This window comes from Bos indicus, chromosome X, assembly GCF_029378745.1.
Source record: "Bos indicus isolate NIAB-ARS_2022 breed Sahiwal x Tharparkar chromosome X, NIAB-ARS_B.indTharparkar_mat_pri_1.0, whole genome shotgun sequence".
Classification (NCBI taxonomy): domain Eukaryota; kingdom Metazoa; phylum Chordata; class Mammalia; order Artiodactyla; family Bovidae; genus Bos; species Bos indicus.
In genome coordinates this window covers 14397413-14541591 of record NC_091789.1, presented here as the reverse complement: position 1 = coordinate 14541591, position 144179 = coordinate 14397413, and the positions used below count along the sequence as shown (strand labels likewise).

The 144179-nt window shown below is 41.8% G+C and overlaps 3 protein-coding genes across 11 annotated transcripts; 2 read left to right on the top strand and 1 right to left on the bottom strand.

Annotated features, from left to right (window-relative positions):
* Nucleotides 1–25870: 25870 nt before the first annotated feature.
* LOC139181346 (fibrous sheath-interacting protein 2-like) lies at nt 25871–108833 on the top strand. Of its 9 annotated transcripts, XM_070784485.1 has the most exons (23): nt 27630–27956; nt 28337–28462; nt 30294–30455; nt 31176–31265; nt 31470–31609; nt 32685–32826; nt 33448–33555; nt 33970–34117; nt 54147–54215; nt 57147–57247; nt 59052–59097; nt 60191–60276; nt 63001–63061; nt 67564–67600; nt 72271–72304; nt 75179–84143; nt 85803–95155; nt 97771–98259; nt 99410–99507; nt 100871–100917; nt 103134–103177; nt 105297–105363; nt 107879–108832. In XM_070784485.1, exons 1-23 carry the CDS (start codon nt 27858–27860, stop codon nt 108025–108027), a joined length of 20661 nt encoding a protein of 6886 aa, XP_070640586.1. In that variant the 5' UTR covers nt 27630–27857; the 3' UTR covers nt 108028–108832. The 9 variants fall into 9 exon arrangements, with proteins under 9 accessions (XP_070640592.1, XP_070640593.1, XP_070640594.1 ...); XM_070784488.1 differs by lacking the exon at nt 100871–100917 and having other exon boundaries at nt 107879–108833; XM_070784487.1 differs by lacking the exon at nt 30294–30455.
* A 9432-nt stretch (nt 108834–118265) lies between these two features.
* RBMX2 (RNA binding motif protein X-linked 2) lies at nt 118266–131709 on the bottom strand. Its single transcript, XM_070784810.1, has 6 exons — nt 131569–131709; nt 131255–131370; nt 130084–130135; nt 121702–121831; nt 119909–120086; nt 118266–119454 (listed from the first exon to the last, which is right to left on the bottom strand). Exons 1-6 carry the CDS (start codon nt 131631–131633, stop codon nt 118919–118921), a joined length of 1077 nt encoding a protein of 358 aa, XP_070640911.1. The 5' UTR covers nt 131634–131709; the 3' UTR covers nt 118266–118918.
* An 8774-nt stretch (nt 131710–140483) lies between these two features.
* On the top strand, nt 140484–141491 carry GPR119 (G protein-coupled receptor 119). Its single transcript, XM_070784841.1, has one exon. The coding sequence runs from the start codon at nt 140484–140486 to the stop codon at nt 141489–141491; it is 1008 nt and encodes a 335-aa protein (XP_070640942.1).
* Nucleotides 141492–144179: the final 2688 nt, after the last annotated feature.

Here is a 144179-nt window from a genome sequence, read left to right as displayed (position 1 = left end):
ACAGATCAGAAGGTAAGGTCAACTGCACAGGTCTGAGGCGTGGGGTCACTTCCAGGACTGAGAGACTGAGGTCAGTGCCCAGCGGTCACAGAGTGAAGTCATGTCCAGCCTTGAGTGGGTGAGGTCACTGCCTAGAGATCAGAGTATGAGGTCACTATCAAGAGATCAGAGGGTGATGTCACTATCAAGAGTTCAGAGGGTGTGGTCAATGCTCAGAGATCAGAGGCTGAGGTCATTGCACAGAGTTCAGAGGGTGAGGTCACTGCCCCGAGGCCAGAGGGTGGGGTCGCTGCCCAGACATCATAGGGTGAGGTCACTGCCCAGAGATCGGAGGGTGATGTCAGTACCCAGAGATCAGAGCATGGGTTCACTGCCGAGAGATCAGAGGTGGGATCTGCCCAGAGATCAGAGGGTACAGTCACTGTCCAGAGATCAGAAGGTGATGGCACTGTTCACAGATCAGAGGGTAGGATCAGTGCTCAGAGATCAGCGGATAGGGTCACTGCCCAGAGATAACAGAGTAGGGTCATTGACCAGAGATCAGAGTGTAGGGTCACTGTCCAGAGACCAGAGGGTGGGATTCCTACCCAGAAGTCAGAGGGTGTGGTCACTGCACAGGCCTGAGAGGGTGCAGTCACTGTCCAGAGATCAGAGCATGGGGTCACTCTGCAGGTCTAGAGGGAGGGGTCACTGCCCAGAGATCAGTCTCTGCCCAGAGATCAAAAGGTGGGTGACTGTCTAGTCCTGAGAGTATGGGAATCACTGCTAAAACATCAGAGGGTGAGGACACTGTCCAGGCCTGAGAGGGTGGGGTCACTGTCTAGAGATCAGAGATTGGGATCACTCTGCCCAGAGGTCACTCTCTAGGCATGCAGTGCAGGAGTTGCTAACCAAAGTCAGAGGGTGAGGTCACTGCACAGACCTGAGAGAGTTGGGTTACTGCCCCGAGATCAGAGGGTGGGATCTTTCCCCAGAGATCACAGGGTGGGTTCTCTGCACACAGATCAGAAGGTGAGGTCAACTGCACAGGTCTGAGGCAGTGGGGTCACTTCCAGGACTGAGAGACTGAGGTCAGTGCCCAGAGATCATAGGGTAGGTCATGTCCAGCCTTGAGAGGGTGAGGTAACTGCCCAGAGATCAGAGGGTGAGGTCATTGCCCAGAGATCAGAGGGTGGGGTCACCATCCAGACATCAGAGGATAGGGTCATTGACCAGAGAATAGAGGGTTGGTCACTGTCCAGAGATCAGAACGTGAGGTCAGTGCCCAGAGATCAGAGGGTTTGTTCACTCTCCAGTCCTGAGAGGGTATGGTCACTAACCAGAGATAAGAGATGGGGTCACTGCCCTGGCCTGAGAGGGTGAGGTCACTCCCCAGGCCTGAGAGGGTGGGGTTACTGCCCAGAGATCAAGGATGGGGTCACTGCCCTGGCCCAAGTAGGTGGGTCATTTCCAGGCCTCAGATGGTGAGGTCACTGCCAGAGATCAGACGGTGTTGTCAATATCCAGGGATCAGAGGGTGCAATATCTGCCCAGAGGTCAATCTCTGACCAGAAATCATTGGGTGAAGTCACTGCCCAGAGATCAGAGGATGATGTCACTATCCAGAGATCAGAGGGTAGGGTCAGTGCTCAGAGATCAGAAGCTGAGGTCATTGCCCTGAGATCAGAGGGTGGGGTCACTGTCCAAAGATCAGAGGGTGTGGTCAGTTTCCAGGCCAAAGGGGAGGTGTCACAAACCAGAGAGAGAGGGTGAGGTCACTGGGCAGGCCTGAGAAGGTGGGGTCACTGCACACAGATCAGAGAGTGGGTTCACAGTCCAAGCCTGAGAGTTCGGGTCACTCCTGAAAGATCAGATAGTGGGGCTGGTCCAGGCCTGAAAGGATGCAGTCACTGTCCAGAGATCAGAGGGTGGGGTCATTGCCCAGAGATCAAAGGGTGAAGCCACAGTCCAGGCCTGAGAGTGTGGTCACTTCAAAGAGAACAGAGGGAAAGGTCACTGCCCAGAGATCAGAAGGTGAGGTCACTGTCCAGAGATAACAGGGTAGTGTCAGTCCTCAGGCCTGAAGTGTGGTGCCACTGTCCAATAATCAGAGTTGGGGTCACTGCCCAGGCCTGAGAGGGTAGAGTCACTGCCCAAAGATCATAGGGTAGGGTCATTACCCAGAGAACAAAAGTTTAGGCCACAGTCCAGGCCTGAGAGTGTGGTCACTCCAAAGAGAACAGAGGGCGAGGTCACTGCCCAGAGATCAGAGGGTGAGGTCACTGCCTAATGATCAGAGGGTGGGGTCATTGTCCAGGCCTGATTTGTGGGATCTCTGTCTAAAGATCAGAGGATGTGTCACTGCCCAGAGATCAGACAGTGGGGTCACTGCACAAAGATCAGAGGGCAAAGTTACCACCCAGGGTGCAGAGGGCCAGGCTGCCTCCTGTTTCTCTGAAGGCAGAGCTGCTCCCTCGGTTGCAGAGGGCAGGCCTCCTGCCCATGATGGAGGCAGGTGGCCACCGGGGACTGTCCACGTTCTGGGTTCCAGAGAGTGGGGCTCCCTCCTGGGTCCAGCGGTTGGAGTCTCTGCACAGGGCTCAGGGTTCAAGACTTCCTCCTTTCCTGAGGGCAGGGCTTCCTCCCGGTTACAGAGGGCGGGGCTAAGTCCTCAGCAGTAGAGGGCAGCATAGCTGCTCAGGTCTGAGGGGCAGAGCCTCCACGCAGGGCTTGGGGACACCACCGAGAGCCAGGGGGCCTGGCCACCTCTTCTTTCCAGATGGTGGGCTGCCACCTAGAGCTGAGGTGGGCCAGTGGGTAGAGCCACAGAGAATTATTCTAAACCCGTTATTCCTAATGGGATTTGCCCTGTTGTGTTACAAACTGTTTTAAAGCAGCGACAGCTTTTTTTCCTTCCAGTTTCCCTGTTTTGGAATGGAAATGTTTGTCCTATGCCTGTCCCACTGTTATATCTTGAAAGCAGGTAACTGCTTTTCTAGGTTTCACAGATTCACAGCTGGAGAGAAACTTTACCCCAGGATCAACCCATACCTCATTTAGATGATATTTAGATGTGATTTTGGACTTGAGTTGATCCTAAAATGCGTTAAGACTTGGGGGGCGATTAGAATGTGATAAATGTATTTTTCATGTGGAGAAGACATGAATTTGCGGGGGGAGGCAAAGGGCAGATTGTTATCGGTTGGATTGTGTCCCCAGGAAAGGATATATTGAAGTCTTCACCCCCAGTGTCTCAGGATGTGAACTTATGTGGAAATAGAGTCATTCCAGATATAATTAATTAAAATAACAACGGAATGGGAAAGACTAGAGATCTCTTCAAGAAAATTAGAGATACCAAGGGGACATTTCATGTGAAGATGGGCTCGATAAAGGACAGAAATGGTATGGACTTAACAGAAGTAGAAGATATTAAGAAGAGGTGGCAAGAATACACAGAAGAACTGTATAAAAAAGATCTTCTTGACCCAGATAATCACAATGGTGATCACTCACCTAGAGCCAGACATCCTGGAATGTGAAGTCAAGTGGGCCTTAGAAAGCCCACTACGAACAAAACTAGTGGAGGTGATGGAATTCCAGTTGAGCTATTTCAAATCCTGAAAGATGATGCTGTGAAAGTGCTGCGCTCAATATGCCAGCAAATTTGGAAAACTCAGCAGTGGCCTCAGGACTGGAAAAGGTCAGTTTTCATTCCAATTCCTAATAAAGGCAATGCCAAAGAATGCTCAAACTACCGCACAATTGCACTCACCTCACACACTAGTAAAGTAATGCTCAAAATTCTCCAAGACAGGCTTCAGCAATACGTGAACTGTGAACTTCCAGATGTTCAAACTGGTTTTAGAAAAGGCAGAGGAACCAGAGATCAAATTGCCAACATCTGCTGGATCATCAAAAAAGCAAGAGAGTTCCAGAAAAACATCTATTTCTGCTTTATTGACTATGCCAAAGCTGTTGACTGTGTGGATCACAATAAACTGTGGAAAATTCTGAAAGAGATGGGAATACCAGACCACTTGACCTGCCTCTTGAGAAACCTATATGCAGGTCAGGAAGCAACAGTTAGAACTGGACATGGAACAACAGACTGGTTCCAAATAGGAAAAGGAGTACGTCAAGGCTGTATACTGTCATCCTGCTTATTTAACTTATATGCAGAGTACATCATGAGAAATGCTGGGCTGGAAGAAGCACAAGCTGGAATCAAGATTGCCAGGAGAAATATCAATAACCTCAGACATGCAGATGATACCACCCTTAGGGAAGAAAGTGAAGAGGAACTAAAAAGCCTCTTGATGAAAGTGAAAGAGGAGAATGAAAAAGTTGGCTTAAAGCTCAACATTCAGAAAACTAAGATCATGGCATCTGGTCTTAGTTTTGGCATCACTTCATGGGAAATAGATGGGGAAACAGTGGAAACAGTGTCAGACTTTATTTTTGGGGGCTCCAAAATCACTGCAGATGGTGATTGCAGCCATGAAATTAAAAGACGCTTACTCCTTGGAAGGAATGTTATGACCAACCTAGATAGCATATTCAAAAGCAGAGACATTACTTTGCCCAAAAAGGTCCATCTAGTCAAGGCTATGGTTTTTCCAGTGGTCATGTATGGATGTGAGAGTTGGACTGTGAAGAAAGCTGAGCGCCAAAGAATTGATGCTTTTGAACTGTGGTGTTGGAGAGGACTCTTGAGAGTCCCTTGGACTGCAAGGAGATCCAACCTGTCCATTCTAAAGGAGATCAGTCTTGGGTGTTCTTTGGAAGGAATGATGCTAAAGCTGAAACTCCAGTACTTTGGCCACCTCATGCTAAGAGTTGACTCATTGGAAAAGACTCTGATGCTGGGAGGGATTGGGGGCAGGAGGAGAAGGGGACGACAGAGGATGAGATGGCTGGATGGCATCACCAACTCGATGGACGTGAGTCTGAGTGAACTCCGGGAGTTGGTGATGGACAGGGAGGCCTGGCGTGCTGTGATTCATGGGGTTGCAAAGAGTCAGACACGACTGAGTGACTGAACTGAACTGTGGGACCATGGCCCCACGAACACCAAGCTTTTAGGCTTGTAGCCCCCAAGACTCTGAGACAGCAAATTTCTGTAGTTTTAAACCATCCAGTTTGTGATACTTTGTTACAGCCCCTAATCTGCTATGACTGGTGTCTTTTCTATTAGAAGACAAACATGTGAAGAGCCCTGGTACTACACACCAGAACTCCACGTGACAATGAAAGCAGAGACTGGAGCTGTGCTGCTGCATGTCAGGGAATACCAAAGACTGCTATAAACATCAGAAGCCAGGAAGAGCCAAAGAAGAATTCCTCTACAGATTTCAGAGGGACCATGGCCCCGCAAACACCAAGCTTTTAGGCTTGTAGACCCCCAGACTCTGAGACAGCAAATTTCTGTAGTTTTAAACCATCCAGTTTGTGATGCTTTGTTACAGCAGCCCAAGAAAACTAATACAGACTGATACTCCATGCTGTCCCACACACTGCTAATCCTCCTTCCTACTCATGCCCTGAATCCCCATGCTAGACCACCCTTCCATGAAAATACCCTCATTGACCTGCTTGGGCTCTGACCGTCCACACTGAGCTGCTCGTAATCTGCTCATAAATGTAATGCCTTCCTCTCTCCTCCTGGATTCTGATTCTTTACACCAAATCAAAGAAAGAAAGTGAAGTCGCTCAGTCATGTCCAGCTCTTTGTGACCACGGGGACTGTAGCCCGCCAGGCTCCTCCATCCGTGGGATTTTCTAGGCAAGAATACTGGAGTGGGTTGCCGTTTCCTTCTCCATATCAACCCCCATAGAAAAACATCCTTCTCAGGCTCTGACTCCACCCCAGACTGCCTTCATCTGTGGTTTTCCCCCTTACCACAACTGAGCAGCCCGACCCAGCACCACTCCTCTGCTTGGACAGCTGTCTTGCTCTGTCCCATCTATTGACTTCAGGACTAAATTTTTATAGAAGTGATGCAAAGCGAAGGAAAGGAAGGGGTAAAAGAAGAGTCAGATTTGGTTTTAAGAAATAAAATATGAAAGATGAAGTCAAAGTCTCTTTCATGATCTCATTCACCTCCCTTTCCCCCCAGGGGTACTACTATCCTAAATGTTTTTCTCTTTCATGCAGGATTTTATACTGCTACTACTACATAAACAGTTACCCATAAACATGATTCAAACTTCAAATAAATTATATCATTCTGCAGCTTACTGGGTTTTGCTCAATATTATGTTTTTAAAGTACACGTTGTTAATACATAGCTACAAGTCTTTCCCTTAAGTTACTGCATAAGCATGAGTGTAGCATAATTTTTATTTACCAAATCTCCTGTTGATAGGCATTTAGTAAGTCCCACATTATAACTGTGGATTTGTCATATTTTACATTCTCTATATCATTTTTGTTTCATGTATTTAGAGGCTCTGTGTTTTGGTGCATGTACATTTTAAAATCATTTTGTTTCCTGGTGGATTGATCCTTTTAGCATTATGTAATGTGCCTCTTCACCCCACTCCAGTACTCCTGCCTGGAAAATCACTTTCACTTTCATGCATTGGAGAAGAAAATGGCAACCCACTCCAGGGTTCCTGCCTGGAGAATCCCAGGGATGGGGGAGCCTGGTGGGCTCCAGTCCATGGGGTCGCAAAGAGTCGGACATGACTGAAACTTAGCACACACATGTGGTAGTTCCAGTTTTAATTTTCTGAGGAAACCTCCTAATTGTTTTTCACAGTGGCTGTACCAATTTTACATTTCCTCCAACAGTGCATGAAGGTCTCCTTTTCTGCACACCCTCTCGAACACTTGATCTTGTTATCATGGTGACAGTCACTCTGATGGGTGTGAGATGACAACTCATTGTGGTTTTGATTTGCATTTCCTTGACGATTACCGATGTTGAGCATCTTTTCGTGTGTCTTTTGGCTCTCTGTCTTTCTCAGGAAAATGTGTATTCAGGTCCTCTGCCCATTTTTTTAATATGACTGGGTTTTTATCTTTTTATTATTTTTTTATTTTTTTCAATATTAACACCATCATTATTTGTTTATTCCCATTGCTAATGGGAAGAGATGGTAAAGATTGAATATGACTGGGTGTTTAAAATATTGAGTTGTGTGATTCTTTACATATTTTGGATACTAACCTCTTATCAGATATTTCACTTGCAAATATCTTCCCCCATTCAAGAGGTTGCCTATTCATTTTGTTGATGGTTTGCTTCACTATGCAAAAGCTTTTTAAAATGTAATCCATTTGTTTAATTTTGCTTTTATTTCCCTTGCCTGACGAGACATTTCCAAAGAAATATTGCTAAGACCTATGTCAAAGGGCATACTATACTGCCTGTGTTTTTCTCTAAGAATTTTATGGTTTCAGGCATTACATTTAAATCTCTAATTCATTTTGAGTTTATTTTTGTGTAATGATGTAGAAAGTGGTCTAGTTTCATTTTTTACAGCTGTCTGGTTTTCTTGACACCATCTATTGAAGAGACTGTTTTTTCCCCTAATTACTGTGTTTAGATTATTTACATTTAAAGTAATCATTGCTAGGTTAGGGTTTAAGTCTGCTATTTTTAATTTGTTTTCTGTTCGTTTCCTCTGTTTCTCATTACTCTGTCTTTTATTGCCTTCTTGTGGGTTACTTGAAAATTTTCAGGACTCCATCTTGATTTATGTATCATGTTTTTAAAAGCATTTTGAATAATTTTTTTAATGATTGCTCTAGGAACTGCAATATACATAAGTAATTTACCAAAGTCTACTTTGAGTGACACATAGGAAACTTACTTCCATTTATATCCCTTTACACTGCCCATTTTTAAAATATAATTGTCTTAAATATTTCCTTTACATATACAAACACCACATTAGGTGGTGTTATAATTTTTGCTTTAACCATAAAATATGATTTAAGAAACAAACAAAAAAATAAGATAGTTCATTACTCTTATGCCTATTTTTACCCATTTTGATGTTCTTCTTTCCTTTCTGAAATTCTAAGTCTTCTTCTACTTTTTTTCTCTCTATGGTTCAGATTGGGTGAATTCTATTGATCTCTCTTTAAACTTTGTCTAAACTTTGAGTTTATCCTTTGTCTTTTTCACTCTGCTATTGAGCCCATCCAATGAGTGGGGTTTTTTAATTTCCTGTTATCACATTTTTCAGTCAGTACTATAATTTCCACTTAGTCCTTTTTTAAGCTTCTATTTCTTTTCTGAGATTTTATTTTTTATTTCAAGAAAGTATGTAATTGCTTATTGAAGCATTTTTTAATGAATGCTTTAAAATCCTTGTCAGATAATTCTGACATCTGCTTCATCTGACTATTGGCGTCATATTCAAATTGTGATTTTCCTGGTTCTCAGGATGATGAGAAACTTGCTGTTTAAACCTGGATATTTTAAGTATTATAAGGCCTGGATCTTGTTTATAAATTTTGCTTTAGGAGGCCTCCCCTGACATTGCTCTAGCAAGGGAATCGGGGAGGGGGTGCTGCCTCATTCATATCAGGGTAGGGTGGAGGGGGGTGTTCTAATGTCCACTAGGCTACCTTGCCACCACTCTAGCAGAAAATAGTAAAGGTACCTCGTTACTGCTAAGTGGTGGTGGAAGTCTACCCTTTCTGTGTGGAGGTAGAGAGGTTAAGAGGTAGAGGGAAAGGAGATTGTTACTGCCCAGTGAGTCTAACAGTCCCAGCTCCTGAGTCAGCTTCTCTGACACTACCCCAGCAGCAACAGCTGGGACACCATATTACAGTCTGTCAAGGTGGGATTGCAAGGTGTTCTACTCAGCCTTATCTGCCGTAGATAGGGATGGAACCAGAGCTTTTGTCTGCAGTGTTCGCATGTTACACAGTTGTCTAAAAGTTTTCTGTCTCTCTAGGCTGTCCCCTTCCTGGTCTTTGGCTGAAGAGAGCAGAATTTTCTTGAGACTTTTTGTTTGCACTCATTGGCTTTTCTGGGTTGTTAGTTTCTCCAGGCTTCAGACTGAAGACATATGAAGAGAAACCCAGGAAATTCATCTCAGGTTTTAAGGTCTCCAGCAGGTCTTTCTCTTCTATTTCAGAGAAGATCATTTAGAGTCTTCCTGTGTGTGTGTGTGTTTTTTTTTTATATGCAATGTACATGGTTTCTAACTACACTTAGTAGGAAGAATGGAAAAGGCAGTGGCACCCCACTCCAGTACTCTTGCCTGGAAAATCCCATGGACAGAGGGGCCTGGTGGGCTGCAGTCTGTGGGGTCGCTGAGGGTCGGACATGACTGAGCGACTTCACTGTCACTTTTTACTTTCATGCATTGGAGAAGGAAATGGCAACCCACTCCAGTATTCTTGCCTGGAGAATCCCAGGGACGGGGGATCCTGGTGGGCTGCCGTCTATGGGGTCACACAGAGTCGGACACGACTAAAGCGACTTAGCAGCAGCAGCAGTAGGAAGAATAGGGAAAAGTATACCTGTTCCACCTTTCCAGAAGTGGAAATCGTCATCTCTGTTATTGATTCCTAGCTTATTTCTATTATGGTCTGTTTTAGGTCCCCAGGGCTGCCATAACAATGTACCAAAAACTGGGTGGTTTAAAACAACAGAAATTTATCATATCACAGTTCTGGAGGCTTGAAGCCTGAAATCAAGGTGCCAGCAGGGCCATGCTCCTTGTAAAACTTATAGGGGAAAATGCTTCCTTTCTTCCTCCTAGCTCCTGGTGATTGCTACTAATCCTTGACATTCCTTGGTTTGCAGCTGCAGCACTTCAGTCTCAGCCTCTGTTGTCACATGGCATTCTACCTTCATGTGTCTCCTTAGAGGGACACCAGTCATATTTGATTAAGGGCACCGGACTCCAGGATGACCTCATCTTAACTAATTACATCTGCAATGATCCTATTTCCAAATTCTGTCACATTCTAAGGTATGACTACAATATATGTCTTGGGAGAATACAATTTAACCAGAAACATTATCAAAGACTATACTTTCATCATTTAAATGCTTTTGAACTTAAGACTTGTTTTATGGCCCAGAATATGTCCTGTCTGTCTTGGCACTTGAAAAGAATGTGTGTTTGGGGTTGTTGGGTGAAGTGTGGTATAAATGTCACTTGGGATGTGCTTGTTGACAGTTCAGTTCAGGTCTCCGAGGTCCTTTACTGGTTTTCTGTCTATTTGATCATCAGTTACTGAGATGGAGTGTTGAGCTATTTCCACATTGTTGTTGTTGTTTAGTCGCTCAGTCGTGTCTGACTATTTTGCGACTCCATGGACTGTAACCTGCCAGGATCCTCTGTCCACGGGATTGCCCAGGCAAAAATACTGGAGTGAGTTGCCATTTCCTTCTCCAGGGGATCTTCCTGACCCAGGGATTGAACCTGCATCTCTTGCATTGGAAAGCATATTCTTTACCACTGAGCCACCAGGGAATAATCTATCTATTGCTTTTCTCCTGTCTATAAGTTTCTGCTTCATGTATTTTAAGGCTCTGTTTCTTGTTACTTCATTTCTTTCTCTCTTTTTTTTTCTTTTCTTTTTTTTTTTTTGCCTTTCTTTGGGTTACCTGCACATGATTCCAGGATTCCATCTTGATTTATTTTTAGGTTCCACCAGGTTTTTGTTTGTTAACCAGGACCCCCAACATATTTTAGCTGTGAAGCCACAAAAAGAGTAATAATGAGGCCCCAGCTTTCCTGTCTCCACTAATTCCCCCTTCACTGTTTCACTTCACTGACTAAACACGCTTAGCTTCTCAGATGGCCCTGTAATCTCCTATTTGTCTGCTCTAGCCAGCACTTCAGCATAGATGCTTAGTGACAGTTTCTCAGATCTTCTTTCTCCCCAACTCTTTGAAAGTTGTGTAAGGTCAAATGTTATTTCATAATACATATAGTGGCCCTGCCACTCCTCTGACTGAATCCTGAGAGAGAATAGAGGGCATGTGGAGAGAAGGGCCAAGACAGTCCAGCTATTTCAACCTTCAGAGCCAAGGCCCCAGATACATGAGTAGAGCCATCTTAGACCACTGAAATTGGTACTTAAAAATAATGTGCTTTTGCAAAAAAGAAAAGAAGAAGAAGAAGAAAGGAAAAAGCTAAAACAGGTGTATTAACTTTGGGACTGAGTTGTGGGGAGAGGCTAGAAAAACAGCTAGTAAAATGTTAATAAAGGTTGGGAAATGGGTAAACAAAGTAGAATCTCTAAGAGTGGTGAGGAAACTGTAATAGAAGGTTGGAAAATGACATCTCATGTCATATAGGTAAAAAACAACTGGCAAAACTGTCATCTGAAGTAAATGGAAGATGGAAAATATGTACCTAATGAATTTGTGTATCTACCTAAGGAGAAGATCCAGTCAAGCAGAATGCTGATAGTGCCATTTAACATTTAGCCGCATGTGATAATGTACACAAAGAGAGAGGTGAGCCGAGCAACATTTGCAAATGGAATTTTAGAGGAAATATAGAAGAGCCAGGATTTTCTGGGTCAGAAAATAAAACTTTCGCATTTCTAGTTTTCCAAGCCAGCAAAGATTAAGAGTGTAACATACTATCCTTTGTGAAGACCCCAGAAAGATATAAGTTGGTGCTTAAGAAACCTTTTCAAATAGAAAAAAAGGCATTGTATATAGGCAGAACACTAACATAAATCATACCTGTATGTTTTTTGGATGTCTCCTAAGAGAAAAGAAACAAAAGCAAAAATAAACAATTGGGACCTATTTAAACTTAAAAGCTTTATGCAGTAAAGGAAACCATCAACAAAATGGAAAGATACTGAATGTGAGAAAATACTTACAAACGATATGACTGTTAAGGGGCTACTATTCAAAATATATAAACAGCTCATACATCAACATCAAAATCAAAATCAACATCAAATCAACATAAAAAAAATCCAATTTAAAAATGGGCAGAACTGCATAGACTTTTTCCAAAGAAGACATTCAGATGGCCAACAGGCAAATGAAAAGATGCTCAACACAGTTAATCATCAGAGAAATGCAAGTCAAAAGCAGAATGAGATATCACCTCACACCTGTCAGAATAGTTATCATCAAAAAAGACTACAGATGACCAATGTTAACAAGGATGTGGAGCAAAGGGAACCCTAGTACATTGTTGGTAGGAATGTAAATTGGTGTAGTTACTATGGAAAACAGTATGGAGGTTCTTAAAAAACCTGAATATAGAAATACCATGTGATCCAGCAATTCCACTCATGGATACATATCCAGTGAAATAAAAAACACTATTTCAGGGCTTCCCTGGTGGCTCAGTGATAAAGAATCTGATTGCCAATCAGGAGACAAGGGTTCAATCCCTGATCCAGGAAGATCCCACATGCTGTGGGGCAACTAAGCCCCTGCACCACAGCTACTGAGCCCGTGCTCTAGAGCCCAGGAGCCACAACTCCTGAGCCTTCATAACACAACTACTGTAGCCCACGCACCCTAGAGCCTATGCTCCACAAGAAAAGCCACCACAATGAGAAGCCTGCACATCACGACTAGAGAGTAACCCCTACCTCCCCTACAACTAGAGAAAAGCTTGAGCAGCAACCCAGCAGAGCCAAAAATAAATAAATAAAAAATACTAGTTCAGTAAGATACATGCACTTCAGTGCTCATAGCAGCACTTATATGGAAGCAATCTAAGTGCCCATTCAACAGATGAACAGATAAAGAAGATGCAATGGAATATTAGTCATAAAAATAGAATGAGATTTTTCCATTTGCAACAGCATGGATGGACCCAGAGGGTATAATTCTTACTGAATCTTAAGTCAAATACAGAAAGACAAATACATATGTTATCACTTATACGTAGAATCTAAAAAATAAAACAAATTACTAATATAACAAAACAGAAACAGACTTACAAATATAGATAACAAACTAGTGGTTACCAGTGGGGAGAGGGAAGAGAAGAGGGGCAATACAGAGGTATAAAGTACTATGCATAAAATAATCTACAAGAATATATTGTGCAGCACAGGGGATATAGCCAATATTTTATAATAATTTTAAATGGAGTATAATCTGTAAACATATTGAATCACTACACTGTACACCGGAAACTAATGAAACACTGCAAATCAACTACACTTCAATTTAAAAAGAAAAAAGGCATTGTCCCCAGCCCTTAACATGCTATCCAAAGTAGAAAGAAGCCCATCTCAAAAAATGTTGTGGGTATAATTGCATTCTACGGACTCAGATTCATATGAACCCCATACTTTATTCCTTTGAATCTATAAATGTTCTATATGTTCCTCCCTCTTACTGCGCCCCCAACTGAAGTTGCTATATAACACAGGGAGCTCAGCCTGGTGCTCTGTGACAACCTACAGGGGTGGGATGGGGGGACGGTAAGAGGGAGGGAACATATGTATACTCATGGCTGATTCATGTAGTTGTATGGCAGAAACTAATACAACATTGCAAAGCAATTATCCAATTAAAAATAAATTTTAAAAGTCACTATAAGTTCTGTACAAATATACTACAATATAATAATTAAAAAAGCATGTGTGTGCGTGTGCTCACATGGTAATGTATACATTAGGGTTTCCCTGGTAGCTCAGATACCTGGTTTCCCTGGTAATGAATCTGGCTGCAAAGCAGGAGACCTGGGTTCAGTCCCTGAGTTGGGAAGATCCCCTGGAGAAGGGAACCACTACCCACTCCAGTACTCTGGCCTGGAGAAATCCATGGACAGAGGACCCTGGCAGGGGTCCCAAAGAGTTGGACCACAGGGTCCATGGGGTCCCAAAGAATCGGACATGACTGAGCAGCTTCACTTTCACTTTCAATGTATATGTTTCCATGCTACTGTCTCAATTCATCCCACCCTCTTCTTCCCCCGCTGTGCCCACAAGTCTGTTCTCTATGTCTGCATCTCTATTCCTGCCCTGCATATAGGTTCATCAGTATCATTTTCCTAGATTCCATACATATGTGTTAATATACAATATTTGTTTTCCCCCTTCTGACTTACTTCATTCTGTATAACAGGCTCTAGGTTCACGACCTCACTAGAACTGACTCAAATGCTGAACCCACATTTTTAAGAAAACTGAACTAGCAAAACCCCTTCAAATAGATCTAAGAGGGTTTGAGATTGCTCCATTTGCAAATTCCAACTGGGCCCCCAACTTTCTGTGCGTAGGGAGGGAGCAGGCTGAGAAAGCCACTAAGCTGCAAACATACGCCTTTTTTTTTTTTAATAAAAGTATGACCATGGGGTCATGTCAAGAGCCCAGAGGATGAAAATAAGAACTATGAATAACAGTAAACTAGGAAGCCACTCCCAGGGAATAGAATGAGGATTGAGTCAAGGATTTCTCTGCTCCAAGAAAAGGGGGACCTGGCAGCACATATCCAGGTGGTTCTATGGTTGCTATGGGTCAATGACTCCTTTGTACCTCTCTTTTCAAGTGGGAGTGTTTACTGTAGTTATCTTGTCCCCATAACACCAATGTGGTTGGAGGGCGGTACAGATAACTTGTGTGGCAGATTGCATTTTTCCAAATATGGGCACATTAATATATAGATTATCCTATATGCTGTTCTCACAATGTGACATTGACAGCTCTCTTCAAGATGGTGGCATCCATGTTCCTTGCCTTTGAGCTTTGGTTGACTTTTGTAACTGCCTCAGCCAAATAAAATGTGGTGAAAGTGATGCTGTAAAGGTAACAGCTTTTGCCTGGCACCCTCTCTCACATGCTCTTGCTCTCGCACTCTCTCTCCCCTTGCCTTGGAAATGCAGTGCTGTGTTGTGAGGAAGCCCAGTCAATATGAAGAGATTAGTGTGGCTGTTCTAGCTGACAACCACAGACAGGCTACTAGCCAACAGCTACAAGCCACACACGTGAGTAAACAGAGCCTTAAGATGACGCTAGCCTTCACTGATGGAGAAGGCAATGGCACCCCACTCCAGTACTCTTGCCTGGAGAATCCTGTGGATGGAGGAGCCTGATAGGCTGCAGTCCATGGGGTCGCTAAGAGTCGGACACGACTGAGCGACTTCCCTTTCACTTTTCACTTTCATGCATTGGAGGAGGAAATGGCAACCCACTCCAGTGTTCTTGCCTGGAGAATCCCAGGGACGGCGGAGCCTGGTGGGCTGCCGTCTATGGGGTCCCACAGAGTCAGACACGATGGAAGCGACTTAGCAGCAGCAGCAGCAGCAGCCTTCACTGAAAGGGTCTTCCAACTGAAGCCCCAGACATCATGGAACAAACTATACCCTCTGATGCCCTGTCTGAAAGAGAAGCCAAGAAGGTAATAAATTATTTTGCATTGTTTTAAGCCACCAAGTATAGGGGTAACTTGTTATGTGGCAGTAGATAAGGGATGCAAACTGTTTTACAGGAAGCTACCTCTGGGTGTGTGACTGTAGACAAAATTCTGGACGTTGAGCTGAGGCTATAATTGGATGAAATATCTGACGTCTTAGGAGAGGTAAGTATATTTTGCACGTAGGAAGAACACAAATCACAGGTACCAGAGAGAGGACAGTGCTATATTGTCATATTAATCACCAAAAATGGTTAACCCTCTGCTATATTGACTACGGGCTTGACTGTGTGACATGCTTTGGCCGAGATGATGAAAGCAAAATCTTGAAACTAGTTGCATTTTGGGGTTTACCCTTTCTTACTGCTGTGGAACCTAAGACCACCATGTGAAGCAGCATAGCCTTAGCTCCTAGAGGATTAAAAAACTCATGGAGTGAGAGTCCAATTATACAGGTCATTCCAGTTGAGGCCCCAGAATTAGTCAGGCAAAGATAGGGCACAGTCATGCAAGGCAGAGGCACAGAGTCACAAACCGGCTGGTTGTGTGCTGTTCTATATTTCTGTAAGGTCAGGTTTGAGAGGTAGTATTGCAATAGGGTCTTATAGAGGTAGACAGGGACCGAGGCACAAAAATGTTTTATGCTTTGTTTTCATTCTTTCTTCTTTAGGATCATTAGGGGTTTTAAGTAAGGGATAGACACGATCAGTTAGCAATTTAGAAAGATAATTTTAGTGGCAGAACAAAAGATGGATTAGAGAGGTGAGAGGTGGGAGATATGCAGAGGTTGTGCTAATGGTGTGGTCAAGAAGTGACAAGTGGCCTAATCGGAGCCATGGTGGAAGAAGTGGCAAGGAGAAGGAAAATATGGGAAACATTTAGGAGGTGAATACACTAGGGCTTAAGGATGGATTGAATGTCAAGGTCGTGGAGGAAAGGGAGGCATCTAGGAGCATTTTCTGGGGTCTGGCTTCAGTACCACTGGTACCAGTCACTGAGGCAGGAAATATAGGAAGAATAATAAGGCCTTTTTTTAGTTCTGTTTTAGTGAGGGGAGGCTGAGTTGAGTTTTGAGTATGTCCGTTTCAGTTGTTTGTCAGACATCCATATAGAGATGTTTGGCTGGCAATAGTGTATATAACCAGGCTAGAGTTTTAAATGCAGGAGTTGTAGTCATATATGTGAAAATAAAACAAGAACACATACAATGTACTGATTAAGAGTATAGCTTTTGGGCTCATTTAACTTGGATTCATGGAGAAGGCAATGGCACCCCACTCCAGTACTCTTGCCTGCAAAATCCCATGGATGGAGGGGCCTGGTGGACTGCAGTTCATGGGGTCGCTAGGAGTCGGGCACGACTGAGCGATTTCCCTTTCACTTTTCACTTTCATGCATTGGAGAAGGAAATGGCAACCCACTCCAGTGTTCTTGCCTGGAGAATCCCAGGGACAGGGGAGCCTGGTGGGCTGCCGTCTATGGGGTCACACAGAGTCGGACACGACTGAAGCAACTTAGCAGCAGCAGCAGCAGCAACTTGGATTCAAATCTCAGCTCCATCACATATTACCCAGAGTCATTGAGAAAAAATGTCTTCATCTACAGAGACAGAGTAAACATAGACAAGGTTGTTGTGAGGATTAAACAAGGCAAGGTTTAGCAAAGAATCTAAAATTAATAAATTCTCAATAAGTGGTAGATATTGTTACTAAATGATCAAGAAATAACAAAGAAGTAGACCAAAACCATGGAGCCAAGAAGTGGCCAAAAGGCACTTGAAAAGATGCTTAACATCACTAATCATCAGAGAAATGCAAATCAAAAGTACAATAAGATAGCACCCCACATCCATTAGGAGAGCTAGTATTAGAAGGAAAGGGAGAGAGAGAGAAAAGGAGGGAGGGAAAGAGGGAAGAAAGAAGAGAAAAAGGAAGGAAAGAAGGAAATAACAACTGTTGGCAACAATGTGGAGAAATTGAAACTCTTGTGTACTGTTGGGGGGATGGTAAAATAGAATAACCCCCATGGAAAACAATAAAGATCCTCAAGAAATTTAAAATACAATCACCATATGATCCAGCAATCCCACTTCTAGGTATATATATCCAAAAATTTTTGAAATAGGGTCTCAAAGAGACATTTGCACATCCATGTTCATAGGAGTACTATTCACAATAGGTTGTCTGAGGAGGCCTTACAAATAGCTGAGAAAAGAAGAGAAGCAAAAGGCAAAGGAGAAAAGGAAAGATATACCCATCTGAAGGCAGAGTTCCAACAAATAGCAAGGAGAGAAAAGAAAGCCTTTCTAAGTGATCAATGCAAAAAAAAAAAAAAAATAGAGGAAAACAGTAGACTGGGAAAGACAAGAGATCTCTTCAAGAAAATTAGAGATACCAAGGGAACATTTCATGCAAAGATGGACACAATAAAGGACAGAAACAGTATGGACCTAACAGAAGCAGAAGATATTAAGAAGAGGTGGCAAGAATACACAGAAGAACTGTACAAAAATGATTTTCATGACCCAGATAACCAGAGTGGTGTGATCACTCACCTAGAGCCAGACATCCTGGAGTCCAAAGTCAAGTGGGCCTTATGAAGCTTCACTACAAACAAAGCTAGTGGAGGTGATGGAATTCAAGGAATTGAATATAAGAGTCTGTTCTTATATATCACTCACTCATAAATATCAATTATATTCCTTGATATAAGTGAAACCAAGGAATCTTTTGCGATTGGCTTATTTCAATTAGCAAAATAACTTCAAAGTTCATACATGTAGAAGCATGTGGTATGATTTCTTCCCTTTTAAAGGGTGAATAAAGGTCTGTTAAATGTATCTATCTCTATCACATTTTCTTTATCCATTCAACCATTAGTGAACATTTAGGTTGCTTCCACTTCTTCAGTTCAGTTCAGTCCCTCTGTCCTGTCTGACTCTTTGTGACCCCATGGACTGCAGCACACCAGGCTTCCCTGTCCATCACCAACTCCCAGAGCTTGCTCAAACTCATGTCCATTGAGTTGGTGATGCCATCCAACCATCTCAACTTCTGTCATCTCCTTCTCCTCCTGCCTTCAATTTTTCCCAGCATCAGGGTTTTTTCAAATGAGTCAGATCTTCCCATCAGGTGTTTCAGCTGATATCTGAAGGTATCTGTAGTAGTCCAATTCCTAGAAACAGAAATCAAAATGGTAGTTCACCAGGAACTGGGACAAGGGAAGAAAGGAGAATTGTTTAATGGGTACAGACCCAGTTTTGCAAAACGAAAAAATTCCGGAGATCTGTTACATAACAATTTGAATATATGTAACATTGACTGCAGCCATGAAATTAAAAGACACTTACTCCTTGGAAGAAAAGTTGTGACCAACCTAGATAGCATATTGAAAAGCAGAGACATTACTTTGCCAACAAAGGTCCGTCTAGTCAAGGCTATGGTTTTTCCTGTGGTCATGTATGGATGTGAGAGTTGGACTGTGAAGAAAGCTGAGTGCCGGAGAATTGATGCTTTTGAACTATGGTGTTGGAGAAGACTCTTGAGAGTCCCTTGGACTGCAAGGAGATCCAACCAGTCCATTCTGAAGGAGATCAGCCCTGGGATTTCTTTGGAAGGAATGATGCTAAAGCTGAAACTCCAGTATTTTGGCCACCTCATGTGAAGAGTTGACTCATTGGAAAAGACTCTGATGCTGGGAGGGAATGGGGGCAGGAGGAGAAGGGGACGACAGAGGATGAGATGGCTGGATGGCATCACTGACTCAATGGATGTGAGTCTCAGTGAACTCCGGGAGTTGGTGGTGGACAGGGAGGCCTGGCGTGCTGCGATTCATGGGGTCGCAAAGAGTCGGACACGACTGAGCAACTGAACTGAACATTATTGAACTGTACACTTAAAAATGGTTAAGATGGTAAATTTTATGTTATGCATTTTAGCACAATGAAAAGATTCATGAAAGAACATGGAGACAAAAGTACAGATTCCCGACAAACCAAGTGCAGTCTCAGCTATTAATATATTTACCATCTAGTGAGTTCCTGGGCAGCAAGAACTATGCTTTACTCACTGTTGTATCCTCAGCACCCAGCACAGTGTCTGGCAGAGCAGGCACTCAATAAATGTTGGATAATCTAATGTAAGGTGCCTACGAGCTAAGTCGCTTCAGTCCTGTATGACTCTTTGCGACCCCATGGACTGTAGCCTGCCAGGCTCCTCTGTCCGTGGGATTTTCCAGGCAAGAATACTGGAATGGGTTATCATTCCCTCTTCCAGGGCATCTTCCCTACCCAGGATTGAACCCATGCCTCCTGTCTCCTATATTGGCAGGCGGGTTCTTTACCACTAGCGCCATCTGCAGTATATATCCTGTACTGGCAGGTGGGTTCCATACCACTAGCGCCACATGGGGTATGTATCCTGTATTGGCAGGTGGGTTCTTTACCACTAGCGCCACCTAGGAAGCGCTGATAAGGTAGAAAACATAAGATAGAAAGAAATAGAAGAGCGAAAAAGAGAGGACAAGGAGCGTAGAGAGATGAAGAGCCCAAGACAGGAAAGAAAGCATTGAGTCCTGGAAAAACTAGTATGTTCTAAATGAGACTAGGGGAAGGACATGCCTAGCAGAAATGGTCGGTCACGGAATCTATAAAGTGGGCAGATGTATAAAGCCAGTCCTCTGGTCTTAGTGCAAACTACAAAATTACTCAGAGGCATGTGTTGAACAGAATCTTTGGGGGTAAGGAAGAATTAGAAGAATTACAGGAAACTATCCAGAGACAAGGGCTTTCCTAGAGGCTCAGTGATAAAGAATCCGCCTGCCAGTGGAGGAGATGTGAGTTCGATCCCTGAGTCGGGAAGATCCCCTGGAGAAGGAAATGGCAACCCACGCCGGTATTCCTGCCTGGGAAATCCCATGGACAGAGAAGACTGGTGGGCTACGATCAAAAGAGTCAGACACGATTTAACGAATAAACAAGAACAATACATTGAGAAAAACTGATACATTTCTGGTTTAATTTAAATTACGGCTATTGGTTTCAGGTTGGAAGGTAATGTCAACTATGGTGGTCCTACACCAAGTCTTTTGGACCATTTCCCCATCTCGCTTGGCCCTTGAGGCTTGGGCTCTGCGCATGCGCTAGAGGCCCCAGGTGGCAGCTAGTGTGGTCACAACGCCCCATCCCCTCACTTGAGGGCGATGCCCTTTGGGGAGGCGCCCTTTTAGGACGTCAGCACGGCAGCCTGGAACCCAGCATTGTGAGGGGCGTGGCCTGGAGGAGCCGTTATCCTCGTGACCACTGGCTGGGTTGCCCAGACTAGCTGCGGGCGTAGAGAGGGAAAGGTGTGCGCGAAGAGAAGAAACCGAGACGGCTTGTGGCACCCCAGCCCCAGGCCCCCTGGGGGCTGATGGGTGGCCATGGACCGGTACCTCAATAACTGCTACAAGGCTGCCCAGGCCGCCGCCTCTAAGGCGGCAGCCAGCAGCCTAACTGCCAACAGGGAGCTGTGTGACTCTGTGAGTGGGGGCCAGTCGGTCATCCTCCTTCTGTTTCTTGCTCCAGGGCTGGGTCTTGGGAGGGAAGGAGGGCGGGCAGATGAAAGACTACGGGGGAGGACTCAGCAGAGGCGGGTGGGTCCTTGAACCTGGGTTTCTAAGCCAGTCCTCTGGTCTTAGTGCAAACTGCACAATTACTCAGAGGCATGCGTTGAACAGAATCATAGCTCTTTGAGGGTCAGAAGAATTAGAATTACAGGCAGCTATCCAGAGACAAGGGCTTTCCTAATGGCTCAGTGGTAAAGAATCTGCCTGCCAATGCAGGCGATGTGAGTTCGATCCCTGAGTCGGGAAGATCCCCTGGAGAAGGAAATGGCAACCCACGCCAGTATTCCTGCCTGGGAAATCCCACAGACAGAGGAGCCTGGTGGGCTACGGTCAAAAGAGTCGGACACGATTTAACGAATAAACAAGAACAATACATTGACAAAAACTGATATATTTCTGCTGCTGCTGCTAAGTCGCTTCAGTCGTGTCCGACTCTGTGCGACCCCATAGACGGCAGCCCACCAGGCTCCCCTGTCCCTGGGATTCTCCAGGCAAGAATACTGGAGTGGGCTGCCATTTCCTTCTCCAATGCATGAAAGTGAAAAGTGAAGGTGAAGTTGCTCAGTCGTGTCCGACTCTTAGCGACCCCATGGACTGCAGCCCACCAGGCTCCTCCGTCCATGGGATTTTGCAGGCAAGAGTACTGGAGTGGGGGGCTATTGGTTTCAGGTTGAAAGGTAATGTCAACTATGGTGGTCCTACACCAAGTCTTTTGGACCATTTCCCCATCTCGCTTGGCCCTTGAGGCTTGGGCTCTGCGCATGCGCCAGAGGCCCCAGGTGGCAGCTAGTGTGGTCACAACGCCCCATCCCCTCACTTGAGGGCGACGCCCTTTGGGGAGGCGCCCTTTTAGGACGTCAGCACGGCAGCCTGGAACCCAGCATTGTGAGGGGCGTGGCCTGGAGGAGCCGTTATCCTCGTGACCACTGGCTGGGTTGCCCAGACTAGCTGCGGGCGTAGAGAGGGAAAGGTGTGCGCGAAGAGAAGAAACCGAGACGGCTTGTGGCACCCCAGCCCCAGGCCCCCTGGGGGCTGATGGGTGGCCATGGACCGGTACCTCAATAACTGCTACAAGGCTGCCCAGGCCGCCGCCTCTAAGGCGGCAGCCAGCAGCCTAACTGCCAACAGGGAGCTGTGTGACTCTGTGAGTGGGGGCCAGTCGGTCATCCTCCTTCTGTTTCTTGCTCCAGGGCTGGGTCTTGGGAGGGAAGGAGGGCGGGCAGATGAAAGACTACGGGGGAGGACTCAGCAGAGGCGGGTGGGTCCTTGAACCTGGGTTTCTAAGCCAGTCCTCTGGTCTTAGTGCAAACTGCACAATTACTCAGAGGCATGCGTTGAACAGAATCATAGCTCTTTGAGGGTCAGAAGAATTAGAATTACAGGCAGCTATCCAGAGACAAGGGCTTTCCTAATGGCTCAGTGGTAAAGAATCTGCCTGCCAATGCAGGCGATGTGAGTTCGATCCCTGAGTCGGGAAGATCCCCTGGAGAAGGAAATGGCAACCCACGCCAGTATTCCTGCCTGGGAAATCCCACAGACAGAGGAGCCTGGTGGGCTACGGTCAAAAGAGTCGGACACGATTTAACGAATAAACAAGAACAATACATTGACAAAAACTGATATATTTCTGCTGCTGCTGCTAAGTCGCTTCAGTCGTGTCCGACTCTGTGCGACCCCATAGACGGCAGCCCACCAGGCTCCCCTGTCCCTGGGATTCTCCAGGCAAGAATACTGGAGTGGGCTGCCATTTCCTTCTCCAATGCATGAAAGTGAAAAGTGAAGGTGAAGTTGCTCAGTCGTGTCCGACTCTTAGCGACCCCATGGACTGCAGCCCACCAGGCTCCTCCGTCCATGGGATTTTGCAGGCAAGAGTACTGGAGTGGGGGGCTATTGGTTTCAGGTTGAAAGGTAATGTCAACTATGGTGGTCCTACACCAAGTCTTTTGGACCATTTCCCCATCTCGCTTGGCCCTTGAGGCTTGGGCTCTGCGCATGCGCCAGAGGCCCCAGGTGGCAGCTAGTGTGGTCACAACGCCCCATCCCCTCACTTGAGGGCGACGCCCTTTGGGGAGGCGCCCTTTTAGGACGTCAGCACGGCAGCCTGGAACCCAGCATTGTGAGGGGCGTGGCCTGGAGGAGCCGTTATCCTCGTGACCACTGGCTGGGTTGCCCAGACTAGCTGCGGGCGTAGAGAGGGAAAGGTGTGCGCGAAGAGAAGAAACCGAGACGGCTTGTGGCACCCCAGCCCCAGGCCCCCTGGGGGCTGATGGGTGGCCATGGACCGGTACCTCAATAACTGCTACAAGGCTGCCCAGGCCGCCGCCTCTAAGGCGGCAGCCAGCAGCCTAACTGCCAACAGGGAGCTGTGTGACTCTGTGAGTGGGGGCCAGTCGGTCATCCTCCTTCTGTTTCTTGCTCCAGGGCTGGGTCTTGGGAGGGAAGGAGGGCGGGCAGATGAAAGACTACGGGGGAGGACTCAGCAGAGGCGGGTGGGTCCTTGAACCTGGGTTTCTAAGCCAGTCCTCTGGTCTTAGTGCAAACTGCACAATTACTCAGAGGCATGCGTTGAACAGAATCATAGCTCTTTGAGGGTCAGAAGAATTAGAATTACAGGCAGCTATCCAGAGACAAGGGCTTTCCTAATGGCTCAGTGGTAAAGAATCTGCCTGCCAATGCAGGCGATGTGAGTTCGATCCCTGAGTCGGGAAGATCCCCTGGAGAAGGAAATGGCAACCCACGCCAGTATTCCTGCCTGGGAAATCCCACAGACAGAGGAGCCTGGTGGGCTACGGTCAAAAGAGTCGGACACGATTTAACGAATAAACAAGAACAATACATTGACAAAAACTGATATATTTCTGCTGCTGCTGCTAAGTCGCTTCAGTCGTGTCCGACTCTGTGCGACCCCATAGACGGCAGCCCACCAGGCTCCCCTGTCCCTGGGATTCTCCAGGCAAGAATACTGGAGTGGGCTGCCATTTCCTTCTCCAATGCATGAAAGTGAAAAGTGAAGGTGAAGTTGCTCAGTCGTGTCCGACTCTTAGCGACCCCATGGACTGCAGCCCACCAGGCTCCTCCGTCCATGGGATTTTGCAGGCAAGAGTACTGGAGTGGGGGGCTATTGGTTTCAGGTTGAAAGGTAATGTCAACTATGGTGGTCCTACACCAAGTCTTTTGGACCATTTCCCCATCTCGCTTGGCCCTTGAGGCTTGGGCTCTGCGCATGCGCCAGAGGCCCCAGGTGGCAGCTAGTGTGGTCACAACGCCCCATCCCCTCACTTGAGGGCGACGCCCTTTGGGGAGGCGCCCTTTTAGGACGTCAGCACGGCAGCCTGGAACCCAGCATTGTGAGGGGCGTGGCCTGGAGGAGCCGTTATCCTCGTGACCACTGGCTGGGTTGCCCAGACTAGCTGCGGGCGTAGAGAGGGAAAGGTGTGCGCGAAGAGAAGAAACCGAGACGGCTTGTGGCACCCCAGCCCCAGGCCCCCTGGGGGCTGATGGGTGGCCATGGACCGGTACCTCAATAACTGCTACAAGGCTGCCCAGGCCGCCGCCTCTAAGGCGGCAGCCAGCAGCCTAACTGCCAACAGGGAGCTGTGTGACTCTGTGAGTGGGGGCCAGTCGGTCATCCTCCTTCTGTTTCTTGCTCCAGGGCTGGGTCTTGGGAGGGAAGGAGGGCGGGCAGATGAAAGACTACGGGGGAGGACTCAGCAGAGGCGGGTGGGTCCTTGAACCTGGGTTTCTAAGCCAGTCCTCTGGTCTTAGTGCAAACTGCACAATTACTCAGAGGCATGCGTTGAACAGAATCATAGCTCTTTGAGGGTCAGAAGAATTAGAATTACAGGCAGCTATCCAGAGACAAGGGCTTTCCTAATGGCTCAGTGGTAAAGAATCTGCCTGCCAATGCAGGCGATGTGAGTTCGATCCCTGAGTCGGGAAGATCCCCTGGAGAAGGAAATGGCAACCCACGCCAGTATTCCTGCCTGGGAAATCCCACAGACAGAGGAGCCTGGTGGGCTACGGTCAAAAGAGTCGGACACGATTTAACGAATAAACAAGAACAATACATTGACAAAAACTGATATATTTCTGCTGCTGCTGCTAAGTCGCTTCAGTCGTGTCCGACTCTGTGCGACCCCATAGACGGCAGCCCACCAGGCTCCCCTGTCCCTGGGATTCTCCAGGCAAGAATACTGGAGTGGGCTGCCATTTCCTTCTCCAATGCATGAAAGTGAAAAGTGAAGGTGAAGTTGCTCAGTCGTGTCCGACTCTTAGCGACCCCATGGACTGCAGCCCACCAGGCTCCTCCGTCCATGGGATTTTGCAGGCAAGAGTACTGGAGTGGGGGGCTATTGGTTTCAGGTTGAAAGGTAATGTCAACTATGGTGGTCCTACACCAAGTCTTTTGGACCATTTCCCCATCTCGCTTGGCCCTTGAGGCTTGGGCTCTGCGCATGCGCCAGAGGCCCCAGGTGGCAGCTAGTGTGGTCACAACGCCCCATCCCCTCACTTGAGGGCGACGCCCTTTGGGGAGGCGCCCTTTTAGGACGTCAGCACGGCAGCCTGGAACCCAGCATTGTGAGGGGCGTGGCCTGGAGGAGCCGTTATCCTCGTGACCACTGGCTGGGTTGCCCAGACTAGCTGCGGGCGTAGAGAGGGAAAGGTGTGCGCGAAGAGAAGAAACCGAGACGGCTTGTGGCACCCCAGCCCCAGGCCCCCTGGGGGCTGATGGGTGGCCATGGACCGGTACCTCAATAACTGCTACAAGGCTGCCCAGGCCGCCGCCTCTAAGGCGGCAGCCAGCAGCCTAACTGCCAACAGGGAGCTGTGTGACTCTGTGAGTGGGGGCCAGTCGGTCATCCTCCTTCTGTTTCTTGCTCCAGGGCTGGGTCTTGGGAGGGAAGGAGGGCGGGCAGATGAAAGACTACGGGGGAGGACTCAGCAGAGGCGGGTGGGTCCTTGAACCTGGGTTTCTAAGCCAGTCCTCTGGTCTTAGTGCAAACTGCACAATTACTCAGAGGCATGCGTTGAACAGAATCATAGCTCTTTGAGGGTCAGAAGAATTAGAATTACAGGCAGCTATCCAGAGACAAGGGCTTTCCTAATGGCTCAGTGGTAAAGAATCTGCCTGCCAATGCAGGAGATGTGAGTTCGATCCCTGAGTCGGGAAGATCCCCTGGAGAAGGAAATGGCAACCCACGCCAGTATTCCTGCCTGGGAAATCCCACAGACAGAGGAGCCTGGTGGGCTACGGTCAAAAGAGTCGGACACGATTTAACGAATAAACAAGAACAATACATTGACAAAAACTGATATATTTCTGCTGCTGCTGCTAAGTCGCTTCAGTCGTGTCCGACTCTGTGCGACCCCATAGACGGCAGCCCACCAGGCTCCCCTGTCCCTGGGATTCTCCAGGCAAGAATACTGGAGTGGGCTGCCATTTCCTTCTCCAATGCATGAAAGTGAAAAGTGAAGGTGAAGTTGCTCAGTCGTGTCCGACTCTTAGCGACCCCATGGACTGCAGCCCACCAGGCTCCTCCGTCCATGGGATTTTGCAGGCAAGAGTACTGGAGTGGGGGGCTATTGGTTTCAGGTTGAAAGGTAATGTCAACTATGGTGGTCCTACACCAAGTCTTTTGGACCATTTCCCCATCTCGCTTGGCCCTTGAGGCTTGGGCTCTGCGCATGCGCCAGAGGCCCCAGGTGGCAGCTAGTGTGGTCACAACGCCCCATCCCCTCACTTGAGGGCGACGCCCTTTGGGGAGGCGCCCTTTTAGGACGTCAGCACGGCAGCCTGGAACCCAGCATTGTGAGGGGCGTGGCCTGGAGGAGCCGTTATCCTCGTGACCACTGGCTGGGTTGCCCAGACTAGCTGCGGGCGTAGAGAGGGAAAGGTGTGCGCGAAGAGAAGAAACCGAGACGGCTTGTGGCACCCCAGCCCCAGGCCCCCTGGGGGCTGATGGGTGGCCATGGACCGGTACCTCAATAACTGCTACAAGGCTGCTCAGGCCGCCGCCTCTAAGGCAGCCGCCCGCAGCCTAACTGCCAACAGGAAGCAGTGTGGCTCCGTGAGTGGGGGCCAGTCGGTGATCTTCCTCCTCTTTCTGGCTCCAGGGCTGGGTCTTGGCAGGGAAGGAGGGCGGGCAGACGAAAGACTATGGGGGAGGACTCAGCAGAGGGGTGTGGGTCCTTGAAGCTGGGTTTCTAAGCCAGCCCTCTGGTCTTACTGCAAACTACACAATTACTCAGAGGCACGTGTTGAACAGAATCAGTTCTTTGGGGGTCAGGAAGAATTAGAATTACAGGCTTCCAGAGACAAGGGCTTTCCTAGTGGCTCAGTGGTAAAGAATCCGCCTGCCAATGCAGGAGATGTGAGTTCGATCCCTGAGTCGGGAAGATCCCCTGGAGAAGGAAATGGCAACCCACGCCAGTATTCCTGCCTGGGAAATCCCACGGACAGAGGAGCCTGGTGGGCTCAAAAGAGTCGGACACGATTTAACGAATAAACAAGAACAATACACTGACAAAAACTGATACACTTCTGGCTTAATTTAAATTAGGGCTATTGGTTTCAGGTTGAAAGGTAATGTCAACTGTGGTCCTCCTACACCAAGTCTTTTGGAGCACTTCCCCATCTCGCTTGGCCCTTGAGGCTTGGGCTCTGCGCATGCGCTGGAGGCCCCGGGTGGCAGCTCGTGTGGTCACAATGCCCCATCCCCTCACTTGAGGGCGACACGCTTTGGGGAGGCGCCCTTTTAGGACGTCAGCGCGGCAGCCTGGAACCCAGCATTGTGAGGGGCGTGGCCTGGAGGAGCCGTTACCCTCGTGACCACTGTCTGGGTTGCCCAGGCTAGCTACGGGTGTAGAGAGGGAAAGGTGTGCGTGAAGAGAAGAAACCAAGACGGCTTGTGGCACCCCAGCTCCTGACCCCCTGCGGGCTGATGGGTGGCCATGGACCGGTACCTCAATAACTGCTACAAGGCTGCTCAGGCCGCCGCCTCTAAGGCAGCCTCCCGCAGCCTAACTGCCAACAGGAAGCAGTGTGGCTCCGTGAGTGGGGGCCAGTCGGTGATCTTCCTCCTCTTTCTGGCTCCAGGGCTGGGTCTTGGCAGGGAAGGAGGGCGGGCAGACGAAAGACTATGGGGGAGGACTCAGCAGAGGGGTGTGGGCCCTTGAAGCTGGGTTTCCAGCTCCCAGACCCTCTGCAGTGACTAGAGCTCCCTCTGGTCGAGATTAGCTTTGAATGGAGCTCAGAGATTGGGTTGGTAACAGGGGTAAACAGGGAGGCCTTCAGGTTATCAACAGGGCGGTTTCTTTCAACCCTGAGTGTGTGTCTTTGGTTTATTTGTAGGTATTAGTTTAAGTAGATTGGTCTAAACTAAAATAATAGTACTAGAAACAAAAATAAGGTTTCTACTTATATCTGACAGGCCTCACAAAAAGACCCCATCACAGAGGTCGGAGCCACTGATCTATTAGATCTTCCTCTTGGGGTGAAGCTTCCAGTCATTCCAGGAAGTAATAATGTTTTCTATACTACAAATTTAGGTGAAAAGGTAAACTAACTTTTAATGGTGCTTAAGTGATTTTCTTGACTGTTTTCTGCTTGCTATTAAACTCGAAACACTGCTATTATTTTGCTTTGAGTCAACTTCAGTTTCACACACCAAGTGAAGTTAAAATGAGTTGAAGTATTCAGTGTCTGAACTTAATGATAGAAGGCTTCGTGATAGGCCTCCGCCACCCAGTTCAGCCTTATCTCCGACCCAGACCTCAGCTCCGAAAGGTCCGGGTCTTTTCTCCCTGTCCACACATGGTATGATAATTTCTACTTCTGTGCCTTTGTCCATCTGGGTCCTGACACCTGGCATGCTCTCCTCTGCTTCCTGATCTTCAATTTGAGCCATCTTTCAAGAGCTACTATATGAAGCCTTTCCCCAGTGTCCCAAACCCCAACGGTTTCATCTTTCCTTAGAATTTACATTGCCCTTGATCTGCATTCTCTCACTCAGCACCAAAGTACTGTTTTTCTGGTTCAGAGTGCTGCACGCACTGTTTAAGTCCTCTGCCTAACACTCCCCACCCTGTCCTTAGCTGTAGGCTAAGCCTGAAGGAGGTTCGGAACTCTCTGAGTGTGTGCTTTCATCACGTTATTTCTACTTATTTCCTGATTTTACTTATTTCCTTACCATTCTCCTCTCTAGGGTGTCATCAAGGATGCATAGGGGGCTCCCTGGTATTTCTGATACTTGTCAAATATATATGATTTTTTTAAGTTTTATTGCTGGAAAGCAATATAATTTCTCTGTTCAAAACCAATACATTCTACCCCTTCCCACAAATTAACATTCCTAAAACACACTCAAAGCCTATTTGACTAAAAAGTGATAACACTCCTTTTCAGTTTGTAAATGTAGCCCTCTTCATTGGTTTCTTGCTCCACTATCTTCTATTTCCCATATTTACATTGTGTTACTCTTTTATTCACTTGTTAGCTACTTATTTCCTGATTTTTTCCCCATACTTATACTGATTCGCTCTACAATTTATTATATTGATTCCCCCCAAACACATGTATTTAATTATGACCAGGTACTATATTCAACTACCCTAACCACTAACTTAGTGGGATCCTTCTTTATCTTTTAGCAATATCTCCTCAAGGAAGTAACACTATATTTTGCACATTTAGTTGTTGTTGTTGTTGTTTTTTTTTTAACTCTACCCTTGACCTGGAGAAGGCAATGGCACCCCACTCCAGTACTCTTGCTTGGAAAATCCCATGGACGGAGGAGCCTAGAAGGCTGCAGTCCATGGGGTCACTAAGAGTCGGACACGACTGAGCGACTTCACTTTCACTTTTCACTTCCCTGCATTGGAGAAGGAAATGGCAACCCACTCCAGTGTTCTTGCCTGGAGAATCCCAGGGACGGGGGAGCCTGGTGGGCTGCCGTCTATGGGGTCGCACAGAATTGGACACGACTGAAGCGACTTAGCAGCAGCAGCAGCACCCTTGACCACCTTGTAAGGTGAAGCTATGACAGGTAGATGGTAGCAGAGTTTAGACTAGAACCACAGTCTCCCAATTTCTTAGGCCATGCTTCTTCACCTGACCTTGCTGCTTTGTGAACTACAATCACTTTAGCAGAGTACCATGGAAACGGAATTTAAAGGTCTTTCATATTGATTTAAATGCAAGTGGAAGAAAATTACAGTATTCTACTGTCTTTTTTTCAGATCAGCCCATTGTCAGTATTCTCTCACTTCAGATTCTTCTTGCATGTTTTATTTTCAATGAACAGCCTAATCACCTTAACAAATTGAGGTTTAAAAGTGTGATTTCATTCATTTTACATATGTAACACTTTTCAATCTGTGTGTTTGCAGCTTTATCAGCCTACTTCTGACTTTAACCTGTTTGATCCTTATTGTCAGCTTTTACAAACTGACTATAACAGCCTGCACGATCCACATTTAAAATCATACTATAGGCGAAAAGATATCTTGAGGAGATTAAAGAAAGGTGGCTATATCACCAGCAATAATAAGGTGGGTTGAAGTTTGCTTCCAGTTAACCAGCATAAACCCATGGTCTTGATATAAGCTTGCTTCTGTACTTCACTGGGAACCTGTGTCAACTTTTAATTGAGCAATAAAGAATACCTGACAGAAAACTAAGTGAATTACTCAATATTTGAGTAAAGAGAAATCAGATGGCTGTTTCTAAATAAAATTGTTCCCACTTGATCATTTTTCTTTGATAAAAGCAAAAGATAAATGCCAAATGATTTGAATATGTAAAGACATATGCATACACATTTATTTATGCATTTTCTCTCAGCTGTATTATTAGTGCCTTTCCTTTGGCTCTAAAAGTATTAATAGCACTGTATACCCATCAAGGGATATTTTCAATACCCTTTGAGAAGACTAGAGACAAAATGGAAACCTAACAGAATACAGCTTGATAGAATAAATTCTTCTGAAAGTTAAACATCATTATTATACTGATATTTTAATAACATTTATTTTGTGTGAACCATATTATTGAAGTAATATTATTTAGGTAGACATTTCCTGGTGATACAGCCACCGTAGAGAGATATTGCCTTCTAAACTGTTACCAAAATGTGCTATCACTAGCCTTGATCCCAAAATTGTTACTAAAATGAATGTTCTTATGACTCTTTTCTCTGGAAAGTTTCATGATTGTTACAACTTTTTTGTAACATATTGTTACAACAAATATTTATATATTTGTTTTTATAGGTTGTATGCACCTTGAAGGAATTGAATAAGTACAGGCAGTATCTCACCCGTTTGAAATTAGACTCCGAAAGAAACTATGTAAGAGAACAAGTAAGTTAAGTACTTGAATTTGTTTTATTTGAGGCCCGTAAGAAAGTTTTTATGTAGGTTGTGGAAGAAAGACTTAAATGCAGGTTAATTAACCATTTGTAAACTACAGGATGTTTACCAAGCCCAAAACATGAGAAGTCATATCAAAGGACAAGGTTATTTCTGGCCAATATAAACACTGTACTTCTTTTTTTTCCCTCCCAGGAAATGATTGAAAAACAAGTAAATAAATTGTATGAAACCAAGAGAGCCTGTGACCGTCATGGCAGTACACAGTTCCAAGGTTGGCTGTTACAAGAAAATAAACGAACAACTCCAGACCAAGAGCTGTTGATAAAGCAAAGGTATGACCAAAGTTAATGCATATTTTTTGTGGACGTATTGTGGACTCCAGAAAACTGTAAAAGTACTAGAAATAATTGAAAGCAGAATAATTTAAAAAGTATTAGACACAATTTAACTTCCTATAGTCTTCAATGTGGACTGAAAAGAAAGGAGATTAAGAGATAGCAGGGATTGGAAACTTTGATACCATAGCTAGGAAAGAGTTTCTACCTGAGAAAATGGAGTCATGAGGAACCCAAGAGGTAAGACAAACTGATATTTGAAGAACAATTCCGAAGTACAGCTCCCTGAGCTTGGGAAACCCAAGTTCATAGTAGTAGAGGGAAAGGTGTCATTAGCACATTTCAAACTTAAGTTTAAGGAAATTACTGCTGGATAAAACAGAGAGAGTTGCTATAACTTCATCTGATGTTAATATAAACAGGTGTTACCTCCCCAACCAACCATGTATGTTCATTTAGCTATTACTCACACACATTCAATCTTATTATTCAGCGGCTGAGCCCATGCCCCAGGAGGCAAATGGATGAGTTATAGTTCCTTCTCTTTTTCCTTTATCAGGGGTGAGGGCCAGTTCCCCATCACCTACCTCTTATATTCCATGGATTCATGTCAAGCCAGAATATATACTGATTCACCAAAGTGGCAGACTGGCAGTCTTCAGGCCTGTCTACACATGAGAGATTGTTCAAGGACTTGACAATGACAGAGAGGCCAATAGCCACTTATTTTTTAAAGAAAATTCAAATATACTTGTTTTTTGAAGTCAGTCCTTAAGTTGACTTCAGCCGTCTTTGGAAACTCATGTTACAGAGCTCCTGAATTAGGACTAATCTCTGTATAAAATGCTTTAAATCAGTCTGTTCTACATTTTGCCATTGTCCTGACCACAGTAAAGTCTGATGAGTACATCATGGTGAGTTGGTGGATCACGTTAGCTTAAAGAACTCTACATTCCTGTAGTTTAAGAAATAAAAAACAACCCAGAAGGTGGTTTGGGAATATCAGAGTAGATAATACCATCATAAGGGAAACACCCAGTTTATCTTCCCTTAAATTTTCACTTTTACTTAGATATTTAGATATGATTAGCTTGGAATTAAACAAGCTTGAACACACGGCAGAAAAGCAGAACGTACTCTGGATAAAGGAAGAAGAAAGACGATATCGGGACCACGTTAGAAGAAAACTTAGTCTCTGGAGACAAACTGAAGAAGTGAGAAACACCAAATTATAAATATTGATGGGGAAATTATGTGTGATTATTTTATTTATAAACATTTTTAGCAGTCCCACCATATTACCTGAAGTTATTTCAGGTCTAAGAAATAAACCACTGCTTTAAAAAATCATAATTATTTTAAAATAATAAACTGCTATTAATCTTGTATTACCATTATAACAGACAAGCTTTTACTTAACATAGTGAGACTGATACCACAAATTACATACCACCATAGTATAGACACACTTCATCTGCTCTTAAAGTTTTAGAATTTAGTGAAAAATAATCATGTCTGTATTCTCACTCCTCAATGCTCAGACAAGGCTATTTGTTCAGGCTCTCTGTCAGAATACATTTAAGGGCAACATATTACATATAATAATTCCTCAAATCTATAAGAGAAAATCACCTTTCCAGCATCTTTTGAGATCTACCTTTGAAGCATAAGCCCATTCTAAAGCCAGTGTAAGATTTTCATTATGGTTGTCCAAGTTCCTATAAGGGTCTTAATTTGACCTAATTTGCTTATTGATCAAAAAAAAAAAAAAAGAAAGAAAGAAAAAGATTATAAAAGAGAAGCCCTGCTGACTACCATGACATTGTGCTCTTTAGGAACGGAAAACACAAGAAATGTTACTGCTGTCAAAGATTGGAGAAGAAGTAAACAGAGAAGCAAGATATGAAGAACAACGTAAAAAAGTCAAAGATGCTCACCGTAAGGTAGAGTGACCTTTGAACAATAACTTGGGCTGTTTTGAGGAAAGGGTTTTGCTAATTTTGATATTTTAAAGTGTGGATTTTCAGAAGTGACTTAAATTCACAAGGATAGCTATTGATGGAAAGAGCCAGTCTGGTCTGAACCTGAACTTTAAGTGCTGGTCTACAATGGGACCAGTCTCCAGAAAGTAGGCAATGAGTTCAGTTGGACCTTGTTATTAAAATACATTCTTCAAGCTGGACAGCAAAAGGAAACTTACCTTTATTACCTTCCTAGCTCTGTACTCTGATTTTAGAAATCTCAAGAAAGAGGGCTTCCTTCAAATGTACCATCATATTTGAAGTATCTGTTATACATTTCCAGTGGCAAGTTGATATTAAATTTTAAACACTGAATATATATTTTTTAATATTTAGAAAAAAGCACAACTCGAGAAAAAAATCCCTTATTATTTACCAAAAATGCAAAGGAATTACCTTCAGAGAGAAGGATCAGAAGAAAATGTATTTGAAAACAGAAGTCAAGATGAAACAGAAGATGAGAGAGAAACAATAAAAGACAAAGGTAAGTAGAATATGCATAAATATTTATTATCAGTGGCTTTGTAAAAAACCCCTCTATGTGCTAATATAGTGAGGTGACAAAGCCCTTGCAAAGAGAAATTCTAGAAGCTCACACTTACAGGCACTTCCCACTTACAGGTCAAGTTGTAGAGAATGTACAGACAGCCACACACATTCACACAATATTGTTATGTTACAGACATTATAACAAATTACACACTTCTGTAAAGTGGCTCAGCAGACAAGACTGCCTTTACTAGGAGTTTAAAAAGGAGCCAGTAGAGGAGACAGAACAACAACAAAAAGGGAAAGAGACAGTTATATATAGATAGAGAAAATGAGCCAGTAAGACAAAACATTACCCCCAAAACAGACTGAAACAAAGAGGGAGACAATGAATGAAAAATAGAAGGAAAATTTTAACTGAGGTCCACTAAGAAAAGATTATACAAAACAGTAAGCTAGAAAGAGAAAGAGAAAAAAAATTAAGTAGAAAAAAGGAAGAGACATTTAAAATATCCTAAACAAGAAATAGAAATAGAAAGAACAAAAAGGTTGAGAAGGAGAAAATATGATACAAAAAGAATGAAATGGAGATATAAAGAGGAGGAAAGTGAATGAATGAAAAAGAAGAATATTAAGCAGAAGAAGCTAGTAAGAAAATATACATGCACATGCGCGCGTGTGCACACACACACACACACACCATGAGGGAGTGGAAGGAGACAAAGGCAAAGAAACAAGAAAAAAAGACAAGGAGTATGAGGAAGAAAAGCAAACAAAGAAGACAAAGAGTGAAAGAAAGGGAGCAAGAAAAAGACACACAGACAAAACTAGAGAAACAAAGGAGTAGGAGGAAGAGAGAGAATAAAGTTTAAAAAGGATATGTGAACAGAAAAAAGTAAGAAAAAAAAAAAAAAAAGAATGTGAGAGTGAGAAAAAAATTTGAAAAGAAGCCAGTAGGAAAATCTAATACAATTTGGGCAGGGAGTAATAGGGGAAAACATGAGAAGTTAGTAGAAGAAAAAGAGAGAGACTTAAAAAGGAGATGCCAATATGAAAAAGCAGTACATTGAAGATAGACTGAATGGAATAAAAGGATCCAGTAGGAGAGGGAGAATAGGAGAAAAGGAAAATATTAACATTAAAAAGGAGGAAGTTAAAAAGTCAGTAAAAGAAAATAAAACAAAAAATGAAAAAATAAAAAAGGCAAAGAAGGAAATGAAAAGAGGAGAAACAGAGACACAGAGCAAAAGGGAGAGAAAAAGTATAGTACAATAAGGAAAGAGAAGGATTTCAAAAGTTACAGAAGACTAGCATTAAATAAGGGGGGAGGGGAAGGTAGAAGGGAGGGAAGATGGATAGATGGAAGGCAGAAAATATGAACATACTTCAAAAAAGAAGAGCCAGTAGCCAGTAAGAAAAGCAATACAGGAACATAGAGAGAGAAACCATGGAAGAAAGAGAGAAGGGACAGAGAAAGAGAAAAGAAATATAGAAAAGAGGTAAATAGGATGAGTTTATAAAATAGGAGCCGGTAAAAAAGGCAGGACAAAAAAAAAATAGAAGGAAGGAAGAGAGAAAGGGAGAAGGAAAGCAGACAGTTTGAAAAGAGAAGCCTGTAAAAAGAGAATAAAATAAGAAGAAAGAAAGGGAAGAAGGCAGGCATGCAGGCAGGCAAAGAAAAGAGAAAGCAAAAGAAAAGGCATGAAAAGGAGCTATTAAAAATGGGAATAAAGGAGAAAAGGAAGGAAGGAAAGAAAAAAATTTTAATGAATAAGTTATAGGAAAAAATAAAATGAAAAGAGAATGTGACTGCGAGAGAGAGACTTCAAAAGGAGTCAGAGGAATTTAAAAAAAAACCTGTAAAATAAACATGATAGATAATAGATAGGTAGAACCAACTTTTAAAAGAATAAGCCAGAGGGCTTTCCTGGTGGTCCAGTGGTTAGGACTCTGTGCTTCAAATACAGGGGGCCCAGTTCAGTCCCTGGTCAGGGAAGTAGAGGCACATGCCCCAACTAAGGGTTTGCACACCACAGCTAAAGATCTCACACGCCCAACAAAGCCCAAAGACACCACAGGCTACAACTAAGACCTGCTATGGCAAATAAATAAACACTTTTTAAAAGAGTAACCCAGAAATAAATGAAAGTACAAAACAAGACAGCAGATGAGAGAAAGAAAGAAACGTTTCAGAAGAGGAGCACTCAAAAGTGAGTTTAAAAGGAGCGAGAGGGATGGGGAAAGTGCCGGGGGAGGGTGAAGGAGGGAGAAGGGAAGACAAAAAATGTAAAGCAAAAGGATCAAAGGCAGCAAGTAAAAGACAAAGAGAATTAAATCAGAAAACAAAGAAAAAGAAGGTAAGTGTTTAAAGGATGGGACAGTAGGAAAAAGTAAAATAAAAAGAGGGAATGTGATTGTATAAGAGGCTTGAAAAGAAAGAGTAAGTAAAAAATTCAAGTACAATTTGGGGAAGAGGGCTGTTTAAAAAGGAGACTTCCAAGGGGGCTTCCCTGGTGGCTTTAGTTCAGTTCAGTTCAGTCGCTCAGTTGTGTCCAGCTCTTTGTGACCCCACGGACTGCAGCACACCAGGCCTCCCTGTCCATCACCAACTCCCCGAGTCTATTCAAACTCATCTCCATTGAGTCAGTGATGCCATCCAACCATCTCATCCTCTGTTGTCCCCTTCTGCTCCTGCCTTCAATCTTTCCCAGCATCAGGATCTTTTGAAATGAGTCAGCTCTTCGCATCAGGTGACCAAAGTATTGGAGTTTCAGCTTCAACATCAGTCCCTCCAATGAACACCCAGGACTGATTTCCTTTAGGATGGACAGGTTGGATCTCCTTGCAGTCCAAGGGACTCTCAAGAGTCTTCTCCAACACCACAGTTCAAAAGCATCAACTGTTGGGTTCTCAGCTTTCTTTATAATCCAACTCTCACATCCATACATGACCACTGGAAAAACCATAGCCTTGACTAGACGGACCTTTGTTGGCAAAGTCATGTCTCTGCTTTTTAATATGCTGTCTGGGTTGGTCATAACTTTCCTTCCAAGGAGTAAGAGTCTTTTAATTTCATGGCTGCCATCACCATCTACAGTGATTTTGGAGCCCAGAAAAATAAAGTCTGACACTGTTTCCACTGTTTCCCCATCTATTTCCCATGAAGTGATGGGACCAGATTGCCGTGATCTTAGTTTTCTGAATGTTGAGCTTTAAGCCAACTGTTCACACTCCTCTTTCACTTTCATCAAGAGGCGCTTTAGTTCTTCTTCACTTTCTGCCCTAAGGGTGGTGTCATCTGCATATCTGAGGTTACTGATATTTCTCCCAGCAATCTTGATTCCAGCTTGTGCTTCATCCAGCCCAGCGTTTCTCATGATGTACTCTGCATATAAGTTAAGTAAGCAGGGTGACAATATACAGCCTTGACGAACTCCTTTTCCTATTTGGAACCAGTCTGTTGTTCCATGTCCAGTTCTAACTGTTGCGTCCTGACCTGCATACAGATTTCTCAAGAGGCAGGTCAGGTGGTCTGGTATTCCCATCTCTTTCAGAATCTTCCACAGTTTATTGTGATCCACACAGTCAAAGGCTTTGGCATAGACAATAAAGCAGAAATAGATGTTTTTTTGGAACTCTCTCGCTTTTTTGATGATCCAGCAGATGTTGGCAATTTGATCTCTGGTTCCTCTGCCTTTTCTAAAACCAGCTTGAACATCTGGAAGTTCACGGTTCCTGTACTGTAGAAGCCTGGCTTGGAGAATTTTAAGCATGACTTTGCTAGTGTGTGAGATGAGTGCAATCGTGCAGCAGTTTGGGCATTCTTTGGCATTGCCTTTCTTTGGGATTGGAATGAAAACTGACCTTTTCCAGTCCTGTGGCCACTGCTGAGTTTTCCAAATTTGCTGGCATATTGAGTGCAGCACTTTCACAGCATCATCTTTTAGGACTTGAAATAGCTCAGCTGGAATTCCATCACCTCCACTAGCTTTGTTCGTAGTAATGCATCCTAAGGCCCACTTGACTTTGCACTCCAGGATGTCTGGCTCTAGGTGAGCAATCACACTATCATCGTTATCTGGGTCATGAAGATCTTTTTTGTACAGTTCTGTGTCTTGCCACCTCTTCTTAATATCTTCTGCTTCTGTTAGGTCCATACCATTTCTGTCCTTTATTGAGCCCATCTTTGCATGAAATGTTCCCTTGGTATCTCTTATTTTCTTGAAGAGATCTCTAGTCTTCCCCATTCTATTGTTTTCCTCCATTTCTTAGCACTGATCACTAAAGAAGGCTTGCTTATCTCTTCTTGCTATTCTTTGGAACTCTGCATTCAAATGGGTATGTGTTTCCTTTCCTCCTTTTCTTTTGGCTTCTCTTCTTTTCATAGCTATTTGTAAGGCCTCCTCAGACAGCCATTTTGCTTTTTGCCATTCTTTTTCTTGGGGATGGTCTTGATCACTGCCTCCTGTACAATGTCATGAACCTCCGTCCATAGTTCATCAGGCACTCTATCTATCAGATCTAGTCCCTTAAATCTATTTCTCACTGCCACCGTATAATCGTAAGTGATTTGATTTAGGTTATACCTGAATGGTCTAGTGGTTTTCTCCAGTATCTTCAATTTAAGTCTGAATTTGGCAGTAAGGAGTTCATGATCTGAGCCACAGTGCAAAAAGAATAGAAGGAACGTTTGGGGGGAAAAGAGAAGAAAGAACAGTTTTTTAAATGAAGCCAGTAAGAAAATCAAGTAAAATTCTATGTGGTGTGTTGCTGAAGTATAGCTAAAGTGTAAAAACCAATAAAAAATACAGTAAAATGAAGATAGATGATTTGATACCTAGATAAACACATAGGTATAGGTAGGACTGTAAAAAGAAGCCAATAAAAAAAGACAATATAGAAAAGAAAAGCAAGAAGAAGTAAAGAAGAGTGTTTAAACACTGGAGAACTGAGAGAAGAGGAAGGAAGGGAAGGAGTAGAGAGGCTGCTATGACAGAGGGAACAGGCTGTTAGAGGGAGAAAGATAAGAAGGAGAAAAGTAATGAAGACCAAAGGAAAAGAGGGTGGAGGGGAAGTGAGGGGAATATAGGAAGAAAGAGGAGGAGAGAAGCAGTGGGGAAAAGCAAAGAGGAAGGAGAGGGAAGGAGGGGGGAAAGGGCTTGCAGGCAGCAGGCAAAGAAGACAGAAAAGCCAGAGAGAGGGAGAGAAAGCCATCAAGATGTATAGAGAAGGGGGAGGGAGGGAAGGAAGACAGGAAAAGAGAAGAAAGACACAGTGAAAAAAGGGAGCAATAGATACACAGAAAGGAAAGAAGGAATGGAGGGAGAGAGGAGGAAAGGAAGGAAGGAAAGGGAGGGGGAGGAAAGGATGGAAAATGGAAGGAAAAGAGGATGAATGAGAGGAAAATAAGAAAAGGACAAGTCACTCAAAAAGGAAAAGGTAAGAGATGAAAGATGAGCATGAAAGTGTTTGAAAAGGAGTAGCCAGTAAGAAAAAAATCAAGTACAATGGTCTGTACAAGTGAAAGAGATTCAAAGATGAGAAGGAATAATTTTTTAAAGACCCTAATATATAGATTAAAAAATAGGTGATTTATAGTTTGGTAGCAGGCAGTCAGATGGACAGAACAGACTATAAATAGGAAGTACCAGTAAAAAAAAAAAAAAAAAAAAGAGGTATAAAAAAAGCATAAGAAAAATTGAGCAAAAAATGAAACACAGCAGGCAGGAAGAAAAACAGTAAAAGAAAGTGGGAAGATGGGATGGAGGGAAGGAGAGCAGGCAGGCAACTTGAAATAGAATGAATTGGTAGGAGAAAGTAAAAGGAGAAAGAGTTTGAAAGTGAGAGAAGCTTGAAAAGATGGAGTCAGTAAGAAGCTCACGTAGGACTGTGGGGATGGGAGATTTAAAGAGAAGTTATTGAAGAAGACAGTAAAAGATATAAACAGATAGAAAATAGAGTATAATTTTAAAAGAAGCCAAGTAAAAAAGATAATAGAGAAAGATGGTGTTGAAAAGAGAAAGATGAGAAGAAAACAAAAAAGTGTAAAACCAGGTCCCTGTAAAAAAACAGTAAAATCAAGCAAAAAGAAGAGAAAAGAAAGCATCCATACATGGAGGCAAAGGAAACAAATACAGAGTGGGAAAGAAAGGGAATGAGAAAGAGACATGGGAAATAAAAAAAAAAAGAAAGGAGGGGACAAAAGAAAATAAAGAAGTTAAGATGCTAGGAGTAAGTTAGAAGAATAAGGGAGACAAAGAGAACAAAAGAATGATTGAAATGGGGAGAGGAGATTGAAAAAGAGGACCCAGTGAGAAAATTAGCACACTAGGTGGGGCAGGGGAATTTAAAAAGAAGTCAGTCACAAAAGAAAATTTTAAAAAAATGTATATACAGAGATTATTAATAGACATTTTTAAAACTAAAAAAGCAAGTCAGAAAACTCAACAGGAAAAGCAGAAGGAAGGAGAGAGGGAGGGAGGAAGGCGAGAAGAAGGGGTAAGGGAGGGATATATGGTCAGGGAGGGAGACAAAGGAAAGGAGGGATGCAGGCAGCCAGCAGACAAAGAACAGAGACACAGTGAAAGGGAGAGCTAGAGAGACACAGCCAGGAATAGTGGAAAGAAAGGAATTAGGAAGTAGGAAAGAAGAGGTTTAAAAGGAAGAGACTCAGGTACAGTTGGGAAAGGGGAGAATGCCAGGTTTTTTAAGTCAATAAAAATACAGTAAAATGAAGATGATTGATAGGTACATAGCAAGGAAGATAAGTGCACAGGTTTAGGTAGGTGGAACTTTAAAAGGACAATCCAGTAAAGACAGTACAAAGGAAGGAGAGAAGGGGGCGGGCGGGGAGAAAGAGAAGTTTAAAAAGGAGCCAGTAAAAACTTAAGAAGGAAGAAGAGGGACTTTGCTGGTGGTCCAGTGGCTAAGACTCTGCACTCCTGGGTTTGATCCCTGGTCAAGGAACTAGATCCCACATGCCACAAGTAAGATCCAGTGCAGCCAAATAAATAAGTCAAAACATTATTTTAAAAAATGGAAGAAGGGAGAGAGGGAGGGAAGGAAATAAGGAAGGCAGGGAAGGGAAGCAGGGAGGGAGGAAGAAAATTAGTTTAGAGAGGATGTTTCAGAAGACAATTACATGAATAAGTAGAGAGAATGAGAGAGGAAGATACAGGAAGAAAATTAAGTACAACTGTGCAGGGTGGGAGAGAGTTCTAAAAGGTAGAAGTCAATACAGAAAGAGTACAATGAACATAGATCATTAATAGCTGGATAGATAGCTAGGTAAGTAGGTATGTATGTATGTATGTAGGTGTATGGATATAAAAAGAGAAGAAAGGGAGAGAGGTAGGAATGGAAGGAGGGAGGGGTGAATAAAAGGAAGAAAGGGGCAGGAAAGAAAGTTTATAAGGGAAGAATCTCTGGGAAAAAGGCTAACATAAAGAGTGTGATCATGAGAGGCAGCAAGAGAATGCTGAAAAGGAGAAACTAGTGAGAAAATACAGTCATGGACAGAGAGATCTAACAATACATTAAAATAGATAGGAAGATTGGATAGCTAGGTAAGAAACAGATTTTAAAAATAGAAGCCAATAAGAATGGCAGTATAAAAGAAGTGCAGAAGACAGAAGAAAAAATTTTAAGGGGAGTCACTTAAAAAGTATAAGAAATTAAAATAGATAACCAACAAGGACCTACTGTATAGCACAGAGAACTATACTCAACATTGTGATAACATATAAGAAAAGAATCTGAAAAGTGTGATTCATAGAAACTGAATCACTTTACACCTAAAACGAACACAACATTGTTAACATTGTTAACAACTATATGCAATAAAGCATAAATAAATAAGGATTTAAAAGTATAAGTGGGGAGGGAGGGAGAGGAGGGATAAAAGCAAAGGTTTAGAGATGAGACTGCAAGAAAAAGAAAGAGAGAGTGCGCGGGGAGCCCAGGCAAGGCAGGGCACAGACCTTGTGACTCAGCCTCTCATGGGAGCAGGCCTCCGTGGCAGGCCCTTGCCAAGCGCAACCGCCAGCCCAGGGGCCTGAAGTCACCAATCCTGTTTATAGCCTGGGTTCTTCTGGGGTTCCCCATGCAAATTCCAAAGGAATGGTTATCTAGCTGGTTTCCCCATGGGCTATACAGCAGCAGCTCCAGCCTTTTCCCTCAACATATATCCTGGAGCACATCCTACCTTCCAAACAGGTACCCTGCTAACTGCCCACTCCCCAGCTCCTGTCACCCCCCCACCCACCCCACCAGTGTGCCAGTGTATGCAGCCCCAAGAATGCCTGCCTACAGCTATGCGCCCCCTCCCTGGTCACCCACAGACATTTGCAGATGCAGCTGTGTAGTCACATCATGGAGGTTCCACAGCCGGTGCTGCAGGCCTCGTGTCTCCAACCAGGACTTTCTTCTTTGTGCGCTAGTATGTATGCTTAGTCACTCAGTCGTGTCCGACTCTTTGCAGCCCCATGGACTGTAGCCGACCAGGCTCCTCTGTCCATGGGATTCTCCAAGTAAGAATACTGGAGTGGGTTGCCATTCGCTTCTCCAGGGGTTAATGCTCTAGACAATTAGCTAAACGCTACTACGGCTGACCCAGCAGGTCCCAGCACACTCAGTCTCCAATTGACTCTGTGGGTTGGTCTTAAAGCAAATCCTGTTTGGTGGGCTGTCAGGCAATTTTTTAGCTATCTGTAATTAAACAAAGGGAATCTTAATCTATTCTGAATCATACCTAGTTGAATGCATGTTAAAAAAAAACCCCACAAAAACAAAACTCACATAATTTATCTGCAGTGACTGATGAAGAATCATCACATGCAAAGCTCAAAAGTATGGGAAAATATTTTACAACTTGTGTCACTAATGACTGTCATAATATATGCAAAGTCTTAAAAAAGAGACTGTGTGAGTAAGAATATCAAGTACAATTGTGTGTGGTATGGGAGAGATTTTAAAAGTACAAGTCAGTAAAGAGACAGTAAACATACATAGATGATTGATAGCTAGATGGACAGCTAGGCATGTAGGTATGTACAAAGGAAGACAAATACATGATTGATAGAAAGAAAAGACAGAGATAGATTCATCCAAACATGCACACATATAGAAAAGACATTCATAGGCAGAAGCCAATAAAAAGGAAAGAAAAACTTAGAAATGGATGGAAAGAATGATTTAAAAAGAGGACACTAAAAGAGAATAAAAGGAGAATGGAAGGGGAAAAGTTAGAGACAGAGGAGGAAAGGAAAGAAGGAGGAAAGAGGAAAGAAGGAATTAAGAAAGGTAGAGGGTGAAGCACTGAGGGAGAGGATGGGAAAAGAACATTATTGAATAAGAAAGAAATGAGAGAAGAAAGGAAATATGAAGGGGGCAAGAGAGTGGGGAGGAAAGAAAGAATCAAAGAAGGGAAGGGGACAGATAAAAAGAAGACCGAGGCAGGAAAGAAACAGAGGTTATGGAGTCCCTAGGAAAAAGAGTAAAATCAAAAGCGAAAAAATGTGAGTGTGAGATGAGAGTGATACATGGGTTCAACCCCTGATCTGGGAGGATCCCACATGCTGTGGAGCAACTAAGCCTATTTGCCACAAATACTGAGCCTGTGATCTAGAGCCCACGAGCTGCAGCTGCTGAAGCCCGCGTGCCCAAGAGCTCATGCTCCACAATAAGAGAAGCCACCACAGTGAGAAGCCTGCACACCACAACTCGAGAGTAGCCTTCACCTGCCACAACTAGAGAAAGGCCCACACAGCAGTGACGACCCAGCACAGCCAAAATAAATACGTACGTTTTTTTGAAGAGAGAGAAGAAAAGAAAGGGGAAGAGAGAGAAAGAAGTTGTTTAAAAAAGAAAATAAGAAATATCATTACAAAAAATTTGAGAGAGAGAAAAAAAATAAGTTCTAAAAGGAGGAACCAATAAAGAATGCATAGAACAAGAACGACAGAATAAAATATAATGGAAGTAAAGAGAGTGGAGGGAAAGAGGGAGAAAAGAAAATTAAGACTTTTGAAAGGATGAGGGAGCTTCCAGTTCAAGATGGCAGAGTAGAGGACATGTGCTCATCTCCTCCTGCAAGAGCACCAAAATCACAACTAGCTGTTGAACAGACATTGACAGGAGGATGCTGGAACCTATCAAAAAAAGATACCCTACTTCCAAAGACAAGAAGAAACTGCAATGACACGGTAGGGGCGCAATCACGATAAAATCAAATCCCATACCCGCCAAGTGGGCAGCCCACAAACTGGAGAACAATAATACCAAAGAAGTTCTCCCACTGTTGAGAAGGTTCTGAGCCCCACATCAGGCTTCCTAGCCTGGGGATCCCGCAAAGGGACTGAGACTCCCCAGGGAATCTAACCTTGAAGGCCAGTGGGATTTGATTACAGTACTTCCACAGGACTGGGGGAAACAGAGACTGCACTCTAGGAGGACATGAACAAAATCTTGCACACGCCAAGACCCAAGAGAAAGGAACAGTGATCCCCCAGGAGACTGAACCAGACCTACCTGCTAGTATTGAGAGTCTCCTGTGGAGGCATGGGTCGCAGTGATTCACTGCTGTACTAGCAGCAGCAGTCCTGGAAGGTGCCCCTTGGCGTAAGTCTTCTTTATAAGTCGCCATTAACCCTACCATAGAGCCTGTAGACCCCAGGCCTGGGTCTTGCATGCTAAGTCACTTCAGTCGTGTCCAACTCTTTGAGACCCTATGGATTGTAGCCCACCAGACTCCTCTGTCCATGGGATTCTCTAGGCAAGAATACTGAAGTGGGTTGCCATGCTCTCCTCTAGGGGCTCTTCCTGACCCAGGGACTGAACCTCTATCTCTTATGTCTCCTGCGTTGGCAGGCAGGTTCTTTACCACTAGGGCCACCTGGGAAGCCCTAGGAAGGGAGGGAGTGCAACTCCATCCATCAGCAGATAATTGGATTAAAACTTTACTGAACATGGCCCTGCCCACCAGAGCAAGACCCAGTTTTCCCCACTGCCAGTCCCTCCCATCAGGAAACTTACACAACTCCCCTAGCCTCATCCACCAGAAGACAGAAGCAGCAAGAAGGGAACAATCCTGCAGCTGCCAGAATGAAAACCACATCACAGAAAGTTAATCAAAATGAAAATGCAGAGAGTTATGTCCCAGATGAAGGGACAAGAGAAAACCTGAAGTGGAGATAGGCAACCTCCCACATAAAGGATTCAGACTAATGATAGTGAAGATGATCCAGGATCTCAGAAAAAGAGTGGAGAAGATGCAAGAAATGTTTACTGAAGACATAGAAGAACTAAAGAACAAAAAACCAGATGAACAATACACTAGAAGCAATCAGTAACAGAATAATTGAGGCAGAATGGATAAGTAACCTGGAAGACAGAATGGTGGAAATCACTGCCGCAAAACAGAATATAGAAAAAAGAATGAAAAAAACCAAAAACAAAAACGAAGACAGCCTAAGAGACCTCTGGAACAACATTAAACACACCAACATTCACATTATAGGGGTCCCAGAAGACAGACTGAAAGGACCTGAGAAAATATTTGAAGAGATAATAGCTGAAAGCTCCTCAAACGTGGGAAAGGAAATAGTCAACCAAGTCCAGGAAGGACACAGAGTCCCAGGCAGGATAAACCCAAGGAGGAACACACCAAGACATATAATAATGAAACTGACAAAAATTAAAGACAGATAAAATATTAAAAGCAACAAGGGAAAAACGACAAATAACATACAAGGGAGCTCCCATAACGTTATCAGCTGATTTCTCAACAGAAACTCTACAAGCTAGAAGGGAACAGCATGATACTAAAGTGATGAAAGGGAAGAACCTACAACCAAAACTCTACCCAGCAAGACTCTCCTTCAGATTTGATGGAGAAATCAAAAGCTATCCAGACAAGCGAAGTTATGAGAATTCAGCACCACAAAATCAGCTTTACAACAAATGCTAAAGGAACTTCTCTAGGCAGGAAAACACACAAGAAGGAAAAGACCTACACGAAATAAACCCCAAACAATTGAGGAAATGGCAATAGTATCATGTATACTGATAATTACCTTAAATGTAAATGGATTAAGTACACCAAACAAAAGACATAGACTGGCCGGGTGGATGAGAACATGTGCATATATGCACTTCCACTTACCATATCACTCTACTTAACCCCCCCAAATTGTATGTAATTGTCTTATATTGTTAGGATAATCATGTTTCCATTATGGCTTGCAATCATAATTATCTTTTATTTTTTGTCTGACTATTGATTGTGAAAACTGATGAACATCTTTTATTATTGTGGTTTAGTTCAGTTCAGTTCAGTCGCTGAGTCATGTCCAACTCTTTGCAACCCCATGAATCACAGCACGCCAGGCCTCCCTGTCCATCACCAACTCCCAGAGTTCAACCAAACTCGTGTGCATTGAATCGGTGATGCCATCCAGCCATCTCATCCTCTGTCGTCCCCTTCTCCTCCTGCCCCCAATCCCTCCCAGAATCAGGGTATTTTCCAATGAGTCAACTCTTCACATGAGGTGGCCAAAGTATTGGAGTTTCAGCCTCAGCATCAGTCCTTCCAGTGAACACCCAGGACTGATCTCCTTTAGGATGGACAGGTTGGATCTCCTTGTAGTCCAAGGGACTCTGAAGAGTCTTCTCCAACACCACAGTTCAAAAGCATCAATTCTTTGGTGCTCAGCTTTCTCCACAGTCCAACTCTCACATCCATACATGACCACTGGAAAAACCATAGCCTTGACTAGACGGACTTTTGTTGGCAAAGTAATATCTCTGCTTTTGAATATGCTATCTAGGTTGGTCATAACTTTCCTTCCAAGGAGTAAGCATCTTTTAATTTCGTGGCTACAATAACCATCTGCAGTGATTTTGGAGCCCCCCAAAATAAAGTCTGACACTGTTTCCACTGTTTCCCCATCTATTTCCCATGAAGTGATGGGACAAGATTCCATGATCTTCATTTTCTGAATGTTGAGCTTTAAGCCAACTTTTTCACTCTCCTCTTTCACTTTCATCAAGAGGCTTTTTAGTTCCTCTTCACTTTCTGCCATAAGGGTGGTGTCATCAGCATATCAGAGGTTATTGATATTCTCCCGGCAATCTTGATTCTAGCTTGTGCTTCTTGGTTACCTAACTTATTCACTTAATACCATTGTATCATGATTGGTCAATGGAAAATAATAAAGTTCTACATCACTAAAACTACTATTTAATAGAAAAACCTGTAATCACTTTTTAAAATCCAGATGCATATCAGAATTACCTTGGAATTTTTTGAAAAATACAAATGCCCAGGTATTGCTTTTTTTCTCCAGAGCTCCAGATGTGTTTCTAATGAGCAGCTATATTTAAAAGCAACTGGACTATATGATGATTTTTTACTTTTATCTAATTTGTTTCACTTTTTCTATTTCATGTTTAGTGCTCCCATGTCATTTAGTTTATGTTTTCCAATTTCTCTTTTTTATTTTTTGACGTTCTTTCTCAAGCCTTTATCAAGTGTAGTAGAAAAACTTTTGTATACATATATATATAGATAGATAGAGAAATAGTATGGATAATATATATATATATTTTAGAAAGCTTATGAATTTTTGCCTAGCTAAAAAATTTATCACATTTATGGCATTCCACTTGTTTGACTCAGTATGAATAGAATGCTAGATTTCTAATTTATACATTCACTCAGAAGTCTGATATAGTTCCATGTATTTTGCGTCTGTTATTCCTGCTAAAAGTCTAGAAAGTTTATAACCTTAGTGACTTTTTAAAAGTTTGAATGAGGCTTGAAACTTCTAGTTCAATTCTGAGAATGTAAAGAAATACTATGTTGTTAAAGAAAAAAACCCCAGAAAATGAACATGTGATACAGTTATTAAATATAGGATTTGTTCAAATATCACACACAAAAAAAGAGTGGATATATGTATATATAACTGATTCACTTTGCTGTACGCTTAACACTAACACATTGTAAATCAACCCTACTCCAATACATAAAAATTTTTTAAAAGGGATGAAGCTAGGAAAAAATATAAAATAAAAAACAAAATGTGAGTGAGAGACTCTGAGGAGATTAAAAAGAGATGTTGATAAAATTAAGTATAATTGAAGGCATGGAGAGAGAGAGATCTGAAAGAAATCAGTTTAAAATGATAAAATAATGATACATTGGTTGATGACAATCAGATGACAGGTTGATAATAGATATTCATAAAGGAGAAACCAGTAGTAGTAAGACAGGACAAAGAATACAGAAAATGAGAGAATAAAAAGTTTTTTTCAAAGAAGACAGTAAAAGAAGAAAGGAAGAATCGAATTTTATAAAGGATGAGTCAAGGAAGAGAATGGCATACAGAAGGAGAAGGAATGTGAGAGTGTGATGGAGGATAAGTAGGAAAACCAAGTACAACTGTGTGATGTGCAAATAGTTAAAAGTAGAAGACAATAAACGTAACATAAAGCTAAATGATTGATACCTATGTGGATAGCCAGCTAGATAGGTAGGAAATTTAGGTAGAAAAAAGTTTTTACAGGAGAAGGCAGTTGTAAGGAGAAGACTGTATAAAGAAAGAGAGAGGGAAGGAAAGAAAAAAGTTTTAGGAGTAGTAATAGAAGAAGGGAGTGGGGGGGGAAGGAAAGGAGAAGGAGGGACTACAAATGAAGGAAGACAAGAGGGGAGAAGGGTGGTAGGGTGGATGATGAAAGGAGGTAGGAGGAAGGAATAAGACACGAGGAAAGGGAGGAGGGACAGGAAGGAAAGAGAGAGGAGGGGCTTCCCTAGTGGTCCAGTGGCTAAGACTCTGAGCTCCCAATGCAGGGCGCCTGGGTTCCATCCCTCTAGGTAGGTAGAACTTTAAAAGGACAATCCAGTTAAGACAGTGTAAAGAAAGGCGAGAGGAATGGGGGGCGGGGGGCGGGGAGAAAGAGAAGTTTAAAAAGAAGCCAGTATAAAAGCTTAAGAAGGAAGAAGAGGGATTCCTTGGTGGTCCAATGGCTAAGACACTGCACTGCCAACGCAGGGGGCCTAACCAAATACACAAATATTTTAATAATGATAATAAAATTAATTTCACACTAAAAAGAAATAGTGATGAAAAGAAAAATCTTTAAAAATAAGATTAAAATCTCCTAAAAACAGGAGACAATGCGAAAAGAATGGAAGAAGAGTGGAAAGAGGGAAGTAGGGAAGGAATGGAAGAAGGAAAGAGGAGAGAAAAGGGATGACAGAAGGGAGAGATAAAAATAGAGGAGGAAAGACCAAGAGAAAAGGACAATGAATGACGCAGAGCTAGAAGGGACAGAAAGAAGCTTTTAAAGAAGGGCAAAAAGAAGAGGCAAGATCGAAAGGAGGAAGTGGGAGGAAAGAGAAGTTTAAAATGATGAGCCTGTAGAAAGTGTAAAATATAAAAGAAATGAAACAGAGTGTGAAGGGCTTGAAAAGGATGCATTAATAAGAAAATTAAGCACAGTTGTGGACAGTGGGGAAAGAAATCTAAAAAGAAGCCAGTTAAAATATTTCAGTGATATAAGATTCATGGATGAATTGACAGGAGAGTAGGTTGATAAGTAGGAAAGTATATAAAATATAAATAGATAGAACCATAGATAGGTGAGTGATAGATGATTGATGGTTGGATGGATAGGTAGGTCTTATTTTTAAAAAGAGAACCGAGTTTCTAAAAGTCAGTAAGAAGTCAATACATACATATACACAATGGAGTGTTACTCAGCCATTAAAAAGAATACATTTGAATCAATTCTAATGAGGTGGATGAAACTGGAGCCTATTATACAGAGTAAAGTAAGCCAGAAAGAAAAACACCAATATAGTATACTAATGCATATATATGGAATTCAGAAAGATGGTAACAATAACCCTGTATGCGAGACAACAAAAGAGACACAGATGTATAGAACAGTCTTTTGGACTCTGTGGGAGAGGGCGAGGGTGGGATGATTTGGGAGAATGGCATTGAAACATGTATAATATCATATGTGAGATGAATTGCCAGTCCAGGTTTGATGCATGATACAGGATGCTTGGGGCTGGTGCACTGGGATGACCCAGAGAGATGGTACTGGGAGGGAGGTGGGAGGGCGGTTCAGGATGGGGAACACGTGTACACCCGTGGCAGATTCATGTTGATGTATGGCAAAACCAATACAATATTGTTAAGTAATTAGCCTCCAATTAAACTAAATAAATTTATATTAAAAAATAAATAAATAAAAGTCAGTACATAAAAGATAGAAAAAGAGAAAGGGAAAGAAGGTAAAAAATATTTTTCAAAGGGGCCAGTACACAGAGAATAAAAGAAAAAGGGAAGATGGACAGGACAGGATAGGGTAGGGTAAAGTAGGAAAGGGAAACAGGAAGGCAGGGAGGCTAACAGAGAAGAAAGAAATACAGAAAGGGAACAAAAATGATGAACAGAAATTGAATAACAGAAGGAAAGAACGAAGGAAGAAAGGAAGACATATGAAAGCAAAAAGAGGAGAGGTTTCAAATGGAATAAAATTATAAGAAAATGTAAAATAGAGAAAAATACGAGAATGGGAGACAGAAAGGAAAGAAAAAACTAGAGTCAGAGACAGAAAGAAAGGAAGAATGTCTCACGGGCCAAAAAGTTTTAAAAGTAGGAGTCAATTTAAGAGTGATTGACAGCTGGATATAGAGCCAGCCAGCTAGGTAGGTAGATAGGTAGAAAGAACAGATTTTTTTAAAGGAGAAAGCAGTAGTAAAGATAATAGCAAAATGTATAAAGAAAGCGACAATAGCAAAATGTATAAAGAAAGCGAGAAGGAAACAAAGGAAATGTTTTGCAAAAGGAGTAGTATAAACAAAGCAAAAGAAGAATAGAAGGAAGGAGGAAGGGAAGAAAGAAGGAAATGGGAGAGAGAAAGGGGGGGAAGAGGAAGGAGACAGGAATGGACAGAAGCAGAGAGAAGCAAATGAAAGAGGATGAGAGAGTGAGTGTGGGTGGATGGATGGAGAAAGGAAAGGAGGAGGCAGGAGCAAGGAAGAAAGACATGAGGAAAGGGCGAAGGGGCAGTGGACAGTAAGAGGGGAGGAAGGGATGGCGGGAAGGGAGGAAGCAAGGGAGGGGAGGGGGAAGACATGCATGCAGGCGGGGAAAGAAGAGAGACAGAGACCACGGAAGGAATGGAGTGAGGAGAAGACGGACAAAGAGGAGAAAGTGAGAGGAGGCAGGAAGGAGGGAAGAAGAAAGGGAGGCTATAGGGAGCGAGGAGAGAAAGCTCTAAAAAAGAGGAACTCAGTTAAAAACAAATAAAGATGAATGGAGAACAGCTAGGTAGTTTGGTAGGTTGATGGACAGATGGGTAAGTAGACAGGATTTTTATGTGGAAGATCTAGTTTTTAAAAGTCAGTATTAAAAAGATGAAGAGAAACAGGTTTAAAAGAGGAAACCCCCAAAAATGGATATAAGAGGAAGAGAGGGGGAAGGAAGTAAAGGAGAAGGAAGGAAAGGAAGAAGGAGGTCAGGAAAGCAGGAAGTAGGGGAGATAGGGAGGGAAGGAGGAAGGCAGGCAGGCAATAAGTTTACAAAGGGTGGAACTTGCATGGTGGCTCAGTGGATAAGAATCCACCTGCCAGTGCAGGGGACACAAGTTCGATCCCTGGTCCAGGAAGATCCCACATGCCGTGGAGCAACCAAGCTCATGTGCCACAACAACTGAGCCCACACTCTAGAGCCTGTGAGCCGCAATTATTGAAGCTCTCATGCCCTAGAGTCTGGCTCTGCAATGAGAAGCCTGCCCACCGCAACTAGAGAGTAGGCCCTGTTTGCTGCAGCTAGAGAAAGCCTGCAAGCAGAAACAAAGACCCAGCGCAACCAAAAATAAATAAAGATTTAAAAATAAAGGATGAGTCAGTAGGGAAGACAGCTAAAGAAGGGAAGAGAATGTAAGAGTGAAAATGTAGGAACCATTTTCCTACAAAAAACCTAAAACGGGACAGATTGTAAAAGTAGGAGTCAGGAAAGCAAAGACAAAAATAAAGACAAAGATAAATGATTGAGAGCTGAATAGGTAGGTAGGCAGTTATACAGATGATAGGTAAGTAGGTAGGTAGGTATATAATTTTAAAAGTGGAAGCCAGTAAGGAGGAATGCATGAAAAAGAGAATGAAAGAGTTAGAGCAGGAAGGAAAAAAATAAAAGGGGAGCCAGCAGAAAGAGAGTAAAAGGAGGATGGGAGGAAGGAAGACAGGAGGGTGGGAAGGGCAAAGATAAAGAAGGAAGGAAGGAAGATAGGAAGAAAGGGTGACAGAACAAAAGTAAGAAATAATGAAGAAAGGAAAGAGGTTTATAAGTGATGAGTCAGTAGGGGAAAGTGAGAAAAAGCAGAAAAAGACAATGTGAGAATGAGGGGGAGAACCAATAAAGCCAAGTACAATTGTGTGTGATGGAGGGAGATGGGTTTAAAAAGTAGAAATCAGTTTTTTAAAAAAGAGAATATAATATAGATGGATAGATGGCTAGGTAGGTAGAGGGATAGGTAGGTACGGCAGATAGGTAGATGGATGATAGGTAGAAACATACATACATACATCCCTGCATACATACATACACACATAGAACTGATTTGGAAAAGGAGAAACCAGTGAAAAGTCAATACATGAAAGGTAGAGAGTTGGAAAGAGAAGGAATGAAAAACTTTTTAAAAGTGGATCGCTAAATAGTAAAAAGGAAGAAAAGAGAGGACAGGAGACAAGATGTGTGAGGGGGAACAAAAGAGAAAGAAGAGAAAAGAACCAGATAAAAAGAAGTTTTAAAGGAAAGCAGAAAAGACTTCACTTTTAAAGAAATGAGCAAGAGAATGGGTTCAAGAGAACTTTTAAAAAGGACCAGTCAATAAACACAATGTGAGAGGGAGGAAGGAACGAAAAGTTTGTGAAGGAAGAGTCAGTAACAAAAGCTCACAGTTCAGTTCAGTGAGATGAGAGTGTAACCTTCTGCCTCTGAGACAGTACATCACTTTAGCAGCCAGCTTTCTCCCTCCATCTTCAACTGTTAACTTCCCCTTCCAGTAGGAGGAAAGTTTCAGGTAGGCATCTTAAACAGTACCCACCTCAAATGCTTTTTGAAAAAGAAAACATAAAAGAACTTGATGTTCACAGTATTACAGAGGTGACAGGAGAATGAAGATGTCTATTTCACATATGAAATTGACTTATCACTGTAACAAAGACATCATGTTCTACCACGTCAACACCAAGGAATACACATAACTCTAATGAAAACCCAATTAGCACACATATAGTTTAGAATCCTTTTGTCTATTTCTAAATGATTAGAAACAGGAACGGCAGTCACCTTTTTCACAAATCAGGTGTATATATGTATGGTTGCCTCAGCCAGATTTTTGAGGCACAACCAAGAATTGTCATGGCCACTGTGGGGTCTCCAGCACATGGCCTCCAGGGTCTCTAGCACAGGTATTATGCTGGTCCTCATCCCCACACAAAGAAAAAGCCATGCTCTTCTTGAGCAGGACAGAGGGATGGAGTTTTTTCCCTTTTGCCAGAAGACAGTTCTGCCCCCCGCCCAGTAGAGCTTTAACTATACAAGATAATATTATAAAAGTGACTGTCCTGCCTCCCCATCACATCTATCCTAAGGTTTCCTAACCTTGCCACTTGGCATGTTGCACTGGATAATTGCTTATTATGGGGACCATCCCGTGCATTGTAGTATGTATAGCATCATACGTGGCCCCTATCCACTAGATGCCAGGAGAAATCCCTCTCCCTGATTTGTAACAACCAAAAATGTCTCCAGACATGTCCCAATTCCATTGTCCTCTGGGGTACAAATTTGCCTCCCACTGAGACCTACTACGTCCCCTCTCCAGTTTCTCCCCATATACAGATTAGGATATGATTCTCCCCCTAGTGGGCATAAAAGGATAAATAGAATCTATCTTGAATAACTTTGTCATCACCACTATTAATTTTTTTTTTTAATTTTAAGCTTCTTATCCAAGGATCAAGAAAATGAGTGTCACTGCTGGTCACCAGAAGTCACACCAAGGACAAAAAAGTAATTGAAATAATTAGAAATACTAAAATAGTCATTTGTGCTTCTTTCCCAAAGGTGTTGTCTGGGGCAAAAGGTGTGGCTTATGTTCTTATTCCTCTAAGTGTCAGCAGTATGGGCCACTGAGGCACTTATTATAAAAGTGCAGTCTCAGGCACTGCCCCACTACTGAATCAGAACCTGCATTTTCACAAGACCCCAATGTGTGACACGCACATTGACTTTTGGGGAACACTGGCTTCCATAGCTCCATGGAGGCAGAATAAAGTAAGGGTGCTTGGATGACTATTTGTCCTCTGCCTCCTGTGGTCTTCAGAGACATGCCCTTATCTCCACTGAGATAGTGCTTGGCCTGTCATCATTCACAGTTGGCCATCACTGCAATGACTCATGGTCTGGTCTCACTGGGCTTAGTAGAACCCTCTGCGTTTCCCACTCCACCTGAGTCCTGACTGCCTGCTCCATAACACTCTGGGAGGAGCCCTCTTACCCCCAGCCCAGTGACTCCCCTTGACGAGCTTCCCAGCTAGACCCTCAGCCCTTCCTGGGCCATGTGTATACCACATGGGAACCAAGAGTGGCTTAAGAAAGCAAAACCTCAAGGGGAAATAGGGAGAGGTTGGTCAAACGGTACACATTTTCAGCTGTAAAATGAATAAGGTCTGAGGATCTGATGTATAACATGGTGACTATAGTTGAAAACACTGTATTGTATAATTGAAATTTGCTAAGAACAACATGATAAATATGTGAGGTGATGGATATGTTAATTAACTAAATGGGTGAGGGGGGAGAAATCCTTTCACAGTATACATATGTATCAAATCACCACAATGTACACTTTAGCTATCTTACAATTTTATGTGTCCGTTATATAAGTCAGTAAAGCTGAAATGTTTTAAAACTGAAAGAAAAAGAAAGCAAAACTTCAGCAAGAGCCTTGCTCTGCCTGACCACACTATATTACAAAGTTTGGGGTCTATGACCCCAGTGAGGAGGAAGAGTCAGAGTAGGGATAGCCAAGGAAATCTCTTTCTAGAGTCTTAAACAGAGAGCTGAGCAATAGTTCTTTTCTCTCCATTAACCTCAGTTATCTGAAGCACAAGGCCCAGCGTAAGCAAAATGTGAAGCCCTGTCTGATTTCTTTGGTCTCCAGTCACTCTCACCACCTTCCCATTTTCCCACCATCTCTGAGCTGCTAAAGGAGTGGACATTTTCCCCCTAACTTTCCTAAAGTCATATCCTTTTTCTTCCTGAGCCCAGATAACCCTTATTTGGTAAGCTAAGGGTATCTCCAGGACACTATGAAGAATTTTCTCAACTAAGTATTCTAGGATGTTTCTACACAAAAAGGAAGATAAAATTTAAGGAAATTCTTGAGACAACTGCATGGCTTGCAAGGCATAATGTCTTGGTTGTGTCATCATTTTGGGGGATGACAGATATTGAATATTATTACCTGGGTGTTCATCATGACATTTGTCCTGTTAAAAATTCTAACTTCTCCTTCCTTCCCTAGCTCTACCCCCAGGTAAGTGAAAACCTATGAAAGATGAGGGTACAGATCTTGTACTTAGTCAAAAAACGAAAAAGTAATATAAAATTTAAAAAATAGCCCTGTTGCATAATGGCTGTTTCTCATTTTTCAAGCCCCAAAAGTGAGTACAACAAAAGGTAGTCTCCAGACCTACATCTAGAAGGCATGATCACCATAAAAAAAGTGTAAAATATAGAAAAACGTAATATATGTAATGTGACAACATAATAAACTTGGGCAAAAGGCATGAACAAACATTTTACTGAAAATACACAGATGGCAAATAAGCACACAAAACACTGTTTAATATCTTTATTCCTTAGGGAAATAGAAATCAAACCACAACGAGATACCACTACACACCCAGTAGAATGTCTAGTAGAACTGAAGTAACTGACCATACCAAGTATTTGCAAGGACTTGAAGCAACTAGTGGAGAAGGCAATGGCATCCAGTACTCTTGCCTGGAAAATCCCATGGACAGAGGAGCCTGATAGGCTGCAGTCCGTGGGGTCGCTAAGAGTCGGACACCACTGAGCGACTTCACTTTGACTTTTCACTGTCATGCATTGGAGGAGGAAATGGCAACCCACTCCAGTGTTCTTGCTTGGAGAATCCCATGGACGGAGGAGCCTGGTGGGCTGCCGTCTATGGGGTCGCACAGAGTCGGACACGACTGAAGCGACTTAGCAGCAGCAGCAGCAGAAGCAACTAGAACTGTCTGACATTGCAGGTGGGAATGTAAAATGGTACAACCACTGTGGAAAAAATTTTGGCAGCTCAAGTTAAACTACATCTGCCATGTAATTCAGTCATTTCACTCCTAGGTAGGTGCCCACAAGATATGAAAATATATGTTCAGATAAAGACTTGTACATCAATGTCCATAGCAGCATTATAGTCAAATTGGAAACAACCTAAATGCTCTTCAGCAGGCAAATGGATAAACTTGGTATCCGTACCATGGGATACTACTCAGAAATAAAAAGGAATAAAGTATTAATACAGGCAACAATATTGATGAATATAAAAATATGCTGAATGAAGGAAGCCAGATCACCACCCTCCCCCAACAAAAAAAAGGGTGGTACAACCCCTGTTTGATTCCATTTATAGCAAACTGTAGAGAATGCAAACTAATTTATAGTAAAGCAGATCAGTGATTGCCTGGGAGATAGGAGAGGAGAGAGGGATGAACTATAAGGGGGCACAAGGAAACTTTTGGGGATGATGTAAATGTTAACCTTGATTGTGGTGATGGTTTCAAGGGTTTATATATATACATATATATATGCCAAAGCCAAATGGTACATTTTAAATATGTTCAGTTTATTGTACTTCAGTTACAGTTCAATCAAACTTAAAAATTAAATGATTTCTCTTTCATTTGCCTATAGGACCATCCCAGCATTTGTATAGTTCTGTAAAGACTCCTGAAAGAAGATCAACCTTGTTGCATTCTCCACATGATGTACAGAGTAACACAGCAGAACAAAAGGTAGAAAGCTTTATGTCTCAGGTGCTTTGTATTGGCCACTCATTTATCTGGTTAATTTTTCTTTCTAGGGAATATCCCCATTCACTGGGCATGGTACTGATTGGTTAGAAATAATGGAGTTCTACACAGATCTGAACCGTCTTCCTGGTAGAGAAGGTTCTGAGTCAGCTTCATGCTAAATGTACCATGTAGTTGAGCAGAAACTAACAAATATTTGATGATGATAATGATGATGATGACGCTAGCTAATGTTTATTGACAACCTGCTGTGGGCCGGGTCCTAGTAGAAAGTAGGGAAAGGTAGAAGGAAGGGGAAAGGGGAAAGTAGGTGACATAGGATACAAAGATAGAAAAGACGTCACTGCTCTTGGGGATGCACTGTCCAGGGATCAGACACATAAACAAAAGTCCTTACAGTCAAATGAGAGGAGACTTTTGCTTTGCATAAAATATAAGCACAGAAAGTGTGGAGAAATAGCCCTGCCTAGAGAAATCTAAAAAAGCTTTATAAAAGGAGGGCTTCATTGAATTGTAGTATTCCCTGGTGGCTCAGAGGGTAAAGCAGATGTCTGCCTGCAATGCAGGAGACCTGGGTTCAATCCCTGGGTCAGGAAGATCCCCTGGAGAAGGCAATGGCACCCCACTCCAGTACTCTTGCCTGGAAAATCCCATGGACAGAGAAGCCTGGTAGGCTACAGTTCATGGGATTGCAAAGAGTCAGACACGACTGAGCTACTTCACTTTCATTGAATTAGGTCTTCAAACATGAGTGGGAAGTTTTCAGATGAGTAGATGTAAGGATGTAGTGAGGCAGTATTGCAGACAGGCTTACAGTGTTAAGTGAAAGCATGAAAGCTCAAGCCAGCAAAACCAGAGCAGTGGAACAGAAGAGACTGAAATGGTAGGTTGAAGCCAGAACTTTGTATCCCTTGCTGAAGTATGAATTTATTCTCTCAGTAGTAGAAAACCATTGCCGGTTTTTTAGTAGGATGTGAGATAAAAATGATTTGGGTTTTAAAAGATACTCTAGTTGCAGTGTGAGATAGCTACATAGAGGAGATTAGAGTCTACTGGGATAGTCCAGATAAAAATGATAAAGGCCTGAACTAAGGCTGTGACAATGAGGGTGATCAGAGGCCACAGATTTAAGATATTTCAGAGTTAGAGTATGTCAGGATTTGGTGACTCAACAGATGTGTGGACCCAGAGAAAAGGAGATGACAACAATGGTGATGATTTAATTTTTGTGTGCAGGTTTTGTATGCTCTCATAATGCTGAGGGCTACTTCTATCTCAGAACTCATTATCCTCCATCATATTTGTCTGTCTTTTCTACTGGGTGATAAACTTCTTGAGGTCAGGAATTATGTATCTTAGTTCCAGGCAGTGTACTCAATAAACATTAGACTGGATTAAACTAGCTTTATCTGAAATAAACAGAAAAATTCTATGCTTTCTGGAATGGAGCACTGGATTATTATTATTGGTTATAGGACTATTATACCTATAACCAAAATGTGGAAGACAGACAAGTAGCAAGTTTGAAAAGATAGGAAAAGATAGCATACATGGGTATAATATAAGCTTCATTTTAAACTAGTTAAAGTGAGGTACCTGTAAAAGATATCCAGTGAGAGGTTAATAATATGTATTAGCATTGAGACCAGCACCTAGTAGAGAGGTAGAGATGAGGGGAAGGGGAGATAAGATACTGTATTATTCTGATTGCTTTAGAATCAGCAGAAGTGTCTTTTAGAAGAATAATTACTAATTAATTTTTTTTCTTGAATGTTAAACCATACAGAAAGATAGAGAAACAATTAGGATGTCATATCCTTCAAATGATGGAGGTAAGAAAATGAACAGTATTTATAATTGCTCTGATATCTTTTGGTTAAATAATTCATTTTATCATATAGTCTTCCAAGTTATGCTTTTTTCACTGATTATAAAATCCATGATTAATTTGATAAAGGAAGATAGAAGAATTATTCATGGTTGTAAATATAAGCATCACATTTTTAAGTGATTGCTGGGAGAATAGGCCTTCTGGAATCGACAAGGTGTGAGAAGTTAGAGTCTCTGCTGTGACTGCCTCTGTAAGTTCCTGACAATGCAGCCATTAGAGAGTCCCAGTGAAGAGAATTCTCCCCAGGAAGGTCTCTTTTACCATCTTTTCTCCCCAGACATAAAAATCCATCCTGTTTCCCATCTCCCAGGGCTGAACTAGAGATTAGCTAAGTCTCTGTTCATCTCCGTAAAAGATTCCCACGCATAACCTCCACACTTACTAACAGCGCTGGGACATCTTCACCTGGGCGGCCCATGAGTACCTCAGATTCAACATGTGCAAAACCAGATTCATCCCCAAACCAGCGCTCTGTTCCTCCTAACTTTATTCAGGCACAAAACCTGAGTCATTTTTGACTCTTTGCTGTTTGCTCCAGTCCAGTCTGCCTCCTTAAATTCTCTCATAACTTTCCCTTCCTTTCCATTCATGCTTCCTGTGCCATTAAGCACCGTAATAATTAGTCTCCAATCTCTTTTTCTTGTTGATCTGTCCTACATTTTGCTGTGAATGTAACCTTCCTGAAATACAGCTTTAGACATATAATTCTTCTACCCAAAAGTCCTCTGTGGTTCCCCTTTGCTTACTGAATGAAGTGCAGAACAGTTTGTTCTAGAGCAGGGGAGTGGTGAGAAGTTTAGCTGGCAAAGTAACTTAGAGCCAGGGAGTTCAGGCTTGTCCCTAATGGCAACAGTGGGCCCCTGGAAGCTGGTAAGCAGGGGATTTCACAAAAAGGGATCTTATACTCAGAGATACTGCCTTAACGTCCATAAATAAATACATTCTTGATTATGGTAATTTTAGACTTTATGGCAGCCCAGCAAGGAGAACTATATGATTTTTTCATATTTAAAGTTACCTCTTCTTTTCCCTAGAAATTACTACACTTCAGAGTCCAGTTGTTTCTGCGAAAACACCAAGTATCTGTAGATACTCTCTACAGGATACTTCAAAACAACAGGCAAGTAACTTTTCTTTTGTCCCAGATACACACAGAAACAATGAAGTATAGAATGAGGATCAAGATTGACATAACACAATTTCATTCATTAAATGACAATTCAGAACAGTCTTATTCCCTGAAATTAACCATCCTATATAAAGATTTTATTTAAAAGAAAATCGAAATGTGAATCCACAGTAATAATCCTGTCACTTCAGACTTCCAATGCTTATGGCTATCTGTTGTGTTAGTGTTGCCATACTCTAAGTGTAGGGAGTATCAATAACAACTAGTAAGCTAACAAAAGAAAAACGGTGAGCCTGAGATTTTAAATGTGTTAAATAGATCCAAAATTTGAATACTTGTCTCAATTCTTAATAGAAATTACCAGAAACAATGTGAGTGTTCTCACTTAGCTCTTAGGTATGTAGGCTTCTTAAAAGATGAGCTTCAAGTCCATTCACACAGGAAGCAACATATTGGACTTTTGTGAATCATTTCTCTTCTCATGCTGATGGGTTGTACAGAAGCAGCCATACGGCCTCACCCTCTCCCCTTTGTGGTCAGTGATCACTCAGCCGATGGTGGGAAATTGACAACAAACATTTAGGGTACAGCCTCTGGTCACAGCATCTGTCATCTCTGTGGGTCACCAATTGGTCATTCACTTACAGACTCAAACCCACATCCTTGGCTCCGTTAGCACTGTATTAAGTGACTCACCTGTTCTAAAAAGTTAACACATTTTCCTATTTCCTATGTTAAATGCATAGTAAGTGACAGACTCAGTTATATGTAACTCTTCAAATGTAACATGTTAGCCACAATATGCTTTTCTATATAAACAAATATTTATGAAACACCTGTTATGTCCAGGGTGCTGTGCTACTGTATTAACATCCATAATCTGTATTCTCAGTATCTGAAGAAAGAATCTTAACTATATTCTCAGTATCTGAAGAAAGAATCTTAACTACCTTGACAGTACATTAGTTGCACATCAGGAGTTAATAACTTTTTTCACTTGCCTCACTATGCATGTATGCTAAGTCGCTTCAGTCATGTCTGACTCTATGCGACCCTATGGACAGCAGCCCACCAGGCTCCTCTGTATACAGGATTCTCTAGGCAAGAATACTGGAGTGGGTTGCCATTTCCTTCTCCATGCCTCACTATAGAGTCAGAAAAAAAAGTTTTTTCTGAGTGTAGTATGGATGGCAAACTTAATACTATCAGTACATATGTTACCCCCAAAATAAGCAATAAACAAATTTAGACCATCTGTTTTTTAAGGCCTTAAAATAAAATACATTGGACAATATGAGTAAGTCAGTTCAGTTCAGTTCAGTTCAGTCACTCAGTCGTGTCCGACCCTTTGCAACCCCATGAATCGCAGCACGCCAGGCCTCCCTGTCCACCACCAACTCCCGGAGTTCACTCAGATTCACATCCATTGAGTCAGTGATGCCATCCAGCCATCTCATCCTCTGTCGTCCCCTTCTCCTCTTGCCCCCAATCCCTCCCAGCATCAGAGTCTTTTCCAATGAGTCAACTCTTCGCATGAGGTGGCCAAAGTACTGGAGTTTCAGCTTTAGCATCATTCCTTCCAAAGAAATCCCAGGGCTGATCTCCTTCAGAATGGACTGGTTGGATCTCCTTGCAGTCCAAGGGACTCTCAAGAGTCTTCTCCAACACCACAGTTCAAAAGCATCAATTCTTCAGGGTTCAGCCCTCTTCACAGTCCAACTCTCACATCCATACATGACCACAGGAAAAACCATAGCCTTAACTAGATGGACCTTTGTTGGCAAAGTAATGTCTCTGCTTTTGAATATGCTATCTAGGTTGGTCATAACTTTCCTTCCAAGGAGTAAGCGTCTTTTAATTTCATAGCTGCAGTCACCATCTGTAGTGATTTTGGAGCCCAAAAAAATAAAGTCTGACACTGTTTCCGCTATTTCCCCATCTATTTCCCATGAAGTGATGGGACCGGATGCCATGATCTTCGTTTTCTGAATGTTGAGCCTTAAGCCAACTTTTTCACTCTCCACTTTCACTTTCACCAAGAGGCTTTTTAGTTCCTCTTCACTTTCTGCCATAAGGGTGGTGTCATCTGCATATCTGAGGTTATTGATATTTCTCCTGGCAATCTTGATTCCAGTCAAATTGTCACAAATACCTAATTCAGTTTGAGAAATAGTATGACCACTTTTATCACAACAAAATCCAATACTATTTTCCAGCTTATTTCACCCATCCCATCAGTGTCAAGAAATGGACTTCTGGTGGCGTGTGTTCAGTTCTCAGGCCTAGGAAAAATCAAAGTCTACTCTGTTGGATTTCTCTTCCTGTATGATTACCTAAGCAGGTAGAGCTCTTGGCCAACTGAGAGAGCTACATCCCACGTATGCAGAAAACCTGCTCTCTGCCTTCCAGCTCCCTCACAGCATTCCCCCTGTGCTTAACATTCTTTAAAACCCACACATATTCTTTTTAGCTATTCAACTGATTGCCTTCCATGCTGGTCAGCGTACTCTTCAGTTAATTAATTTTAGCATACTAGGAACTCTGTAAGCCTTTGAATTATGTAAGTAATGGAAACCAAATAAAACGTATATTTATGATAAATAGACTTCTAAAATCACTTTATTAAATTTCTGTGAGACATAGGTGATGTTCAAATTCTTTGAAAACTCCTTTAAGGATTTTTTTTTGTTTTCATTTTTCTTGTGGCATGTATAGGTGACACGTGCTGATTTGAATGGGGAAAAGGCCAAGAAATCAAGCTTAAACTATGAGCCAGGTAAATATTATCAACAGCTATTAAGGAAATCCTGCAATGCATTAATACATTCAACTAACATTTACTAAGTTTTTGCTACACGCCATGCACTATACTAATTATTGAACAAAGTAGAGAAGCCATGGTTCCTACCCTGGATTTTACAGTGTAGTATAAAACAGTCATGCCAGTAATCACAACACAAATATAAGTGCAATAAAGGAGGCAAATACAAAGTCCACCGGAAGCATAGGGGAGACAAGAAAGCTTCTATAGAAGATGCCACGCTTGAGCTCAGACATGAAGGATGAGATGTTGATGTATGGCAAAACCAATACAATATTGTAAACTAATTAGCCTCCAATCAAAATAAATAAATTTATAAGAAAAAAAAGAGAGAAAGAATTTTCTAAGCAGACAAATGGAAAGAGAACTTCCAGGAGAAAGGATACATTTACCAAGATATATACATTAGAGCCTAGTGGGTTTGTGGAAATGCAGATTTTTTTTCAGAATTGTTTTAGCTAAAAGTTCAAGTCAGAGAATTACAGAAGATGAAGCTTGATAGACCAACTGGTAGATATCAGTTGATCATTAAGATTCTGGTAAGCTGTGCCAGGAGATCTACCTTTTATCCTATTATCGAAGTATAACTATCGAAGAATATTGACAGGAACCTAATATGGTCAGAATTTGCCTTTTCTACCCACAGAGATAGAAAATGAACTTCTGGTTACCAAACGGGAAAGTGGGTTGGGGGGATAAGTAAATTAGGAGTTTGGGATTAACAGGTACACACTACTATATATGAAGTAGATATACAGCAAGGACCTACTGCATAGCATGGGGAACTATATTCAATATCTTGTAATAACCTATAATGGAAAAGAATCTGAAAAGGGATGTGTATATATATATTATATATAAAATATATAATATATATATAACTAAATTACTTTGTTGTACACCTGAGACTAACACAACATTGTAAATTAATTAAACTTCAAAAAATGACCCAAAAAAGAAAGAAAGAATTTGCCTTTTCTAAAAAAGGAAAGCAGAATTAGAGGTGAGGAGACTTGAGACAATGAGACAATAAAAATAATAGCATGTTGAACACTCACTATGTGCCAGGTTCTATGCTAAACTGTATTCTCTCATTTAACCCTCTGAACAACAAAACTGTTTTACCTACCATTTTACACATGAATAAACTAAGTCTCAGAGTTGTAAATTATCATGCCCAAGATTTCACATAACATGTGGCAAAGCCAAGGTTTTAAAAGCCAGGTCTATCTTACTCAACCAATCCTAACCACAATACCACACTGCCCCTTATTACAATTAAGAGGCTATTATAATAGTCAAAGCTAGAAATGAGTCCTGAACAAAGTCAGTGGCAGTAAAGATGAAGAGCTGGGCAGATTTGACTCAGACTAAGAAAGGCAAATGGATGAGATCTGGCTACTGATTGAATATGGGAGAAGAATGAATTGAAGACAACACCCATATTTCTAGTACAGGCAACTTAATGGATTGTGGTGCCATTCAATAGATAGGCAATACAGAAAGATGAACAAGTTTGGAAGACAGATATTTAGTTCAGCTTTGAATATATTGTGTTTGAGATGCCTGAGGGCATCCAAGTGGGACATCTAAGTAGAGCAGTCAAGGGGGCAGTTATAGATATTGGTCTGGGATGCATGGGAGAAGAAATTAAAGGAATGCCTTACGTCAAAACCTATGGGAAATAATAAAAGCCGTTCCCATAGGTTTGCTATAAATGTTCTTTTTAAGGTAGGTTATACTTTCTCCTCTTTATTCCATCTTTGATTTAAGAATTACCTTAAGTATGTTTCTTAATTATCAAGAAATTCATATTTTCAGTCACATTTTTAAAGTTAGATTCAGAGAATGTAGCCTGTAAATATTCAACACATTGAAGTTGTTGACATTTTCTTTATGGCCAAATATGTGATTGATATTTTGAAAGTGTTCCATAGACATACAAAAAATATATATTCTCTATTTAAAGGCTGTAAGGCTCTAAATGAATTTTAAATTCTACTTATTGATTATATTATTCAACTGTTATATGTCTTTTCTAATTTTTTGGTCTACTATTTGCTGAATAACAGATCACCCTAAAACCTGGCAGCTTAAAAAAAAATCATCTCACAGTTTCTGTGGTTAGGAATACAGAAACAGCTTAGCTGGATGGTTCTGATTCAGGGGCTCTCATGAGGTTACAGTCAAGGTGTCATCCAGGGCTGCTTCAGTCATCTAAAGTCTTGATTGAGACTGAAGAAGTCACTTCCAAGGTGGCTTACTCACATGGCTGTTGGCGGGAGGTCTCAGTTCCTCACCATGTGGGCATCTGCATACATCTCTGAGTATCCTCATGATATGGCATCTGGCTTCTCCCAGAGTGGGTGGTCCAAGAGAGAGGGGCAGAAGCCACACTATATTTTATAGCCTAGTCTCAGCACACTCTCACTTCCACTCATCACTTCCACTCTATTCATTGGAAGCAAGTCTCTAAGTACAACCCACACTCAAGGGGGAAAAGAATTAGCCTCCACCACTTGGAGAGAGTATTATCAAAGAATTTGTAGACGTATTTTAAAAACACTACAACAGTATTATCTTCACACTTATTTTTTCAGGTATGTGCACTATTAATTCCAGCTCCTTCCTTTCAAAACTGTACACACTCAAACATACACTCACACACAAAGAAACTTAAGAAAGTACACAGAATTGAAGTTAACTTTGATGCAGATCATTGGAATTCATTGATTATTCAAAATACATGTTATATTCATTGGGAGAACAATAGCTATTCACCCTGACTTTGAACTGACTTTTAATTGGTAACATTACTTTTTATTATTCAAAGTATTCTGCTTGTCTAAGACTGTTTAGCCATGTATGTGCATAACTGATGGCCTTGCTCAATGGCTCAGAGGTAAAGAATCAGCCTGCAATGCAGGGGACACAGGTTCAATCCTTGAATTGGGAAGATCCCCTGGAGAAGGGCATGGCAAACCAATCCAGTATTCTTGCCTGGAGAATCCCATGGACAGAGGAGCCTGGTGGGCTACAGTCCATAGGGTTGCACAGAGTTGGACATGACTGAAGCGACTTAGCACGCACACACGTGATTAACTGACATACACCATCCCAGTATTCCTGTGGACATATTCTACATGAAGACTTGCTTTAGTATCATTATCCAGAAATAGTTACTAAAATCCACTTATGGAACTTTGCTAGATGGCATACAAAGCATGTTAGTATTTAAGTGGGAAGAGATTAATGACAGGAAGACTAATGAATGAACAGTGAGCCAACACATATGTTAAAGAATTAATTGAACAAATAAATGTTCTTGAGTGCTTACTATATGGCAGGCACTGTAAACTAGTACAATACAGCATAGTAAGTCCTATAACAGAGGGATGTATAGGGCGCTTCAGGAGCTTGACAGAGAACGCCTGTCTATCTGGGCAGATATAAAGGAAGGCTCTCTGAAGGAGGTGACACAAGCTGAATGAGTCCTAAAGGATGAGAAGTTTTAAAAAGGGACATGAGTTACAAGGGAAATAGTGAAGGCAGAGGAACTGTGTGTTGTTCAGTACTTCTGGAGCAGAGAATATATGTAGAATGGTGACCATAGATGAGGCTGATGAGGTAGGCAGTCACCCCCAATCTTAAGGTATTTGATGCCTGTCTGGTAGTCCCTGGAGGATTTAAAAAGAGTGTTGACAGCAGGGAATGAAAGACCTATTAAGGGACTTCCCTGGAAGTCCAGTGGGTAAGACTCTGAGCTCCTAATGCAGGAGGTCCAGGTTCAATCCCTGATCAGGGAACGAGATCCCACATGCTGTAACAAAAAAGTCCCATATGCCACACCGAAGATGGAAGATCCTGAGGCTGCAACTAAGACCCAGCACAGCCAAATAAATAAATAAAAGTATTTTTTTAAAAAAAAGACCAGTTCAGTTCAGTCGCTCAGTCGTGTCCGACTCTTTGCGACCCCATGAATCGCAGCACGCCAGGCCTCCCTGTCCACCACCAACTCCCAGAGTTCACTCAGACTCACGGCCATCGAGTCAGTGATGCCATCCAGCCATCTCATCCTCTGTCGTCCCCTTCTCCTCCTGCCCCCAATCCCTCCCAGCATCAGAGTCTTTTCCAATGAGTCAACTCTTCGAATGAGGTGGCCAAAGTACTGGAGTTTCAGCTTTAGCATCATTCCTTCCAAAGAAATCCCAGGGCTGATCTCCTTCAGAATGGACTGGTTGGATCTCCTTGCAGTCCAAGGGACTCTCAAGAGTCTTCTCCAACACCACAGTTCAAAAGCATCAATTCTTTGGTGCTCAGCTTTCTTCACAGTCCAACTCTCACATCCATACATGACCACTGGAAAAACCACAGCCTTAATTACAATTTTATAAGTAGCCTGTGAAGGATACCAACAAATAGTAATTTTCTTTTTCTCTCTGAAAATTCATCTGCAGCTCCTGGAGTCTCCTTTATTCACGACTCACCCATTAGGTAAGTATCTAAGAAAGCTAATAAAGGAATGTGTTATTTTAAATTAATATTTAATTACACAAGAGTGCTGCTTGAATCCTCTACTCTTGTAGTTTTACTTGTCTGTAGTAAAAGTCTCACCTTTTGCAACCTCTCAGGACTAAGCTAAAATTGTAAAGTAGGCAAAGTTAATCATTCATGCTCTTCCAGTTCCTCCTCTGATCTCACTTTAGTCCTGGGCTCTCCTCATAGGCAATACTTTGACTCCCCTTTCATGTAGCATTACTCCTTCTAGGATCTGGATCTGTTCTTTTCCCCTGTCCCCACTCAAAAATGCTTTACTTGTACCATTTGAGGTTATTGGTTTTCAAATGATGATAAATTAGTTTACCATATAGTATTAATGACGTAATCTGTTACCCCCTAAGGATATTTGCATTTTCATCCAAAGTAAATCAATCTCTCATAATCTAAAATAAAGGACAGTGGAGAAGTTTTCTTTTGGCCTGGGGCCTTTCAGCTCTCAAACATTGATGGCCACCCATTCTGCTGATGTCCTGTTCCCCTCAAATTTGAATAATAGTTCATGCATATAAAATACCTCCTGGTAGAACGTACATACCTATCATCTTTTATAAACCCTCAACAAACCAAATTAGGTTCAGGATAATTTTTATAAATCCCAAACTTTGATGAATTGGTTTGGTAAAGGAAAGTAGTGTATGATGGTAAATGATGTTTGATGTTCAGACCAGGCTTCTTAGAAAAGGATTTTGAGGTAGGAGTAATTGCAGTCAGTTTCATTTACGGAGGGCTCATGGGGTACAAGGATGCTGAAGGAAAGAAACTGACTAGCTCAGTATCAAGGTAGTTTCAAGAAATAAAGGTGAGAGAATGTGTGCATTATAGAGTGTTAATTCCTGCCTGCCTCTTCTTCCTGTCCCCACTATCATCCTAGACTACAGAACTACAGAATCACTTGAGTCTTTTCAACAGCAAATGTTCTGGATAGCCCTTTATTATAATAATCAGCTAAGATGAAGAACTATGCACATGACCCAGAGCTGCTATCTCATTCCTCACAAATACACAAGTTAAGATACCTTTAGCTGAGCCTAGGACAATTCCAAGCCAGAACACAATGGAGAAGGCAATGGCAACCCACTCCAGTACTCTTGCCTGGCAAATCCCATGGACAGAGGAGCCTGGTAGGCTGCAGTCCATGGGGTTGCTGAGAGTCAGACACGACTGAGCGACTTCACTTTCACTTTTCACTTTCATGCATTGGAGAAGGAAATGGCAACCCACTCCAGTGTTCTTGCCTGGAGAATCCCAGGGATGGGGGAGCCTGGTGGGCTGCCGTCTATGGGGTCGCACAGAGTCGGACACGACTGAAGCGACTTAGCAGCAGCAGCAGCAGCGGGACAATTCCAAGCTAGAACACAAGAAAACACAGCTAGAATACCATCTGGTATGGCTCTACCCATTGCACCCATGCCACACCTCTTTACCTTACAGGAAAGAACACAGGTTCAAGGCCTCTGGCTTAGTCCTCTTGATCTGTTGCAGCTCCTTGCTCTCTGAGACTCAAGTGTGGGTGCATTATGTCTATTCCATCACATACCTCATCTCTCTTCTCTTCCTCCACCTCCTTAGTTCTGTTTTTTCTAATGCTAACATAAAGACGTACACAGTAAACTTCAGTTCAGTTCAGTTCAGTCGCTGAGTCGTGTCTGACTCTTTGCGACCCCATGAATCGCAGGACGCCAGGCCTCCCTGTCCACCACCAACTCCCCGAGTCCACCCAACCCATGTCCATCTAGTCGGTGATGTTGTCCCCTTCTCCTCCTGCCCTCAGTCTTTCCCAACATCAGGGTCTTTTCAAATGAGTCAGCTCCTCGCATCAGGTGGCCAAAGTATTGGAGTTTCAGCTTCAACATCAGTCCTTCCAATGAACACCCAGGACTGATCTCCTTTAGGATGGACTGGTTGGATCTTCTTGCAGTCCAAAGGACTCTGAAAGAGTCTTCTCTAACACCACACTTCAAAAGCATCAATTCTTCAGCGCTCAGCTTTCTTTATAGTCCAACTCTCACATCCATACATGACTACTGGCAAAACCATAGCCTTAACTAGACAGACCTTTGTTGGCAAAGTAATATCTCTGCTTTTTAATATGCTGTCTAGGTTGGTCATAACTTTCCCTCCAAGGAGCAAGTGTCTTAATTTCATGGCTGCAGCCACCATCTGCAGTGACTTTGGAGCCCCCAAAAATAAAGTCTGCCATTGTTTCCACTGTTTTCCCCATCTATTTGCCATGAAGTAATGGGACTGGATGCCATGATCATAGTTTTCTGAATGTTGAGCTTTAAGCCAATTTTTTCACTCTCCTCTTTCACTTTTATCAAGAGGCTCTTTAGTTCTTCTTTACTTTCTGCCATAAGGGTGGTATCATCTGCATATCTGAGGTTATTGATATTTCTCCCAGCAATCTTGATTCCAGCTTGTGCTTCATCCAGCCTGGCATTTTGCATGATGTACCCTGCATATAAGTTAAATAAGCAGGGTGACAATATACAGCCTTGATGTATTCCTTTTCCTATTTGGAACCAGTCTGCTGTTCCATGTCCAGTTCTAACTGTTGCTTCCTGACCCGCATGCAGGTTTCTCAAGAGGCAGTCAGGTGAGCTTAATAAAATAGAATTAGGAACCAAAAAAATCAGGACAAGAGGATGCCAATGTGATAAGATAGTGATGGGGTAAACAGTAGTAATAATTAAACAGATTTGGTGATAGAATGGACCACACATATGTATGATCAGGAGGTATCAGGCATCACCCCAAGCTAGGGGCCTGAGGTACCAATAGAGGATCACCAATTACAATTAGATTAAAACTTAGATATTCAGAAGGATTAGGCAGATGGACTAAAATTTAGTCTTGTTACATTAATCTTCAAGGGGTGGTTGGCCAGTTATTTTCTGGACTAAAGTAAGGTTGTATGGAGGAAAAGGTTAGGAACAGAAAGGTTATGTTTATAGTTTTATAATATGGAAAATTAAACTGTGAAAAACTGGGCCGTATCTTTGGGGCTTCTAAACTAATTGTCATTAATATCACTGCCCTCTTTAAGAATTAAAGAGTTGGCAGTACAAACGAACCTAAACCTTTGACACTTTAGTAGTATCAACCTATCAGGGAAAACCACTGCAGACTAGAGAAAAGTAGATGTAATATCATGGCACTCCTAGAATTGTGGTGGAACTTTCCCACATAACAATGAGTTTATTTGCATGTTTCTGCTCAATTGACTCCAATGAGAAACTGATAATTCGTGGCAAACTGCAGATTTGTATCCAATATTACAACTAGTTTCTAGTGGTCTTATATAAGGTTTTTTTAATCTATATGGTTAGTTTTGTTCTTAGGTCTGTGCTGTTTCCTTTTATCTTAAAGTATGCCTTTGGGACAGAAAGTCTGGAGATAGGTAGAAACATACATAGGACTCCACTTGCTGCCTATGGTATGAGGTTAGGGAGAGCAGGAGAAAACAAATCTGGGTGCGTTAGATTGCAGAGGATCTACAAAGAGGAAATTGTGCTGGAGATGGCCTGAGAAACTGGGTCTCAGAAAAATTAATGAAGCGAAAGGATAGGAACTATGTCACTGATGGTGAGCATTCATGTTCTAGGTTCCATATTGCAAAAAGATATTAATCCTAGGATGGGCTATTGCTGCCTAACCCTAGCTGAGACCTTTTCCTACTAGTGTTAAAGTTGTCATTTCACAGTCTGACTGTATGTCTCAATATTGGATTGTTAGGCCTTGGTAGAAAAAAGTAAACTTGATAACATAAGGGCAGGCCAAGTAAAAATGAAAATGGAGCACCATGTTTCCTTTAAGAGGGTCAAGAGGTTATGGCAAGGGGTCCATGGAGGCAGTAAAATATGAAAGTAAATCAAACTTAGGCTTTGGTTTTTTTTTAACTTTTTGTTGTTATCCTATAATCTACATGATTTTGTTGTTCTCTTGCTACAATTTAATAAAATATAATTTTGGTTCCATGTAGTAGATCAGAATAAATAATCCTGATTAGAACATAGAAGAGAATATTGTGATACCTAGAAAGGGGCTCCATCTAATTTGGCTTTGCATGTCATCTGAAACCCATTATTTTAATGTCATTGCCGGTAATCATACATAGATCTTCTACTGTGGGGTGAGGAGAGGAGATTAGGAATTTTGAGGTGGTGAGTAGAAAGTGAATTATCAGAAAGCTCTGATCAAGCAGGGCAAGTGGAAAGAACTAGCCCATCCCTTGTCTTTCCAACCCCACGCTCTTCTCAACTCACTACAGAACAAACGGGGCTAAGGTGGGTCAAGAGTGGCAACATCAAGTGTTAGTTTATACAGCACCTATTATTCTACTGTTTATGCTGCAATTATTCTGCATAATAATTCTTCTGGGTAATAGAGCATGTCCTATGCCCAGGGGCCAATATCTAAATAAGAGGATAAATTGGGGGATTAGATAAAAAAATAAAGCTTATTCTTCTTTGTGAATTGCTGGGGAGAAAACAAAACTCCCAAGCACAAAACAGGTAATCTGATTCAATGATTAGGAATTTGGAGGAAACTTACATAAATGATTAACCATAAGTAATAAAATCAATCTCCTTTTACTTTTTCAGACAAGACTACCGTCCAAATCGCTGTCAAGAGAAAGTATGTATGATAAAATTCACTATAGAGCAATTAAGGATATTTTCTAATATGTTGTTAGAGAAAAATCTGTGAATCAGACTACCAGCAAAATCATCTGTTGATTTTAGTCAGTTTTACTCTTTGCCTTTTTCTCTTCCTTGACTTTAACTCTCTGTTAATCTTGAATTTTGCCAAGGTCCAAAATTCAAAGACTTATTGTTATGGGGGATACAAAGTTACTATTAACGCCATTTTGCCCCGGGTCCTCAGGAGGGTAGATTTGGGGAGCTTTGGGAGGTTTAATCATCACAAAGAAAACATCCAATACCACACACTCACTCCATAATGGGAAGGCATTACAGGAAATGCCTTTGCAGACTTGCAGATCTGGCTGAAGGGCTGAGCACCCTGCCCTCAGGTAAGTGAACCAAGATGCCTAGATATATCTTGTAATTCTCCTGGGAGTAAGAAGAATCTTAGGATGGCTACTCCATCAAAAGAAGGGAGTCTCAAGAGAGCTGCAACTTGGACCAGGCAAAGAGCATAAGGTAAGTCTGATAAACCCCAACTTTGGGGCTAGACAGAGGAAACATGAACTAGAAAGGGGTTCAGGGGAGTAGCACATTCACATACTTTTTCACACGTACATGAGAGTTTCATAGACCGTCCAACAAACACAAAGGCTAAGACATACTGGCACCAGGAAGATATTTCTTGGTTTACTAGTATAGTGAAAATGAGCTAAAAATTAGATTCTACTTACCACATTTCACTTCACTAAAAACTTGACAAATGTCCCAATTTTATATGTCAAAGTTGGACATGCTTCTCAGCTACCCTAAGAGTAATAATGTAGATCTACTTACTGTACATTATCTCTGGCAATAAGAAAATAATATGTATTGAAATGCTTAGCTCATATGTATTGGAACAGATTTCGATCAATTTAGACCAAGAAGGTGAGTAACTTATTTATTAATATTTAAATGTGATTCTTAGAAGTGTCTTATTTAGGTCATGTTTATGTAAAACAAGTGTTTTTCAACCATATGCTGTCATTTCAAATTATTAATATGTTCTTCAAACTCAGTAGCCATTTTCTGGTCTGCACGGTAGGTGACAAAAAATGCATTACAAGAACTAGATAATAGTAATGTTTGCATAACACTGTGAATGTGCTTAATGCTGCTCAACTGTATAAGCTAAAATGGTCAATTTTATGTTATGTGCATTTTATCACAATAAAACATACATTAAGAGATTTGGGAAGGATTCTAATAACACGACTTTTCCTGGAGGTGTCCTTCAAACCTTCTCTAACTGGTCAGGAGAGAATATGCTACATTCAGCAAGGTGTTAACTTTTCTTTGAATGTTGGCCTAACCTTGAACAATCTGAGGCTAACTTCAGAGATAATTGTGAATTAACAACCACATGATAGGGAATCCGGTGCCCAAATGTCAGGATATCAAACAATGCACAGCTAAAATGCCAGGCATCCAGCCTTTGCTGCCACTGGCTTGTAGCCATAGCGTTGAGAAGCAGTTCCTGTGGAAGGTACGCATGCTTGGTCTGGCTGTCTTGAGGATAGTAACAACTTTAAAAAGAACGCTATTATATTATAGGCAAAAGGATTTTTATGACCCCCAAATATATCTGCAATAAGTAAACGAACACAAACAGTTATAGAGTCTGGCAGGTGCACTTGTCATCTGCCCCTGGTCCCCTGTCTAAGCTGTAACAATAAACACAATTAAACATGAGGAAATGGCTGTTCAAGTCCAGGCCCTGGGTTTCTACTTCAGCACTTACTGAAAGAGGCCCCGACTTCCCTCAAGTGCTCCACCTTCTGGCTGTTTGAGCCAAGTTCAGGCTCAGCCTTTTTTCCTTCTGAAATTAATGTATTTGTTTCTTTTTTTTTTTTTTTAATTAATTTTATTTTAAACTTTACATAATTGTATTAGTTTTGCCAAATACTGACCTCTGTCTCCCAATCTAAGACAGTTTGCACTGATAATCTTTTATTGGACCTAAGCCTGTTCATTTCCCTTAAATCATCAGTGCTAATTGTTGCCCATTGAATAAACTTAAACAAGTGGCTGTAGTGATTTGCATATGCAAATCAACACAGTCAATTGACTGAGAAAGGCAGCAACAGACCAGCCAGGGAGCCCACAGGCTGACCTCTCCACAGTGAGGCTTTATTTTTCACCCTCATCTCCTAGCTAAACAGATGCTTAAGCAAAAGGAGACTCTGTCCACAAAGGCACATACATGTTTGAACTGCAAATTTGTTTCATGAAATAGTTTGTTAGAGGCAATCTGGTTTTTTTAAGTATCGCTTGGATCATAACATAGTCTTACCTCTTGCTAGAGAATTTGTTTTCTATGAGCTTGGCTGTTTTTTTTCTAACCAAGAAGCCATTTGCCTTCAGTAATAAACTATTATATAGTTCCAAGGGATTTTTTTTTCTGCTTTATTTTTCAATGGGTATACTATTTTATTAACATTTAAATTTCACCAACAGTGAGCTCAAGTATATGGTAGGCATATGTTCAGATTTTTGAAATAAAGATAAAATGGACAGACAGCTTTAAGGGTGCTACACTGCACAATAAATATTCAACAATTAGACAATCTAGGGGATGACATAAGTATACATTTAGGAGCACAAGTATAGCATCCTTATTCAAAAAATAGATCACAGCCATAGAGAATAAACCAACTTGAAATTAATCTGGTCTTCTAAATAGAGTTCCTATGTTCTCTTTATACACCATGGCTGGATTCTAACTATGCATTGTTTGATATAAGGAATTAAAAGTTAGTTGCTGTCCCTAAAACGAGTAATTTATCCATGATTTCCCTTCTATCCCCACTCACCTCCTTTCCAGGTAACTTCTGAAGAACTGAACAGTATAATTCAAAATGTAATGACCTGGGTTGTGGCTGCAGTGACCAATGTATTATACCCAGCCATCACAAAATATGAAGAAAGATTGCAAAATATTACATGCCCAATGCCTGATAACTCCACCCTCTCTTCTGATAGTGAGAGTTGCTGCAGCACATGCTGTGAGACATTTATGTATGAAACAAGTAAGATGGTTCAGGCAGAGCCCTGTACAGAGGCAGCTGACAGGTCAATAGAGCAACCAGTGGCACCATTAAAATCATCTCTAGCCCGTAAAGAAAGAACAGATGTAGAAACAACATATCACAGGAAAGAACACTTGGAAAACAAACCTAAAGCCCCCAAACCTGAATATAATGAGATATCTGAATCTGCCAACCTTAAAACCTGTAAATCCGATAGTCACCTTGTTGTACAGATTGAAGCAGGCACTAAGAAATGTAAAGATGCTACCACCGAAACAGATAGCCTAGAATGCCAACTGTCTAAAGATGAAAAAGCAAAAGCTATCAATGAGATGCAGGAGTTAAATAATGTTTTTGTTAACTTTAAACATCATCTAAAAGAGGAAGCTGAGTTGATTTTAAGAAACATTTTTCAGGAAATGGTGTCTGAACTAACCCAGACCATCCCCACCCTTTCCTCTGTTACGACCGAAACTTTGCCTGCCCAAACTGACACTGACAAAGGAGACTTGCTTTCCAGTGTTGATATTTCCTCAGCAGCTGCTGAAATTATGGAAAATGTGCTTGGGAAGTTACAGTCTGCAGTTAAGAAAACATGTACTGAGGAATTTTCACCAGGAAATATATCAGTTCACTTTAAATCAGATTTAGTCAGTGGAGAACATTTTATTTCTCCAAAAGAAAAAACTTCAGAAGTTTCACTGCCTTATGCTTTGGAGAACATGAATGATGTTGCAGAGGACATGGTTCGTGTGATTTTAGAAAAACTGACGGTCCTTGCATCTTCTAAGCAAAGTGAATTGGCTCATCTTAAAATCACTACTGACCCAGCTTATCAGCAACACAGAGAAGATCCAACATATACGTTCCTTCAAAGAGCCAGCAAAGGGAAATCCAGTGCTAAGACTGATGCTGCCAGTTTGATTGGCAAAGAAGAAATACAAAATTTAGTGTCAACTATTTGTTCCAAGTCCTCTCTGGTTGGTTATATAAAGGAAGCAATCAGCACTATACTAGGTTATATACAAGTTGGACTTCATAATGAAAGGCTAGTTGCAACTGAAGAAACAGTGATCATCCTACAGCTACTTGATGCTCTCTTGGCTCAGCTACATCAGAAACCAGTGAAAACAGATGTCCGAAAGAGCAGACACTCCAGACTGAGCAGTCCCTCCAGCACTGAAGAAAGGAACAGACTCACCAGGACCGGAGTAGCTAGTGCTCCTAGGTGTGGGAGCCTGTTTCCACCTGTTAATGTTCCTGGTGTGGCCCTTTGTTCTGAAGACAAAAATGAAGAAATAGACAGAATTGTAGAAAATGTATTGATTTCACCTATCAAAGACGAAAAAGCAAAATTACAAGAACAGGCTCCTGACTACTGGTTAACTGGGGAAAACAATGATTTTAAACGCAAAAGAAATATGAACTTACCTACAAAGCCTGCTTATGGACGCAAAGTAGCATTTCACGATCAGGGATTAAATACTGACCTTTCAACTTTTAATAAGGACCCTTTAAAGGACAAGCCAGGTTTGAATAAAGACATTTTGCTTTTCAGTCAAGATGAAACATATCAAATACAAAAAGCCTCAGAAGATATAATTAGGAGTATTTTAGCAAAGACGCTCAAAGATCTATCTTCTGGGCCGTCTGATCACTCAGATTATGAAGATGGTAGAGAGGCTTCACTTCTTAACTCAAGAAAACCACAAGATCCGTCACATCAAGAATGGATGGACCAGATGTTCTCTGTGTCAGAAATCCATACGGTATCTCAAGATATTGTAGATGCTATATTAAAAATACTTCACATAACTTCTCATCATATTATTGAACATTCTTCATCAGTACATCAAACTTCTCTAGATAATGCTGACATACCAAACAAAGAGTCATTACAAATATGGTTTGACAGTAAAAGGAAGATGAAATTTTTATCTGCACTTAGCACGGACCCTACAAAACTTCCCTGGGTAGAATCTGGAACAAGTGGCTCAACATCAGAATCTGTAGATAACCTTAATGATAAAATCATTAGCACAGTTTTTAAGAAGTTGGACTCATTTATTTGTCCAAAATTACAAACCTGCTTCAAACCAGAAAGCCATGCTGCCCATTCAAAGCCTGCTCCTGACAAGAAATCTTCGTTTCGATCTCACCTTAGTACTCTCACAACTAAAGTGGTAAAAATTGTTTTGGATGCTATCCAGAAAGAACTACAACACAATAAGAAAAATCTAAATGTTAAGAAGAATAGCCCTCCCAAGAACATTAGAGATACAGGATTTTTTGCTGATGCTGAGAATGAATTAGACTCTGTTGTCACAAAGCTAAATAATGACATTATGACAAGTTCATTAGCTACTTGCATTTGTGAGGTGTTAAGTGGAAACACAGATAAAAGTAATATTTTACTCCCTTCAGATAAGCTAAGGTCTAAAATCTCACATGGGACTGATGGCATTGATCAACAAAAACTTTTGCCTTCTCATCGCCCTCACATGCAGGAGGAAGTTCACCAATATACTGGATTTCAAGTGTTAGATAAAATTGGAGATGCCGTGTATGATATGTTATGTAAGTTCACTGGAGACCACCCACATTCTCCCCTATCTGATGAACAAAATACAGAGGGGATCAATAAGAATTTGAGAACAACCAGTACACTGCAGTCCAGTATTAAGCTCATTTCTCATACAATTCTAGAAGGTATTGTTTCAAAACTATGTGGTGTTGAGACAGATGGCATTTTCAGAAATTCAGAATTTAAAGCCATCTCAGAGCATATTGACACTGACAGCCTGTCATTTGCTTTGCTTCTTGAGGAAATGAGCAGATGCTATGACATAATCTCAACCATAGCATCCAATGTGACCTGGCCAGGTAGCCAAGAGGTAACTAACAAGGGGAAAACGACTGCCTCCAAAATAAGAACCACACAAAAAAAGCATCTGAATAAACTGAAAACCTTGGCCTCAGACATCTTTGAAATGGTTTTTGCTAAGTTGGAAGGGTTTGCCAATAGAAATTTAGAAAATCTTGGTGCTATAATCTGTGGAAATAAACAGGACAAGACATACTGTGAAAGTGAAAATACCAACAGCTGTGGTAACACACATGAAAAACGATTGCAGTCGACTTTATACAGGCATGCAAAAAAAGTGTCAAGTACTATTTTGAAAGCTCTTCAAACTGAATTAAACATGAACTTGCCAGATTTGGAAACATGTATAAGTAAGCCACTACAAGAGAAACAAATACTTAAGAGTTTAGTCAATTTCATTTTAGATGCAATTTCTCCAGATATGTTTAATGAACCTGAACCAGAAGAGAGAGGCATTGAAAATTACAGATATAGGCCAATCTATGGAAATTTTCTTCCTGGAGGAGCTGACCCAGATTCATATCTAGAAGATCCTGCAGATACAGAGAAAGAAAGTGCTGGGGAGGAAAGACCAATAGAGGATGAAACTAAATCAGATTCTCTTAAGCAACAGGAACTTGAAAAAACACTAAAAACTTTTGAAGTAGAACTCAAAGAGCCAAAAAAGTCCCCAGTTGTGCCCATTGTAAGAAATATTTTGAATGAAATTTTTCAGAATGATTTAATTGGTCAGTTAAAGGTGTTTACTCTTCCCCAGTCCCATTTATGTGACATTCCTCATGCTGATGATGAACCATTTGCTCAAACATCTGTTCAGTCCCTGGATAAAACAGTGGGCCCTTTAGTATCTGAAGCAGATGTAACCATTGTTGCAGATGATGTCATTAGAACCATATTTCAAAAACTTTATTCTGCTGCCATGACAGATAGAAATGAAAGTGAAAATAGGTGTAATACTATCACCTTTCCAGCAGATATCTCTTTTCCTAAACATACCTGTGGAGGAAAGTCCCCTGTTTATTCTACCATACTGGACAGAAATCCATGCACACTTCAGTCCACTATCAATATTGGGACCAAAATAAATGTAGTTGAAGATATTATACAGTCAATATTAACAAATTTAGAAGCATTTGCAACTTCCAAAGTAAAGGCGCTCTTTTGTCCTCACAGCAGTTTCCCAGTTCCTGTGGCTTTACCTTCACAGCAGGATGAGATTGCTTTACACCAACCATGGTTATCCACCAAAGATTCATATTCTGAAGACCAATTTTCTTGTTGCTCAATGGATCACAGTAAATCAGGAAAGACCACCTCAATATGTCAACTGAGTGCCTCTAAATTAAATATGTATGCAACAGAAGTGGCTAGACAAATTTTACAAGGAATCAAACATAAATTAGATCAAGACATAAGAAGTCCATTCTTAACTCAGAGTGTTGTGGCTTTTGAAAGTATTCCAAGTCAGGTTGTTAGCACAATGTTAGATATTGTGTTTACTAAAGGCAAATATGAAAAAAATGTAATTGACAGAGAGACTGATCCAGTTGCGCCAGAAGATATTATTGAAAAGCTATTCAATAAAAGTGATTATCGTAAAAAGCTTCAATTTCAAATACTAGATACCATTGAAGGTATCTTAATTGATATCTGTGAGGAAACAATAGATGAGAATAATCTCCCACTTGCTGTATCCACTCTTAAATGTAATGTAAGTGGGAGACATTTAGAAACAAACTCTGAAAGGGACCCTAGGTATGCAAATAAGGCTATTCTTACACTTTTAGTTCCTAAGGAGTGTGTCGCTATGATTTCCAATGATATGGTGGATATTGTTCTTCAAAATCTCATTTCTGCTATCATGGTTTGCATCAGTGCAAATGATTCCATTTCTCCAAGATTGTCTACAGCATTTTCTGATGCATTTTCCAAAGCAGAGCATCAACAATCCCCTATTAAAGACTCAGTGAATGGAAGGGCAGAGCATCAACAACCTCTTGTTACAGACTCAGTGAATGAAAGGGCAAAGCATAAGCAACCTCCTGTTATAGATTCAGTGAATGAAAGGAAAAGGGAGAGATTTCCTTTTGCAAGAAAGGGAAGAGATATTCAGCTGAAATCAGCTCTTTCTGATGATAATCAGACACCTGTACTTAAGAAACAAGATGCCAAGAAATCTACTCCTGATCCATGTAAGGAAAATGCTCACTTTATTACTAAAACTATTTTGAATAGGTTAAAATCTTTCGCCACAGAAAGAATAGATTTGCTACTTATTCTTGATCCTGAGACTAGAGAAAAACCAGATGTTGGCTCAGAATTTACAAATTGTAAACAAAATGACAGTGTGTTTCTTGAATCAAACCAAATGCCATTAGATGTGACTGTCCCGAAAATATCAACAGCTGGAACCATTCTCAATCAAGAAGTCACAAATTACACATTAGCTAATTACAGAGAAAACCGTAGACCTGCAATTCATATATCACAAGCTAGTCTTAAGGAATATGCTGACCTAATCGCCAATACCATTTTGACGCTTATAAAAAATGACATAGACCTAGAAATCCAAAAGATGTATACATATCAGAACGATACTTCATTTCAAGACAACATCATTGCAAGTAAAACTGTCAACGACATCTTAAAGAGTTTATGTAATAAAATATCTTTGAAGGCAAGTGGCTTTTACTCAAAGCAGGACCCTGATCTTTTTACCCAACTAGCTGTACAAAATGAAATAGTGCCAGGTCAAATAAAAATGGAAGACAACACCAAACTGTCTCTCTTTTCAAAATACTCAGGGGAAAACCAAAAAACACCAAAAGTGAAAAACCAGAGAAGGACATTGGAAGAAATATTTAGAAATGGAGAATCTGGACAGGAAAAAACAAATTCTTTGTTAAGTATAGTTAAGGAAATTTTAAAGAAAGCATATCAAAGGGTATTGGAAAACACAAAACATTGTTCTCCATTCAGTGAACTCCCCCATTTTACATCTGATTCTAAAAGTAAAACATCACGGAAAAAAGCCTTACAGTCACATATAAGCAGTGTTGCAAATGACATAGTTGAAAGTGTTTACACAAAAATGTTCTCAGTAATTATGACCTCGTTATATGAAAACAGTGAGACCAGAGGGGAAATGGAAGCCTCTGGCAGTGATGGATTACTGATGAATCCATCATGCTTTAGCGAACTGAAACAAGCAGAAAAAAGCAGTGTTCCCCCTAAACCTGTGATACCACAAGTTTATCCTTACACAGGCATTGGAAGTGTCAGTTCATTGGAAAACACCTTATTGCAATTTTCTCCATTGCAACTGGGCGAACACTTGGTTCAAAAGGTTCTCAAAAAAATCACAGATTTTGCTTTGCTGAATCTAGAAGAGAATTCATCCCCTAAAGGTCAATCTGATGAAATTCTGAGGCCATGCAATTCTAAAGCTAGCCCCAAGGGCAGCCCTAGGGCAAGTGTTAAGACAAATTTTAAAACAAAATCAAAAGTTACCTCTTTGTCTAAATTTGGAACAAAACCACAGCTCAGACCTAGTGGAGCTAAAGCCCAAAGCAAAACCAAGTTAGGTCCTAGAGAGAAGACCCTAAAAGGTAGCTGGTCCAAGACTTCCGTTGGGCTCCCACACCTACTGTCAATAGGGGAGGCCAAAAGTCCCTCACTGAGAGCAAAACTCCCCACTGCAGAGCTAAAAATGTATGCCAGGGATATACTACGTAATATTCTGCAAACAATTGTGAATGAATTTGAAGAGGTGAGGCAAAATAGAGCAGTGGCAAATGTAAACACTTTACTTTCTGATCAAATTGAGAGAGCAAGTGGAATAGTGAGTGCAGTTTTGCAAGGACTACACGCTATGAAGAATAATTTGGCCAATCCAATAAAGGGCTCACATTCAGATGATCTCAAACTTCCACGGGGGTATTTTAGTACAACCTCTGCTGCAAATCCAGAGGCCCATTTCTCTTTGGAGAATGTTTCTTCACAACTAGATAAATTCTTTCCCAAAGAAGTTACTTCTAAACAAATGTTTGACAAATGGCAAACAGAATCAAGCAACATGGATAACGAAAAATATAAGCTACTGATGATAGCCGAGGCTGTTTTGAATGAAATTTCAACAAAAGCAAAAGAATTAGAACAATCTGTTTCACTTTTGTCACTTCTTGAGCCATGTGAAAGCAGTCACCATCATTTTAAAAGAGCTGCTTCTAGAGTTTGGGATTCTCAAGCACAAATTAATGTATTTGGCCAGGAAATCATTAAAAAACTATTTGAAAAATTAGAGTTGTGCTTCTTGACTCAGATGTTCACAACGGATAGTAAAGAAACACTACAAAGCAAGGAAAAAACTGCTGCTAGAAGAAAATGTGGTTCCTCACGAACAAACAATCTCAACGATGTACCAACGTATAACACCAAGTTGAAAGACAAAACACTGGGGATCGCTGGTCACCAAATCACTCAAGAGATATTGGAAGGGGTTCTGAACACCTTAGAGTCATTTGCAGACCTACAGTTTAAACATGTCTCTACATATGCTTTTTCTGAAATTGTGAGAACACCTATTGAAAACTTTTTTGCTATGCAACAGAAACCACCAATGAAAACAATATTTCCGAAGTTACAAACACTGACTACGTTTCCTGATGAATCTAAACCAAGTAGTATGATTTCCCAGGAAAACATAAACAACGCCTTTCAACAGCTTTACTTTTTCTATTCAGAATTGCTTACTTATGCTGTTAATACTGTCACTGACATGCTTAGTATAATTAAGAACAAACTAGACAAAGAAAAATGCCACAAGGAACCATCTTCAACTAGCATGTTTAAAGAAAACATCGTAGCAAGTCAGATCATCAGCACACTGATAGACCAGTGCACTGATTCCTATGAGTTGATGATCAAAAGCCATCCAAAGGAAAATCTGCTCCAAGGAACTAAAAATGCCTGCACTGTTAATTGCTCCCGATTTACAACTGGACCAGAAATGTCCACTTCAAAGTCAAAGGGAATTAGCTGCTGGGATGATCCTCCACAAATCTCCAGCTTGTTGTCTTATTCAGAGGAAGATATGAAAATAAAGGACAAGACTTCCTTAGATGTACCTTCATACGTCAGATACTCTATAGGAGGAGATTCAGCTAAAACCATAGAGCCAATGGAAGGGCTCGAATCAGAGTTTAAACCATCATCTTCTAGAAGTGAAGCCCAAGTCTTCAGCCATTTTGATCAAGCTGTGAAAGGAGACTACTCTCTCCCAGAAGGCACTGTCTTACAAATTTCATCTCAGAAATCCAGTGACTCTGCACAGGCAGCACTAGAGCACCCCATGTCTTTCAGAGAAATGGAAGAGGGTGAAAATCAAAGAGTGCTTCACTATGAGCCCCTCAAACCAGTTGTTAACCCAGATGAAATACAGACTACCATTTCTTCACTCAAAATATGTTTAGCTGCAGAAGATATTGTCAATACCATGCTGACAAGTTTTGGCCTTTCAAATCAAACATCACACACCACTGAAAATATGGAAACCATGAAGCCATTTTATATATCAAAGGAAATGCTTCAGTGCCTAACATCTGAACAACTGAAGAATGAGAAAAGCCTACTTAAAATATGGGAAAAAAGAAACAGCTATGGAACTGAAGACGAAAACAAAGGCCCTGTGGCAAGTGGAGAAGATTCCATTTTACTGGAAAAGTGGAAAAATAAGCACCCGAAGTTAGAGAAAACTCTTGAAGAGCCTGGAGTCATTGCTTTTGCTGATTGGGAACTGGGACCACATGAAGTCCACCTAGTAGCAAGATATGTTACTACATCAGTGGTCACACATTTCAACAACTTTGAAACCAGAGGTGAGTTAGGGATGACTTAGAAAGAGCTAGCATGGTTTTAGGGGCAAAAAAGTCAACGACAGCGTTAAGAGTGTTGTTTTTAGCCCTCACATGCAAGAAGCTACATTTACCACTTCTCTGAAAATAACCTTAGATTTGGGGTGGCTGTTTATCTACCTGTGTAGCTGTGTGTTTTTCAACTGGGCAATGTGCTAAAAGAAAAAATGTTACCCATTTACATAATTTTTATATGGAGGAGTGTTTTTCAGTTTTCCCTATCTAGAGATGAGATTAAATAGGCGTAATTTAAAGTGGGATATTTTGGTTGGGCATGAGGTATGGCTACGAAATGATGTCTTTCTTGAGACATAAACTGCTTTAAAGGCAGTTCCCAAACAGAAGTTCCAAGAGGGTTTTTATTTTAAGTTCTTTAAAAAACAACTTCTTACATTATGGTCAGACCTCATGCATAGCTGGGCTTCCCTTGTGGCTCAACTGGTAAAGAATCCACCTGCAATGAGGGAGACCTGGGTTCGATCCCTGGGTTGGGAAGATCCCCTGGAGATGGGAATGGCTACCCAGTCCATAATTCTGGCCTGGAGAATTCCATGGACTATAGCATCCATGGGGTCACAAAGAGTCGGACATGACTGACTTTCACTTTCTTGCATAGTTAATTGACTGTAATTATCCAACTTCTTTTTGAGGTATACAGTTAAAGTCTTTGAAGTTATTGATGATAGTTTATAAGGACAGTGGCACTAAACTTCTGGTTCTGTTCATGTTCCAGTGTTCTGACCTAAAGTCTTTTAGGTATAATTCTCTAAACCCATGCTTACAAGTATGATATCTGTACTCCTTTTCTATGAATGTTCCTATGCATATATTGGGTTGAAACCATATGAAATAGCTTTTTTAATATGTCAACACATTCAAACATCAACAGTTTCATCCTGTTCAATTTATTATATACTGTTTAGTCCCAAATGGGATAGTTGGCTAAATAGCCAAGAATGTCTTTAAGAATTTATGAAATCTCTAAATATCACTGGAATCACTCTAGGGCCTTGTAACAGTAAAAGCTAGAAATCATTTTTCTGCCCCAGAATTTCCAGCTTCTTAAAGCAACATAGCTAGCCAAAGAAGAAACCAGCAATAAGAGATTTGAATTTTAAATGGGCTTCCCAGCAGAAGTAAAGATTTCACAGGTGGGAAATAGACATTTGAAGAAAACTCAGTTCATTTCTTGACTAGGTTTTTTTATTTCTTGAGTAAGATATTCAATTCAGTTCAGTTCAGTTCAGTCCAGTCACTCAGTCATGTCCGACTCTTTGCGACCCCATGAATTGCAGCACGCCAGGCCTCCCTGTCCATCACCAACTCCCAGAGTTCACTCAGACTCATGTCCATCGAGTCGGTGATGCTATCCAGCCATCTCATCCTCTGTCGTCCCCTTCTCCTCCTGCCCCCAATCCCTCCCAGAATCAGAGTCTTTTCCAATGAGTCAACTCTTTGCATGAGGTGGTGAAAGTACTGGAGTTTCAACTTTAGCATCATTCCTTCCAAAGAAATCCCAGGGCTGATCAGTGAAATTCATATATAAAATATTGCCAGTATTTTGAATGGTCAACATTGTTCCTTAATGCATGTTAAAAAAATACCAATGTTTTCTGTTTCAAGGTCCTGTTGATGAAAAAGTATCTATTAGTTCCACACGACTAAGCAAAAAATATGAATCAAAACAGCCTCTAAGAAGCATCAACACTGATTCTTCACTTAATCAATTTTGTGAACATCTCACTGAACTGGTTATTTCCTATATAATTTCTAGCATTTCTGATTGTACCAAAGATGGTGAAACAAAACAGAAATCACTAAGAAATGAAGACACAACTTGTAGCGAGGTTATTTTAATTCATTCCCAAGTGTTTGAGCATCAGTCAATTTCTATCAGAGGACTTGCTTTAAGCATTTCTGAGGTCATGATTCACATCCTTTTAAATAGTGACATTTTAAAGGAAGATGTTACAAAAGTGGTTTCTATGAAAGCAAAATATATTTATTGCCCAAAAGCAGCTGTGGCTGACTTCAGTGATCTCTTTCAGGATCTCTTAATAGGAGTGATCCATGTTCTGTCCAAAGAAATAGGAATAAATCATCACCTTGACAGCAAAGGAAAAAACAAATCACTCTCCACACCTAAAAGCCATAGTTTGCTCAGTTGCAACAAAGCGAAAACTGTGAAAAGACAGATACATGCCAAAGGTTGGAAATCAGCTCCTACTCACCAACTTAATCAACTAATACAGAAAAGTAAACTAAATTCTCTAGCATGTAAGTTAAACACTCTGGTTGGCAGCCTAAGATCTCCTGAATCCAAAGAAGTAGTCAACAAAATTTTCAATATTGTTTTCAATTTGTTTTTGCCAGATGAATGCCCAAATTGGGATACAGATTCTGGTAAAACAGCAAGAAAAATGTTCCTATTTTCAAATAACCTGCAAAGTCATAGAATTCCTAGAAATAACCTAGGGCTCTCCCCTAAATCAGCTTTTCTTCTGAATGTTGTGTGTGAGAAACTTATTAGAATGCTTTTGGAAGAATGTACAACCAACAACTTTCTTACGAATAGTCCTCTTTCTGACGAAATATCAATAGAAGGTCAACTGTTCAACACACTTCAAAGTATAGATGATTATTCCAGTTTAACAATGGACTATGGCTTACCATTTGAGGAATATGACACATCAGACCTTTTTGAAAATTCGGCAGAAATAGATCAAGAGTCTATGCTTAGTATTATTTCCCATAGCTTGGTAAAATCCTTAATGGAAAAATTGTCATGCGGTATACAGCAACCTCCCAGAAGTCCACCAGTTACAGACAAACATTTAACATACAGGACAAGCGAGAGACTTCCCAGTTTCCCCAAAGCAAAAAGGCCAGGGTTAAAAGAATCAAAACAGGGTAAAAACTCTGCGCGATTCATGAGTTATGATAGCAAACCTCTGACAGGACCATCAGATAATCTTAGGGTGATTCATTCCAAGATGCAAACCCCAATCAGTAAGCAATTTTCAGGAAAATTCCGTTCTCTACCTCCTCTTCAAAGACCAGATAAAAAGACAACAGCTTTTCTTAACATACAATATCCAGGAGGCATGAACACGGGCGTGTACTCTGCCACATTTCTGGAGGAAATAATTGTGGACATTTTTCTTAATCTCACCACCTCATTGCAAGGCAAAAATGTGAATATCACTGAAGCCCAGCTTAATGAGATGAATATATTAGATATCAACTGCGTGGTGAATGAGTTTAATACCGCTCAAGTCACTGTTTTACGGGACATTGAAGAAAAGATGTGTTTTACACCAGTCTATAAAGAAACTATTAGTAAGATTGGTGACTCCGTTTATAATGATGTATCATGGGACTACACATTGCAAGTTACCTGTAGTGATCATCTGGCATATGCTGCCATGTCAATAGCAGAACAGATAACTAGTGGCATATTGAAAGAGAGTATAGACTACCAGCTCCCATTGTGCTTTATAAGAAAGCTCATGCCTAATTCATATCACCCTCTCAAAGCTGAAAATATACTACTGAAACTTCAAAACAACCTAAGTGAACTTAATTACCAAAGTCAACATTCAACAGGCTATATCACTATGCTCTCCTACTCATTTTTAGCAGATGTCATCAGAAGACTATTATCTCAGCTCATTCTTCCACCCATTGAGGCTTTATGCTTAGGAACTAAACACCTAAAGATATCGGATTTTAATGAGGTATCCACCTGTATAATAAATAAAGTTTTGTTAGCCATTTCAAAGCATAAGATTTGGCTCACTAAATATGATTGTCAATGTGTATATACAGAACAAAACCTTCAAAATATGGTGGAGTCTATTTATAATAATATTTTGCAGATGTCTGACTCACTTGCGTCAATACAGAAAAGCATAGAAAGCCAAAGCCCAATTATGGTTGACCGAATGGCCGGTCTTATTATTCAAGAGATTATTGAAAATCATCTTCAACCCTTTTTGTGTGAAGAAGGCTTACCTCATTCAATGTCTCCATTGGATGAAATATCAAATATGGTTAAAGAGGTTCTCGGTGAAGTCACAGGGTCACACAGACCCCAGAAGTCATCATCACTAGGTATAAGCTTTTATCCTAATGCATTTGTAGAAGAAATTGTTGCCAGACTATTATCAAAGGTCTTCAATCCAAAGTATAACATGGAGTGTGATTTGGATAAAATGACCTCAAAAATAGTAAACTCAATAAACAACCATTTTAAAAAGGCTAAAATCTGCATTCTTCGTGATGACCAAGAGCAGCCATTCCCCACTGTAGATTCAGACACCATGGATGAACTTGTCAATTTAGTTTATAAGAATGTTCTGAAACAGTATGGGCTGGCTGTTGATAGTAAAGAACTCAAAGACAGTGATATTTTTGCAGAAAATATCACCAATTTAATTGTAGCAGCTATATCTGATTATCTTTTTCATCCACTGTTTTCTGGAGATTTGTCAGCTTCTTCCTATACTATTTTGACAGCAGAGAACATAAATCAGAACATCTTTAGAGGCATCACTAAACCTACCCAGCCAAGCCAGCATTTATCTCCATATAACACTTTGCTGCCATACACATTTTTAGAAGAAATAATCAGAAAACTATTATCTAGAATCTTTCCTTCTGCATCTAACATGGTTCCATACAGCAAAACTCCAAAAGATAGATCAGAAATTAATCACAGTGAAATCTCTTCAAAGTTAATCAGTGATATTAGAATGAAAATTTCTCAACATGAGATTCGATTTTCAAAAGATGAAGATGAAACTGAATCTCTTTATTCAGAGGATGATGTTCAGTGTCTCGTTGATTCCACACTCAGAAATATCGGGCAAAACTCTGGGTCTCAAGAAGCAGCTGAGCACGATATCATAAGCAGTGACAATGTTTTTATTGATAGAATAGCAAGTTTTATCATTAAAAATATTTGCCAACAACATCTTCATCCATTTTTGTATGGAAAGTTGTCATTTACTTCATCGTATAGATACTTTGATAGTACAAAAAGAAGACATTCTTTTTTTGCCAGTGTTTACTCCTCAGCCTTTTTGGAAGATGTGATTTCTGGAGTTTTAAGTAAAATATTCCACAGAGCATTAGGTATTGTACAAACAAAATCACTAAGAGATTCAGAAAAAGAACTGTTGGAAACAGCCGAAAAATTCATATATTTGATAACGAAAGAATTCTCAAAAGTTCAAGTTAGTACCCTAGAAAATGCTGAGGAACAATTGTGTTTGCCACCAGTAGATAGAGACACAGTGATAAAAATTATCAATGCAGCATATAGCAAAGTTTTACAGGAATATGAACTGGAACCTAATAAGGACTTTTTCAGTGACACCAAGACACTGGCTGAGAGGCTTACTAAAATTATCCTGGCTGAAGTTTTTGATTTCCAAATTCCTCCATATTTCATAGCAAAGCTACCTTTCAAATCATATTCAAAACTCAATGCTGATGTTTTGATAAAGAGAGTTCATTATGCAATCAATACATCAAGCCTCCGAAGACAGACTTGTACAACATATACCACCATATTGTCACACACACATTTGGAAAAAATAGTATCTCAGGTTTTATCTCAGATAAGTCTATTGAACTGCAGTGCAGAAGACCCATACTTTTTGCAGTCAGACTTCAACAACATAGTTGTGAGACTGATTGATGAAATCATGTCAATAATTTCTAAACATGCAATATGCATCGTTAAAGATGGAAGTGAAAAACAAAATGTAATTTCAGAAAACAGTATCCAGGCTATGGTTGATGCCATTTATACTGACATTTCTCATTTAAAGCTATACCAGTCTATTTCAAAAGATAAAAAAGGCATAAGTAATATACCTGTAACAAAAATAGCAAGTTATATAATAAGGGAAATATTTAACCATCATCTTGAGTCATTTTTACCTGGAGATAAAACTCTTCCTTGTACAATGGAGCAAATTTATCAGCAGAGAGCAATAAATCCTAAACAAAGAGAATTATCCTTCATTGTGAATTCAGCTGTCTTTTTGGAGGAAGTAATTTCTGAGCTTTTATGCAAAATTCTTTGTATATTCTCATATGTCTTAGCTACTGAAAATCCATGTAAAGCAAAAGCCAATGTTACAGATATTGTTACAAGATTAGTAAAATCAATTGTGCTGGAATTCACCACTTCACAAATTTTAGTTGCAGATCACTTGCATGAAAATCTCTATTTTTCAGAAGGATACAAAGAAATGGTTAAAAAAACTGTTAGTATTATTTATGAAAAAATATTAGATGATTATCAATCTCTGTTTCATATTTATAGAGCTATACAAAATGATGCTGTTGGGTTTGGGGAAAAAATATATCATCTTCTGTTAGAAGAAATTTATGATTATCAGGTGGAGTCATTAGTTTTAGGAAAATTAGAAACTTCTTCCTATTCCTCCCTCCAAGAGAAGAATATCATCAGAAATGTACTCAGCACCATCAACAATGATAGCCATGACTTGCCATCATGCATTACTGTATTGCCTCGTTCCCTTTTAGAAAATATGATTTACAAGATTCTGGCACGTATGTTTCCTTCACCTGAGACTGAAATAGAACCAAACGAGGAAGGGGTGCCACCAGATTATGCGTTTGTGAATACAGCTTCAAAACTAACTGATGATATTATAACAGAAATTTCTGAACATGAGATTAGACTTGCTGAGGCAGAGGAACATGTGGAAAATTTGCAATTAGGGGCAACTGATGACTTTGTTGACTCTGTATGTAACAATATTATTAAAAAAATTAAGTTTGAAGATGAAGTGCAGAAAGATGCATACAAAAGAGGAGGCTCATTCCTTGGGAGAATAGCTGGTTTCATTATGAAGGAAATTGTGGACCACCATCTGCAACCATTTCTATGTGATGAAAAATCATTTCCCAGTGACTTACCCAGAAATGATGATGTCATTGAACTCTTGAATCCCATTAAAGAAAAAATACAGTCCTTCCCCCAGACTTCTGTATACTCTGCTATGTTTTTGGAAGATGTCGTCTTTGACCTTGTTCGCAAATTTTATACTCTACCAAAAACTGCTGAAAGTCCTAAGGACAAAGAGATATCGGAAAGAAGTATCATGGGCCTGGCTATTAAATTTGCAAATGTTCTGATAGGGGAATTTAGGAAAAGCAAAATTAAAGTTCTAACAAGTGCTGAAAAAATGTTTGCATTTCCACCAGTAAATAAAGAAACCGTTGATAAAGTATGTGATTCTGTGTATGATGAGGTGACAGAAATATATGGATCTAAAAATGTTCAGAAACATGATAGAAGTAACATTGTTATAGAGATGGTTGCTGCTTTAACTAAGAAGGCAATCTCTGCTTTCAAGATTCAGCCACTTTTTTCAGGAGGCCAGTCTTCCACCTTGTTTTCATATCTAGATGTGGATAGCATCATGCAAAGAATTCAACACCTACCATATAAAACCTTTACAAAGATAAACAGAAGCTTGAAGGAGAACCCAGTTTCTTCACTAGAACAGTTACCTACACTTATTCCCCTAAGCTCAGACCTGAAAAACAAAATGGACACTTTGGAAATAGATAGCAGAGCAGTTAATGGAAAAGAGAACTTCAAAAAGAAGACATCAATGAAAACAGGCAGCATCCAGCAGCCAATATGTACTAATATAAGTAGTATTATGAAGAGCAAAGTAACTACCATAGCATTAGAGTCAGTTGGAGGTATGGCAAAGAAAAAGAAAGGGGATGAAAAGAAAAAGGAAACTTCAATTGGAAAAGATGAGAACATATCAAAACTTACTTCAACGACAACCAGTGTGAAAAGTAAAGATACTCCGGGGCCAGATTTGGGTACAGCATTTACAAAGAATGAAATCAAGAAGAAAGACCGCGTGTCTAGAAGAGATGAGAAAGGGCGAGGTGATGAGCTATATCAACATCTTTCACCAGCTATGAATGATACAAAAAACAAAGTTATCCTGGAACCGAGTTTTGAAATATGTTGTAAAAAGAAGAGTGACAAGAAAAAAGGAAGTTCGTTAAGAAAAGGGGATATACCTCTTGAATTACCATCTCTGACATCCAAAGTGAGAACTACAGAGATCCAAGAAAAGAGGAGGGATTCTCCAGCTTACCCAGCTACAAATGACAAACAGATCTTACATTCTAAACATGCCCAAAATGTCCCTGTAAGCATTTACAGAAATGTTTTAGAAACATCATCTCTCCAAGGACCAGTGGATGATTTAAATTACCCAAGCCTCCTAGGTGAAAACGCAGCATATGTAACTCAAGCTTGTGGCAAGGATTTTGCCCAGCATGCCTCAGTGAATTCAGCTAAACAAAATGCTCCTGCAAAAGAGGAAGAGAATGAGATCCAAAGGCAACCTCATAAATGGGACAATCCTCAGAACCTACTAGAAAATAAACCCAGGATTTTCCCTGCTAACTTTTTAGAAGATGTTATCTTTGAAATAGTTAACAAATTGATTTTTTCTTCTTCACTGGATACATATGCTGCATGTCAAAATGTAACCAATGATGTAAATCCAGCTGAGCTCTATGGTATGGCTATGAAACTGATTGATTCCCTGTTAAAGGAGTTTTCAGATGCTCAAATTAAAGTATTAAACCCAGATCAAGGAATTAAGTTCCTTCCATCTGAGGATAACGTTTCAGCAGTTCATAAAGCACCTCTCGGGCAAAAAAAACTGTCTGTGGTTAAAAGACCTTCCAAGAAAAAGATAACTATGGATAATATACCACCCATACATAACACGGTACCTGCAACTAAATTACCTTCTTCAGGTCAGACACCTTTTACGGCTAAAATACCATCAATTGATAAAATGTTGGTCAATAAGATTGTTCACTCCTCTATATGCAATATCTTACAGGATTATAGATCTCAGGACTCTATCTGTGAGGACATAAATTTTAATGTTGAAAAATTAGCAAAAAGGCTAGCTAATGCAGTAATAGAAGAAATTCTTCAGTATCAGCTAAACTTGCTATTTTATGATGAGGGTCCAGATCCAGAATGTTTGCCTCTAGAATCTAAGAAGGTTATGAAAAAGGTCCATAAAGTGGCCCAGAGAGCCTGCAAAGAATGTCAGACATCATCACCGTATACCATAATGCTGCCTTATGAATTTTTAGAAAGGATAATTTCTTCTCTCCTATCGAGAATTTTCTCAACAGTAGCCAATGCTAAAACAGAAATGTCTGAGGATAATTTGTACACAGAGTTAGATTTCCTTCAAATGAAGTTAGCAAGTACAGTTAAAACAGAGATCTCCAAAGATGAAGATATGATTATACAGTATGTAAAATCCTTACATCCTAATGATGATGAAATTATTCAGTTAGTGGTTCAAACTGTTTATAATAATCTCTTGCCTCAATTTGGATCTCAAGAGAGCATACGAAAGTGTATTAGCAGTGGTTGCAAAATCCTTTCAGAAGCCATAGTCAATTTAGTTGTACAGGAAGTGACTGGAAATCAGTTACAAAACTATTTTTCTGGAGAACTAACACCACTTCAGTGTACAGAAATTGATAGTACTATTGAAAATATCCTTAGAGGTGTTACCCAAACCAGTGAAGTTCCCCAGCCTCAACCATCCCGGGCTTACAAACTGCCTTTTAACATAATAGAAGAAATTGCTGTAAAGTTTTTGTCAAAGCTTCTATCTATGTTTCCAAAAGCAGATAAAGAACAAAACAATTTTCTGAACGCTGAAATGCAAAAAATAAGCTCAAAAATCTTGAGTTCATTTCAACAATATATCTCTCAAAGTCATATTACAGTAGTGCCACAGGTCAAAGAGTCCTCCACTGTGTCTTTAACAGACAGTGCAACTATTGAAAAAGTAGTCACTTCTGTTTATAGCACTGTTCTAAAGCACTCGGGCTCCCATATTTCGGTGTACAAAGATTTAATGGGGAAGAGCAATGTCCTTTCTGACATAATAGGATTTTTAATGGTGAAGGAAATTTCCAATTCAGAATTTCATCCTCAAGAACAGGAAGAAACATCAAGTTCAGAGTTAGTTCTAGAAGCCGTCAAAATTATGGAAAAGGTGGCTAAGATTATTGATGATCTGAAGTCAAAGAAAAAGTCTCCAACCAAAAAAGAGGCTGTATTAGATGCCAGGTTTTTAGAGGAAACACTTGCCTTGTTCTTGGCTAAACTAGTCAAGTTGCCAAGTGCCTCAAGCAAAGATGCTGAAAACTTATCAAAGCCTGAGTTAAATAAAATTGCATCCCAATTGACAAAATCCGTGACAGCTGAAATTTCCAGGAAAAACATTAGTATTGTAGCTACCAATCCTGAAGAATACTTTTTAAATCCAGAAAGCATAGAAATTATTTCTCAGATGGTTGATTCTGTTTATAATTGTGTACTACAACAATCTGGAACACATGAAGAACTTTATCATGATATGAAAGATACAAACTGCATCTTTCCTCAAGAAATGGCTTCTTTAATTATCAGGAAAGTTTCCAGTTGTCCATTAGCAATGATTAGCTCAGGAGATCCATGTGCTAATCTCTTTGGTGATTTGGACATTGATCGAATTGTTGAAAAGGTGCATGAGCACACTATCAAAATAGAACCTGGACTAGAGCAAAAAGGGTTAGATCAAGGTTTAAGGCAAGAGGAGCTTTCGGTTAGGATAATTCCTCACCTCGGCAAAGAACCAATTAATATTGATCCCGACATTGTTGCAGAGCACTTAGGGGTTATTTCTATAAAAACACAGTCTCTTGAGAAGCTGCAGACCGAGTGTTTAGCTAGAACTGGACACAGCATTGAAACATTGAGAAGAGCATCAATAAATGGGAAGAGTTACTCAACTGAGATACCTGCTGCGGGAAACAGAAAGAAAGAAAAACGCATTTATTTGGATCAGATGGGACGACTGAACGTAAAGCCTTTAGAGGTAAGTGCAAAAGGCAGTGGTGAAAAGAAATGAGCAATTAGTAAGACCTGTCTGTCGTCCTTCTGTGATTTCCTTTTTCAGGGAGGTCTGTGGGAATGCACTTGTAAAGTATGGTCAATTTCTCTTGCCCAGCCCAGTCGAATTAGGGACTCTGATTCCTCCAGTACAATCCTCTGCTTTCCTGGGACTAACCCCATCAGCAGTGTGGCTCATGTAAAGGTGGCAGGCTAGTTTCCAGTAGCCAGTCAAACTGAACTGCCATTTCTTGAACAATGGGAGTGCAGAGAAACACCCTTAATAGCAAACAGAGCTGATTGGAATTATAGTTTTCATTTGGCAACTCAGAGGAAATACAATTCTGACAGTTACCACAATTTTCTTTTTAATGGATATACATTGTCATAGTACTATATGAGTCCAAAAGGGCCAGTTAGAATATCAGCTAAACTAGTCTCTATTGGATTGAAATCCTCAATCTTAAAGCTCCTCAGAAGTATTGTTTTCACTTAGTAACATTTATCAACAAACATTAGACCAAAAGCTCTTTAGAGTTTTCTTCTTATTTCACTTTTGTTCCCTTTGTTTCCCAGTTCTCTATATACATCCTCAGCACAAACTAAGTTTCTTTCCCATTCTAGCCTTGTTCTGGATCCAGTTGTCTTCGTGCTGCTATTTTTATGAACTAGTTTCTCTGCAGTCCCATATTTGGGCTCCAAATGTACTTCAGTAATGGGCATCTGAATTGCCAAAATGCTGTCCTTAGTACAATGCAACTATTTGAAAAAGTAGTTAGTTCTGTTTACTGATCTTAGGGGCAGTGTTGCCAGGAGATAGAGTTCCACTGATCAACCCCATTTTCTGATTGAATACCAAAGCCCCTAGGTGTAAATGAGCCTCTTGCACTATGCACTCACACACCTGTGGCTCACAAACAGGGCAAAGTTCTATGGAACTAGCCTGCCTGGAGCCTAGGCCCAGGAGCATGTTTTCCTTAACACCATTTTCCAACTCACTGAACTAAGTCTCAGAGCTAGTGAATACATTGATGGGTACTTTTTTTTGTTCCAAATACTGAGACTGTCATACACTGATGGAAATCTCCCTGGTCCTTAATTTCTTGGACTAGATAAAGGTCCTTTCTAGCTCTCAAATGTCCTTTTCTCTCTGGGCTTTCAAAATTATACTAGTATTTACTTAGTAGTCTTCATTTATATGTAAGTAATTCCTTGGGCACAAAATCTGTCTAAACTGTAGAACATGACTCTCATGTCATTACTTCTTAACCATCTGCAGACATACCCATCCGTTCTTCGTCTTGGTTACCTGCTTTCTTCTCTTACATCCTTTATCAGTAGTTTAACTATCTCTTATAGCCCAGAGGAACTTGAAAGAGAATAGCTAATCCAAAACAACTACCCCTGCTAACCTTAAGGGAAGTGAAAGTTGCCTTAAGGAAATTAGACACAGGTAGCGCAGCATGCTTCAGTTGTTTTGATTCCTTCCAGCTATCTGAATAGCAGTGTCACGAGAATGAGGGTTACAGAAAGAATAGATCGGTTTAGAAAACCCAGACAACTCTGTCAGAAATCTACAAGCCAGGCCTCATTTGCTATTTTGAGGTACCAAAACTTCCTAATACACCAGACACATGCCTATTAAAGCTCATACCGTGTCACATTCACATTCCAAAGCCATATACAATGATCTATTTTTTGACCCCTTTCCCTCCACCAGCACAGATAACCAAAATTGATTATTTCCATTTCTTACAGAAGTTCTTTAATTTTGTTTTGCACGAAGGATATTCCTTTAAGGCAGCATTTATCTGAAAATCTGGTTTGCAGTGTTACAGAGGGATCTAAGATTGATAACTCAAATTAACTTGAAAGTTCTGTGGCATCATCAAAAGGCTACAGAAATGGGAAAAGTTATTTGTTTAATTGTAATGGTCTCTTCCTTAATCTGTCTTTAACATTGCAAAATGGAAAGTAACATTTGACTAGGGAAGTGAGAATGAAAAGTTACTCTTTGAAGCTTCCTTTGGAAAATATGTTCCAAGGATTAGGGTGTTGGAGGGGTGAGGAGTGAACATTCAAAGTCCTTCACGATTTTGCCATTATTCATCAGTTTTAAAAATCCTGGTCAGCCAACACTTTGCCTTTTTCATGAAAATTTCTTTATTTAGATTGCTGTATTAGTTCCCTAGTAAGGAGTTCAGAAAAACATGTTATCGTGTCTAAATCTGTTATAAGACTTTCAAAGCAAATGATGAAAACAGTGTACTTAAAGTATGCATTTTGCATTTCTTGATGAGTGAAACGTAAAATTTGAAGCAAAAGGAGGAACCTTAGTTAGGATCTCTTCTTTGAACTGGACTGTTAATCTTGAATGCAAAAAAGAATTATAGAAAAGAGCAAATATTGCTTATGATTTTCATTTATTTTTTCTTTTAAATATATGACTAATATATAAGTAAAAGGCACTTAAAGATAAGTAATTTTACTAAATTGAAATAGAAACCATGTGAAAGTTGCCTTACTATTCAATACAGTAAAACCACAGCAAAAATGACTGAATTGGTTGTTTTTTAACATTCATTGTCTCTTTAATTCCAGACTTCTAGTAGAAATTCATTTCAGAGTTTAATAAAGCCCGACATCACCAAAGTGGAGCTTTTAAAAGATGTCCAAAGCAAAAAAGATCTTATCATTCGGTTAATAACTCATGATATTAGTCAAGAAAATTTGGAAAATAAAGAAGAAAGCTTAGCTTCTGATGAAGATGAAGTTGTTTTACAAGAGGTTGTAAAAGAAGAAGAATTTCCAGAAAGCCCACTTGAAGATCAAGTAAAAGAAGACATGAAGCTCACTACCAGCACAGTGGCTCACCCTAAGCCACTGATGAGCAATCACAGTCTGAAAAAATTTTTGTCAGTAGGAAAATGTCAGCCCAAATCCAGTGTAACTATAATGACTGAAGTGTCACCAGCAAAACAGACGGAATCTGAACAGACACTAATAAGAACTGATTCTAACATTGATGTAACTACCTCAGAATGCTTGACTGTCACAAACTCGTCTTGGGAGAAAAAGACACAACTGAGCGTAAGTGAGAAATGTAACTGTCAGTGACCAGGTTTCTATAGAAAGGGTAGGGAGTTTCACAAACTTAGCCCAAGTAATACACATTGGGTAGGAAGATAAGGGCATCAACTGGATCCCAAGTAGTCTCTCCCAGATCTGATGATATTTACAACAAAAGGGAAATGATTAACAGATGAAGCCAGGAGCCTCAATTGAAGAAAAACAGATCATGGAAAGAGTCCTAGGCTATTTAGAAGGACAAGAAAAACAGAAAATAGAAACTGGTTAGGAGAAATACAAGCTAATTATTTAAAATGATAGGTTGTGGGGGTTTTTGGTACACTGCCCTGTAAATATTCATTGGAAGTTTTGTGTGTACCAACTCCATTCCAGTGGGCAGGACCAGAAGATGGACTTGAAGGGGAGTAAAAACATTCAGGCAAATCCAGCCTATCTAGGTTTGAATTCTGGCTTTGTCACTTAGTAGCTATGTGACTTTGGGGAAAGTTATTTAACCAACTATCTTCTTAAAAATTACTTATCCAGCTTGTTAGTTGAATATGTTGAATATTCCCCCTGTAAACAGCCCATAAACTCTAGCTCTTATCCCTGGTTCTGTACCCTTCTAGTGGTGATCTGGGCCTCACTGACCTCTTGGGTTAGCCCTCCCCCGAAAATTGTACCTTACTCATATGTATGGGGATTACACGATTTAGAATTTCCTAGTAAAACAGTCCCATGGATTATCCATTTGCAGGAAACCTGGGTTCAATGCCTGGGTTGGGAAGATCCTCTGGAAAAGGGAAAGGCTACCCACTCCAGTATTCTGGCCTGGAGAATTCCATGGACTACAGTCTATGGAGTTGCAAAGAGTCATACATGACTGAGCGACTTTCACTTTCACTTCTTTCCAGTTAACTCAGAAGCAGCAATGAACCAGAGAAAACAAAACACAGGGCTATGACTCTGACCAGTTCAGGAGCTCATCAGGTCAATAGCCTTGCACAAACTCTATGTATTGGGATCTGTTTATTTACTGGAAAGCCATGTGAAATCTCATGAGCAAACAAAGTGTGCCTGGTCAGAAATGCTGGCTATATAGATAACTAAGGAAATGTTGTGGTATGTTTTATTTATTATAAACACTCTTTTGTGTCTTGTATTTTTCCAGGAAACAGAAATGAGACCTAACACCGAACCAACACATCACTTCATCCATAGAATGATGAGTGCATCTTCATATAATGAAGATCTGGCTTCGTCTTCTAGGTACAGTCAGTTAAAGTAATACTAGTTGGCTAAGGAAATAGAAATCTGAAATGAACGTTATGTTGATGGGAAGAATGGGCCCCTCAAGTAAATCTGTGAGGAAGCCAGTTTAGCCCTTCAATCTCCCCTCACTCCTTCCCCTAACTCCCCTCTGTGTTTACTTCCTGGGCCCTCCCTTCACATCTTTTCTCCTATTCCTATTTACCTGGTCTCTACTTTCTTCTCCTGGGATCTGCTTTCTAGTTTAGTTACTTTGAGTCTTTAATGTGTTAGGTTCTTGAATCTGGGAGACAGGCTCTGAGTCAACAGTCCCCACTTAGTTCACATATGTACCTAAATGCTTAGCAGGGTTGCACTGTCAGAAGAATCCCAAGGACATAGAGGGGCAATGTAAATTAGAGCACTCAGGGAAGAATTCTTAAAAGCATTAGAGTTGGAGTTGGGCTTTAAATGATGGATAAGATTTAGATAAGACCATCCAGGTTGGAAAAGACTATAAGAGAAAGGCTGGACCATGTGATATCTATAGGGACAGGGAGGAACAAAGTACACTGAAGTCTTAATAGTTTTTCTAGAATAGCCAAAACATGTCTAAAATTGCTCTTGTGTTCATAAGAATATTCACAAACTGGGAACGGTAGCACTCTGTTTTTGTTTTTTAAAACTTTTTATTTTATATTGGGGTATCACCAATGAACAATGTTGTAATAATTTCAGGTAGACATCAAAGGGATTCAGCCATACATGTATACATGTATCCATTCTCCCCCAAACTCCCTTCCCATCCAGGCTGCCACATAACATCGAGCAGAGTTCCCTGTGCTATACAGTACTTCCTTGTTGGTTATCTGCTTTAAATACAGCAGTGTGTACATGTCCATCCCAAACTCCCTAACCACCCCTTCACCCCACCCTCCCCGCTGGTAACCATAAGCTCAGAACAGTAGCACTTTGTATCATGGGAGAAATAGGGCATAAGGAAGAAAATCCACCCTGTCCCAACTATATCCTTTTCCACCTGGCACCATGAAATTAAGGTTTCTTTTTGACCCAATGCCATTTTAGGACATCCACTCCTGGCCCACCACTGGCTTTATCTCCACTCACGCTTGTCTTAACATACATAATTAGTATTGCAGGCAAATCTCAACTATTGGTATCATTGCATAAGACAAGTGGGAACATATAAAACCAAAGTCAATGTAGCTGTCATTTTTATTTTGACATACCATGCCAGGTTTGCATCTATATAAATAAAGACTTGCACAGATGGTTCTTTAACAGTCATTATTATTCATTGATCATTATTCATTCCTTCATATAAAATACAAAGAAAATGAAATGTCTTGTATCTTTTCTTTAGTTTTGATGACGAACATTCCACAGATCCAGGTGCCAAGGTTACAGAAGGTTGGATTGATTTCTTTTCTTACTTTAAATTAGATTGTATTTAAAAAGAGAGTTGTTCATCACATTGATGAATACTGAGTTTTCCAGTAGGCTGATCTATGGAGGAATCAGTGTCAGTTAACCAGTTAGTGTGATGAACTAGTTTGCTTTTTCTGAAACACTAGTAAGATTCCATTAATAATTGTGGTGAAAAGTATGTAGTGTGACTATAAGTTTACAGTTACCATGATCCTGTGGGAAATATCCAGGAAATAAAGGTTTATCACATCTATATGTAGACTACAGCCCATGTTACTAGGATTTAATAATCTCTTTAAGAATGTATGCTTGCTTTATATAACTAGGTTGCTGCTGCTGCTAAGTCGCTTCAGTCATGTCCGACTCTGTGCAACCCCACAGACGGCAGCCCACCAGGCTCCCCGTCCCTGGGATTCTCCAGGCAAGAACACTGGAGTGGGTACTGGAGTGGGGTGCCATTGCCTTCTCTGATATAACTAGGTTAGCCCTAGTAAAATATATTTAAAAGCTTTTAAAGCTAAAAATGAAACCTACATTTATTTGCTTACATTAAATCCTGGCTAGGGTGCACCCCACTTTAATTCTGTCTCTGTTAAAACTGACTGCTTATTTATGAGTTGGGTTTGGTCCTCTATTCTTTTAAAGCTCAAAGGATCAATGTGGCTCTAACAGTGGGACAGCACTGAGGTAGGGGTATCATGTTTACTGTAAAGATGGCCTGAAAACTCCAACTACAGACCTGGAGTTGCCCTTGGTTGTTTCAAGCCTGCACCCACTCAAGAAGTTATTCAAGAAATATATCCTCTCCATTTGAGAGTGGAAATAACATTCATTAAAAGATGAATCATAGAATGGAGGTAAGTTGCCAGAATCCCATAAACAGGTCATCATCAGAGGATGATACGTCACTGGCGTGTTTCCTGTATTATGGAATCATAGGCTGTCAGAGCCAGAAAGTAGCTAGTATAACCTTATTTTACAGCTGAACAGACCAAGGTTCAGGATAGGGAAGTGACTTGTCCAAGGTCATACTGGCAGTCAGAATATAGATCCCAAGTCTCCTAAATCTGAACTCAATGTCATTGTTTTCTTCAACTTCACTGCAGTGAGTCACACTTAGATATAGGTATTCTGTGGTAATATTTAATATCACACCTGTCCAGTTCATGCATTCATTCACATTCAACAGAGTCACTGAGCACTTTCTTCGGGCTGGACACTGTTCTAAGTTGTGGAGATACAGCTGCGAATGAGAGACAAAGTCTTCACCTCCTTCTAATTGGGAAGGGGATATAAACACAATAGGGCTTCCTCTGGGGTGGTGAAGAGTTGGCCAGGACTGAGCGACTGAGTACAGCACATAAACACAATAATTCTAGATAGGAATAAGTACTTCCCATTTCACCCAGGATAAAAGCCAGGGTGTTTACAATGGCTTACAAGGCCACACATGGTCTGGATTCCACTCACCCCTCCTGGTGACCTCTCTGACCACCTCTCTTTATGATCCCTCTTAATCACTCCACTCCAGCCACATGAACATTTATCTTCTTCAGATCTTTGCTGAAATATTATATTCGAAGTCAAAAATTCCCTGAACACTTTTCTTTAAAACTGAAACCCCAATACCACCCCAGCACTCCCTGCTTTAATTTTATCCCTAGCATTTGTACCATCTGAAAGCTTTTTTAAAATTTTGTTTATTGACTTTCTCCCTTCCCTAGAATGTTAGTTCCATGAGGGCAGGGATTTTTCTCTGTTCACTGTATCCCCACGTGTCTACAAAAGAAGCACAGAGTAGATACTCAGTACACATTTGTGAAATTGATGATGAATATGAAAAAAATAATAAAGAAGAGCCCAAGTGATATAGAATGACTGACTAGATTAGTTTGGTCCAAGAAGTCTAGAAACATCAGATCTTAATAACGGGAAGGAAGTAACCACAAGAAGATCTGGAAGCAGAGGGTCCCACACAGAGTTCAGTAAGTGCAAGGACCCTAGATGGGATGAGCTTGGCATGTTAGAGGCATCTTCCCCACGACCTGTGCCCAGAATTTGAGGATCTCACCTCTTTCGGTTTCTTCTGCTTGCCTAGTTTCTGCGATTCTCTGATGAAATTATTGAGGTTATTTTTGTGCCAAAATGTGTACATGTCTCAGAAATAACTGTTTTCCAATATTGTGTTTTGATCACAGAAAGTCTTGAATGTCCATGTCTGGAGAATTTGAGCAGTCTTGAGGTAAATATTTTTCACTGGCTCCCCTCATTGTGAGCCAGTGGAACCCTGACAGAAATGAGGGAGTGCCTTAAAGTAAGGGTGTGGCATGCCTTGAGGGGCCTCAGGAAGCACTCCCAGTTGGGGCCAACCCCTGGTTGAAGTTATTGTCCCCGAGTAAGTGCATAGAGCAAGTCCCTTAGCACCTGAGAACAATGGCACGCAAAGAGTGAGGCCCTGGAACTAGAGGGCCCGGTGGGGGCAGCGAGGAAACAGATGCTTCGAAGAGGAAGGGGCGCTGGCTGAGGGAAATGAACGCTGGCTCCATCTGCTTTGCAGGGTACCCTTCCTAGGCAGCTTTCCAAAAATCTGGCCCACTCCTTAGTGTGATCCCAGGAAATTCCCTCCACCTAAAGCCCTCTTAGGAAGTCTCTGAGGAGACTGAAACTACAGATCCTCCTAGATCCTCCTCTCTGTTTTGTATTACTTTTGCTTTACTCTTGGTTCACTTTAACCATCCCCCAGCATGCATGTACACACACATAAACACAAACCATCCCCCTTATCCTGCGTTATTTTCTTCACACCACTTAGGTCACCATTTAGTCATTTATTCAACATCAAGTGCCTACTGTGTGCCAAGGGCTAGAGATTCAGAAGTAAACAAAGCTGTCAAATATTCCTGCCCTCATCCTCTGGCAGAGGATTCACTTGAGTATAAGCTTCATGACAGCAAGGGCTTGTCTCTTTCACTCATAACTGTATGCCCAGCACCTAACATAGGACTGAGATAAAGTAGATGCTCAATAAATGTTTGTCAGAAGAACAGCCTTAGCACCATCAGAGTCAAATTTCAACTAAGTCAGGAGTGCCTCAACTCCTACCCCCATAAAGCTGATGGACAGCCCTGTGTGGGAACTGTTACACAGAGCAGAGGTTCTCAACCCTGGCTGCAGCCTGGAATCAACTTTAACAACTGATGCCCAGCGTCCCATCCCGAGATTCAGATTCAGTTGGTCTGGGTTGCAGCCTGGGCCCTGGGTGATTTTGATGAACAGGCAGTGTTGAGAACCACTGAGTTAACAGACTTGTGTCTGGCCATTTAGTAGCATCTGCCCCTTCCCCTCCTTCCTTTAGATAAGGAATTCTCAACCTGACTTCATGCTAGAGTCACCCAGGCAACTTAGAAAAGAGAACAATGCTTTCCCCAGCCTCAGGGATTCCTGTTCGTTTGGGGCGGGGTCCAAGCATGCCTATTTGTAATATTTCTCCAGATGGTTGTGTTGGGCAGCCAACGTTGAGAACCAGTCCCTTAGATTGTTCTGTCCCAGTTTATCCCTTTATATATCCTATCCTCAGTATCTTAATCCATAAACTGCCTCAAATCCAAAATTTCACCATAATACTCTGCTCTCCATACCAACGATAGGTGTTGGTGTGGAGAGCTTCTCTCATCTCTCATGCTTCTCTCATCTTGCCTTCATTGATTTGCCCCATCCTTTTTAACCGCCCTCACCATGGCACACCTAGCCCAGCCACCTCCCCCAGCCTATTGCAGGCCCTTCTGGGACCCTGCTGCTGCTGCCTTCCAGGGGGTGAGGAAGGTCCACAGAGCAGAGCCAGCACCTGAGCCACCATCTTCGCCCTGCCCCCTCCAGGCTGCTGCAACCTCACACTGCCACTGTCTTGCTCCAGACCTCACAATGGTTAAGAATTATTTCAAAGAAGATTGGGGTAGTAAAATGGACCTCCCCTTGCCTCCTCCTTCCCTTAAGACCTCCACTATCATAAGCTTTGCTCAGAGAAGGATCGAAAATGTTTTATTTGTTCCAAGCTCCAGGAGGGGAGGGGCAGCAGGGCTGACATTGTTCTGTGACCTGGGACAGGTGAGCCCTTGAAATTATCCGCCAGGGGCAGCCCTTGTCTGAGTCTGGCGCCAATCCTGGGTGTCCTAATTAGCAAGAATTATGAGAAGTCATGCCTAGGAATAACCAAAGTCCCAGAAGATAATTCTTTGAGACTGAGGGGCCCTGAGATTACTATGTATGATGCCACCATGGTTGTGCCCCCTTCAGGGTTTCTAGTGTTCGCTGTCCATCAAAGGGCAGAGGCTTAAGCTAGTATTTCACCTTTGTCTTGGCAGGTTCTCACCCTCTATCAACGCAGAAGTGACCTGACCAGCCCATATTCCTCAAATGATGGCACTTCAGGTACAACAAATTTATCATTTTAGAATGAAGCTCTCAATTATGTCATTTTGAACATAGAGGAGTTTTGATCATTCACCCCCCTTGCCCATCACATTGAATGGCTCTTGCCTTGCAGCACATCCACCCACCACCAATATGAGGATGAAATAATATGACTTAGTATGTATGTGTGTGTGTGTATGTGAGTCGCTGTCGTGTCTGACTCTTTGCGACTCCATGGATTGTAGCCCTCCAGGCTCCTTTGTCCATGGGATTCTCCAAGCAAGGATACTGGAGTGAGTGGCCATTTCCTTCTCCCTTAGTATGTATGTAGATTGCAATTTGCAGGTTATTATGCATTTCTCTGACTTAAACTTCACAGCAAAGGGGTGACAGGTACTGGAAGTAACATTTATTAGGGACCAGCCATGTACCAGGCATTCTGCTAAGTGCTTTTCTCACATCCACCCTGTGAAGCATCATTTCCATTATATCGACAAGGTAAGTCACTAAAGCTTATCATACCATGCTTCCTTGCAAGTCTTGAAGTTGTCTCTCAGAGAGGAGAAAATGGAGGCAAATGACCTGCCTGAGGTGGCACAGCCAGCAGGTGGCTGAGCCAGGGCTCAAACATCACAGGTCTTGAGGCTCTATCCCATATTCTTTTTCCTGCCAAACAGGGACCACATCTCAGAACTAAGCGGTGACCAGGAACTGCCTGCAGAGTTCAGTGATAAGTAGAAAAGATCCCATCTAGGTTTCCAAGTAGCATGTCCAGTCAAAGAGTAAAATCACATTCTTCTGTGACTTTAGTTTGATGGGGACACCTCCTCCCAACCCCTACATTCTACACATTAGAGGAATTCACTGAGAAGCAGTTCAGATAACCTATTTTTGCTCTGATAAGGGCTTTTGGAGGAAGAAATGCAGAAATGGCTCACCCTGTGCTAAGGTGCTCAAAGTAGTAAAGCTCCCCACAGAGGAGAGTTTACATTGAATTTGAAATTACAATGATACCTGTTTAGGAAAACCCACCCAAAAAGAGGGGCCTTCTGGACCAACACAGGCTCATTACAGCTTATTTTTCACAAATAGGATTTTGGGGGAATCAAAATCAGTTCATGGTACGACATGTCATTCCCTAGCCTTGGCATGTGTCATGGCCATAAACACCCAGGTACATTTCTCTCTTCAGAGTGACCAGTACCAACCAAGTGAAGTCCATGGTGCTGCCCACAAAGCAGATCAAAGCAGCAGCAGGGTGTCTTGAAGGAGACCTGGAAATGGTGACCAGGCATCTACATTTTTAACAAGACCCGCAAATTGCAAAAACAAAGCTTTGTTTTTCCCCTCAAGATTTTCAGAATGTGGCCTTGCAGTATACACTTCAATTCTGTTACTAAGTCTGTCTTACTTTTTCAGAAGAGATCTCTCCATTCAAGCCTTTACTTTTGCAAATTTTGGCTTTTTCCTTATTAATTTCCTGGTTGTTCTTATTTTGTTTAAACTATCAGCACATTCCAGTACTGCATTATTGATCTGAAGAGCTAAACTATTCCCACCCCCCTTTATTTGGGGTTAAATTTGCTATCTGCTACCTTAGAACCTTCCCTGGTAGCTCAGACAGTAAAGCGTCTACCTACAATGCAGGAGACTCAGGTTCGATCCCTGGGTCGGGAAGATCCCCTGGAGAAGGAAATGGCAACCCACTCCAGTACTCTTGCCTGGAAAATCCCATGGACTGAGGAGCCTGTTGGGCTACAGTCCATGGGGTCGCAAAGAGTCGGACACGACTGAGCGACTTCACTTCTTCTTCACTTCTTCACCTTAGTTTTAATCGTAGATCCTTGAGGTTCCTAAGGTTATATTGCTAAAGAGAAAAACTGAGGATTTGCAAGAGGTCTAGGAGAACCATGTCTTTTACTAGAAATAAGAAGGTATGTTCTTTATTGCCCTGTGTCTTTTTATGACATCGTCACAATTCATCAGCAACAAAGATAAATGCTCATTTCTGTCCTTACAGATACAACAATCATTTTGTTAACATAAACTATTAGATGCTCTAAGAGCCCTTTGCACAAGACAAGTGGTATAGAACAATGAGTCCAAATGGAGCCTTTTATTGGCCACTCAAGTCCTGTATAGCTCACACAACAAACAGATCACTTGGGTCAGACAACTGAAAATGTTCCCAAACCGAGTGAGAAATGCTAGCCTTTTGTAGTGCACAGCTGCTTTTATCTGGACATTTTGAAATGGACACTAGTACTGTTGAGAGGTGAAAGTTACCTTCTTGTGTGGAATTAGCTCATCAGGCTACCCATGTGACCTTAGACAAGGCACCTGACTTCAAAGGGTTTCTCCTGCTTTCTTCCCAAGGCTGTCAGAAGGAGCAAACTACTCTTTGTGAAAGCACTTTTGAAAACAAAAGCTATTATACAACTACTTATTTCTGAATCCTAAACGATCACTTCCCGGGGCCTGACAGCAATTGGAAAGCCTGGTAACTGATCACATTTCTCTTGGTTGTTCACAGACTTTGAAAAGCCCCATACTTCCTCTAGACAGAGGTCTGAAATGATGAGGAAGAAGATATCATCAACTTTCTCCAAAGTGTTTTCAAGATCTAACACCAGTGTTCCGAAACCTTTCTCACCCTCACCCCCTCACCAAGAGAGAAAGTGAGACTGTAATACCCAATAACAATAAGCATGTTGACCTTCCTCAAAAAATAAATGGTTGTTAAAGCTGACATTGTGTCCTACACACTGATTCTTATAAATATTGAAAATAAGAGCAAAGAAAACATAAAAAGGCAGTTGGAGAAAAGGAGGGTTTTGATAAATGCTTCTGACAAGCATTTTGGGATGCAAAGAGCAGCTCTGTGTCACATATAGATCCATCTAGCAGGCAGTGCAGGGTTGAAGCTCTGCTCTTGAGGGCCCTGCAGCCTTGCTGGGAAGATGAGAACTAACTTCAAAGCAAACGTGTGATACCAACAAAACAACGTGTCATCACATCTTTCAGGCAGCCTGGGTGTTCAAAGAAGGGAGTCATCGCTGTGGGCTGGAGTGGTCAGGATACATTTGCTGGAGGAAGTGGAATTCAGACAATCCTCAAAGGACCATTAGGATTAGGGAGGCCTTGACGGCACCAGGAAGGCCATCCCCTCAGGTCACACACCTGCATACACTGCTGCCATGCCTGAACAATTTAGCTCTGGCCCATAGGACATTCTACGGTAATGGAAATGGTCTGTATCTGCTCAGTTTGGTACAGGAGGTGCCAGCCCCACGTGGCTATTGTCACTAGCATGACTGAGGAACCCAGTCTTTCCATTTTATTTGTTTAAATAGCCACATGTAGCTAGTGGTTCCCTTATCAGACAGCACTAGTCTAATCGGTACAAGGCCTCAGGGACAGCTGCTGCTGCTAAGTCGCTTCAGTCGTGTCCAACTCTGTGCGACCCCAGAGACGACAGCCCACCAGGCTCCCCCGTCCCTGAGATTCTCCAGGCAAGAACACTGGAGTTGGGTGCCATTTCCTTCTCCAATGCAGGAAAGTGAAAAGTGAAAGTGAAGTCGCTCAGTCGTGTCCGACTCTTAGCGACCCCATGGACTGCAGCCCGTCAGGCTCCTCCGTCCATGGGATTTTCCAGGCAAGGGTACTGCAGTGGGGTGCCATTGCTTTCTCCGTCAGGGACAGCAGCCAATTCCAACTAGGTTGAAGGATTCCCTGAAAGTTCATATCCAAAGTCTATCGTCAAACAAAGACGTGTAGAGATCTAACTCCTCAGGGGGGCTTTGAAGCCTCCAGGCATCCTCTTGGTCCCTTTAAGAGACATGAACCACCAGTGTGGCCAGAGAGGAGCTCCTGGTTTCCAGTCATATTTGTGCCACTGCACTTGTCAAAAGTCAATTGATGGAGAAAGGATAAGCCCCATGGAGAACACCAAAGTCAGGGAATCACAAATAGAAAATTGGAACCTGCATCTGCCAGCTGGCCTCAAGCATTGCTTTGGCTAGAAACGGCTTCCAGGAGACAGAAACACATCAAGAAGCTCACTCACTAGTCGTTCTCATACCCCAGCTTTATCCAAGAATTTAGGTCAGTGGAAGGTCTCAGCCTTATACTAATGCCCAAGGGAAATATTTCTAGGAAAGTAAATTTCCTTTATGCTGTACCTATAGTCCAGAAATGTTAAGTGAAGCTTAGTAAATAGAATGGCAGGCAGTTCTGCCCAAATATCACATATACCTAAATTGCACTGCCTTCATCTCATTTCTGCCCTTACATACTGAAGTTCATCGCACGCGGCAGCATAAGTTTAAAGTTAGCTTTTAAAGATCCACAATAATGACAAGCACTGATCTTACATAAGCCTTTGTTTTTATTAAAAAGTAATACCAAAAAATAAAACTTTTTTAAAGTAATAGCAATCCGTTTGGAAATCGAAAGCTATAAAAGCTACAGTGAAAAGTTTTCCTCTTCTCTCCCAGCTGTTGGCCTGGTTCACCTCTCCCAAAGCAATCTCTATTACCAATGGGACCAGTATCCTTCTCAGAGATAGGCTTTGGATAACAAGTGTATTTTCATATGACTTTAGCAAGAAGTCTAATATCCTCCCTCAAACAAGGCAGAAAACGGAGAGGAAGAGGGAGGTGAGAATGGAAGGAGAGAATGCGTGCACGCTATCTGACAGCTACTATGTCCTAATATCACTGCATTCGTAGTCTCAAAGTCAGTCATTTTTTAAAATGCTCTTCTGTCTAATGAACTAAATGTCAAAAGGTGAGCACCAGAATGGGAGGAAAGGTGCCTACCATAGCTCTTCAAAGTCTGCTGGCCAAAATACATTAAGAGTGTATGAGCTGGTAACTACAGTCCTTAGAGATAGAACCATTTAAATATTTTTTTTAAATGAAAGCACTAAAAGTAAGAATGCAGTGAAATAAAATGCAAATTAGAATAACCCAAATGTATCACAATATACCTTTTAGAGAAGAAAACAGGAATAAAATGATAAAAATCCAGTGTTGCCCAGATGTAGGGAATTACATTTGAACTCTACAGTGGTGACAATCCTACAAATTTGATCTTTCTGAAAAGCAGTCTAACAATAAGATGAGTTATGGTTCCAGCTGTACTTTTGGACCTGGTAACTACATTTAGGTAAATTTGGTCCAAGGGAATAATATAAAGTGAAAAAAAATGTAAAAGACTATATGAAAATGTACATAGCATTACTATTAATTATGAAGAAAAATTAAAACAATCCTAGTGGGACACTCGGAGAAGGCAATGGCACCCCACTCCAGTACTCTTGCCTGGAAAATCCCATGGACGGAGTAGCCTGCTAGGCTATAGTCCATGGGGTCGCTAAGAGTCGGACACGACTGAGCCACTTCACTTTCACTTTTCACTTTCCTGCATTGGAGAAGGAAATGGCAACCCGCTCCAGCGTTCTTGCCTGGAGAATCCCAGGGACAGGGGAGCCTGGTGGGCCGCCCTCTATGGGGTCGCACAGAGTCGGACACGACTGAAGCGACTTAGCAGCAGCAGCAGTGGGACACTGGTGTGGTGTATTATCAGGAAAGAATGCTATACAGGCACTGAAAAATGACAAGGATAGTGAAAATCTACACACACAGAAATGCAGATATTAAATAAGTAAAACCAGCACACAAATAAAATCTGAGCACAAAATAAGGCCCTGTTTGGGCCTCCCCACACAGGGGCGCTGGGAGGGGAGGCGTCAGTGCCCCTCCCCTCCCCTCATGTTGTGGACGTGTTCCAAGGGGCCCAACCGGGCCTGCCAAGCAAGCAGGGCATGAACCGGAAGGGCCAGAAGGCGGCCACAGATCCAAGGAGACCCCAGGGTTTCCTGCAACCACCAGGGAAGGCTAGAGGAAAAAACAAGATGTCACACAGATAACAATTACACTGTATACTTTGTGATTTGGCAACCATATGATAAACTAAGAAAAATTCAAAGAACTTAAGAGATCTAAATAATCATGAAGGACTTTTTTTTTTTTTTTGGCTGCTGTTAGCTGCTTGCTAACAAATGCCTTTCTCTTGAGGAAACATCATCACAACCATCTCCAACATCAATTCTTACGCCAATTCTAAACCTAGCCTAAGGTGGATAATACCAAATGCCTCAGTTTCTTATGAGGCGTAGAAAAACCAAGCATTAGTTCAGATTTTTTCGAACAACTTCTGTAAAGACAGTAGGTCATCTTCAATCAACCCCAAGGTGCTCTTCTAAATTCTAAGCTGACAAAAGGTAACCAAATTTTTGACTGATGTTCATTATAGAAAGTATATTGGCATTAGATTAAATATACAATAGCTATATAGCTAGGTGACAAGCATATATTTTAGAGTAACTTGTGTCATATGGTTTTGCCCCTTTTTAGGACCCAGCACATAATTTCAGTATTCTTAATGATTCATCTAGGGACCAATGTGTCTTTGATGACACGCTATTGGTCATACTTAGTTTGCATGCATGCTAAGTTGCTTCATTTGTGTCCAACTCTTTACAACCCAATGGACTGTAGCCTGCTAGGCTCCTCTGTCCATGGAATTCTCTAGGCAAGAATACAGGAGTGGGTTTCCATGCCCTCATCCAGGGGATCTTCCTAATACAGGGATCAAACTGGCCCCTCGTACATTGCAGGCGGACTCTGTACCACTGAGCCACCAGGGAAGCCCATACTTAAAGAATAACAAATGCTTATCACAGATATAATTATTATTTCCAACTGGAAAAAATGATCTGTTCTTATCATTCATTTTATGGTGGAGTTCCCAGTAACACTTGCAGAAATCACGGGCCACCTATTTAGTAAAGGAAAGATACTAGGTTAAATCCTTTCAGTGCAAATAGTCGCACCCAAACATGTCTTCTAAGCTTAACTTTTCAGATGAAAGATATCAGCAAATGTTTGACTTTATTGTTTGGTCTCAACAGCATAGTGCACAGCACTTTATACTTCACTAGACTACCATTTAGACAATGACCAGGCTATTCCTTTCAAAAAGCTTCAAAACATGTTTACAGAACATCTATACTAGATAAGGATCACTTCCAATTTAGGGTTCACTGAGCCCATAAACTGCCAAGATAGATACTTATGAGGTACACATTCCAGTAGGTTAGAGGAAGGAAAGAGACAGACTAGGGTGTTAATTAGGCCACAAGAAAGAAATACTGATATGCCAAGAAGTAAAAATTGTTCTTAATGAGCACTTTATTCACTGGCTGTTCAGCTTTAAGGTCACTTCGAGTTTGTCCACCAATGAATTGCAACTCTTTTGTGAAGTGAACCCATGAAAGGAACCAGTAAACATTCGTTGTTGCCAAAGATCAACCAAAACCAATAACTAGCTGGTTGTTCTCAGCTGGGCATAGTGCAAGGTGTATTTGCCCCTCTCAGATCTCTGACTCCAGGGAGCATAAGTGACTGACTGCCACAGCTACTGAGCTCTGAAATGTAGTGCTGCTGCACTTTCCATCATCGCTGCATTTTCACCAAGGCCAAATTTCTCATGGGCTGCTCTCAGCCAATGGCAGAGTGTAGCAGAGATGCTAAGATTGGTTATTCCTGCAAGACACAGGACTTCCCCCACAGGTGACTGGGCAGGGATGCTGTCAGGGAAGAAGCCCATCCTCACAAAGGATGGCAGGTCGACCTGATCCCACATTACAGATGCAAAGTAGACAGACTTCATGGGGCAGAACAAGATAATACTTATATCAGCAAACAGCATGGGTATCAGTGGAGTTCTGCCAGTCCCCCAAGGGCAATGCAATGGGCTCAGAGACATGCTACCTATGTGGCGGGTTGCATCACGGCCGAGGAACCCAGGGTCAAGGGCCCAGGACCTTCTGAGCAATGAACAAACAAACCAGTGCTCCTTCCCCTGGGAAGCGAGTGGTTAAACAGTAGTCATACTATGGTCACTTTGCCCTACAGAAATGGTTCAGCATCAAGAAGCAGGTAAACTGTGCTTTCAAGAACCTCAGCAAGAATGTGCAGATGCTCAGGGCCCATGGTGGACTGCCTGTCCTGAAAGACGCATTTGCTTCGCAAGATGTCCTTAGAATCGCACCACCTGGTTAAGAATTCTCCTCTCCACCCTTCCTTCCCTCCCTCTTTCCACCGGCGTTAGAGACCTGCATCTAGCCCCACAGCTCTCCCCTGACTCCCTCCCCACTCTCCCTCATAGGCCCTTACCCTCATAAATCTCTTATGTGTTTAATCCCATCTTGGCCCCTGCTTCTCAGAGAACCCGAGTTATCACAGATGGTGCCAGCAGTGATCCAAGAGAACAGGCTGTGTAAGATGGGGCCTGGGACTGCTTCAGTCACTGCCTGGTGGGCAGAATGGACACTGTCCTGAGGGGATGTGGGGCACAGATAGTCCCAGGCCTTGAGGACCCAACTGCTACAGATTTCTCTGGAGATGATGTGGGAAAACTGAGAAAACAGGCTGCCGGATGTGGTGATTCAGACTTTTGAAAATGGAGGAATAAGGAAGGCCTACAAAGACAGTGGAAATGGCTGGATACTGTTAAGTGTACTGATGCCCTGCAGCAGGGCAATGAGAAATGGATGACCATTAAGTAAAGAGTATGTGTGAGAGCCAGAGGGCCTCCAGCGAGCTTCCCAAGAGCCCCTCAGTTCCTGCAGTGGAGGAGTGGATGCAGCAGAGCAACAAAGAAGCCATAAGAGTTGCAGAACTCCAGGGAAATTAAATACTCAATATTTAACATATGGCTGATCGGCTTTGCTGCAGTCAGGGCCACATGACTTCATATGGTTGGAAAATCCTTGGGACCCTGAAACGTGGGGTAGGAACATCTGGTTAGACTCTCCTGAAGGCGGTGGCTCTGAAGACACCCCCACCCAGCTCTCAATATGCCAAGGGGGCCATTCTTTCCAAACAAGGGCTTGCACACCCTGTGCTGGAAGATGCTAGAGGCTGCTCCCCTCACCAGACACGCAGTGCCCATCCCCCCCCCCCGACCCAGGAGCTGTGTCCAGCCTCTTTCCTGGTTACCAAACTGCTATCTAGAATTAAATTCCAGCATTACCTGGCTAGGGAAGTGCTGGGCCTACCAAAAAGCTGCAAGAATTAACTGGCAGGTACTGACAGGACCCATGGGAACACTGGGTTTGGTTTTCAAGGGTGCTGTATCAAGAATCAGAAAAGCAAGTATTCAGACTTAGAACTTAGCATATAGGATTTAGAGGGCTTCCCAAGTGGCTCAGTGGTAAAAGAATCCAGCTGCAATGCAGGAGACATAGGAGATGCAGGTTCGATCCCTAGGTGGGGAAGATCCCCCGGAGGAGGGCACAGCAACCCACTCCAGTATTCTTGCCTGGAGAAGCCCACTGTCAGAGGAGCCTAGACTATAGGGTTGCAGACTCAGACACGACTGTAGCGACTGAGCACACGCACACACATACGTACAGAATTTAACCCCCAGGCAAGAACTGCAGGGGGTGAGCAGCTTCCACTGAGGTGGCTCACAGAGGACTGGAGAAAGTGCTGGCCACCACTAGGCAAAGTAGAAACACCTGAGCTGTCCTGGCAAAGGACCAAAGAAGGAATGAAGAGGCCAAGGGGAGTAGGTATCCTGGAGAGGAGAGATTACATGAGGTAAGAAACCTCACCAGAGGGTAGTATTCCATAGCAGGGTCCAGAGAATATCCCACTCACCGAGGCACACACTGGTGAGAGGGGCACCAGTGTCGTTAGGTTGAGAGGTGGCCTCCTCTGCAGGCCAGGGATGGCAGTAAGAGATCATCACAGAGCTGGGGCCCCACAGTAATAAAACCCTAGGAAGTGCCGAAGAATTGATACTTTTGAACTGTGGTGGTGAAGACTCTTGAGAGTCCCCTGGACTGCAAGGAGATCAAACCAGTCAATCTTAAAGGAAATCAATTCTGAATAGTATTGGAAGGACTGATGCTGAAGCTGAGGCTCCAATACTGTGGCCACATGATACAAAGAGCTGACTCATTAGAAAAGCCCCTTGACGCTGGGAAAGATTGACGGCAGGAGGATAAGGGGGCAACAGAGGATGAGATGTTTGGATGGCATCACTGACTCGATGGACATGAGTTTGAGCAAGCTCCAGTTGGTGATAAACAGGGAAGCCTGGTGTGCTTCAGTCCACCGGGTTGCAAAGAGTTGGACTTGACTGAGTGAACTGAAATGAACTGAACTGAGCGGTGCTTATCCACCAGAAGCCAGGAAGACACAAATACTAAAGTGAACCTCAAGGTCAGAAGGGCAGCCAAGCGGGCTTCACCCACATGGACTCATGGAAATAGTGCAAATGGACCATGGTGTCCCTAGAAGCAATACAGAGCGCCACCAAGGGCTATCACTCAAGATCTACAAGCTGAAAAAGGCGAAAGTGGGGAAACGGGGCCGAGGGAGGTTGTCCCTAGTAAAAAGTCCAAATTACTTGCTCAATTTCCAGACATCAGCCCATCCTCATATCTAGAAGAGGTAGCTGGGCCCCTACAAGGAAGGACAATGCCATGTAATGCTTCTCCCAGCACTAATGAAGGGACCTAAAGCCACTCATTTCGGCGTATGTACACTGGGGCAAGAATGGCCAGACATTTGAATACTGGATGCAAGATATATATGGCGTATGTAGATATATATATACACACACACACATACATATATGTATACCATTTCTCTGAAAAAAACCCTAATTGATACATAAATCAAATACATATTCCATGGAGATGCAGTAGATCAGCACTGCTGTTAAACACCTGAATGATGCAGACAGTGGTAGGCTCTATGGTAACTGCACCTACGGCCATATGGGGATTCCTGTATGACCAGCTAAAGGAGGAAACAGCTTGAGCCTGATTTACAGATGGGCCAGCACTCAATATCTAAGTACAAAACGAAGATGGGTGGTATCTGTGTAACAGCAGATACGTTCACGGGGGAGAAGGAACATTTTTCCAGTGGATGGAACAACAAAGCAGGGCACTTGACTTGGTGTGGAAAAAGTGGCCCAAAGTGAGACCGTTTATTGAATACATGACTCCTGGAAGTGGCCAATGGCTTGACCATCCAATTGGAAGCCTGGAAGGAAAAGGGCTGGAAGATCAGAGACAAGGCGATCTGATGCAAAGGCCGTGGACTGACACATGGGAGCATGCAAAGTGTGCAGATTTCTGCATCGTATGTTAACCACCACTAGAAAACATCTGTTATGGAAGAGGCACTGAACCACCAGGCGGACACAACGACTCAGCCAGGTGCAGGGGCCTTCGTTAGTTACTACACAACTGGCATGATGGACACGAGCAGAGTGGTCACGATGGCTGACGGAGGTCCAGCAGCAAGGACGCCTGTTTACCAAGGCTCATCTCCTGGGACTCCTCTGACAGGTGACTCTTGCTCAAGGGCTCACCACTGGTCTTGCTGAAATAGTCTTAGAACTCCTAGAACTCCACTGCAGTCTTAAGACTTTTCCTATGTAACTTCCTTCTTTCCCTCCCTTTCTTCTCCAGAAGTTAGACATATGTCATAGTCTGACAGCTTTCCCAGTCTCCGCCAGCTCCCTCCCCACTCTCCTTCATGGACATCCCAACCACCAATGTAGGTGCACATCTCATCTAGGACCCATACAAACACACCAGTTACTTTAACTTAACACATTCACTATTAAAGCTCTAGTCCTATGTTTTACAGTGTCAGAAATTCCATTTTAATAATTCAGCAGAGGTATTAAGGTTTTGTGGACTGTTCCTATCAAATTCATAAAGGATTGATTAAATAAATAAGTAGAATAAAATAAATAAATAAAAAGAATCTCAAAATGAGAAAGAACTACCCATCAGACCAGACAGATATGCAATGGAGCTGACAAAGTGTTCCCACCTCACCAAGAGCAGCTACATGAAAAGCAGACTAATACAATATTGTAAAGTAAAAAAAATTTTTTTTAAAAAGCAGACTAAGCACAGAAGCAGGTTGGTATACCTGGCTAGCCAAAAGGTGGAAACAACCCACATGTCTATCCATTCAGGAGTGGCAAACAAAACATGGAATATCTATACAATGGGACATTATCCATAAAAACGAATGAGGTGTCTGGAGAAGGGAATGGCTACCCACTCCAATATTCTTGCCTGGAGAATTCCATGGACAGAGGAGCCTGGAAGGCTACAGTCCATGGGATCACAAAGAGTTGGACACGGCTAACATTTTCACTGATATAATATGGATGCACCTCAAAAATATTATACTAAGTGAAAGGCCCCAAACACAAAAGGCCACATGTACAATTCCACTTACATGAAATGTCCAGAATAGGTAAATCTACAGGAACTGAAAGCAGATTGGTAGTTGCCAGGGACAAGGAGGAGGAGGGGATGGGGAGGAGCTGCTTAATGGGTATACAGGGTTTCATTTTGGGGTGATGAAAATATTTTGGAACTAGATATGGTTGGTGGTTTTATAACACTGTCAATGTACCAAACTGCACTGAATGTTCCCTTTAAAATGGTTAATTTCAAGATAAATATCATATACTAATGCACTATATGGAATCTAGAAAGATGGTACTGATGAATTTGCAAGGCAGACATGGAGAAACATAGAAAACAGACTTATGGACACAGCGAGAGGGGAGGAGAGGGTGAGATGTACGGAGAGTAACATGGAAACTTTCAATAACATGTGTAAAATAGATAGCCAATGGGAATTTACTGTTATGTCTCAGGGAACTCAAACAGGGATTCTGTATCAACCTAGAGGGTTGGGATGGGGAGGGAGATAGGAGGCTCAAGAGAGAGGGGACATATGTACACCTATGGCTGATTCATGCTGATGTTTGACAGAAAACAGAATTCTGTAAAGCAATTATCCTTAAATTAAAAAATAAATAATTTTTAATTGTTAATTTCATGTGAATTTCTTCTCAATAAATAAGTTATAAGGAAAAAAATGTAGACATATCAACCAAAACAAAAACAGCAAAACTGAAAAAAGATGTCTATAATTTCAAAAAACAGGGGGCAGGTAGGCAAAAATAAGGAAGGAGCAGGCTGATGTTAAGAATCCTTATCACATTCATAGCAACCTGTCTGAACCTAGTTAAGCCACACTTCTCTGCTCAGTGGTTATAGCTGCCAACTGGAAAGGTTCTTAACATGTAGCACAAAGACTAGAATTCTAGAACTGTCTGGCATTTCCCCTTCCTGGCCATTTCATCATAAATTGGGGTCATGAATTCAATGGCCATATTTATGAACCCAGATCTAGGTACATGAATGCTCTGGTATGTGCCAAAAGTACCAAGTATATTCCCAGGGACAATGGATTCTGCTCAAAAATCCAGGATATTTAGCTGTTAAAAACTACACCTCTCTTGATGATTAGTATACTCAAGGGATCAAAAGAATTCATTCTCAAAGACTTTACATGTAAATATAGTAAAAGAATAACTGAATTTCATTGTATTTGAAAAATACAGTTCATTTTTAATTCCACCGTGCTGAATAGCTGAACAGGCTGCGATATCAGTGATACCTGAGCTCCCTGGGATTAGAGGACTCCCGGTCCCGGGAGTGCCGGGACTTTTTGTGCCGGTGGGATTTATCTCGGCTCCTACTTCTACTCCTGTGACTACGCCCCTCAGAGCCCCTGTCATGCCGCCCCTCAGAGCGCCTGTCATGTCGTCTGGAATGTATGTCTGAGCTTCGACCCCTGTCCCTCTCTCTGTGCCTGTCTTCTCTCTCTTCCCTCCTGCTTGATGACTTGTGTTCATGCTTGGACTTCTCCTTTCTTGGCTCCCTCTCTTGGTCCTCCGTTCCACTACGGCAGGTCATCCTGACCTCAGGGGAACTGGGGTGGGACTTCCGCACCTCCCTGGACTCTGACTTCTGACCCTTCTCTCCCGTCTCTGAGTGCTTGCCACTGTGCTTTTTAGAGCCAGGGTCATCCTTTTCCTTTATCATCTTGCTTCTGGGCAATGAAGAGGAGGCTGGCTGCTCTGCCTGTACCTCCCGGCCAGTCTTCTCTTTGTCTTTCTTTTTTTTCTTTTTTTCCTTTTTGTCTGGAGGAAAAGAGGGGCACAATAAGTAAGAAAAAGAAGATGGAAAAGATGGAGGATATACAAAAGGATAGCATGCTTGGCAGCAGTGTGAACCACTCACGGTCTCTACTTCTAGAAAAGTGCCTCCAAGAATCCAAGCTGGATGTCTGTCACCCTTAACATGTCAGGTTGCTGTACAAGGCAACTCCAGCTCTTAATTCTCTCTCTAAAGACCCTACCTCCAAACAGTCACGTTAGGTACCAGAGGGTTAGGACTTCAGTATATGCCTTTTGGTGGCCAGAATTTAGCCCACAGCATTAGTCTTCTGCTGATACTTCTTCTTCCCCAGTTAAAGTAAGGTTCCCCACACCTGCCCCCTTCACACTTGAGAACTGACTACCAACTCTCAGTGAAGGCTAAGAAGAGCAAACATTAAGCCTACCCAGAATCTTCTCATAGGCCTTAACCATTTACCTTTTTTGTGTTTTTTGGTGGGTTTGTCATCTTCAGAGCCCTCAGATGAACTTGGTGGAGGAGTATGAGTCCCACAGCCCCTCTCCTGCAGCTCTCTGGTCACCTCATCCATTTCTTCTGAGTCCTCAGGAAGTCGATAGTTAGATACATGATCCACTCGGATAGTTCTTCCTTTGATCTAGGACAAACAGGCACTGCTTTAGCAGATAGCTAACTATTTGCTACCAAACAGAGCCTTATATCTATTTGAACCCAGCTGCAGAAATCCATGGTTTGAACCATTCCCATTATCCTCTTGCTAATTCTGTTTCTCAGAAAATCTCAAAAGCAGACCTGCTCAAGTGATGTGTCACAGCACACATCCCTACACATTCGCTCAACCCTGGGGGCAGTCAGGTAGAGCCTGGGGCAGCTGGAGATCCTGGGAGCCTCATCAGTTTATCAGAGTTCTATATAAGTATCTCCACGTTATAAGTGTGCCATGAAGTGAAAAGAGCCTGGGAAGTACTGCCCCAAAGCATAAGCAGCATGGAAAACTGCAAGAGTTTAGATGCACAAACATGAATTACCTTCCATCTGTAACATTAATTTACGGTGAAACACACTGTGAAAAAGTCTGGAAGCTAAAGGGAATTCCTAAAATTCAGCTCAATGCTACAGCTGCTTTCTCAACACAAATGGATAAGGCCAAAGCAAACAACAGCTGGGAGGAGGTAAGGAATCTAGAAAGGACTACTTTCTTTTCTCTTAAGCCCTCACTCCTTGCTCCACCCCCACCATACTGGAACCACTGGCTCATGCTGATACTATCACTGCGAATCACAACTCTCCAGGTGAACAACAAAAAATTAAACCCTCACTTAAAACAAAAACATTTGGGCAGATACAGACTTATTCTATAGGCAATGCCATTAGAAATGTGAAATGTCTGGCTTTTACTGTTCCATTCAAGAGCAAGTTTTTACTCTTACCCCTAAGCCTGAGTACTTTCACCTATCCCATTCCACCATAAAAGGTAGAATAAAGTAACCTTTTATGGTGACTTCCTTTCACTGCTGGCGCAATCAGTGACAAATTCTCCAAGTCAAGAGTCACCCCTCCAACCCGTGACAATGCTCATTCAATGGCAGTGCTTTTCCTAAATGAGCACAGGGAGCATGTGGAGCATAGATAACCCTGACTTGCCCCATTCCCTTTTCATGTCTCACTCTCATGTCATCACTCACCCTGTCTCATTTACAAGGGTGGAGGAGAGAGAATAGAGGACAGAAAACTTCAGAATGAGTTACTTTCATAGACTTTGTCATGAGATTTTAACTAGAGAATTTTCAGGGCCCAGTACTGCTAAGTCAATGGAGACATATGAGAGACATACATGGCTAGGTCCTCAGCCACGAAACCATGATAGAACCCCAAATTCCCTGATACAGGACAGCATGAAACTGCAGTGTTTGCTAGTCTCTTTGCTCTCCAATACAGCAGAAATGAGAGTGGAGTGTGAGGAAGAAAAGGTGAAAAACAGACGCCTGGTTGGGTGCAAGATGAAGGGGAGTGGGGGGTCATGGTACCTATGCTCCTGAGGACATAGCTTGCTAAGAGATGGGGAAAAGAAACACATGTTGACAGGGTCATGAGCCAACGGAATTATTTCCTGGGGTCATTTCCCAGTCAGTATGTCGCCACACCTCTGCAACCCAGATGACCAGTACTGCCCTTGAGCCTGTAGTCATCAGCTGGGAAATGAAACTGAAACCCTACACAATGGAAAAGTTCTGTTCAGTAAGCATACTCACCTTGATCCCATTAAAATTGTCAACAGCCAGAACTGTGCTCCTCTGGTCTTCATAGCAGAGGAAACAGAATCCTTTGGATTTCCCAGTCTTCTTGTCCCGTACCAGATTAATGTTAACAATCTCCCCGTATCTATTTAATTTATAAAAGAGTAAGACACTATTGATTTAAAATGTAAAAACTTTCAGATTGGATGACAAAACAAAATTCAAATAATATAATCTGTATAGGAGACACACTGAGAACAAGATGACAAAGAAAGGTTAAAAATTAAAAGTTAGAAAAAGATATATCAAGAACACCTAATTTAAAAAATGGGAGGTAGTACTAAGATCAAAGATGAATTCAAGGCCAACCAAAGAAAACATTTAAATGTGACTACGAGGGCTCTTTTACACAGAAAAAGGTCCTAATACATAAGTCATGAAATTTTATACATAAATTAACACATCCAAAATTTTAATTAAAAATACAAAGAGCAACTAAGAGTGAAAGTTATTAGAGATTTTAACACACCACTTTGAGTTCACAACACATAAAATTGAGAAAAATAAGTCAGAGGAATTAATATAAAATTATATAACTACAAATAAACATATACTTAATAATATAAAAATTACATTGTTAAAAATATTAACATCAGACTAATAGATATACAGATATATTCGATTGTACAAAGAGTTTCTTCTCAAGAATCCATGAAACAAATATTAAAACTGACTATAGACTAGATCTCAAAGTAAACCTCAATCATCTCCAAAAACAGCACAGACCATGTTCTCCAATCAAAATATGAAACAGCTGGCAACAATAATTTCAAAACAAAAAATGCCCTAACTAGAACTTGAAACCTATTCTCCAGGCTAACTACTGGATGAAAGAGAAAGTGAAATAAAATAAAGAAATCATGGTAGAGTATTTAGAAAACAACAAAAATGGTAATATATACCAAAACTTAGTGTATGTTAGTCGCTCAGTCTTGTCCGACTCTTTGCGACCCCATGCACTATAGTCCGCCAGGCCCCTCTGTCCATGGAATTCTCCAGGCAAGAATACTGGAGTGGGTTGCCATTTCTTTCTCCAGGGGATCTTCCTGAACCAGGAATCGAACCCAGGCCTCCTGCATTGCAGGCAGATGCTTTACCGTCTGAGCTACTAGGGAAGCCCACCAAAACTTACAGGATGTGGCTAAAACCACACACACTCAGGAAAATCTGTAACATTAAAGAATTTTATTGTTAAAAAGGAAAGGGGAATTCCCCGGCAGTCACAGCGGTCAGGACTTGGTGCTTTCACTGCCAGGGTCCAGGTTCAAACCCTGGTCAGGGAACTAAGATCCCACAAGCCACAGGGGAGTGGGGGAGAGTAAATCTAAGGAAGGTAGGTGGAAGTTAATAAAGACATAATTTAATGAAAAAGAAAATAGAAAAAATTCTACCTTACTCATTATATAAAAATTAATTCCAGAAAAGTTAAAGCTTCATAAATTTAAAACTACAGTCATAAAAATACAATAGTAACTGATGGAAATGTCATAACATGATCACATACATATACCTCAGCCCAAAATCTAGAATCTTACTTAAAAGAAAACACTAGAAATGATTCAACTATGGTATTCAGCTATTTAACACTATTTAATATTGTAGGTATTGGCCCATGTGATTAGACAGGAGAAAACAGATATAAAAAAAGAGTAAATATATGTGTATGTATAACTGACTCATTTTGCTGCACAGCAGAAACAAATACAACACTGTAAATCAACTATACTCTAATTTTAAAAATTAATTAAAAAAGTAAAGCTATCTCTGTATGAAGATTATATATGATGATATATATAGAAAACCCAAGAGAAGCAATGATAAACAATGATAAAAACAAACTATATAACAAATCTGTAGGATAACAAGATATAAAGACAACAAAAATAAACCACCCTCTTACAAACAATAAGATATAAGGAAAGAGGAGCCCCATTTGTAACAGCAACAGCAAAAAGATAAAATACTTAAAAATAAATGTAAAAACAAACAATGTACAAGGTCTATGCAAAGAAAACTCTTAAAAACTACTGATATTCTGGGAGGTGGGTCATAGAGGATCCTGCTGTGATGTATGTCAGAGAGTGTTTTGCCTATGTTCTCCTCTAGGAGTTTTATAGTTTCTGGTCTTACGTTGAGATCTTTAATCCATTTTGAGTTTATTTTTGTATATGGTGTTAGAAAGTGTTCTAGTTTCATTCTTTTACAAGTGGCTGACCAGATTTCCCAGCACCACTTGTTAAAGAGATTGTCTTTAATCCATTGTCTATTCTTGCCTCCTTTGTCAAAGATAAGGTGTCCATATGTGCGTGGATTTATCTCTGGGCTTTCTATTTTGTTCCATTGATCTATATTTCTGTCTTTGTGCCAGTACCATACTGTCTTGATAACTGTGGCTTTGTAGTAGAGCCTGAAGTCAGGTAGGTTGATTCCTCCAGTTCCATTTTTCTTTCTCAAGATCGCTTTGGCTATTCGAGGTTTTTTGTATTTCCATACAAATTGTGAAATTATTTGTTCTAGCTCTGTGAAGAATACTGTTGGTAGCTTGATAGGGATTGCATTGAATCTATAAATTGCTTTGGGTAGTATACTCATTTTCACTATATTGATTCTTCCAATCCATGAACATGGTATATTTCTCCATCTATTAGTGTCCTCTTTGATTTCTTTCACCAGTGTTTTATAAATAAACAAATGGGACCTAATTAAACTTAAAAGCTTCTGCACATCAAAGGAAACTATTAGCAAGGTGAAAAGACAGCCTTCAGAATGGGAGAAAATAATAGCAAATGAAGCAACTGACAAACAACTAATCTCAAAAATATACAAGCAACTCCTACAGCTCAACTCCAGAAAAATAAATGACCCAATCAAAAAATGGGCCAAAGATCTAAATAGACATTTCTCCAAAGAAGACATACAGATGGCTAACAAACACATGAAAAGATGCTCAACATCACTCATTATCAGAGAAATGCAAATCAAAACCACTATGAGGTACCATTTCACACCAGTCAGAATGGCTGCGATCCAAAAGTCTACAAGCAATAAATGCTGGAGAGGGTGTGGAGAAAAGGGAACCCTCTTACACTGTTGGTGGGAATGCAAACTAGTACAGCCACTATGGAGAACAGTGTGGAGATTCCTTAAAAAACTGGAAATAGAACTGCCTTATGATCCAGCAATCCCACTGCTGGGCATACACACTGAGGAAACCAGAAGGGAAAGAGACACGTGTACCCCAATGTTCATCACAGCACTGTTTATAATAGCCAGGACATGGAAGCAACCTAGATGTCCTTCAGCAGATGAATGGATAAGAAAGCTGTGGTACATATACACAATGGAGTATTACTCAGCCATTAAAAAGAATACATTTGAATCAGTCCTAATGAGGTGGATGAAACTGGAGCCTATTATACAGAGTGAAGTAAGCCAGAAGGAAAAATACCAATACAGTATACTAACGCATATATATGGAATTTAGAAAGATGGTAACGATAACCCTGTATACGAGACAGCAAAAGAGACACTGATGTATAGAACAGGCTTATGGACTCTGTGGGAGAGGGAGAGGGTGGGAAGATTTGGGAGAATGGCATTGAAACATGTGAAATGTCATGTATGAAACGAGATGCCAGTCCAGGTTCAATGCACGATGCTGGATGCTTGGGGCTGGTGCACTGGGACGACCCAGAGGGATGGTATGGGGAGGGAGGAGGGAGGAGGGTTCAGGATGGGGAACACATGAGAAATAAAGGAATAAAAAAAAAAAAAGAAATACAGATTTTAAAAGCTGTGGTAATATATACCTATTAAAATAAATATAAGTAACAAAAAAAAAAAAAAACTACTGAAAGACACAAACACAGTTTTCAATAAAGACACCTCTTTTTCTTGCATAAGATGACTCAACATTATAAAGATATCAAAATCACCTCCCAAGTTAATACTTCTGTATAAGGGTGACACTCCAATTTGCTGGGGGAAAATATAGAGTTTTAAATAAATGCTGTTGGGACAACTAGATAGCCATTTGAAAAAATATGAAATTGGGTCCATATCTCACACTATACATCAGAATAACTCTAAATGGATCAGAGATTTCAATGCATAAAACTGAAACTATACAAGTATTAGAAGAGAACATGGATGGGTGGGGAGAAATACTTTCTAATTATGACTCAAATCCAGAAGCTTAAAAAACTGATAAATTTGATCACTGCTGCTGCTGCTGCTTAGTTGCTTCAGTCGTGTCTGACTCTGTGCGACCCCATAGACGGCAGCCCACCAGGCTCCCCCGTCCCTGGGATTCTCCAGGCAAGAACACTGGAGTGGGTTGCCATTTCCTTCTCCAATGCATGAAAGTGAAAAGTGAAAGTGAAGTCGCTCAGTCGTGTCTGACTCTCAGCAACCCCATGGACTGCAGCCTACCAGGCTCCTCCGTCCATGGGATTTTCCAGGCAAGAGTACTGGAGTGGGGTGCCATTGCCTTCTCCAGCAATTAGAGGACAGACTATACAGGGGCAGCATGAGGGAGTCTGGGGGATGATGGAATTGTCCTTCATCCTAATTGTAAGGGTGATTACACAAATCTATTCAAGTATCAAAAAAAAAAAATCTCATAGGACTGTACATCCCCTAAAAAGTCAATGTTACCATAAGATCATTTAAACATATGAATAAATGACCACATAAAAATTTAAAAATAATAATTTTGCAAAGAAAAAAAATCACAATAAACAAAGTCAAATGACAAACTAGGAGAAAACGTCTGCAATTTACATCACAGATTAAGGCCAGAAAGCCATTTTTTTTCCTTTTGCTATAAAGGACATTATCAGGACAACTGGAAGTCAAATAAAGTCTATAGATTAGATAACAGTGTAACAGTGTTGATTTCCTGAATTTGATCACTATCCTGAAGTTAAATGTCCCGGTATTTTGGGAAATACACACCGAAGAATTTAGGGGTAAATGTGCATCATGTCTGCAATTGACCCCCAAATGGTTCAGAAAAAAAATAATATGCATATAGGTGGAGAGAAATAATAAAGCAAATGTGATAAAATGCTAACATCTGGGGACTCTTGAGTAAAGGGGATATAGGTATTCTTCATTCTATTTCATAACTTTCCTGTTTTAACCCAGAAATTATTTCAAGTATTTCAAAAGAAAAAGTAAAAGAAAAAAGAATACAGGAGCTGGCTTGACAGGATAACTACAGACCAAACTGGGACAGTTTGAGCATCAAGAAATAATAATGGCAATGTAGTATAACACATCAAATTAAAAAAATTAGTCCACAGCAATACAATACATGATAAAGTGTTAAAAACAATAAGTTAATACATGAAGGGCTCTTGTAAAATCAGTAAGAAAATGAGGAACACACTAACAGGGAAAAAATAGGCAAATGATCTTAATAGACAATTTACAAAGAAAAAGAATAAGGGCCTATAAATCTACGAAGAGATGTTCTACCTCCCAGATGATGAAATAAAGGCAAAGTAAAATAATAATGAGAAGTCATATGGCAATATTTTCTTAAAATAACCATTACTGATTAGGATTCAGGAAAATGAGCATTCCAGTCAGAGTGAAAACTGACAACCTTTTCAGAGAGTAATTTGACAATGTTTATAAATTAATTTCATGAAGGAAACCATCAGGGAGGCATACAAAGATGTATATATCACAATGTACACTGCAGTATAATTCGTAACAGCAAAATACTGGAAATAATGCCCAACATTGAAAAGAAGACAATAAATACACAAAGATGTTAACATTTTTTTCTTAAAGTACATTCTTATTTTATTCTTCGTACTTTTTTCTTTTTCCCGTGTTCTACAACAACTATACATTACTCTGATAATCAGAAAACAAAATATTTTTTGAAAGCCACTGTTGTCAGTGACACAGGCAATCATCATGGAGAGCAATGTGTGGAGCCAAAACAGAGAACCGGACTAAACACACACACCAGTGATCATCACTCAATGCAAATAAGACAAAAACAGCTCCCAGGTGGAAGACTGGACTAGGCAGAGCTACCAAAAAGGCATGGAAGTTATAGGCTGTACCTACTGTGAACTTCCCAATACCCAAGAGTTGGAAAAAGCAGCCTCAGGCCCTGCCAGGGCCCTCTACCATGGCCTTTTTCTTGCCCAATTTCTTTCCCAAGGCCTTCTGTCCTATATATGGCCCAACCAATCAGCCAGGGACCTCTGCCCACTGGATGGTCCAACCATTCCCTGCCATGGCAATGCCTCTGCCAGGGTGTGCCAGCCACTGTCTGCTTGCCCAACCTCTTTTATCATGGTTCTCTGCCTGAGGACTCCACAGTCCAGGGGTCATGGCTCTCTGCTGCTCTGAGCTGCCAAGGCCTTCTGGCACCTATGGACTAACTACTCTGTGTAGCTTTGTGGTTGTACCCAACCCCTCTCCTACCAGCTGCCACTACTAATGTGAGCTGCCAAGACTCTCTCCCACCTAGTGCTGCTGCAATCATCTCGTAGCAGAATGAAGAATATAAGATTCTCCTATTCATTCTTATCCCTCATCAGCCTGTGATTCTCAGTCTCCAGTTAAAGAGACGGGCTCTGCTCACTAACCTTACACTCAACTAGAAACAACAACAACGAAAAAAACTACTGCCTAAACCTTTTGCTTTTTTCCCAGTTCCTCTGTGCTTTGCCCTAATCCTACAGTGCCACACAGGTGTGGGCCCAGAATGGCCCCATGAATGAATTACCCACAGTTTATAAGAGCCCAAGGAGATGGGCCAACAGAGTACCTTCCTAGGAGTTCCAGTCTGTTCCAGTGTAGGCTTCAGTGAAAAGACAATAAAAATAGACCAGAATCTCCAAGACAGGCTCCTGTATCAACCAACTTCTTGGATTTGGCACATTGGAGAGTTACAGAACCATGTCCTGGGACTGATCTAGACCAGAACAGAAGCTTCAGGCCCCCCAATGCAGGGAGGCCAGTCAGTCTAGAGTTAAAATAAATGGGCTTTTGTGATGCCATAAAATGCATTACAACTTCCTGATGTTCAAGCTGGTTTTAGAAAAGGCAGAGGAACCAGAGATCAAATTGCCAACATCCACTGGATCATGGAAAAAGCAAGACAGTTCCAGAAAAACATCTATTTCTGCTTTATTGACTGTGCCAAAGCCTTTGACTGTGTGGATCACAATAAACTGTGGACAATTCTGAAAGAGATGGGAATACCAGACCACCTGACCTGCCTCTTCAGAAATCTGTATGCAGGTCAGGAAGCATCAGTCAGAACTGGACATGGAACAACAGACTGGTTCCAAATAGGAAAAGGAGTACGTCAAGGCTGTATATTGTCACCCTGCTTATTTAACTTCTATGCAGAGTACATCATGAGAAACACTGGACTGGAAGAAACACAAGCTGGAATCAAGATTGCCGGGAGAAATATCAATAACCTCAGATATGCAGATGACACCACCCTTATGGCAGAAAGTGAAGAGGAACTAAAAAGCCTCTTGATGAAAGTGAAAGAGGAGAGTGAAAAAGTTGGCTTAAAGCTCAACATTCAGAAAACGAAGATCATGGCATCCGGTCCCATCACTTCGTGGGAAATAGATGGGGAAACAGTGGAAACAGTGTCAGACTTTATTTTTCTGGGCTCCAAAATCACTGCAGATGGTGATTGCAGCCATGAAATTAAAAGACGCTTACTCCTTGGAAGGAAAGTTATGACCAACCTAGAGAGCATATTCAAAAGCAGAGACATTACTCTGCCAACAAAGGTCTGTCTAGTCAAGGCTATGGTTTTTCCTGTGGTCCTGTATGGATGTGAGAGTTGGACTGTGAAGAAGGCTGAGCGCCGAAGAATTGATGCTTTTGAAGTGTGGTGTTGGAGAAGACTCTTGAGAGTCCCTTGGACTGCAAGGAGATCCAACCAGTCCATTCTGAAGGAGATCAGCCCTGGGATTTCTTTGGAAGGAATGATGCTAAAGCTGAAACTCCAGTACTTTGGCCATCTCACGTGAAGACTTGACTCATTGGAAAAGACTCTTGATGCTGGGAGGGATTGGGGGCAAGAGGAGAAGGGGACGACAGAGGATGAGATGGCTGGATGGCATCACTGACTCGATGGACGTGAGTCTGAGTGAACTCCGGGAGTTGGTGATGGTCAGGGAGGCCTGGCATGCTGCGATTCATGGGGTTGCAAAGAGTCGGACACGACTGAGTGACTGAACTGAACTGAAAATGCATTACAGAAGCAAACTACTCTGATGACCCAGAAGGTAAGAAATAAAAAAGTGACTTACTAAAAAGAAGGAAAAAAAGGTGACTTACTGTGAGAACACACAAATGATGTCCCCTTCAGTCAGTTCATAAGGAAGTCCCCCTCAAAAAGAGAAACACATTTCAGTTCAGCAAACACTTACCAAGTGTCTACAATGTACCATGCATGCACTAGGCCAGGCACTGGGATGCAAATCAGAATAAGCAACAGGGCCTTCCCTCAAAGAACCTAGTCTAATGCAATGACAGAAGCACACAGAAAATGCAGCAGTAATACAGAAAAAGGAGTGATTAACTTTGAGTGGAAAATCTGGGGTCATCCCTAACCAAACTAACCCCCCTCACACCCAAAATCTTCTGGACAAAGCAGATAGTTTCCAGCACAAAACTTGGCTTCCAAAAACATATCTTGAACTCATGTGCTCTCTATCTGCAAATTCACAGCTAAGGTCCAAAATCAGTTTAAATATGCAAATATTAACCCCATCTCACAAGGACTAAGGATTATAAAGTCAATTATTAAGCATTTCATAGGAAATAATTTTCCCTGCAAATGTTTCCTTCCTCATCAATAGAATGGGGATATTACAGTTCTAACTTCACAGAATTGTTATAATAGTTAAATAAATGGAAATAAAATGCTTAACACAATGTCTGGTGCAATAACCTCTTTGAATAAACTGTCAAATTACCGCATATGACACAAAGTGAATATAGAGATGGTGATATGGCCACGGATAGAAGGCAGGAGATAATTAGATGAGGAAAATAAACTCTGAGGGAAGGAGAATGAGGAGGGGAGGGAGTTGGCAGTAATATGAGATAGGGGCTAAGACCATGAGTTCTAGAGTGCCATAGTTCTGGCTGTTCCACTTCCTAAGCTATGTGACCTGAAGTCATTAACTTCTCTGCACCTGTTTCTTTAGTTGTATAAATGGGGAGGGACAGGAGGATGGTAGTAACGGTATCTGAGAAACCAAGTGGCACGATTCTCAGCACAGTGAACGGCCGGCAGTACCTATTATGAGCACTGACTTGGCAGAGAGAGCAAATTAGAAATGGGAAGAAAACAGACAAGGAAAACGTATTTACAGAGAGACAGCGGAAGGGAATAAATGTGGGTGGTGAATGTCGGGAGGAATGTAAGGCGGGAACGCTGAAATGTTAGGAAGCAGGGCAGGAGGGAAGGAGGAGCCCTACGAGAGGAAAACGTGGGCCTCACCCAGGAAGATCCAAGCGCTGTCCTTGTACTCGTTGTGCCAAGACACCTTCTCCGCCACCCCCAGTTCGACCTCACGCTCATTCAGCTCATTAATCAGCTTCACTTTAGTTAAAGGGCTAAACCGGAAGGAAAAGCGGGCATGTAAGCGCGCCCCGGCCTGAGGTACAACAGAACAAAACCGAGAGACTAATTTTCTAGACTCCCCGCCTCTCCCGCCCGTCAGCCCCGCAGATGCTCTACCACCTCAGCCCGGGTGGGTTGGCCCCGGGCCCCAGTTCCCCCGACCCCTCCTTAGAGGACAGTTAAGGCCTTACTTCATCTCCGCGGGTTCAGGCTCAGAACCTAGGAAGCAACTTCCCGGAGAAGCCGCAAGACGCATGCGCGGTCCCGGCGCCTCGCGCCCATTGCTTGCCGCGGAGCTTGCGCCACGCCGGAAGAGCACTGGCGCGCCGGGGGCGTAGCGCCTGAGCACTAGAGCTAGCAGCGGCTTTCCTCGTTCGGCGGTGCTTGCTCTTTAATCAGAGAGTTTTTCTCTGGTCCATTTGTACGTTCCTCCGAAAAATTGGGCAAGGGTGCGAGCCTGGTCTGTTCAGGACTCCTAGCTCCTGGACGACACCTGGCATTGATTAGCTTAGCTACAAATGTTTGCTGAATTAAGACTGAAAAAGTGCCTGATACGGCGACTTAAGTCGTAGCCTTCGCTCCCAAATTCCGCCTCCATCCTTCACTCCCAATCAGTAACTCACACGCGCACCCCCAACAAAGCATCCTTGTTCAAGAGTGACGGCAGAAAAGTAAAGAAGATATCTGAAAGGGTGAATTTTTTTTCTCTCTCAAATCCCAATGCATAGGCAACTGACAAGTATACCGCCGTAAGCTGAATTGTATACCCAGACTTGTGTGAAAAGCGGCTACCCCTTTTCCACAGTCTCCCAAGGGAGGTAGAAATTCGTATTGTTAAATTAATAGCTAACAGTTGAGCAGACAATACTAAATTGTGTGCTAATCAATTCATATGCATTGGCTTTCTATCCTCACAACAGCCCTGTGATGTCTGTGATACAATTACTCTCTCCATTTTATAGAAGAAACTGAGGTTCAAAGGAGTTAAATATTAATGGTTTGAAAGGTACTCTGTCTACCGTCTGGTTGATTTATGAATCCATACTGAGCATCTATATATGTTTTGTACAGAAAGTCTGTAGACAGAATTGTAAGGTTGGGTTCTTTGCCTTCAAAGAGCTGATAATATTGAGCATACAGGATATATCTGCTTTATAGATTTCACTCCAGAAATAATCAGGAACCTATAGAAGAGGTGGTGACATAATAGTGTGTGAATAAACCATATTGAGGATTTAATCCATCTTGCACATGTTCACATCAGTATCTGGTCTGAGACCATGCATGGTCTAAAAGTGAAATTCCGGAGCTGTGTAGTTCTCTGTGTAGCCCTAGCTCAGGACCCCTGAAACTAGGCACTTCGTAGAAGTACTTTGATGATGACGGTGATGATGACAACTGTACCCTCAATGGTTCACCATGTACCCAATGTCTTGCTAAGAAGCAGAACAGAATCTGCCCATAAATGACAGTTTCTCTTCATTCATTCTGTGTCTCTTCCCTTCCCCCACTCCAACCCAGCTATTCATTAACTTGGTAGAATCACATTGGCAATGAAAACTAAACAGTGACAGATTGCATAGGGGTTTTATCTGCTCCTAGAAACCTTAGGTTGCCTAGTTGTAGGGTTGAAGTAGTCACTGCAAAGTGGTAAACTAGCTTGCAGTATTATCTGGCTGAATTCTTCCATCAACTATGAAATTAGAGAATTGGAGCAATACCTAGGCCTTGGTCATCAGAGTTCAAAAGGAAGCTGAAGCAAAAGAGGGGAGTAAGACCAACCAAATAATAGATACCTGGGATGGCAAACTCTGGTCCTCCTGTCAGACATTAAATTCAGAAGGTCCTCTGGATTCTCATCCCCTTTCCACTCAGACTTATGGAAATCTCTAGGCATCACCTTACCTACCAATTCCTACCAATTGGAAGTATATCCGTGGAGATGTCCCAGGCAAACTGGGAAGGTTTTCAGCTCTCCCAGCTTCTACTCCTTTCTTCACCAGTAACATTCATTTAGCACCCATTGAATGCAGAGCTCATTTCTAGGTTCAGTGGGTAATGCTAAGGAAATTGACGGCAGTCCCCACATTCAAGGAAAGGCTCAACAATATGGCTAGTCAAATTCATCTCTCCACTTCTGAACACCACACTACATCCACATACACTTTCCCTCCTGACTTCTCTGTTTCAGGGAATGTTATCGCCATTTTCCTTGTTGCCCATGTTCAAAAACAGGGATGTCATGCTTGTATTTCCCTATTCCTATTTACCCAAAGATATCTATCCAAACACCAATTCCTAATAACTGCGCCACTTCAGTGTCGGTCAAACACATCCTGTCTACTGTCAGTGATGTTCTGAGTCATCATCACATGCCTCCTAGCTCTTTCAGTACTCTTATAGCTGCCCCAGCCCCTATTCTTCAGTCTTTTCTCCAACTGCTCCCCTGCCCCATGAAGCCTCAGTTTCAGCCAGGCTCCACTTCTATCTGTTATCTCAAGGGCCCCTTTCATTATCCAACCTAGATACCTCTTCTGAGACATCCATATATCCCTGGGCCACTCACCTCTCTCTGACTGAAACCTGCCCAAGCTCCAAACTCCAATCAAGGCATTTCTCGTTCAGGAAACTTTTCCTGACCTTACCAGCCTGCAGTGATGGCCCCCACTTCTGAACTCTGCAGTTCTTCACAGAACTACACAGTTCTTTTATGTTCTCCCCCTAGAAAGACTGTGAGGTCCTAGAAGGTAAAGACTGCATCTTTAAGCTCTCAGTACCTCAAACTTCAAACACATAGCAAGTGCACAATACAATTATTGGTTAATGAAACTGAAAATACAGCTATGGTTACCTTTATGGAAACACATGAGGGTAAAGGGAAAGAGGCTTTTATTTTCCCTTTGTCCCTTTCTATACCATTATAATTTTCTTACCTTTACCCAGGTATCTTTTCTTTATCACATTTTCATTGCCATGTTACCTTGGCAGAAAGAGCATGAACTTAATTTTCTTGGCTTTTGTCTTTTATTCACCCATTCAACAAATATTTATTGAGCAACTATTATATGCTAGACACTGGTATAAGTGCTGGAGATATAACAGCAATCAAAGGAAGTGGAATTCCTGTCCTTATGGAGTTTACACTCTTATTGAGAAGAAGGAAAATTACATGAAAATACATCCAATCTTGATAAATACTATGCAGGAAAAATAAAGCAGCATTGGTGACAGAGAGCAGGAGAGTGTTGCTATTTTATAAACGGTGTCAGTCAAAGAAGCCCCTTCCCCAGTAAATGACATGAAGGCAGAGATCTACAAGAAGATGAGGAGCAACACTTGGAGATATCTGAGAGAAGAGTGCTGTAGGCAGCAGGAACAGTACGTGCAAAGGTCCTGAGACAGGAGTGTGTTTTAGAAACAAGCATGCCAGACTGGCTGGAGAGGAGCAGGCAAGGGGATGACAGATTTTTGTTTATTTAACAAAATCTGATTTAGTACCCACCACATGCTAGACACTTTTATAGGTACTTTATACATATTAATTCATTTACTTCTCACAGCAACCCTATGAAGGAGATACTATTGTCCCCATTTTGCTGATGAGGAAACTGAGGCACAGAGAGGTCAAGTCACTTACCCTAGGTCACATAACTGATAAATGGGGGAACCAGGATAGTGTGGCTCCAAAGTCTGTATCTTTAGCCTCTATGCACAGGATAAATGGGGGTCAGGGGAGCAGATCAGGTATGAACATATTGGGTGGCAACTTTGGATTTTACTCAGTGTGAGGTGAGAAGACACCAAAGGATATTAGTCTGACTTACATTTTAGCAGGATCACCTTGGCCGCAGACTGGAGGTGGCCAAGGGTGGGGAAGTCAGGGGTGGGGAGGATGCGTGGAAATGCCTAGGATAGAAGCAGGAAGACAAGTTGGGAAGCTCCACAATAATTCAGGCAAGAGATGATGGTGGTTTGCCTCAGGGTGATAGCAAAGATGATATTCCATGCTGGTATCTTTTTACACTAAAAAAAAAAATAAGAACACGTCTAACACCAACATAAATCATATCCTGTGTTTGTTAGTGTTAAGGTACTGGTCTAGATGCAGGGGATACTACAGTGAACAAAACTACATGATTCCATCTCACAGTGTTGCCAGGCACTTACATATGTGAATAAATATACAAAAGGATGAGTGTTGCAGTGAAGACATGAGTGAAATGCTATTGGAACTATATAAGGCATCAATTCATTCTGACTGCTTGGGGTCAGAGGAAGCTGGGGATGGAAAGCAGATTGTTGTGTACTACAGAAAGGCAGGTAACAGTTGAACTGGACCTTGAAGGTAGTCACCTTGTAGATGGAAGATAGGGAATGGGCAAGAGCATCTCAAGCAGAGGAACCAGCAGAAGAACTACCAAAGGCAAAAGATTTGCATTTTTACAAAGTTGTCAGGTCATACCAATGTTCCTGATCTGTTTCAACCTTTGATGCACAAGAGACTAGAAGACAAGGCTTCCCTAGTGGCTCAAACAATAAAGAATCTGACTGTAATGCAGGAGACCCGGGTTAGATCCCTGAGTGGGGAATATTCCCTTGAGTAGGAAATGGCAACCCACTCCAGTATTCTTGCCTGGAGAATGCCATGGACAGAGGAGCCTGGTGGGCTGCAGTCCATGGAGTCACAAAGAGTTGGACACAATTAGCTGCTTTTGGAGAAGGCAATGGCACCCCACTCCAGTATTCTTGCCTGGAAAATCCCATGGACGGAGGAGCCTGGTGGGCTGCAGTCCATGGGGTTGCTAAGAGTCCGACACGACTGAGTGACTTCACTTTCACTTTTCACTTTCATGCATTGAAGGAAATGGCAACCCACTCCAGTGTTCTTGCCTGGAGAATGCCATGGACAGAGGAAGCTGGAAGGCTACAGTCCATGGAGTCACAAAGAGTTGGACACAATTAGCTGCTTTTGGAGAAGGCAATGGCACCCCACTCCAGTATTCTTGCCTGGAAAATCCCATGGACAGAGGAGCCTGGTGGGCTGCAGTCCATGGGGTTCCTAAGAGTCGGACACGACTGAGTGACTTCACTTTCACTTTTCACTTTCATGCATTGGAGAAGGAAATGGCAACCCACTCCAGTGTTCTTGCCTGGAGAATCCCAGGGATGGAGGAGCCTGGTGGGCTGCCCTCTATGGGGTCACACAGAGTCGGACATGACTGAAGCGACGCAGCAGCAGCAGCTGCTTTATTTTTCCTCCATGTGCTGTGCTTAGTTGCTCGGTCGTGTCTGACTCTTTGCGACCCCATGGACTGGAGCCCGCTAGGCTCCTCTGTCCATGGGGATTCTCCAGGAAAGACTATTGGAGTGGGTTGCCATGCCCTCCTCCAGGAGATATTCCCAACCCAGGGATCGAACTCAGGTCTCCCACATTGTGATCAAACCCAGGTGTCCCACATTGCAGGCAGATTCTTTACCATCTGAGCCACCAGGGAAGCCCTTTTCCTTCATTGTATTTATCAACATTGGATGGATATTCATGTCATTTTCCTTCTCCTCAATAAGAATGTAAACTCAACGAAAGCCTTTCCATGGACTTCCCTGGTGGTCCAGTGGTTAAGAATCCTCCTGCTAATGCAGGAGTCATAGGTTCGATCCTTGCTCCAGGAAGATCCCACATGCAGCAGGGCAATTAAGGCCATGTGTCACAACTACTGAAGTCCACATGCCCTAGAGCCTATGTTCCACAACAAGAGAAGCCACTGCAATGAGAAGCCTGCACATCACAATGAAGAGTAGCCCCCTGCTCATCCCTACTAGAGAAAGCCCTCGTGGAGCAACAAAGACCCATTGCAGCCATGCTGCTGCTGCTGCTAAGTCGCTTCAGTCGTGTCCGACTCTGTGCGACCCCATAGATGGCAGCCCACCAGGCTCCCCCGTCCCCGGGATTCTCCCGGCAAGAACACTGGAGTGGGTTGCCATTTCCTTCTCCAATGCATGAAAATGAAAAGTGAAAGTGAAGTCACTCAGTCGTGTCCGACTCTTAGCGACCTCATGGACTGCAGCCTACCAGGCTCCTCCATCCATGGGATTTTCCAGGCAAGAGTACTGGAGTGGGGTGCCATTGCCTTCTCCATTGCAGCCATAAATAAATACAATCTTTTAAAAAGCCTTTTCATATCCATCATAATCTCGTTTTCATCATCCCCGCAACACTGAGATGTAGGTGTTATTATCCCCATGTCACACATGAGGAAGCCAAAGCTAAGTCAGAGAAGTGAAGTCATTTGTCCACACAAAAGCACAGGAATTGATGTAGGGGTAGCCCCCAAGTGTCCTGAATTCAGAGCCTGTGCTTTTGCCATTGGACAGTGGTCCCCACCCCTGGCTACATATTAGAATCACTTGTGGATCTTTTAAAATTCCAGATGCAGAAGTCACATCTCAGACTAAGGACATAAGAATCCCTTGGTGTGTGACCCAAATGTCAGTACTTTGGGAATCAACAAATGTTTCTACTGCACAGTTAAAGTTAAGAACCATTTCCCTGGAGCATTTCATTAGAGGAGCATAAGCATCACCTGGGAGCTTGTTAGAAATGCAGATTCTTGGGAACGCCTCAGAACTAATGAATCCGAAACTCTGGCAGTGAGCCTCAAAAATCTGGGTGTTAACCAGCCCTCCAGGGGACTCTGATGCACTCTTGAATTTTAGCATGGCCTTGAAACAGCCATCTTGACTCCACACATAGAGTCAAGGGGCTGGGGAAACAAAAGCATGCCTTAGATCCAGGTATAAAATTAAACCAAGTGCTAAGCAACTGAAACCAGCCTCCCAATGGATGTACCAAAGAATAAGAACTGTTCAGGTTGGCAACCGGAATACCACCCCACAGGTTTTCTGATCCTTGTAAGAGAGACATCTGCCAAAGGCCCTCTCAGACTGTCAAAACATCCTGGAATATAATATTTGCTTCCAACTCTGCACCCTGCTTTCCATGCTCTCACTTAAAACACTAACCTTTCCCATTTGTGCTCTGACCCGAATTGAGTAAATAAGCTTCTAATCACTCTTCTCCCCACCCCTCTCTTCTTGGTATCCAAGATGAGAGTAGCATGCAAAAGGTTAGTTCTAATGTACCTGAGTAAATGGATATACAATCTAAAATAAGAATGAGCTACACAGCCACTCTCCCTGGCCCCATCTCACCTACCTCAGCAACACTGCTGTCCTTTGGTCTAACTCTATCACTGGAAAATGGAAAATTCCACAACCAAACATTAGCGCAGACACTTTCCAGAGTACAGCTCACCTCGCCTCCTGTCCCAGAGATAGCTCAAGTCAATAGGATCAAGAAAAACAAGGCTAATGTGATCCTGCAATCCCACTTCTGGGCATATATCTAGAGAAAACTATAATTCAAAAAGATACATGGACCCCAATGTTCATCGCAGCACTATTTACAATAGCCAAGACATGGAAACAACCTAAATGCCCATCAGCAGATGAATGGATAAAGAAGATGTGGCATATATAGACAATGGAATATTATTCAGCCATAAAATGGAATGAAACTGTGCCATTTGCAGCAACATAGACGGACCTAAAGATTATCATACCAAGTGAAGTAAGTCAGAAAGAGACACACAAATATCATATGATATCCCTTATATGTGGAATCTAAAATATGACACAAATGAGCCAGAAACAGAAACAGACTCACAGACACAGAAAACATACTTGTGGTTGCTAACAGGGAGGGGGGAGGAGGAGGGAGGGATTGGGAGTTTGGGATTAGTAAGTGCAAACTATTATATGTAGGATGGATAAACAACAGGGTCCTACTGTATAGCACAGGGAACTAGATTCAACATCCTATGATAAACCATAATGGAAAAGAACATGAAAAAGAATGTGTATATATATATATATATATATATATGTAAAATGAATCAATTTGCTGTACAGCAGAAATTAACACAACATTGTAAATCAGCTATACTTCAATAAAATAAAATTCTTTAAAAAGAAAGGCAAGGTCACAGGATCAAGAAAGTACAAGGCAGGCACTTTCCTGGCAGTCTGATGGTTAGGACTCCACACTTCCACTGAAGGGGGCACAGGTTCAATCCCTAGTCAGGGAACTTAAGATCCCACATGCCGCTTGGCGCAGCCAAAAAGAAGAAAGTACAAGGCTGGCAGCCACAACTCTTGACCAGAGACAGGGTCCAACATAAGGCAGAAATTTTTTCAATGAGTATACCCAACAGACAGCAGCTTTCAATAGGGAGCAGGCTCTCTTCTAAACTGAATGACAGCTAGTAACAATTCTCTTTTGCTTCTCTGGCCTTTCTGAATCATCAACTAATCAAGCTTTGAGGGACAAGAAATAGGGGACCAGCACACCCTATTTGAAAGAATTAGAATCTGAGGTGTTAGGAAATGAAAGATAAGAAACCACCAACATGTGTATAACTCTCCTGAAAGTATGCTGGACCCTAAAATAGCTTGCCTGCCCCACTTCCCACTTCAATGGATTATGGTCATCTTGCTTGATTAAAAGCAGTCATAATAGTAACTGAGAATTCGTTATCCACAAAATGCTTAATTCAGCTGAGATTAGTTGTCAAGCTAGTATTTGAGTTTTAGGAAGAAAAGAAGTGGACATTTAAGATCAAGTTATGGAGGAAAAAATGTATGATTAGAGTCAATTATATCCTCTGGGAGACAGGAGACCTGATGAATGCCCTGGTCTCTCCAAACAAAGTCCTTGAAACATTAGTGAAGGGAGAAAGCCTGGCGAGACAACAGGAGGCAGGTACTTGGGAGTTGTCTAGTAACTTGGTTGTTGGAGGAGGGACTAGCTCAGGGCCGAGGGATACATCTGCGCTGGGGTTGCTGCCTTCAGATCACTGGAGAGGCAAGAGGCTGAGGACTGAAAACCAGAGAGGGAGTGATTCTCCATGACCAGCAGGATCCCAAAGACAGCCAGCCGCCAGCCTGGACTGCCAGCTCTGAACACACAGCTCCGTCTCACCCAGCCCGTGAAAATTTGAGCTAAAGGGCCAGTATCCCCTGGTAAGTGGAAATCCTGCCACTTCAAGACATGGAATCATCTGTCTCATTTGGAGTGATCCTTGCTGTCCTGGCCTCCCTCATTATTGTTGCTAATGCCCTCGTGGCCATGGCGGTACTCTCGTTGATCCTCAAGAATGACAGCATCAGTCTTTGTTTCACCTTGAATCTGGCTGTGGCTGATGCCTTGCTTGGCCTGGCCATCTCTGGCCTAGTCACAGACCAGCTCTCCAGCCCGGCTCGGCCCACGGAGAAGACGCTGTGCAGACTTCGGATGGCATTTGTCACTTCTTCTGCAGCCGCCTCTGTCCTCACGGTCATGCTGATTGCCTTTGACAGGTACCTTGCCATCAAGCAGCCCCTCCGCTATTTCCAAATCATGAATGGGTTCATGGTCGGGGCCTGCCTTGCCGGGCTGTGGTTGGTGTCTAACCTCATTGGCTTCCTTCCCCTCGGGATCCATGGATTCCAGCAGACCACCTACAAGGGGTCCTGCAGCTTCTTCGCTGTGTTTCACCCGCGCTTCGTGCTGACCCTCTCCTGCGTCGGCTTCTTTCCAGCCCTACTGCTCTTTGTCTTTTTCTACTGTGACATACTCAAGATTGCCTCCACGCACAGCCAGCAGATCCGCAACACGGAGCATGCGGGAGCCCTGGCCAGGGCTCACCGGCCCCCACGGACCCCCAGTGACTTCAAAGCTGTGCGCACGGTGGCCATTCTCATTGGCAGCTTCACTCTGTCCTGGTCCCCATTCCTTATCACGAGCATTGTGCAGGTGGCCTGCCAGGAGTGCCACCTCTACCTGGTGCTGGAGCAGTACCTGTGGCTGCTTGGTGTGGGCAACTCCCTGCTCAACCCACTCATCTATGCCTATTGGCAGAAGGAGGTGCGGCAACAGTTCTCCCAGATGGCCCTGGCTATGAAGAAGTGGCTCGCCGCATCCCTTCTTCTTCTCTCGGCCAGGGATGGGGGTCCAGAGGGGCGCAGGGAAAGTGTGCGTTACATCACCACCATGTCCCACTCAGAGCTTGAAGGCTAAGATGGTAAAGGCAGACCAGTTTCAAAGTGCCTCTCCCTGGCTTCGCAGAGCCCCAACTAGGAGATCAGATAGAGCTATAGGGGAAAGAGAGCACTTGCTTCTGGCAACTGACCACCCCCTGTACCCCTGCACCCCCTCACCCTCTATAAGCAGCTTCCCCATTTGCAAATCTCCATTCCTCCCTGCCCTTCTTTTGCAATGAGTGTGTTTCTCCTATACAGGTATACTTACTTAAAGCAACAAGTGTACTACTGGAAAGATGCTTAAACTCAAATCTTATTTTTGAATGCACTAAAACAGCATTGTCTAATAGAAATCTATTGCAAGCCACCTATGTAATTTTAAATGTTCTTGTAGTCATGTTAAAAAGGTAAAAATAGAAACAGACAAAATTAATGTTTCATTTGCCTCAATATACCTCAAACTTATTATTTCAACCTGTAATCAATATAAAATATCATACTTTTTTTCATGCTAAATCTTTGAAGTCTACTGTGTATCTTACCTTTACAGAACATCTCAATTCAAACTAGCCATGTTCCAAATGCTGAAGAGCTACACATGGACAGTGGCTATCAGATTAGACAGCACAGTATTAGAAAAATGAGGTTCTGTTCTTTGTAACTGCTTACTATAGTGATTGCTTTGATAAAATGAGGAGTCTTGCCCTCCCTGATATAATCAGACATTTTATGTAGTGAGGTTGTATAAATGTAGGAACCTGAAATAGATACTAAAGCTGGTCTTTTCCCATGCTTCATGGTGTTCAAAAGAGTGTTTCTTTGACAAATAGCCAGTCTTGTGATTATTTCTGCTGTTAACCCCCTACCCACCCAGCCCACCACCTTCTTAACTCTGTGGTGCCCCTTCCCCTCAGTTGGCCTCTTATGTCACTTGTAGCTTCTTGCTGGTGATGATGCTGAACCACAGATTCCAAGACACTTAAAGGGAAGAAAGGGGCAGGTACAAAAACACGGCACTGCCAAGCTCTCCACACTGGGCCCACTTTGCTCCTCAAAGCTTGACCTTCTGCCATTTACTCCCAAATTTGCATTTCCCTAAGAAATTCGGTTGCATAAGAGGATGCCTCCAAAATGGCCCAGGAGACTAGCCTCATCCTGCTCTCTTGTGGGTACAGAAAATGACAGTTGGCAACTGGGAATTATGCTCAGGGTCCCTCTGGGCAACCCTGGCAGCAGAAACTATAAGAGCATAGTGGGGAAGAAATCTAGGAGCCATGTTCAGCCATCTTGAGTTTCCTATAACCCTTTATCCAACCTCCTAGTCTCCACAATACATTCCTCGGAAGTTTGCCGCCTAAGGCTCTAAACTAGATTATTTCTCTAGAAAGCTGCCAAGTGGACAACAAAAATGGGAAAGGAAGAAACCAAAACAGTACAGATTGATTTGTCTGGGACTTGGTGCCAAACAACCTTGGAAGGTTAACCCCTCGATATCTCTAAAAATGATGACTTGGGGATACATCTGAACCTAATGTGTAATGCCTAACTCTAAGAGGCCTCTGACAATTTTCATTCCAATCTCAAACTATGATGCTCAGAACCTGGATGGAATTGGCCTCTCAGAAGGATGCTTCGCACTTGGGTTTTCATTCCCCTTCAGTCTTAAATTAACCCCCAGCTTGCTCTCCTCAGTTGTTCTGAAGTTAGCGGTCACATCAAGACTCCTCTGGTAGATCATTTTGCAAGTTGTTCTGCTTGCTACTCTGACCTAGAGGAGGGCCGTGCTTGCCTTTGCCATAGTAACCTTTATGTTCCTACAACTGAAGAACTTTCTGGCTCTCAAGTGGATGATGGAGTCCAATATGCCTTGAAAGGCTGAGCACCCAGCAAGTACCAGTTACGCCAGCTTGGACTGGGTTATGAGTTACTGGGAATGAGGTAAAACACAAAGAGTAACTGGGTTTGAGGGCAAAATCGAAAGCAGGCTCAAATCAATGGTCTCCTCATTAATGGTTCAAAGCTTAATTTTATGGCCTTGCTGCAAAGGCCTGATTTTGCCAAGGTAATACAAGCAAAGTGGAATGGAGTTTAGTTACAGGAGAAAGGCAGGAGCTGAGTGGAGCCCAGCTGATTGTTGTGCTATGAGGTTCAGCCTAAAAAATTCCTGCTATTCTTGGGAGTCAGTGTGTCCAATGGGAAAATCGCAGGTTTTGAAATCCAACTGACCAGTATTCAAATTATGATTCAGTCATTTAAGTTCTCAAAGCCACAGCTTTCTCATTTGTAACATTGGGGGTAATTATACCTATTTGGTTATTAGTGAGGATTAACTCAGACACTGTATGTGAAAATGCCTAGTAAACCACAGCACACTGTTAGTGCTCAGAAAATATTCTCTTCCTCTTCCTTAAAAATCCTGAGGAATAAAATATCCAGCTAATGATTCAAGGGAATCAGTCATGTTTGCAGGCATTGTGACCTCTAGGACAAGGACTATCAGGCTCCAAACCACGAATTTCTCAATCCCTGAATAAAGGTTTTGAAAAATGAGTGATGAGAGGTGACTCAGGCTGGAAAAGACAAACATAAATCTAATACCTTAGCAGGATCAAGACAGAGGAGATATAAACAGGGTACTGTTACCATATACTTGGGTTGAAGAGTAACCACAATCAAGAATCCTGTGTTTGATAAGCCACCAAGAGCAGAGATACAGAAAGCTCTG

Coding starts and splice junctions, on each gene's coding strand:
- RBMX2 (XM_070784810.1), bottom strand. CDS start 131,633: ATGCGTCTTGCGGCTTCTCCGGGAAGTTGCTTCCTAGGTTCTGAGCCT. Junction 131,371..131,568: donor CCTGAACCCGCGGAGATGAA/GTAAGGCCTTAA, acceptor CTTCCGGTTTAG/CCCTTTAACTAAAGTGAAGC. Junction 121,832..130,083: donor ATCATTTGTGTGTTCTCACA/GTAAGTCACCTT, acceptor TAAATTAAATAG/ATACGGGGAGATTGTTAACA.
- GPR119 (XM_070784841.1), top strand. CDS start 140,484: ATGGAATCATCTGTCTCATTTGGAGTGATCCTTGCTGTCCTGGCCTCC.
- LOC139181346 (XM_070784485.1), top strand. CDS start 27,858: ATGGACCGGTACCTCAATAACTGCTACAAGGCTGCTCAGGCCGCCGCC. Junction 32,827..33,447: donor TCTGGAGACAAACTGAAGAA/GTGAGAAACACC, acceptor TGTGCTCTTTAG/GAACGGAAAACACAAGAAAT. Junction 57,248..59,051: donor GTAACACAGCAGAACAAAAG/GTAGAAAGCTTT, acceptor TAAACCATACAG/AAAGATAGAGAAACAATTAG.